This window comes from Aquarana catesbeiana, linkage group LG13 (assembly GCF_042186555.1).
Source record: "Aquarana catesbeiana isolate 2022-GZ linkage group LG13, ASM4218655v1, whole genome shotgun sequence".
NCBI classification, from domain to species: domain Eukaryota; kingdom Metazoa; phylum Chordata; class Amphibia; order Anura; family Ranidae; genus Aquarana; species Aquarana catesbeiana.
In genome coordinates, this window is record NC_133336.1 from 177,563,695 (window position 1) to 177,707,873 (window position 144,179).

Below are 144,179 nucleotides of genomic sequence, written 5' to 3' on the forward strand. Positions count from 1 at the left end.
TTTCCACTACCTAACAGGTCTCAACCAGTGTCAGTCTGCCCCAGTCAGCTCTTCAGAGTGGGCTGCGAGAGGACAGACACTGGGAGACTCTTATGAAAATACATTAACATAAAATTTTCCACAACAGGGGGGTTGGGAGTGAATATTCCTTGATTTTTCCTGCTTCATGAATGGGGCATTTTTCAGCAATCACAGGCTCCCCAGAGGAACGGGAGAGCCCAGAAACCACTGTGCAGTGGCCTGGGGGGGGGGGGGGTACCCCATCCTTCTTCTCTCTACTGTAAAAGTGATCACTTTTACTACACAGCTTTTTGCTGGCTGAAAAAAATAATACCAACCTCACGAAGGCAGCCATAGTTACATAGTTACATAATAGGTGAAGCTGAAAAAAGACACAAGTCCATCAAGTCCCACCTATGTGTGTGATTATATGTCAGTATTACCTTGTATATCCCTGTATGTTTTGGTTGTTCAGGTGCTTATCTAATAGTTGCCCCCCGCTGAGACCACCGCCTGTGAAAGGGAATTCCACATCCTCACTGCTCTTACAGTAAAAAACCCTCTACGTATTTTATGTTTAAACCTCTTTTCTTCTAATTTTAATGAGTGGCCACGGGTCTTTTTAAACTCTTCTGCAAAAAAGTTTTATCCCTATTGTGGGGTCACCAGTATGGTATTTGTAAATTGAAATCATATCTCCTCTCAAGCGTCTCTTCTCCAGAGAGAATACGTTCAGTGCTCACAACCTTTCCTCATAACTAATATCCTCCAGTCCCTTTATTAGCTTTGTTGCCCTTCTTTATACTCGCTCCATTTCCAGTACATCCTTCCTGAGGACTGGTGCCCAGAACTGGACAGCATACTCTAGGTGAGGCCGGACCAGAGTCTTGTAGATTGGGAGAATTATCGCTTTATCGCTGAAGTTAATCCCTTTTTTAGTGCATGCCAATATTCTGTTTGCTTTGTTAGCAGCAGCTTGGCATTGCATGCCATTGCTGAGCCTATCATCTACTAGGACCCCAGGTCTTTTTCCATATTTCTAAATTCCCCCAGAGGTTCTCCCCCCAGTGTATAGATTGCATTCATATTTTTGCCACCCAAATGCATTATTTAAAATTTTTCTACATTAATCGCTTGCTGACTTGCTGCTGTCGATTGACGGCGGCACAATGGCACTCCTGCGTGCCTGCTGCGTGACGTGAGAGCTCGTGCTCACGGCCGGCAGCCCCGATGGCCGCCGGCTACTCGCGATTGCTCCTGAAAAGGAAAGAAGAGAGATTTGTCAATGTAAACAGACAAATCTCCGTCCTGTCAGGGGTTGGGAGAGCGATCTGTTGTTCCTAATGCTTTGGGACAATGATCAGTCTCCTCACCCAGGCAGTCCCATCCCCCCACAGTTAGAATAACTCCCTAGGTAACACATTTAACCCCTTGATCGCCCCCTAGTGTTAACCCCTTCCCTGCCAATGACATTTATACAGTAATCAGTGGCTATTTATAGCACTGATCGCTGTATACATGTCAATGGTCCCAAAAAAGTGTCAAAAGTGTCCGATCTGTCCTCCGTAATGTCGCAGTCCTGATAAAAATGGCAGATTGCAGCCATTACTAGTAAAAAAAAAAAATACTAATAAAAATGCCATAAATCTATCCCCTATTTTGAAGATGCTACAACTTTTGTGCAAACCAATAATATGTTGAAGAATACATATCGGCCTAAACTGAGGAAGAAATTTTTTTCTTTATATATTTTTTGGGGATATTTATTATAGAAAAAGTAAAAAAATATTGCTTTTTTTTCAAAATAGTCAGTCTTTTTTTTGTTTATAGCACAAAACCCACAGAGGTGATCAGATACCACCAAAAGAAAGCTCTATTTGTGGGGAGAAAAAGGACATTAATTTTGTTTGGGTACAGCGTCGTACGACCACGCAATTGTCAGTTAAAGTGACACAGCGCCATATCGCAAAAAATTGCCCGGTCAGGAAGGGGGTAAATCCTTCTGGGGCTGAAGTGGTTAAACCTCATTTGCCATGTAGTTGCCCACCCCGTTAATTTGTTCAGATCTTCTTGCAAAGTTTCCACATCCTGTGGAGAAGTTATTGCCCTGCTTAGCTTAGTATCGTCCGCAAATACAGAGATTGAACAGTTTACCCCATCCTCCAGGTCGTTTATGAACAAAATAAATAGGATTGGTCCCAGCACAGAACCCTGGGGGACCCCACTAACCACCCCTGACCATTCCGAGTACTCCCCATTTATCACCACCCTCTGAACTCGCCCTTGTAGCCAGGTTTCAATCCATGTACTGACCCTATGGTCCATGCCAACGGACCTTATTTTGTACAGTAAACGTTTATGGGGAACTGTGTCAAATGCTTTTGCAAAATCCAGATATGAGTCATGAGCTTGCTTTAACCATATGAAGTCTAGGATGTTATATACAACCTAAGAACATCAAGTGGTTAAAAAAACAATGTTTTTAAATATATGAGGCTCAGGTCACAACAGTTTAGATTTAAGATCTTTGTAATATCCATGTGACTGTAATTTTAAAATCTCATTGGACTTAAATAAGAGCTAAACCAATCAATTTAACAGTTTCAAAAAGCTGTAACATTCCCAGCATGCCAGGATTGCTAACTATCAGATTTGCTTGTGTTCTCAACAAAACTGTCTAACATTACATAGCTGTTTTCATAACTAATCACATGTGCAGCATCATGGCAGCTGCAGATCAAACAGAGGCAGCTTCCATGGCTGAAAAGGATAGGAGGGTTTAGTTCTGCTTAACTTAATCACATTTGCTGACCGTATACTGTATATATACAGCGGCAAGGCGGCTCTCCTGGGCAGGATCATGTACCTGTATGTGATCCTGCACTTCTGGGTCTGGGGCGCACGCATGCCATCAGCGACCCGCTTCCGCTGTAATTGGACACAGCGGGAGCCAGTCAGTGGGCCTGGTGGACATCGCATATCGGCAGACCCGCCGATCATTCGGGACACAGGCAGAATGGAGGTCTGCCTATGTAAACAAGGCAGATCACCATTCTGTGAGGAGGGAAGGTTGTGACCCTGTGTTCCTGCAAAGCAGGAACACTGAACTATGCCTTCCCATAGTACAAGCACCTCCCACACAGTCTACACAAGCACAGGTTAAGCACACAGTTAACCCTTTGATCGCCCCTGATGTTAAGCTCTGCCCAACCAGTGTCATTAGTACAGTGACGGTGCATATTTTTAGCGCTGATCACTGTATCTGTGTCACTGGTCCCCAAAAAGGGTCACTCAGTGTCCGATTTGTCCCGCTATAGGTCGCTGATCACCACCATTACTAGTAAAAAAATAAATAAATACACAAATCTATCCCAAAGTTTGTAGATGCTATAACTTTTTCTCAAACCAATCAATATACGCTTATTGGGTTTTTTGTTACCAAAAATCTGTCTCAGAATACATATTGGCCTACATTTATGAAGAAATCTGTTTTTTTTTTCATTTCTTTTATTGGATGTGTTTTATAGCAGAAAGTAATAAATATAGTTTTTTGTTTATAGCGCAAAACATTAAAAAGACAGAGGTGATCTATTACCACCAAAAGAAAGCTCTATTTGTGGGGGAAAAAATGATATAAATTTTATTTGGGTACAGGGTTGCACGACTGCCCAATTGTTAGTTAAATTAACGCAGTGTCTCATCGCAAAAAATGGCCTGGTCATGAAGGGGGTATATCTTCCGGAGCTGAAGTGGTTAAAATAGCTGTCATTTTTAATAGGGGCCCTCATCCTTGCGTGTTAAGTTTATGAAAAGAGCCTAGTATGCTTTGTGGTGGCAGGTACTGCAAGATAAGCTATATATGTTAAATGTACCTATTTTCTTTCCTAGTAGTAACCTGAGCTTTAATTAAATAGTGGTAAAGGCTAGCTCAGGGAATTATGCCCCGTACACACGGTCGAATTTTCCGACCGAAAATGTGTGATGGGACCTGGTTGTCGGAAATTCCGACCGTGTGTAGGCTCCATCAAACATTTTCCATCGGATTTTCCGACACACAAAGTTTGAGAGCAGGCTATAAAATTTTCCGACAACAAAATCCGTTGTCGGAATTTCCGATCGTGTGTACACAAATCCGACGCACAAAGTGCCACACATGCTCAGAATAAATAAAGAGATGAAAGCTATTGGCTACTGCCCCGTTTATAGTCCCGACGTACATGTTTTACGTCACCGCGTTCAGAATGATCGGATTTTCCGACAACTTTGTGTGAACGTGTGTATGCAAGACAAGTTTGAGCCAACATCCGTCGGAAAAAATCCTAGGATTTTGTTGTCGGAATGTCCGATCAATGTCTGACCGTGTGTACGGGGCATTAATGTGATTGATGTTCATCACAATAAGATTTTTAAGTCAACCTATTTTGCGTAAACCTACCTAGGAAAGCTAGGTTTATGTGTATCCAGACCAAAAAACAAAAATGTTATATATTTTTCCTTAACAGTACTTCTATGTAGTGGCTCCATTCGTTTTCTTTATTTCAGACTTCTTTTCTTTATTTTCACCTAGTGATCCTGCCAACAACACCCTTCCCATCCTATGGTGATGGCACTGTACTGAATCTATGGAGGATCAACGCTATAAGAAGTCCTGTGGCACAGAGAGGTAATCTGGACATGGCTGATAATGCTGTTTGAGATAGGACAATATAGGAATATATCAGCTTACTATGATTCTGGAAGGTTTGACAGATTTTTTTTTTACATATTTAATCACTTCAATATCAGGCACTTTTACCCTGACATGTCTTTCTTTGTTTGCAGGACAGTATAGATATCCTCCAAATGACCCCTTTTTGGAAAGTAGACAGTCCAAGGTATTTAGTAAGAGGCAAAGAAGTTTTAATTTCTTGTCATAATTTTTTGGAAAATTAAGAAATTTTTAAAAAATGGTCGCAATTTAAAAAAAAAAAATATTGTTACCAGTGCAGTACTGTGTCATCCTATAACTGGTGTGTCGGTGATAAGGGACACTGACTAGTGACAGTACCAAAAATATATATATAGTTTTTTTATTACATTTTTTTCTTTTTTTAATATTTCTTTTTAACATGCTGTTACCAGACCAATATAATGTGACCATAGTAACATTGTACTACTCTGGAGAAGTGATCAGGATTTTTTTTTTTGTTTACAAACTATGGTTGCTTAGAGCAGTGAATTTCATTGCTATAAGCAAGCATTTTACTGAACGAAATAGATTAATTCAGTTTGTTTTCTTGTGCTTAGCTGTAATTGGCCACAGCTAATCACATGGTACAGATGGGCTGTGATTGACTGTAATCACTGTGACCAATCACAGCTAACAACACAATTGTAACAATGATTGGCATGAAAGGAAGCCATTAATTGTTTACAACTGTCATGTGATCTGCTGTGATTGGTCACAGCAATCACATGGTAATGGCAGTGGACCTGTACACCGATCTGTAATCGGCTGTGTCAGGTGGACACAGCCAGTGACACACCATGCCCGCAGCATGGCCACATGATTGAGTGCGAGGCTTATTCCAGGAGGAAGTCACATGACACCCACCCAGAACGACGAAAGTTGGCCGTAAAATTACTATGGGCCGGGTGAGAACTGGTTAATATTTTTAATGAACACTTGCAATATATCTTTCATAAAATAGGAGATTCAACATGTAACGGAAGAATTTGGACGTCCTAAAGCCCATTAATGCTTTCTGGATGAAAAATGTAGGTGAGGTGTTTAAGCATGAACCTTAATACTTGCTTAGGATTTCTTTAAGCTCTACTCCAACCATAGGCTGTCATAGTTTGCATGTGACCATGCCAGCCCTAAGGGGTTAGATAGTCAGATATTTAAACAAACTAGTAAGAAAGGAATCAATGGAAGTCTTGACTTTGTTTCTCCATCCAACTTTCCTGCCCTTTGAATACTGGAAATTTATGTTTATGGCCACCCCAAATCTCCAAAAATCTAATTTGTTAGTGCTATAATGTTAATTATGCATTTGAGTCTTACTGTAGCTACAGATTTTGTAACTAATTTTAATTTTCTAATCAGGAAATATGCTGTTCCAGATCTCGGTCTCTGTGCGTTATATTGTTTATACATTTTATATAACATGGAGAATTGGGTAGGTGTGGGGGAGACAGTGACTAGTTAGCATTCTTTTGTTTATCACTGTTTGTCTATCCCATTGGTCGATACCCCAAATTTGGCCTCTTGGTCTCCTTACGCATGAATCCTAAACATGAGGTCCATTACCCTGCCCTTCTATAAATTCATACAACTTATTTTGCCTTCTTTATCCCATTCTAGTTTTCTCTAAATTTCACCAACTTTTCAGCTGTTGCGTGCCTCTAAGGTTTTTAGGTTGCCTTATAATCAATATTTAGTAGTGGAAGCTACCATGAACTGCTAGTGAAAGTCCAATAGAAGACTAATTTAATTGTGCTGTTTAGTTTAGCTGCAAGGAGTAACAAACTTTAGAGGGTTGACAGCAGAATGGTTGTTTCATGGTAGGCTTGAATTTTGCTGTGCTGGGGGCGCATGCACGAAGCCTAGCATGGCGGCTGTGCCTAGCTAGAGCTCCACTCCGTGGGTGAGGAGAGCCGCAGTAAAGAACATTACCACCGGCTCCAACACTGTCTTCTTCTGTCTCACTATCACCTGAGATGACAGAGCAGCTTTTTAAATCATTATGGTGATGGGAGGAAGCCGCTTCAAAGGTAAAAATACCTCACATAAGGAGGGACAGATGTGGGCTTCAGCCAAAATGGCGTCAGTCCCCTCAGCCTCTGTTACCTCAGCGCACTCCCACAAACAGAAGACACTCCAGGCTAATTCTGTGGATGTATCAGATTCAGAAACAATAATCTCACAAGATATCTCTCAAAACTCTTTCACTCCCCCAGGTTTGTTGAAACAATTTTAACAAATGTTACACAAAGCTTTGAAACAAACTTCTGAATATATCACTAACAGCCTGACTGAAGTAGAGAGCTTGGTAACCATACAGCTGCTTTAGAACTCAAGGCAGAGGAGATGGAAAACACAACACAAGATTTTATGACTGAAATTGATAACTTAAAAGAAGAGAATTTGAAGCTGCAAACCAGATTGGAAGATTTCGAAAACAGAGCCAGACGCTCCAATCTACATGCAATTAAATTACAAAACATATGCAGCGCTCATTGTGCCCACAACGTATGAATCAAAATAAAATGTAAAATGGCAAAATTCAAAAAACTTATATAAAGTGCAATGCGACTCCACTGTAACACATGAAAATTGCAAATGATTAAATGAGCCCGTGACGTCCCAAAACGTATAAATCAAAACAAAGACAAGATAAAAGAAAAGAATGTAGGATACCAAAATCCGAAAAACTAATATAAAATGCAATGCAACTCCACTAAAACGCATGAAAAAATGCAAATAATTATAAGAGCCCGTGACTCACATAAAAAATAGCAAGTGATTCACACATAAAAATGATATTAAATAGATATAGAATACAATTGTGCATAAATATGAAATACATAAAAATAGAATAAATTCATAAATAGTGAAGTGTCATTCACTATAATACATAAATGTGCAAAACGTTCAAAACGTACATATACCGAATTCATAAATGGTGAAGTGCAATACAATCAAGTCCATATGGTGTGCAAACAGTACATGTGAATCCGTGAATCAAAAATGAGTGTATAAGATGTCCCAATAATATAATAAATAGGTGAAAAACTGTGATCTTCATGCAGTACAGCTCCTAATAACAGCGGGGACATGTCTTCTGATCATACAAGAAAGTGCAAGTGTAGTGGACATTAATTGTAGCAAACAGTGACCAAAGTGGATGTGCGCTTCCAAAACGGGCTCTGGGGTGTGACACCTGTTTCCCCCAGCCTCTCACCTGTAGCAGCGGCCCCAATGGGGCAAGTAAAGCGTAAGTCTACAAGCGGTATAGATCTCCACAGGCACAGCAGCTTCCGGTGGTAGTCACAGCTTATGGGGTCATAAATTATCCAGCCAGCAGTCACTCTCCCCCCGTTCAGTAGATGTAGGCAGATGGGCAGTAAAGGAAAGAAGAGGGCTTCATAGTGTAGTAATTAGAGTTTATTAAATAAAAGCAAGAAAGGACTTACATGTAAACTCAGTAGTAACAACTTAGATCGAAAGCTACCGGGTTCGGCCGTACCAAGGCAGCAGCGGCACCTGGCTCCTCCCTGACGCGTTGCGTCACAACACACGTGACTTTCTCAATCTACATGCAATGAAACCGCAGTTATTGGAGCTTCAATGCCATAACATCAACTACCAATGGGTCTTCCCATGCTCCATTTGCTTTAGTTACAAAGGTTCTAAACACTATTGCAAAACTTCAGAGGAACTTCAACAAACACTTCATGACCTTCATTTAACAGAATCAGGATCCTCTATCAACGTGTCACGCAGAAGATCAGCATCTACATAATCTTCTTCTTCCAGTAACTCTTCCCTATCTTTGAGGAAAATCGACAATCAACATTCCCACAAGAGAGGTAGATTTGGATCCCCTCCCCTGGACCAGGAAGATTCTATGGATTGACTATGTTCTATTCCTCTGAACGTTCCTACACTATTTGTCTTAGAGATAAACTTCTATGACAGGTTTTAGGAAACCTGATTGGGCATTCCAAGAGTCTCCTTTAGGCCACAAATAAGCTCCATTTGGGCCTAATCCTTATCCCTTTACATCATTTGCCCTCCTTACAAATGCCGACAGTTAAGGTTCCTTCATAGTTTGACTTTTTCCTTATCAATACGCTTGGGAGCGGACAGGGTTTTGATGCAGACGGGCTGGGCATTTCATGCCCGGCTTGCCTTGCCCCTCCCCCTGTCGTGTCACGCGGTGTGACGCCGGTGGGCGTTCCTGCGGTGGTGTTATCTTGGGGTGTCTTCCGGGCGGGTCATGGCACACGAGGCTTTGCTTCACATTGGATCATACACTACCTAGTATTCCTCTCCAACCCTCCGTTCTCCATCACAGGTATCTATCCAGTTTATTTTCTCACACTATCTTGCCCTCACCCTTCACACACTGGTGGTCACCCATTCTGCTCTCTCTTCCGATTTCTTTCACACTCTGATGTTCACTTCCCCAGTACTACTCTCTCACACACTCCTCCTACTCCCTCACATCATCTCTCTATTGTGAATCATGGTTCACCCTCCATTTTACACACACAGGTCACCTTGGTCCCATGCCCGCCCTGTTTGTGGTCCCTGGGGTGCCCCCGCTGAATTGCCCGCCACGGCTCCCGGGGGGACAGCAGTCGGATGGCTCGTGAGGTTCGGCACCATGCCACCATCATGTAAACTCGAGTAAGTTTATCTGCAATCGATACAGGGGCTATACCTTCACCCCCCCGTTCGTATGTGCAATTATTATTATACTCAAATCCATATTATTTTTACCTCCAGATATATCAAGTGCTGGCTCCTGATGAGTGGCCTTCTAGCCACGAAACGCGTTGAGCTGCCATTCATACTGTCACCTATCAATACTTATATTGTTTTATCAGCCATCTGCCAATTTTTATTCATTGATCCGAGAGGCCCGAGGCTTTGCAGGCATTACCATATATTATGCTTTTACTCAATTCATTCTGGTGCATTTTGGAAGATTGCTTGCCATTTTTTATGATATTCATGTTGTACCTAATATGAACTGTACTATCCATGTATTATTCTATCGTGTTCCTACATTTTATATTCTGCTTGTATTCTATGGCAATCATTAAATTCCCAACATGTTCACCAATTACCTTTTGCAACCACGTGATTCATTTAAAGTCCTACCCCCGAGTCCTTCTCCTCTCCTTGATTTTTCCTTATCAAGTTATTTGATGATAATTTCTCTATTAGTATTTTTTATAAGATAATATTCATGCAACATTAACAAAACTGCTTAGTGCTTTTTTCTTGGCATATTAAAGAAACACTTTGAATGCCCAAACAGCAGACAAGGAGCAGAACACTCAGCAATTAAATGGCCAACAAGCCTGAAAAAATGTAGTCCTTGCTGAGGGGGAAAATAACTAAGCTCAAAGTTTGAACTTGACACAATGCCAACATCTGGACACTTGAATGGTGATGAGAATAGCCACTTAAAATGCTTTGCATTTGCAAAAAATTACATTGGAAAGTACTTTCTCGCTCAGTTGTGAGCGATGGGGTCGCATTATCACCCCACCATGGCTGAACACACGTTCAACAGGTGCGCTTGATGCAGGGACTGACATAACTCTTACCGCTACCCTGAACAGCTCCAATGGCATTTGGCAAATGCTGATTGGCTCAGAGGCAGTGGTGGGCGGAGTGTGTGGGTAATATTTCCGGAGGGGGTGGTGCCAAGTCATTGCAAGTCAAATAGCCCAAGTCAAAGTCAAGTCGCAAGTCATTAGTGACAAGTCAAAGTCAAGTCGAGTCATTTATTTAATTTTGTCAAGCAAGTCGCAAATCCTCAAACAGGTGACTCAAGTCTCACTCAAGTCAAGTCATGTGACTCGAGTTCCCCACCTCTGCAAATCAGATTCCTTTAAAAAATGAAGAGGTACACGGCAAGGGTGCCCTCTTTCCCCTCTTTTGTTTGCCCTATCAATAGAACCCCTTGCTCAACTAATTAGATCTAATCCAACAATTACTGGTATAGAAATAGGAGGACACCAACATAAACTCTGTCTCTTTGCAGATAATATTCTGTTATTCCTTTCGTCCCCACAAGTTTCAGGACCCAATCTTTTACATATTCTTAACAAGTAAAAGATTGGGTCCTGAAACTCGGGTCTCATTATTAATCACAAGAAAAGCCTGGTTTTAAAAATTTTTCTTACTAATATGGAAATGGATCCTGCTAAACTAGCACTTCCTTTTACCTGGACTGAGAAATCGATCCCATACTTAGGAATCAATCTTACAGCCTCCATATCTGACCTCTTCCCAGCTAACTATCCTCAAACCTTAAAAAGGGCAACAGACTTGTTAAATCAATGGACTCCTACTTTCATGGTTGGGAAGAATTAGTGCAATAAAAATGACACTTTTGCCCAAATTTTTTTATCTTTTTAGAATTCTTTCGATACCAATCCTTGCCCACTATCTTAGATTAATTCAAAATAAAGCTACTTCAATTTTTTGGAATTTCTCTAAACCTCACGTATCCTTACACACTTTATACCTCCCTAAAAGTAGAGGTGGCTTTGGTTTCCCTAACTTTGCATCCTATTATAAATTTCCTGCAACACACAAAATTCCTCTATGGGTCACGATTGAAGCTACTCAATGTGATCCTATATCGATCTATAATTTACTTTGGCTCCCTTCCAAAGATCGCCTCAAAATACGTAATCCCATTACCAAACATTTCATCTCTCTCTGGGACAAACTCAAATTTCATCACAAATTACAATCTCCACATAACCCTCTGCTCTCTTTCTCCAAATCCCCCACCTTTTATCCTGGCTGGGTCTCTCCCTCTTTATTCAAAACCTGGACCCCCTCAAACATTCTAAGATTTCACAATTTTGTCTCTGCCAAGTCCTTTATCCCATTCCCAACTCTCAACTAATCTTATGGCATACTGCAATCAGAATTATTCCGTTATCTCCAAATCAAAAAATTTTACACTCCGAACATTAACACTAATACCCATCTGACACAACTTTCAGATTTTGAATCGGTATGTAACAGTAACCCTCATACTAAAGGTCTTATCTCTTCCTTATACTTCCAAATGTTACCCAATTCAGATACAGATAAACCATCATACACCCAGAAATGGGAAGCAGATCTTGGTCAAACCATAGACCTAGAGGACTGGTCCAAAATCTGGTGGGCAACAAAATCATCTTCCCCCAATGTTCTTGCATTGGAAGCCAATTACAAAGTTCTAACCTGATGGTATCTGGTACCCTCCAGAATAGCCAAATATGTACCTACATATTCAGCTTTTTGCTTCCCCGGATGCTCAGAATTGGGTGCAGAACTCCACACATGGTGGACCTGTCCTATAGTCGAAGTCTTTTCAAAAGATATCTTTGAATTGGCTTCCAAAATGTTCAAGCTAAATTTGTAACCTGACCCAACTACTGCATTACTTAACCTGAAACCATTGTGTCTCACTCACTTTCAATTTAAACTTTTTGTCCAACTACCGTATATACTCGAATATAAGCCGACCCAAATATAAGTTGAGACACCTAATTTTACAAAAAAAAACGTGGAAAACTTATTGACTCGAGTATAAGCCTAGGGTGAGAAATGCGCAGCTACTGTAAGTGGAAAAGAGGGTCAACAATGCCCATTTGCAGCCTCATTGTGCCCATTTGCAGCCAGTCCCCCGAACTTCAAACTCGGTAGTTAAGGGTTCCTAGATGCCCCCTAGCTGCAGCCAAAATTTGCAGTGGCGTTGCCAGATGGGGGCGGGGGGTGCGGTCCGCACCGGGTGCCACCCACTAGAGGGGTGACACCATCCCAAGGGTAATGAAAGCCCTGGCTCCCTTTGGCAGTTTTTTTTTTCCTTCAGCCGGGACACACCTCCAGCGCCGCGGCCGTGCCTGCCATGTGTTCTCCTCCTCCTCTGTCTCTGACTCCTGCCCAAGCCTGTCTCGATCTGCAGCTGCTCTCCACCCAGGCGGCGCGGCTGCACTCTGTCTCTCTCCTCTCCTCCTCTCCGCCCAGGTGTTCTGTGCACCTGAGCTGCCCAAGCTGGTGCGGTAACGGGCGGGGGGTGTTGGCTTGAGATGGGGGGGATGTCCTCCGCTGCCCCTGAGGTGAGATGTTGTGGGGTGGGGGGGCGGAGCTTGCTGATGAGGTTGGTTTATGCTGCTGGTTACAGCTATATCATATGGAAGGGGGTGGTTTGTTCTGGGGGGGAGTCTGTACTTATGGAGGGGGGTGGTTTGTTCTGGGGGGGCTGTACTAATGGAGTGGGGGTGGTTTGTTCTGGGGGGTCTGTACTAATGGAGGGGGGGTGGTTTGTTCTGGGGGGGATCTGTACTAATGGTGAGGGGGGGTTTGTTCTGGGGGGGTCTGTACTAATGGTGGGGGGGTGGTTTGTTCTGGGGGGGTCTGTACTAATGGAGGGGGGTGGTCTGTACTAATGGAGGGGGTGGTTTGTTTTGAGGGGTTCTGTACTAATCTAGGGGGGTTGTCTGTACTAATGGAGGGAGGTGGTTTGTTCTGGGGGGGTCTGTACTAATGGAGGGGGGGTGGTCTGTACTAATGGAGGGGGTGGTTTGTTTTGAGGGGTTCTGTACTAATGGAGGGGGCTGGTTTGTACTAATGGAGGAGGGGGGTGGTTTGTTCTGGGGGGGAGTCGGTACTAATGGTAGGGGTGGTTTGTTCTGGGGGGGTCTGTACTAATGGAGGGGGAGGTCTATACTGTGGGAGGGGGGTCTGTACTGAGGGGGTGGTCTATACTGATGGAGGGGGTTTATACTTCGTAGAGGGTCTGCACTGACGGGGGGTCTTTACTTAGTGGAGGGGGGTCTGTACTGGGGGGCGACTATAGTTGGAGTGGGGGGGTGACACCATGTTTTATCGCACCGGGTGACACCGACCCTAGTGACGCCACTGAAAATTTGGTGTCTCTAGACCCAAAGGGTCCTGAAATGACATTGCTGCAGATGGACACAGTTGACCGACTTTGGGGCCCCGTATCTCAGGCCACTTGGTGCTAGGAACCTCAAATGGAACTAGCACTACAAAATATCCAAAGCTGGGGTTCCTAGCACCAAGTGGCCCCGAGATACAGGGCCCCAAAATCGGTTCGGAAAATGTCAAGCACTTTTCTACAGCAGAGAATGACATTTTCCGAACCGACTTTGGGGCCCCGTATCTCGGGGCCACTTGGTACTAGGAACCCCTTTGGATATGTTGTAGTGCTAGTTCCACTGGGTTTGCACACCAAATTTGGGGTTCCTAGCACCAAGTGGCCCCAAGATACGGGGCCCCAAAGTTGGTTCGGAAAATGTCATTCTCTGCTGCAGAAAACTTGACTCGAGTATAAGCCGAGGGGGACATTTTCAGCACAAAAAAATGTGCTGAAAAACTCGGCTTATACTCGAGTATATACGGTACTTACTGCCACTAAACAAACAATAGCAAAGGAGCATGGAAATCCCCCTCATTGATTTTAGTTGAGACAAAGAATAGAATGCATAATTCCATGATTCAGGCAAAAATAGCAGCCATAGAAAAAGATCAAATCCCCAAATTTGAAAAACTTTGACATCCATGGATAAAACATCATCTTCCTTCGACTTTCGATGAGAATGTTCTCTTGCCGTGGTAGTTGATCTATATATATTCAGACTATATCCAAAATGTCTTTAGGACCTGCCAATTGGACACCCCTATCTTATCCTCTCCACCTTCTCTTTGCTCTCTTTGGTTTACCCCATCTACCTCCTAAGAACTTGAAGCTCTCGTTACTACAGTATTTTTCCTATACCTCAACTTATCCACATTACCTGTTACTCCATATAACTAATTTAATTTAACTTATTGATTTTATCAACAAAATTGTCCTTCTTTTTCTTTGTTTGTACTTACTTACATGACAATTTATGGTTACACCGTTCTTATTAAGTATGTATATATACCACCATAACTTTGAGCTTCAACTCAATTATAATTTTGTAATCTATTATTTTTCCTGTTATCGCCTTGCATGTATTAAATAAAATCTTTTGAGAAGGAATTATGCTGTGCTAAACTAATTACCTCTTCAGTTCTTCAGTGTGGGAAGCCACAAGCAGTTCTGTGTTGACTACAGGCGGTCCCCAAGTTACAAACATCCGACTTACGATAAACGTATACTTACAAACGGAGGGTGACAACAGGAAGTGAGAGGAAATCTACCGCTAGGAAGCTTAATCACCAATCCTTGCTTCAACAACTCAAAAATTTCTAAATCCAACTGTCATAGGGACAGAAAGTGAGATGAAATCTTCTGAAATCTCCTTACCAGGGTGTTCACCCTTCCCTAGGCTATCCAAAAAGCTGAAAAATTATTTTTTTGGCTGGAGTTACACTTAAAAATATGTACCTGTCTTGACTTACATACAAATTCAATTTAAGAACAAACTTACAGACCCTATCTTGTTTGTAACCCGGGGACTGCCTGTACTCCAGCCATCATACGTATCTTCTGTTCCCTGTCAACTTATATTCTGAAGTTTGGCCCTCCACATATCTACCATTCTCTACTGAACAATCAAAAAAGCATAAAAAATCCTCCCTAGCTCAGTCCATGCACAATAAATGGACATTCTGTTCACCAAGCACACATTCGCATAATGTTATCTAATGTAAGAAAGCATGATTAAGTCATCAAAGAAAGAAATAATAGCGGTTTGTGAGGTTTTTGCAATGTAGTTTGTGGTCAGTCTATGTACAGTATATCCTGTGACTGGCACAGAGACATTAGATGTCCTGTCTGGTGAGAGCTTATTAACACAATGGGTTTTTACAGTATATGTTTAAAACTTCAAATGTGTTTTACCTCCTTTTTATAAATTAAAGTGAAAGTGCAGTGTAAAGAATTTCTATCAGAGAGCAGCAGAGATTCTATATGCCTCTTCTGCAAAAATGCCCTGCTGGCTAGAAAATGTCATTTAATTGTACACTAAGCTGTCTTGCATTCAGTAGCAGAAATTTTTACTGAAGTACCCTTTTACCCTTGATGATGTTTAACCACTTGACCACTGGGCTCTTAAACCCCCTTCCTAACCAGACCAATTTTCAGCTTTCGGTGCTCTCACACTTTGAATGACAATTACTCAGTCATACAACACTTTACCCCTATGAAATTTTTGTCCTTTTTTTCACACAAATAGAGCTTTCTTTTGGTGGTATTTAATCACCGTTGGGTTTTTTATTTTTTGCGCTATAAAAGAAAAAAGACTGAAAATTTGGTAAAAAAATGAATTTTTCTTTGTTTCTGTTATAAAATTTAGCAAATTAGTAATTTTTCTTCGTAAATTTTGTCCAAAATTTATACTGCTACATATCTTTGGTAAAAATAAGTACAACTTGGTGTATATTATTTGGTCTTTGTGAATGTTAGAGAGTCCAAATGCTATGGTGCCAATATCTGAAAATTGATCACACCTGAAGTACTGATGGCCTATCTAATTTCTTGAGACCCTAACATGCCAGAAAAGTACAAATACCTCCCAAATGACCCCTACTTGGAAAGAAGACATTCCAAGGTATTTAGAAAGATGCATGGTGAGTTTTTTTGAAATTGTCATCTTTTCCCACAATTCTTTGCAAAATCAAGATTTTTTTTTTTCTTTTTTTTTTTTCACAAAATTGTCATATTAGAAGGTTATTTCTCACACACCGCATATGCATACCACAAATTACACCCCAAAAAACATTCTGCTATTACTCCCGAGTACGGCAATACCACATGTGTGAGACTTTTACACAGCGTGGCCACATACAGAGGCCCAACATGCACGGAGCACCTCCAGGCGTTCTGGAGCACCCAGGCCAATTCTTATATTTCTCTCCTACATGTAAAAATAATTTATTTGCTAGAAAATTACATAGAACCCCAAAACATTATATATATATTTTTTTAAGCAAAGACCCTAGAGAATACAATGGCGGTTGTTGCAACTTTTTATCTCGCACGGTATTTGCGCAGCAATTTTTAGAACGCGTTTTTTTGGGAAAAAAAAACAGTTTTGTGCTTTAAAAAAAAACAAAACAGTAAAGTTAGCCCAATGTTTTTGCATAATGTGAAAGATGAAGTTACGCCGAGTAAATAGATACCTAACATGTCACCCTTCAAAATTGCACACTCTCGTGGAATGGTGCCAAACGTCACTACTTAAAAGTCTCCATAGGTGACGCTTTAAAATTTTTTACCGGTTACATGTTTTGAGTTACAGAGGAGGTCTAGGGCCAAAATTATTGCTCTCGCTCCAACGTTCGCAGTGATACCTCACATGTGTGGTTTGAACACCGTTTTCATATGTGGGCGGGACTTACGTATGTGTTCGCTTCTGCATGCGAGCACACGGACATGGGCGCTTTAAAAATTATTTTTTTTTTTTTTATTGTTTATTTTACTTTATTTATTTTAGTTTGACACTTTTTCCCCCCAAAAAAAATTTTTGATCACTTTTATTTCTATTACAAGGAATGTAAACATCCCATGTAATAGGAATATGGCATGACAGGTCCTCTTTACAGTGAGATATGGGGTCAATAAGACCTCACATCTCACCTCTAGGCTGTGCCTGAAATACATAAAAAAAAAAAACGATCTTGGCTTCGATCGTAGCGGTGAGTCGGTAGAAGCACCGGAGGGTGGCGGGAAGGGGGGGCGTCCCCTCTCGCCTCCCATAAGAACGATCAAGCAGTGGAACAGCCGCTATGATCATTCTTATGGTGTAGGAAATCACCGGCTAAAAAAGCTGATATCTGAATGATGCCTGTAGCTGCACCCATCATTCAGATATCCCCGTCAAGTCAAGGACGTCATATGACTGTGGGCGGGAACTGGTTAAAAATTGCGGAGTATTGCGAGGTATTGCAGAGTATTGCGGAGTAGTGCAGGGTATATTGCGGGGTATATTGCAGAGTATTGCGGGGTATATTGCAGAGTAGTGCCGGGTATATTGCAGAGTATTGCAGAGTATTGCAGAGTAGTGCAGGGTATATTGCAGGGTATATTGCTGGGTATATTGCAGAGTAGTGCCGGGTATATTGCAGAGTAGTGCCGGGTATATTGCAGAGTATTGCTGTGTATATTGCAGAGTAGTGCAGGGTATATTGCTGGGTATATTGCAGAGTAGTACCGGGTATATTGCAGAGTAGTGCCGGGTATATTGCAGAGTAGTGCCGGGTATATTGCAGAGTAGTGCCGGGTATATTGCAGAGTATTGCGGGGTATTATGCAGAGTATTGCGGGGTATTATGCAGAGTATTGCGGGGTATTATGCAGAGTATTGCGGGGTATTATGCAGAGTATTGCAGGGTATTATGCAAAGTATTGCAGGGTATTATGCAGAGTATTGTAGGGTATTATGCAGGGATGGCTGAGCATGGAGGGATGGATGGATGTGACTGCAATTGTCACTGAGCACCGCTGTGGGCACTACACATGCAGCCCACAGCGGTGCTGCCATCCGATCCCTCCCCCTCTCCCCTCGCACTGTACCGATCGGTACACAGAGGGGAGGGAGGAACCGGCGTCATGACATGACCCTGGTCTGTTGACATGTGATCGCTCCGTCATTTGACGGAGCGATCACATGGTAAACGGCCGCGATCAGCGGCCGTTTACCGTGATCCGTGATGCGCCGGGTCCTCTGGACCCGGTGGTCACGGAAGTTCTCGGGTGCGCGCCCCCCCAGAACTAGCCGACCGCGCTGTTGCCGTCTTTCGGCTATGGCCCGGTCGGCAAGTGGTTAAACCTGCACAAATAATGTATGTTCATCAAAGTCTACCAAGACTTTTTTAAGCTGACATTTAACCACTTCAGCCCCGGAAGATTTGGCTGCTCAATGACCAGGCCATTTATTGCGATATGGCACTGCTTTGTTTTAACTGACAATTGCACGGTCGTGCAACGTTGTACCCAAACAAAATTGACGTCCTTTTTTTCCCACAAATAGAGCTTTCTTTTGGTGGTATTTAATCACCTCTGCGGTTTTTATTTTTTGCGCTATAAACAAAAAATAGCAACAATTTTGAAACAAACACAATATTTTGTACTTTTTGCTATAATAAATACCCCCAATTTTTTTTAAAAAAAGCTAATTTTTTCTCAGTTTAGACCGATATGTAGACAGATTGGACACTTTTGACACATTTTTGGGACCATTGGCATTTATACAGCGATCAGTGCTATAAAAATGCACTGATTACTGTAAAAATGTCACTGGCAGTGAAGGGGTCAGGGATGGACTGGCCATCGGGACTACCGGTAGTTTCCCTGTGGGCCGATGGCTCAGTCGGCCAGTTTCAGTAGCCTCCTATTGCCTCGAAGGTCCGGGGCGATCTACCCGTCAATCGCCGACAGCTGGCGCCTGACGGGTAGATCGAGATTTAGCCCAGTATGCAGAGTAGCTCAGGAAGCTTCTGTCTGTAAGTTCTCTCTCTCGTGTCATGCAGCACTTCTTGCTCCCCGGCGGCCCCTCCTCTCTTCTCGTCTATCCCAGATGATGTCACAAGCCAATGGGGATACACAAGAAGAGAGGAGGGGCCGCCGGGGAGCGAGCAGCGCTGCATGACATGAGAGAGAGAACTTACAGACAGACGCTTCCTGCATTCTGGTCAGGTTAGTAAACAATCCCATAATGTGCCCCATAATGTGCCATGTGCCCTGATGATGTGCCCCCGGATGTGCCCCATAATGTGCCCTGATGTGCCCCATGCCCTGATGTGCCATGTGCCCCGATGTGCCCCGATGTGCTATGTGCCCCGATGTGCCCTGTGCCCTGATGTGCCCAGTGCCCTGATGTGCTATGTGCCCTGATGTGCTATATGCCCTGATGTGCCCCATGCGCTGATGTGCTATGTGCCCTGATGTGCCCCATGCCCTGATGTGCTATGTGCCCTGATGTACCCTATGCCCTGATGTGCTATGTGCCCTGATATGCTATGTGCCCTGTGCCCTGATGTGCTATATGCCCTGATGTGCCCCGTGCTCTGATGTGCTATGTGCCCTGATGTGCCCCGTGCACAGATGTGCCATGTGCCCTGATGTGCTATGTGCCCTGATGTGCCCCGATGTGCCCTGATGTGCCATGTGCCCTGATGTCCTATGTGCCCTGATGTGCCCCGATGTGCCCCGTGCCCTGATGTGCCATGTGCCCTGATGTGCCCCAATGTGCCCTGATGTGCTATGTGCCCTGATGTGCCCCATGCCCTGATGTGCTATGTGCTCTGATGTGCCATGTGCCCCAATGTGCCCTGATGTGCTATGTGCCCTGATGTGCCCCATGCCCTGATGTGCCATGTGCCCTGATGTGCCCTGATGTGCTATGTGCCCTGATGTGCTATGTGCCCTGTGCCCTGATGTGCTTTGTGCCATGATGTGCCCTGTGCGCTGATCTGCTATGTGCCCTAATGTGCCCCGTGCCCTGATGTGCTATGTGCCCTGATGTGCCCCGTTCCCTGATGTGCTATGTGCCCTGATGTGCCCCGTGCCCTGATGTTCTATGTGCCCTGGTGTGCCATGTGCCCTGTGTCCTGATGTGCCCCGTATCCTGATGTGCTATGTGCCCTGATGTGCCCTAATGTACTATGTGCCCTGATGTGCCCCTATGTGCCCTGATGTGCTATGTGCTCCGATGTGCCCTGATGTGCTATGCGCCCTGATGTGCTATGTGCCCTGATGTGCTATGTGCCCTGATGTGCCCCAATGTACTATGTGCCCTGATGTGCCCCGTGCCCTGATGTGCTATGTACCCCGATGTGCTATGTGCCCCGATGTGCTATGCCCTGATGTGTCCCGTGCCCTGATGTGCCTTGTGCCCCAATGTCCTGTGCCCTGATGTGCTGTACCCTGATGTCTTGTGCCCTCATGTCTTGTGCCCCAGTGTGCTGTGCCTCAGTGTTGTGTGCCCTGATGTACTGTGACCTGATGTACTGTGACCTGTGCCCTGATGTCCTGTACCCTGATGTGCTATGTCCTGATGTGCTATACCCTGATGTGCTGTGCCCTGTACCCTGATGTGCTGTGCCCTGTACCCTGATGTGCTGTGCCCTGTACCCTGATGTACTGTGTCCTGTACCCTGATGTGCTGTGCCCTGTACCCTGATGTGCTGTGCCCTGTACCCTGATGTGCTGTGCCCTGTATCCTGATGTGCCGTGCCCTGTAGTGCTGTGTCCTGTACCCTGATGTGCTGTGCCCTGTACCCTGATGTGCTGTGCCCTGTACCTGGTGTACTGTGCCCTGACATGCCCTGATGTGCTGTACCCTGATGTGCTGTGCACTGTACCCTGATGTGCTGTGCACTGTACCCTAATGTGCTGTGTCCTGTACCCTGATGTGCTGTGTCCTGTACCCTGATGTGCTGTGTCCTGTACCCTGATGTGCTGTGCCCTGTACCCTGATGTGCTGTGCCCTGTACCCTGATGTGCTGTCTCCTGTACCCTGATGTACTGTGCCCTGACGTGCCCTGATGTGCTGTACCCTGATGTGCTGTGCACTGTACCCTGATGTGCTGTGCACTGTACCCTAATGTGCTGTGTCCTGTACGCTGATGTGCTGTGTCCTGTACCCCGATGTGCTATGCCCTGATATGCTGTGTCCTGTACCCTGATGTACTGTGCCCTGACGTGCCCTGATGTGCTGTACCCTGATGTGCTGTGCACTGTACCTTGATGTGTCATGCCCTGATGTGTCCTGTACGCTGATGTGCTGTGCTCTGTACCCTGATGTCCTGTACCCTGATGTGCTATACCCTGATGTGCTGTGCCCTGTACCCTGATGTGTTGTGCCCTGATGTGCCTTGTGCCCTGATGTGCTGGGCTCTGTACCCTGATGGGCTGTGCCCTGATGTGCTGGGCTCTGTATCCTGATGTGCTCTACCCTGATTTGCTGTGCCCTGATGTGCCTTGTGCCCTGATGTTCTGGGCTCTGTACCCTGATGTGCTGTGCCCTGATGTGCTGGGCTCTGTACCCTGATGTGCTGTACCCTGATGTGCTGGGCTCTGTACCTTGCCCTGATGTGCACTGTACCCTGATGTGTTGTGCCCTGGGCCGGTCTGGATGAGTACCAGGGCCACATTTTTGTCCCAGTCCAGCCCTGGAAGGGGTTAACACTAGGGGGCAATCAAGGCTTTAATTGTGTTCCCTAGTGTGTGTTCTAACTGAAGGGGGGTGAGACTGACTAGGGGAGATGACAGATCGCTGTTCATACTTTGTATGAACGGACAATCTGTCACTTCTCCCCTCAGAGAACCGGGATCTCTGTGTTTACACACAGAGATCCCGGTTCTCGTCGTGTTACGAGCGATCGCTGGAGCCCGGCGGTTATCGAGACCACCGGGCACTCGCATCGGCTCTGGGGGAGAGCTGCGGGTGCCCCTAGTGGCAACCAGAGGGAGTGACATAACATAATAGCCATTTGCGCAGCCGAGCCATGTTGCCGCAGTACTACTGTGGCGGCTTATCGGCAAACGGTTAATGATCTTACCACTATCCATTTTTAATTTTTTCCCTCCACATATCTACCATTCTGTACTAAACAATCAAAAAGCATAACAAAATGTTAGCTCAGTCCATCAATATTAAACAAAACCTCTCTACAGGCACTATATTAGCGCTATATAAATCCTGTATAATAATAATAATAATGATATTGGATAGAGTTTTTCAATTTTAAGCTTTCACTTTAAAAATTCTTCACAAACTTTTTTTTTATTGCTACAGGTCCCCCAGGGCAGGACCCAGACCCCTATAACCATTGTATGCCAAATTACTTGCATACAAGCCTTCAAAATGGGCACTTTTGATTTTTGATGACTGGGTCACATTGACTTTAATGGGGTTCTTTATTCGGGTCCGAACTTTCACGGTGTTCGGAAGTTCTGGTGCGAACCGAACAGGGGTCTGTTCGGCCCATCCCTAGTTCTGACTCGCACTGACTTTTTATTAATGTGCCTTCTTCTAGATCAGGGTCAGATACTAAAGCTAGATGAAGCCAGGCATCTAGGAGTTTTAAAACACAGGAACCTGAAATGCATGGCAAACCATTATTTCACATTGTTAAAGTGAATATAGTCACACATTTACCAAGCTAGCCTTATCTGCTTTGCCAAAAAAAAAAGCCAAAGAACAATGCCTGCCTTCCCTGGCTCCTATGTTGAGTTTAAATCTGGCAGGGAGCTTGAAAGTTAGAAAGTTCTGTCAATTTTTATTCAAAAATTGTACATACATAGCAAAAAAAAGTTAGAAAACATTACTTTAAGAAAAGGTACAAACTTTAAAAAACAAAATAAAAAATTAAATTGACCTAAAGGCCATTATGGTTTTCCTTTTAAATGAGTTAAAAGACAGTAGGACCATCATCCAGTCTTGGGGGCCTCTTGTTTATTCCAAGTTAGTTGTGGCTGCTAATGATGTCACTGGTACATACAGGATAGATGTATTATGAGGATGCACGTCAGAAGACCCACGGTGATCACAGTAGATCTTACAAAGATGGAACACTGAGCACGCACATTATGGCTTATATCTGGAAAACAACAACAAAGATAGGTAGTAGAGGTGTTACAAGCTGCCTTATTAAAGAGGAGAGAGCTAAGGTGATCTATTAGTTATAGAGACATTTCTAGCTAAAAAAAAAACACTTAAGCATTGTGTCAAAATGGATACCAATTACGGTAATTTCTTTTGTCAAAATGCTAGTACATAGATAAGGTTTTAGTCAATGACTTGGAACAAGTATGCATATCTGTAAACCGTAAGACATCTGCTTGTTCCATTTAAGGGCAGTGACGTATCTAAGGTATGGCAGCCATGGCAAGTGCCATGGGCGCCATGGGGGGAAGGGGCGACAAAAAGCCGCCTTCCGTATAAAAAAAAACCCCACCCGCCTCCCGGACTAATATAGCCCCCCGGCGCCGCGGCCAGCCTGCTGGATCACGGCGCCGGTGTTCTATCAGATAGCCGACTGTTGGGCTCTGCTTAGGCTGAGGGAGGCTCTGTCAGCAGGGAGGGGCGGGGCAGGGAGCTCCACTGACGCCCTGACAATGTTGTTTACCCCCGTACCCCCTGTGCATTGCTGAAAGTTTAAATTTTAAAACTGGCTACTTGATCATCTCCTGTAGTACGTCGCATTCGCAGTCTGGTCATCTCTTGTAGCCGCATTCGCCATCTGGTCATCTCCTGTAGTATGTCACATTCGCAGTCTGGTCATCTCCTGTAGTAAGTCACATTTGCAGTCTGGTCATCTCCTGTAGTATGTCGCATTCACAGTCTGGTCATCACCTGTAGTATGTCGCATTCACAGTCTGGTCATCTCCTGTAGTATGTCGCATTCGCCGTCTGGTCATCTCCTGTAGTATGTCACATTCGCAGTCTGGTCATCTCCTTTAGTATGTCGCATTCGCTGCCTGGTCATCTCCTGTAGTCGCATTCGCAGTCTGGTCATCTCCTGTAGTATGTCACAGTCGCTGTCTGGTCATCTCCTGTAGTATGTCGCATTCGCTGTCTGGTCATTTCCTGTAGTCGCAATCCCAGTCTGGTCATCTCCTGTAGTATGTCACAGTCGCTGTCTGGTCATCTCCTGTAGTATGTCGCATTCGCAGTCTGGTCATCTCCTGTAATATGTCACATTCGCAGTCTGGTCATCTCCTGTAGTACGTCGCATTCGCAGTCTGGTCATCTCCTGTAGTATGTCACATTCGCAGTCTGGTCTTCTCCTGTAGTATGTCGCATTTGCTGTCTGGTCATCTCCTGTAGTATGTTGCATTCGCAGTCTGGTCATCTCCTGTAGTATGTCACATTCGCAGTCTGGTCATCTCCTGTAGTATGTCACATTCGCAGTCTGGTCATCTCCTGTAGTATGTCACATTCGCAGTCTGGTCATCTCCTGTAGTATGTCACATTCGCAGTCTGGTCATCTCCTGTAGTATGTCACATTCCCAGTCTGGTCATCTTCTGTAGTATGTCACATTCTCAGTCTGGTCATCTCCTGTAGTATGTCACATTCGCAGTCTGGTCATCTCCTGTAGTATGTCACATTCGCAGTCTGGTCATCTCCTGTAGTCAGTGGCGGCTGGTGAAGTTTTAGGATGGGGGGGCGCCAGACGCCGCCCTTCCTTCTAGACCCCTCCCACTTGGTGAAAATGGGCGTGGCTCTATGGTGGCGTGGTTAGCGTTTGAGATGAACGAGGGATAGTGGGAGAGAGGGATGAAGGGACAGCAGGCCCAGATCCTACACAACAATAGAAATATGTGTATTCTAGAAAGTTTAACAATAGGCAGATTAATATATTCCAAACACCTGGTGTTAGCACTTCCATCATCCCGGCACCATGGTTGTTATGGTGTCAGGATGATTGAAGCGCATTATTTCTATTATTACATTGTAATATAAAATGAAATCATTCAACTCACCATAATGCAGAATCAGTGGGAGCCCTGAGCGTGTCACTAGCCACGTCGCCTGCCACCAGATGCCATCAGGTGTCCCCAGCAGAGTCTGTCCTTACATGCAGTCTGTGTCCCACAAAATGCAGCCTGTGTCTCACCAAATGCAGCCTGTGTCCACCAATTGCAGCCAGCCTGTGTCCACCAAATGCAGCCTGTGTCCACCAAATGCAGTCTGTGTCCACCAAATGCAGCCTTGCCTGTGTCCACCAAATGCAGTCTTGCCTGTGTCCACCATATGCAGCCTTGCCTGTGTCCACCATATGCAGCCTTGCCTGTGTCCCACCACATGCAGCCAGCCTGTGTCCCACCACATGCAGCCTTGCCTGTGTCTACCAAATGCAGCCTTGCCTGTGTCCACAAAATGCAGCCTTGCCTGTGTCCACAAAATTCAGCCCTGCCTGTGTCCACCAAATGCAGCCAGCCTGTGTCCCACCACATACAGCCTTGCCTGTGTCCACCAAATGCAGCCAGCCTGTGTCCCACCACATGCAGCCTTGCCTGTGTCCACCAAATGCAGCCAGCCTGTGTCCCACCACATGCAGCCTTGCCTGTGTCACATCAAACCCCCCCCCCCCGTTCTCCATGGGAACAGCACAGTGGTACTTACCTTGCTGTGTGGTGTCCTCTCCTACTGTGTGGGCACTGGCAGCAGCAATGGAGGAGTCCGTCCGCTCCTCTCATACTTCCTGTTTCCTCTCTTCCGGGCGCAATGGGAGAAAGAAAATAGGAAGTGACATCAAACTGACATGTCAATCAAACCGCCCGGCCGTAGTAATAGATACTACGAGTGTTGGGTGGAAGCTACTCGGCGATTCGGAAAGCGCCGTAAGGCGGGATAAAGGCCCGCAAATTAAGCGCCGCGTCTGCAATCTTGTGATTGCATAGACGTGGTGCTTCCCATAAGTGCACTGTGTCCACCAAATGCAGCCAGCCTGTGTCCACCAAATGTAGCCTTGCCTGTGTCCACCAAATGCAGCCTTGCCTGTGTCCACCAAATGCAGCCTTGCCTGTGTTCCACCACATGCAGCCTTGCCTGTGTCACATCGAACCCCCCCTCCCCCCTGTTCTCCGTGGGAGCAGCACAGCGGTACTTACCTTGCTGCGTGGTGTCCTCTCCTACTGTGTGGGCACTGGAAGCAGCGATGGAGAATTCGGAAAGCGCCGCAAGGCGGGATAAACGCCCGCAGATGAAGCGCCGCGTCTGCAATCTGGTCACCTCCTGTAGTATGTCACATTCGCTGTCTGGTCATCTCCTGTAGTATGTCGCATTCGCAGTCCGGTCATCTCCTGTAGTATGTCACATTCGCAGTCTGGTCATCTCCTGTAGTCGCATTCACAGTCTGGTCGTCTCCTGTAGTCGCATCTACAGTCTATTTAAAAGTAGTACCTGCTGTTGCAAAAATCACTTTATTACAGTTTTATTTCTGATATTTATGGCCAGTGGCAGCCCGTAGGGGGCGCATGGGTGCCGCCCCCCCCCCTCCAGGCAGTCACAAAAAAAAATGTCAACAAAAAAAAAATAATTTTTAATACTGGCCCTTTCAAAAAATCCCAAAAAAAGGCTCTTAAGTGCACTGTGTTCGGACACCGGACAGTGCGCTTATGGGAAGCGCCACATCTATGCAATCTCAAGATTGCAAACGCGGCGCTTCATTTGCGGGCGTTTATCCCGCCTTGCGGCACTTTCCAAAGCACCGAGTAGCTTCCGCCCGGTGTTCGAGGTATCTGTTACTACGGACGGGCGGCTTGATTGACATCTCAGTTTGATGTCACTTCCTGTTTTCTTTCTCCCATTGCGCCCAGGAGAGAGGAAACAGGAAGTATGAGAGGAGCGGACGGACTTCTCCATCGCTGCTTCCAGTGCCTACATAGTAGGAGAGGACACCACACAGCAAGGTAAGTACCGCTGTGCTGCTCCCACGGAGAACGAGGGGGGGTTCGATGTGACACAGGCAAGGCTGTATGTGGTGGCACACAGGCTGGCTGCATTTGGTAGACACAGGCAAGGCTGCATGTGGTGGGACACAAGCTGGCTACATTTGGTGGACACAGGCAAGGCTGCATGTGGTGGGACACAAGCTGGCTGCATTTGGTGGACACAGGCAAGGCTGCATGTGGTGGGACACAGGCAAGGCTGCATGTGGTGGGACACAGGCAAGGCTGCATTTGGTGGACAGAAGCAAGGCTGCATTTGGTGGACACAGGCAAGGCTGAATTTGGTGGACACAGGCAAGGCTGAATTTGGTGGACACAGGCAACTCTGCATTTGGTGGACACAGGCAACTCTGCATTTGGTGGGACACAGGCTGGCTGCATTTGGTGGGACACAGGCTGGCTGCATTTGGTGGGACACAGGCTGCATTTTGTAGGACACAGGCTGCATTTGGTGGGACACAGGCTGCATTTTGTGGGACACAGACTGCATGTAAGGACAGACTCCGCTGGGGACACCTGATGGCATCTGGTGGCAGGCGACGTGGCTAGTGACACGCTCAGGGCTCCCACTGATTCTGCATTATGGTGAGTTGAATGATTTCATTTTATATTACAATGTAATAATAGAAATAATGCGCTTCAATCATCCTGACACCATAACAACCATGGTGCCGGGATGATTGAAGTGCTAACACCAGGTGTTTGTAATATCTTTATCTGCTGATTGTTAAACTTTCTAGAATACACATATTTCTAGTGTTGTGTAGGATCTGGGCCTGCTGTCCCTCCATCCCTCTCTCCCTCGTTCACCTCAGACGCTAACGACACCACCTTAGAGCCACATCCACTATTTCGCTGAAACCACGCCCATTTTCACCAAGTGGGAGGGGTCAGAAAGGAAGGGCGGGGTCTGGGGCCCCCCTATTCTAAAACTTCACCAGCCGCCACTGTTTATGGCTATGCATATTTATTTAATCCATATTGAGCTCTATATTTGATTGGCTGCTTCTGCTTGGCACACACACACAATCAAATAGTGCTCAATATGGATTAAATACATAGATATCATAAAGTTTGATAAAGTGATTTATGCAACAAGCTCCTTAAACAGTCCACATTCAGGAAAGTTCATGTACTGCAAACTTTGCAGTACATGAACTTTCACTGAATGTAGAATGGACCAGGGGCGAACTGACCCATCGGGCAGTTTGGGTAGTGCTAATCTATCATTTTTAATTGAAAGATTAAAGAGCTTGACTTGTAGTTTTGTTAGCTGTTTTTTTTGTTTTGACAGGGGCGCAGTTTCAGTGCTTGCCATAGGTGCCATTTTCACTAGATACACCTCTGTGTAAGGGACACAAAGTATTAAAGCATGCAGGTAAGAATACAGTATAGCCAGAAAAATTAACATTAACAGGATAAAATTTAGAAATGGAAGCCTTCTGTTTATTTCAGGAAAGGTTTCCTTTAAAAGAAACATTTCCTGCAATAAAAAAATAAGGTTTCATTGTGGATTCTGTCTTCAAATGATACTTACTTGGCTGTCATGTTGAGCCTCTGCCCTCAACACTACAGTAGCCTTACTCAGTAATTAATCCCAGAGGAACCCTTGAAATAATTTTTAGGTTATCCTTTATAGAAGTAAAATAAGAGAGAGCAGAATGATTTATCCCCCGGAAAAAGGACATGAACACAGCATTACTCTACCATACTCCTATTACCATACAGGTAGCTAAAATAACTTCTGTTATACTGATGGTCAGCAAAACCCTTTTGGGCCCACTTTCCTCACAAACAAAGCCCCCATTGCATGGGGTTTATTGCTCACCCTATAAAAAAACATTATTACCTCTGGTGGTGATCAGAAATTCCCCTTCCCATTAAAATGTTTTTTTCTTGGTAGCCAGTAAGAATTACCCCCCACCACCATCACCATCTCCTCAAGGCCTCCTGTACATTAATAGCCAATGGAACAGTTCCCTAAAGCCACTTTTACATTGGTGGGTATTTGAAAGGCTGCCTAAAGCTACTTTTACATTGGAGGCCAGTGGAAAACTCTTGTAGAGCCGCTATACATTAGCCCCATTTACTTGTAAAATTGGGGTGATTAAACTCAAGGGGCAGGTGCATTTACAAAGTTGTGCCAGTCCAAAACTGTATTTTAAGGACATAGCAGCCCACTTTTGATACAGATAGCTCTTCCCACACATGGGGTTCTCCCCATCACTGCAAAGACATAACCTTCAGCCTCCTGGCTCTCTTGTGGCAGCTTTACTGCTCCGCATACCTCTTCAGGGTCTTCCTGACCATCAAACGCCTTTTGGTCTCCCTGACCGTCAAACGCATCCCAGTGGTATGTGCAGACACTGAACTTTGGCTCTGCATCTTTCCTTGCAGCTCCCTAGCTGCGCTTGTCACTCCTGGACTCTCAGTACAGCCTTCTGGCTGCTCCCGTCCCACATGGACTTCCTCTCAGACTTGGGCCTTCCTGTGTCCCAACCTTATCTCGATGCACACCACCATCTCACATGGCTCCCTTAAGACACACTGACCTCCCTCAGTGTGCTTGCTTCTCTCAAAATCTGGTGCCTTGAAAAAAATATTCATACCTCTTGAAATTTTCCACATTTTTTCATGTTACAACCAAAAATGTAAATATATTTTATTGGGATTTTATGTGATAGACCAACACAAAGTAGAACATAAGTGTGAAGTGGAAGTAAAATTCATTTTTTTTTACAAACAAAGATCTGAAAAGTGTGGCATGCATTTGCATTCAGCCCCCTTTACTCTGATACCCCTGACTAAAATCTAGTGGAATCAATTGCCTTCAGATGTCACCTAATTAGTAAATAGAGTCCAGAGTGTGCAATTTAATCTCAATATAAATACAGCTGTTCTGTCAAGCCCTCAGAGTTTTTTTTTTAGAGAACCTTAGTTAACAAACAACATCATGAAGGCCAAGGAACACACCAGACAGGTCAGGGGTAAAGTTGTGGAGAAGTTTAAAGCAGAGTTAGGTTATAAAAAAATATCCCAAGCTTTGAAAATCTCATGGAACACTGTTCAATCCATCATCCAAAAATGGAAAGAGTATGGCACAACTGCAAACCTACCAAGACATGATCATCCACCTAAACTGACAGGCCGGGCAAGGAGAGCATTAATCAGAGAAGCAGCCAAGAGGCCCATGGTAACTGTGGAGGAGCTGCAGAGATCCACAGCTCAGGTGGGAAAATCTGTCCACAGGACAACTATTAGTCGTGCATGCCACAAATCTAGCAAGAGTGGCAAGAAGAAAGCCATTGTTGAAAGAAAGCCATAAGAAGTCCCGTTTGCAGTTTGCGAGAAGCCATGTGCAAGAAGGTTCTCTGGTCATGTGAGACCAAAATTTAACCCTTTGACCTAAAAGCAAAACGCTAAGTGTGGCTGGAAAATGAACACTGCACATCACCCTGAACACACCATCCGACCGTAAGACATGAAGTGGCAGCATCATGTTGTGGGGATGCTTTTCTTCAGCAGGGACAGGGAATCTGGTCAGAGTTGAGGGAAAGATGGATGGAGCCAAATACAGGGCAATCCTAGAAGAAAACCTACTACAGTCTGCAAAAGACTTGAGACTGGGGCGGAGGTTCACCTTCCAGCAGGACAACAACCCTAAACATACACCCAGAGCTACAACGGAATGGTTTAGATCAAAGCATGTTCAAGTGTTATGCCGCGTACACACAGTCGGACTTTACGGCAGACTTTGCCCGGCGGACTTTTCGACGTACTTTACGACTGACTTTCTGAATGAACGGACTTGCCTACACACAATCCACCAAAGTCTGTCGAATTCGTACGTGATGACGTACGACCGGACTAAAATAAGGACGTTCATAGCCAGTAGCCAATAGCTGCCCTAGCGTGGCTTTTTGTCCGTCGAACTAGCATACAGACGAGCGGACTTTTCGACCGGACTCGAGTTCGAACATGTTTCAAATCTAAGTCCGTCCAACTTTTGAGCAAACAAAGTCTGCACACGATTGAATTGACCGACGAAATCCCGTCCGCCGGGCAAAGTCTGCTGTAAAGTCCGCTCGTGTGTACGCGGCATTAGAATGGCCCAGTAAAAGTCCAGACATAAATCCAATTGAGAATCTGTGGCAAGACTTGAAAATTGCTGTGCACAGACACTCTCCATCCAATCTGACAGCGCTTGAGCTATTTTGCAAAAAAGAATGGGCCAAAAATGTCACTCTCTAGATGTGCAAAGCTGGTGGAGACATCCCCAAAAAGACTTGCAGCTGATAACAATGAAAGATGGTTCTACAAAGTATTGACACATATTTATTTGTAAAAAAAAAAAATGAAAACCATTTATCATTTTCCTTCCACTTCACAATTATGTGCCACTTTGTGGTGGTCTATCACATAAAATCCCAATAAAATACAGTTACGTTTTTGGTTGTAACATGACAAAATGTGGAATATTTCAAGGGGTATGAATACTTTTCAAGGCACTGTACAACTCGTAAAACCTTTTTCCCCAAAAGAAAACAACTGTTGTTGTAACTGCTTATAAAATATTACCTGAAATTTGGCTTCAGTTTGTTAGTGCATCTAAATCTACTAGTCCATCTAACGTTCCCCCCCCCCCCAGACTGACACTCATTATGGTTATTAACAGCAAGAATACCTATTTAAAAAGAAAATAAGTTTCAATACAAAAGTCAATGTATAGTTTATCATATAAGGTGGGTAATAGCTGTATGTGTTGTGGTCAGTCATGTTATATCCTGTTATGAAGATTGGCAGAAGTCACCTTGCAGCTTCTATTATAGTTGAAAATGGCTTGTGCAAGTAGTCAGTGGTTACTGTTAAAATACACAACCAAATAGAGAAAAAAACACATTTATAATAACCACTGTGTTTTTTTCCTCCCAATGCATCTGCCTATTCTGAACTGTATCACTTTCCTTCTGAATGGGTACCTTCACCACTTTCTGATCGACATACAGTATATATAAAAAGTCATGTCAGCAATTGGTTTCACCAGGATCATAGCTTCAGCTGCAACCATGATCCTGGTACTGTTTTTCTCAGCCAGTGATCAGCTACTGCATCTTGTAAAAGTGATCCAGATGGCTTTACAGCCACCACTTTACCAGCACTGAGAAGACCGCCCGCCCCCACCACAGTCCGTGGTGATATCCAGGCTCTCCTGTTCCTCCAAGGAATCGTGCCTGCGGTAAACAGTTGGGACAGCTCGCTACACCAGGAGATGGAGGAACATCCATTCCACCATCTCCACTGTAATAAAAGAACCTGGAAGCAATGATGATTTTGTCACTTCCCGTTTCAGAACTATAATTTCCTGGCTTTTACAACCAGGGAAGCAGTTAACCAAGCATGATCTGTGCTTTGTTAGCTGCTTTGGAGGGTAGGGGAGACATCAGGGGTGTCCTGTCATCTGTCAAAAGTTAATCACATGTTTGCCCCTTGCCATAGCAATACAATTGTAGCACCCTGATGTTTAGGCAGGGTTGCGCCTAAATTTACCTGCCAGGTGTAGTTACCTTGGCTCATTGTTAGGGATCAATTGAGTTCAACCTAAGTCTGGAATTGCTGCACTTCTCTCTTTTGCCACTAGGTGGCCAGGTACCTCGCGGTATTAGATAAGACAAGGGCAAAGCAAGGACAGATTAGGGGTATATGGGGTATCTCAGCCAATGGGAAGGGATTTTCTTAAATGCCTTGGTCTATATATTTGGGTGGAGTCAGGTGATCAGTTTTCTGTGCCACCTGGACGGCTGTCTGGGTGGACATGTGTTGTATTGCCCAGCTGCTAGGCCGGAGTTTGGGCCTATCCCGGGCACATCTAGCTGCTAGGTTCTCTGAGGGCCTATCCAGAAACAAGAGAGCAGTGCAGGGTTGGGATTGCAGCTTGCAGTCCAACCAGAAGTGACGGTTCTTCTGGCCGGGAACCTGTCGTGGTCGAAGGTAGAGGGGCAGCTGTCGCCACTAAGGGACCAACCACCTTATTACCAGGGAACACAGTGAGTGCCGGAGGCAAGTGCCTGGAGCGGTGTTCTCACCAACTGGGGACGGTGAAGAATTAGGAAACATCAGCAGGTGTCAAGCCAGGGACCCAGCCAGCGGAGGTGACGCTTGTAGAGCAGCCTTGTGTGCCAAGCCAGGGACCAAGCAGGCCAGTGGGGTGAAGCTTGAGAAGTATCTGGAGTGCCAAGCTAGGGACCCAGCAGGGACGCAGGGGTGAAGCTTGAGGGAGATATTTAAGTGAAGATTGGAAGAGCTCAAAGGATTCAGTGGCAGTGAAGTCTATTAAGAGATACTGAGAGCTAAAAAATTCACTCCCTAACTAAAGATCTCCATCACTTATATAAAGATCATGCCACAACCCATGACCCTGACATCTATAATAGGATCTCCCAAAAACGCAATGAACTAGACTCATTACTCTCATTTAAAGCAGAGAAAGCTTTCCGCTGGTCTAAAGCAAAATTCTTTTTATCAAGTAATACATACTCAACAATGTTCGCCCGCAAACTTAACCAAACAATAAAACCTACTCATGTTTATAAAGTTAAGAATAACACAAATCAACTGATCACACACCCTCAAGAAATAATGTCTATATTTAAAAAATTTTATGCAGACCTTCTCTCAGCTCCAACTTTATCAATCCCACCCTCGTCGGTATCCTGGTTAGACAATATACCCTTTCCCAAATTAAGCCCTTCACAAACAGATATTTTAAATGCACCATGCACAGAGGAGGAAATTCTTCAGATTATTAACTCTCTTAAGAGAAATTCAGCCCCAGGCCCAGACGGATTTTCCTCATTTTATTATAAACAATTCCGACAACATTTAATCCCGTATTTAACAAAACTATATAACGTCATTCTTAAAGGAAATCGATTTCCAGAGGAAATGTTATTTGCTAACATGTCCCTTATCCCAAAACCGAATAAAGACCACACATTTCCCCAAAATTATAGACCAATTTCAGTAATTAACAATGATCTTAAGATATTCAGTAAACTATTAGCAAACAGATTAGCTTTAATAATCCCTTCCCTGATTTCTCCTTATCAATCCAGTTTTATTCCTGGTAGATAAATTACCGATAATATAAGACTTGTAACAAACATAATACAAGATGCAAACATCAATTCCCGGTCAGTCCTATTATTAAGCCTCGATATTAATAAGGCATTCGATAGCGTCTCTTGGAGCTACCTTGATATGGTTTTAAAAAGATATGGTTTTGTTGGGGAGTTTATTCATGCATTTCATGCACTCTATCATAACCCTTCTACAAGGATTAGACTGCCAGGATGTAATTCAGAGTTTTTCAGGGTGGGTAGAGGTACGAGACAAGGATGCCCACTTTCCCCCTTGCTATTCGCCCTTGCGATCGAACCCTTAGCCACTGCAATATTAATGCACCCAGATATCAAAGGTTATAAGACCAACGGTAGCACCTACAAACTAAGTATGTATGCGGATGACATGATCTTATTCCTAACACTACCAAATCTATTACATACACTGAAAACCTTTGCAACACTCTCAGGTCTAACAGTAAATGTCTCTAAATCAACAGGTATGCCTATAAATATTTCCCAACCTCATTTAGATATCATACAATCCTCATTCAATTTCACCTGGGCAATGGAGTCTCTCCCATACTTAGGTATCCACCTCACTCCTAACATTAAGAATATATCTTCCAAAAACTATCTACCACTGATGCAAAAATTGAGATTAATGATTAAGATGTGGAAATCGTTTAAAATATCCTTTCTGGGTAGGGTCACAGCTATTAAAATGACAATTCTGCCAAAGATATTATACCTTTTCAGAGCACTTCCCATTAGACTAAATAAAACAATGATAACCACATTTCAGACAGACATCAATAAATTCATCTGGCAAGATTCTCACCCACGTTTTTCTAGAATGGTATTGTATAGATCACAAAGAGGTGGCGGTCTGGGCCTACCAGATTTCTGGTTATACTATTTAGCTGCCAGGTGGTCTCAAAACGCACAATGGCACATTCACAACTCTAAAGTTCCATGGGTTAAATTTGAACAGGACTCAATTAAACCTTATTCCATCTCAGGGATCTTGTGGGGCAATAGGATATCAAACTACACCCTAGATAATCTTAACCAAATAGTCTCACAATCATACCAACTTTGGAAATTACATAACAAAACATATAAACTTATCTCCAACACACCCCCACTCGCTTCTTTCATAGGTGACCCAAAATTTCCCCCATACCTTCAAAACACAGAAGAATTCAGATGGTGGATTGACAACAATCTGACATTCCTCTCTAAATTTATGGAAAACACCTCCATCACTTCATTCTCATCACTTAAAGACAGATACCAGATTCCCAATAATGAACTCGGTAAATTCCTTCAAATTAGACATTTTTATAACAAACACTTCCTAATGAAAGAGACAACCCCACCAACATTCTATGAGAACATTTGCCTGAAGTCACCCAGAAGATCAGGACTGATTTCAGAAATATATTCTAACCTAATTAACAACAATAGACATGATAAATTACCCTATATGCAGAAATGGGAACAGGAATATAATATCACTCTTTCAATAGAGAACTGGGAAGAAAGTATAAATAACATGCATAAATGCACAAGATCTCTTACAATCAGAGAAACGGCAGTTAAACTACTCACAAGATGGTATTATACCCCAGTAAAAATCCACACTATTTTCCCCACAACATCCCCATCTTGTTTTAGAGGTTGCTTATCCACAGGATCATTCTCTCACATCTTTTGGGATTGTGAGAAAGTCTCAAATATTTGGAAACAACTAGAAAAATTTGCTTCTAAAATCTCCGATAACATAATTCGACTCACTCCCCAAAACTGTCTATTATTCTTCTCAATCCCTGGGCTACCTATACACCAAATGAGACTTATCCATACTATATGTGTAGCAATACACTGGTTGATCGCATATCATTGGAAATCACCAACGATACCTCTAACACATTTAAAAACTAGAATTAATAATATAAATCTCATGGAAAAAATATTTCACACAGTACACAATACGCATCATTTATACGATAAAAAATGGAACCCATGGTTTAACCACTCCAATCATTTCTTCAATTCAGAATAATGATACCTCTCAGAGACTTCAATAAAGATGATATTTTACGATACTAAAGCTATATTACTAATTTACATTTAATAAAAACTTCTTTCAAATATTGAATACATTATAACATATTTGTAATTTTCTTTAACCACTTCAGCCCCGGAAGGTTTTACCCCCTTCCTGACCAGAGCACTTTTTACAATTCGGCACTGCGTCGCTTTAACTGCTAATTGCGCGGTCATGCAATGCTGTACCCAAACGAAATTTGCGTCCTTTTCTTCCCACAAATAGAGCTTTCTTTTGATAGTATTTGATCACCTCTGCCGTTTTTATTTTTTGCGCTATACACGGAAAAAGACCGAAAATTTTGAAAAAAAATGATATTTTCTACTTTTTGTTCTAAAAAAAATCCAATAAACTCAATTTTAGTCATACATTTAGGCCAAAATGTATTCGGCCACATGTCTTTGGTAAAAAAAATGTCAATAAGTGTATATTTATTGGTTTGCGCAAAAGTTATAGCGTCTACAAACTAGGGTACATTTTCTGGAATTTACACAGCCTTTAATTTATGACTGCCTATGTCGTTTCTTGAGGTGCTAAAATGGCAGGGCAGTACAAAACCCCCACAAATGACCCCATTTTGGAAAGTAGACACCCCAAGGAATTTGCTGAGAGGCATGTTGAGCCCATTGAATATTCATTTTTTTTGTCCCAAGTGATTGAACAATGACAAAAAAAAAAAAAAAATTACAAAAAGTTGTCACTAAATGATATATTGCTCACACAGGCCATGGGCATATGTGGAATTGCACCCCAAAATACATTTAGCTGCTTCTCCTGAGTATGGGGATACCACATGTGTGGGACTTTTTGGGAGCCTAGCCGCGTACGGGGCCCCGAAAACCAATCACTGCCTTCAGGATTTCTAAGGGCGTACATTTTTGATTTTACTCCTCACTACCTATCACAGTTTTGAAGGCCATAAAATGCCCAGATGACATAAAACCCCCCCAAATGACCCCATTTTGGAAAGTAGACACCCCAAGCTATTTGCTTTGAGGCATGTTGAGTCCATGGAATGTTTTATATTTTGACACAAGTTGCGGGAAAGTGACAAATTTTTTTTTTTTTTTTTTTTTTTTGCACAAAGTTGTCACTAAATGATATATTGCTCACACAGGCCATGGGCATATGTGGAATTGCACCCCAAAATACATTTAGCTGCTTCTCCTGAGTATGGGGATACCACATGTGTGGGACTTTTTGGGAGCCTAGCCGCGTACGGGGCCCCGAAAACCAAGCACTGCCTTCAGGATTTCTAAGGGCGTACATTTTTGATTTTACTCCTCACTGCCTATCACAGTTTCGGAGGCCATGGAATGCCCAGGTGGCACAAACCCCTCCCAAATGACCCCATTTTGGAAAGTAGACACCCCAAGCTATTTGCTGAGAGGCATGGTGAGTATTTTGCAGCTCTCATTTGTTTTTGAAAATAAAGAAAGACGAGAAAAAAAAAATTTTTTTTTTCTTTTTTCAATTTTCAAAACTTTGTGACAAAAAGTGAGGTCTGCAAAATACTCACTATACCTCTCATCAAATAGCTTGGGGTGTCTACTTTCCAAAATGGGGTCATTTGGGGGGTTTTTTTGCCACCTGGGCATTCCATGGCCTCCGAAACTGTGATAGGCAGTGAAGAGTGAAATCAAAAATTTACGGCCTTAGAAAGCCTGAAGGCGGTGCTTGGTTTTCGGGGTCCCGTACGCGGCTAGGCTCCCAAAAAGTCTCACACATGTGGTATCCCCATACTCAGGAGAAGCAGCAGAATGTATTTTGGGGTGTAATTTCACATATTCCCATGGCATGTTTGAGCAATATATCATTTAGTGACAACTTTGCGCAAAAAAAAATAAAAAAAATAAAAAATTGTCTCTTTCCCGCAACTTGTGTCACAATATAAATTATTCCATGGACTCAACATGACTCTCAGCAAATAGCTTGGGGTGTCTACTTTCCAAAATGGGGTCATTTGGGGGGGTTTTGAACTGTCCTGGCATTTTATGCACAACATCTAGAAGCTTATGTCACACATCACCCACACTTCTAACCACTTGAAGACAAAGCCCTTTCTGACACTTATTGTTTACATAAAAAAATAATTTTTTTTTGCAAGAAAATTACTTTGAACCCCCAAACATTATATATTTTTTTTAAAGCAAATGCCCTACAGATTAAAATGGTGGGTGTTTCATTTTTTTTTTTCACACAGTATTTGCGCAGCGATTTTTCAAACGCATTTTTTGGGGAAAAAACACACTTTTTTACATTTTAATGCACTAAAACACACTATATTGCCCAAATGTTTGATGAAATAAAAAAGATGATCTTAGGCCGAGTACATGCATACCAAACATGACATGCTTTAAAATTGCGCACAAACGTGCAGTGGCGACAAACTAAATACATTTTTAAAAGCCTTTAAAAGCCTTTACAGGTTACCACTTTAGATTTACAGAGGAGGTCTACTGCTAAACTTACTGCCCTCGATCTGACCTTCGCGGCGATACCTCACATGCATGGTGCAATTGCTGTTTACATTTGACGCCAGACCGACGCTTGCGTTCGCCTTAGCGCGAGAGCAGGGGGGACAGGGGTGCTTTTTTTTTTTTTTTTTTTTTTTTTTTTCTTTATTATTATTATTTTTTTATCTTATTTTTAAACTGTTCCTTTCATTTTTTTTTTTTTAATCATTTTTATTGTTATCTCAGGGAATGTAAATATCCCCTATCATAGCAATAGGTAGTGACAGGTACTCTTTTTTGCAAAAATTGGGGTCTATTAGACCCTAGATTTCTCCTCTGCCCTCAAAGCATCTGACCACACCAAGATCGGTGTGATAAAATGCTTTCCCAATTTCCCAATGGCGCTGTTTACATCCGGCGAAATCTAAGTCATAAAATGCTCGTAGCTTCCGGTTTCTTAGGCCATAGAGATGTTTGGAGCCACTCTGGTCTCTGATCAGCTCTATGGTCAGCTGGCTGAATCACCGGCTGCATTTTCAGGTTCCCTGTTGAGACAGGAGAGCCAGAGAAAAACACGGAAGACGTTGGGGGGGAGGGGCATTCCCTGCCACTGCTTGTAAAAGCAGTCTAGAGGCTAATTAGCCGCTAGGATTGCTTTTACATGAAAGCCGACCGCTGGCTGAAAAGAATGATACCAAGATGATACCTAAACCTGCAGGCATCATTCTGGTATAACCACTCAAAGTCGTGAATGGCGTACCTGAAGACAAAAAAATGGTTAACAATAAAGCACAGTAAACGGTAAGGTATAAAAAATTGCATACCTGAAAAGCAAACATGATAAAACATAATAACAATAAAACATTGCAGAATAGAATACAGTAAAAAAGAGCAGAACAATAGAGAGAGAATAGAGAGAGAGAAAACAATAAAACGACAACTATTTTTTTTTATTTTATATTTTTGTATGTGTTTTTTTTTTACACTTTTTTTTGTAACTAACTTTTATAACTGTAACCGGTTCCAGGTTCGGGTCTCTCAAAATGCGATGGCATCTTGGGAGACCCTGTGAAAGTGTGCCTAGTCTGTGCAATGCTGTACCCTACGCTAATACTCAACTAGTGAATGGTAGCGTTCAAAACATTCACCAATGCAAAGACCAGGATTGTCAGGACAGGAGGGACAATAATAGAGGGTGTCACGCCTATATCCGCGCTTGCTGCAGACACAACATCTTTTTTGGGGGGGTTCGTTGGGTAGGGGTACTCGGGAGGACATAAAGAAAATGCCTCTCATGCAGCCGACTGCATTTGTTTGGGGATGTGAATGGGGGAAGTACGGGCGCTGCAGAAGCGGTGGGTTCCCAATTAGGATTGGCGAATGCAGCAGGAAGGGCATTATGGGCACGACGGGCCTGTGTTTGTCTTCTTGGTGGCAGCGGGACACTACTTGTGCTTGCCACCTCACCAGCTTGAACTGCACTTATGGGACTCGCCACGTCACCAAGTGTTACTGCAGTGCTGGTTTGACTACGACCGGGGTGTACTAGGCCGCTGGTGCTTGCCAGTTCACCAAAACGCTACCAAAAAAACTGTTAGCGATCGCAAGGATCAGGCCTGACTCTGCGAACGCTGCAGTTATGCGTTTAGTGTTTTGTAAGTGTCAGTGATCGATCGATACTGCACTTGGGTGGGCTGGGCTGGGCCGGGCGGAGGGGCAAAACGCAGGTGCTAGCAGGTATCTGGGCTGATCCCGCTAACACTGCGTTTGTGGGAACCCTAAACTGCTGGGGACGCTAGTATAGATCTGATCGGATCAGATATTGATCCGATCAGATACTATACCACTAAGGGAGGCGTATGCTGCGTGCGTGGGTGTTAGCGGTACTGGCGCTAACCTGACACTGCTTGGGGCTGGTGCTTGCCAGTTCACCAAAACGCTACCAAAAAAACTGTTAGCGATCGCAGGGATCAGGCCTGACTCTGCGAACGCTGCAGTTATGCGTTTAGTGTTTTGTAAGTGACAGTGATCGATCGATACTGCACTTGGGTGGGCTGGGCGGAGGGGCAAAACGCAGGTGCTAGCGGGTATCTGGGCTGATCCCGCTAACACTGCGTTTTTGGGAACCCTAAACTGCTGGGGACGCTAGTATAGATCTGATCGGATCAGATATTGATCCGTACAGATACTATACCACTAAGGGAGGCGTATGCTGCGTGCGTGGGTGTTAGCGGTACTGGCGCTAATCTGACACTGCCTGGGGCGACGCATATCACCGCCGGGCGATCAGGGGGCTAAACTTTTATTCGGTAATAAACGGCGGGTGCCCTGACACTATAAAAAATAAACGAACTAACCAGCGTCACCCGTAACAGTTATACGGTGATCAGTGGTGAAAGGGTTAACTAGGGGGCCATCAAGGGGTTAAAACATTTATTAGGTAGTATATGGGGGTCCCTGTCGCTATAAAACGCTGACGGCAAACCTAAATATTTACCTCACTAACTAGCATCACCAGCGACACTAATACAGCGATCAGAAAAATGATCGCTTAGTGACACTGGTGACAGGGGGTGATCAAGGGGTTAAAACTTTATTAGGGGGGGTTAGGGGGGTATCCTAGACCTAAAGGGGGCCTAACACTCACTGCCCTAACACTGTAACTGTCACAAACTGACACTATGCAGTAATCAGAAAAAAAAAATACTGCTAATGTCAGTTTGTGACAGGGGGGGGGGTGATTGGGGGGGGATCGGGGGGCGATCGGGGGGGGATCGGGGGTGTAAGGTATGCCTGGCATGTTCTACTGTGTGTGTTTGTGTTGTGTGCACTTACATGTCTTCTCTCCTCGGCGCTGGACGGAAACTGCCAGACCGAGGAGAGATGACATCACATCCTCTGCCTGTGTGAAACTACACACAGGCAGAGGAGGATTCCCATTGGCTGGGAGCGATCGCGAGGGGGGGGCCACGATCGGATGGTCTCCCCCTCGCCTCCCGACGCTCCCAGTCAGATGCCGACCGCCGCTGGCACCGGGGGGGGGGGGTCCGATCGGACCCCCCGCCCGCGGGAGGCAGATCACGTATATATACGTGATTCTGCCTGCCCGTGCCACTCTGCCGACGTATATCTACGTTAGGCGGTCGGCAAGTGGTTAATATACTTTCATGACATATGTAAACAACTTTTTTGTACCAATGTTTTTACACTCAATAAAAGTTTGTAAACAAAAAAAAAAGAGATACTGAGAGCTCAGTGGGTTGAGAACCTACAATAAGTGACTGTATAAGAGTAAAGGAGTTCCTTACAACTTGTGTTAGGAACTGTTCTAAGACTGTTGCCATAGGAGACAGTGCTCCTACACATGCAGATGTGGTGTCTTGCTGGATGCCTTTCCCTGCATGACTGTCTACCTGTATAAGTCTCGGAGTCTGCTAATTAAAATTGCAACTACCTAAGGGTGTCCTGGCCCTAACCCTCTCTCCCAAAGTTCTGTTCAAGAGAAATAAAATCTCTTTGCATTCAAGAAGTGTCTGGTGCCCATGAATCCATCTTGCATTACATCCACTATGCCTTACAACCCACTCTATACGGAAGGATGTCAGCAACTCTTGGCCCTGGAGGTTCTCATTAGACTAACGGAGACCTGGGATCTTGCTACACAATTAATTTAAAAACAATTAAAAAGTGTAAAAAAAAATGAAAGTAATTCTAAAGCTTTGTGTTTTTTAAATAAACATGTTATACACACCTGCTCCCTGCAATGGTTTTGCATACAGCAGACCCAATCCTCCACTTCTGGGGTCCCCTGTCATTGCTCTTGGCTCATCCTCTTCTTCGAGTGCCCCCATAGGAAGCGGATTCCTATGGGTCACTAATGTGGGCCCAAGCTGCCCTGTCTGCGGCTTTCGACACAGACAGCATGGCCCCGCTCTCCGCTCCCTCATCACAGAATTTGATTGACAGCAGCGGGAGCCATTGGCTACCAATCTGCCCTGTAAGCAGGGAGAGAGAGAGGAGAGAGCTGTTGCTCTTGTGCACATCGCTGGATCGAGATCGGACTCAAGTCAGTATAAGGAGAAGGCTGGGGGGGAATCATCTGCAAAGAAGGCTTTTTACCTTAATGAAGAGCATGTTTTAAGGTAAAATACCTTAAAGCAATAGTAAAGGCATGTGCTTTTTCAAAAATAAATAAAAACTCATACTTAGCTGTTCTATGCAGTGGTTTTGTACAGAGCAGCCCCAATCATCATCTTCTCGAGTCACCCTGCTGGGACTTCTGGCCTCTCTCCCTTGCCAAGTGCCTCCATAGCGGCACTTGATATGGGGGCACTCGTGTGAGCTCGTTTCCGACCCACCTCTGTGTGTTCATAAGACACACAGAGTGCAGCTTGCCCCTTGTGCATACAGGCAAATAAAAATGCACTAGGTTCGGCATGCGTATATAAACGGTGATTGCACGACACATGTGAGGTATCATATTGGAGTGCAAGCAATAATTCTAGGGCTACAATTCACGATTAATTCTAAACTGATAACCCGTAAAGGCTTTTAAAGCATCACCTATAGACAATTTTAGGTACTGTAGTTTGCCGCCATTTCACAGGCGTGCACAATTTTACATGTTTTTACATGTTTGGTATCTATTTACTTGACGCAGCATCATCTGTTATATTTTACCAAAAAATTAAGTATTATATTGTGTTTGTGTACATTAAATTAATTTAACCACTTATACTGCGGCAGGGTGGTTCGGCTGCGCAAACGGACGTACCTGTACATCGGTCTGTGCATGAGATGCAGTGGGTGCGCGTCCACGGGTCCGGTGGACTCGATGCCCGCTGGCCACCCGTGGTCGCGGTACGCATAGCTGCCAACAGTCCCGATTTTCCCGGGACAATCCCGATTTTGGGACCCTCGTCCCGATCGGAGGCTGTCCCGAATCGGGATTTGCCCAGGGAAAATCAGGAATGTTTGCATTTTACATTTTTTTGGCAGCTGGCTTTAGCAAAATGGCTGCCAGTGCCGCAGCCGCCATATCGCTCCCCCTTGTGTTCAGTGGAGAGAGGAAGGGGGCTCGATCCGTGCAGCCAATGAATCGGCTTCTCCTCTCGCACGGATCGGCCCCTCCCCTCTCCACTGAACACACGGCGCCGGCGACCGCTCATACTGTAATGGACATGTGCTGCCGGGGCCTGAGGGGCGTTATGGGAAGGAGGGTCTGCACTGAGGGGGGTCTGCACTGAGGGGGTCTGCAATGAGGGGGGTCTGCTGAGGGCGTCTGCACTGAGGGGAGGGTCTGCACTGAGGAGGTCTGCACTGATGGAGGGGGGTCTGCACTGAGGAGGTCTGCACTGATGGAGGGGGGTCTGCACTGAGGGGGTCTGCACTGAGTGGGTCTGCACTGATGGAGGGGGGTCTGCACTTATGGAGGGGGGTCCGCACTGAGGGGGTCTGCACTGAGGGGGTCTGCACTGAGGGGGTCTACACAGAGGGGGTTCTGCACTGATGGAGGGGGGTCTGCACTGAGGGGGTCTATACTGACTCTGCTGGGGGCACCTGATGCAAGGACGGACTCTGCTGGGGGCACCTGATGCGAGGACGGACTCTGCTGGGGGCACCTGATGCAAGGAGGGACTCTGCCGGGGGCACCTGATACGAGGACAGACTCTGCTGGATGCTGCAGTTTTATTTTTTATTGCTATGTCACGCCTACAAACGCATGCCCCGCCCCTAATTATTATATGGCTCCGCCTACAGCCAAAAAAGTGTCCCACATATTTTTTTTGCAATGTTGGCAACTATGGGTACAGAGAGGCAGAACAGGAATCTGCCTATGTAAACAAGGTGGATCCCCGTTCTGACAGGGAAGTACACACAGATCTTCTGTTCCTAGTGATCAGGAACAGCGATCTCTGTGTTGTCCCAGTAAGCCCATCCCCCACACAGAACACACCCAGGGAACAGAGTTAACCCCTCGATCGCCCCCTAGTGTTAACTCCTTCCCTGCCAGTGTCATTTATACATTGATCAGTGCATTTTTTTAGCACTGATCACTGTAATATTGTCACTGGTCCCCAAAAAGTGTCACTTGGGGTCAGATTTGTCCTCCGCAATGTCGTAGTCCCTCTAAAAATCGCAGATCGCCGCCATTACCAGTAAAAACAATAAAAAAGTCCATAAATCTATCCAATAGTTTGAAGACACTATAACTTTTGCGCAAACCAATCTATATACGCTTATTGCGATTTTTTATTTTTTTTAATTTTTTTTTACCAAAAATATGTAGAAGAATACATATTGGCCTAAACTCGTAAATTAGTTTTTTTATATATGTATGTATGTATATATATATATATATATATATATATATATTTTTTTTTTTTTGGATATGTATTATAGCAGAAAGTAAAAAAGACTGTTTTGTTTTTTTCAAAATTGTCAGTCTTTTTTGTTTATAGCGCAAAAAATAAAAAACACAGATATAATCAAATACCACCAAAAGAAAGCTCTATTTGTGGGAAAAAAAATGCCTTCAATTTTGTTTGGGTACAAGGTCGAACGACCGTGCAATTGTCAGTTAAAACGACGCAGTGCCGTATCCCAAAAAATGGCCTGGTCATTAAGGGGGTAAATCCTTCCAGGGCTGAAGTGTATTTTTTTCCTGAACATTTTCATTTGATAAACGGCTGCAAAAAAAAAAATCTCATAACATAGAAAGCTACAATAGCCACCATTTTATTCTCCATTCCCTCTGCTTTTCGAAAATATATATTGTTTGGGGTTTCTATGTAATATTCTAGCAAAAAAAAATGCTGATTTTAATATGTATGTGAAAAATTTCAAAAGTGCCACGGACAACAGGTGGCAAAGTGTATCTAAAACTCCCACATTGTTTTTTTTTATTTTTTTTATTTGTTAGATAAAGTGATAAACCTAATTAAGGCTAAACCTACGCCCACTCTCATTTTTTAACTATGATATCTACCATGTGAAAGAAAAGATGCTTATACTTACCTATTCTGAAGACGGTCCAGTCACATAATCAGATCCCAGCGCCAGCTTCCATGTAGAAGAGGGACAGTTGACAACAGATGCCCAGTGGTAAGCCTGTGGGGGATGTCACCGCATAGGCATTTTCAGCCGGTAGTCTCTCCATTACACTGAAGCCAGTGCTGGAGAGATCATGTGACGGGACTGGAGCGACTTCAGAATAGGTAAGTATAGACATCTTTCCTTAGAATGAGGGTGGGCATAGGGTTTGGCCTTAGTTAGATTTTTTCTTTTGTAAACTTCCATTTTAAGTCAGCAGGTGGTGCTTTAGGCTCATTTTCCCATTTATAAACACAAGTGAATGCGTGAGAACAACACTCCCCCTTCCTGGCCAGAGCACTTTTTGCGATTCAGCACTGCGTCACTTTAACTGACAATTGCGCGGTCGTGCAACATTGTACCCAAACAAAATTGACGTCCTTTTTTCCCCCACAAATAGAGCTTTCTGCAGTTTTTTTTTTTTTTGCAGTCACCTCTGCAGTTTTTATTTTTTGTGCTATAAACAAAAAAAGAGCGACAATTTAAAAAAAAAAAACATTTTTTTTGTTGCTTTAATAAATATCCCCCAAAAATATATAAAAAGACGAATTTCTTCATCAGTTTAGGCCGATATATATTCTTCTACATATTTTTGGTTAAAAAAAAAATCGCAATAAGCGTATATTGATTGGTTTGCGCAAAAGTTATCGCGTCTACAAAATAGGGGATAGTTTTAGGGCATTTTTATTATTCATTTTTTTTATTAGTAATGGCGGCAATCTGCGATTTTTATCGTGACTGCGACATTATGGTGGACACATCGGACACTTTTGACACTATTTCGGGACTATTGTCATTTATACCACGATCAGTGCTATGAAAATGCATTGCTTACTGTGTAAATTACAATGGCAGGGATGGGGTTAAACACTAGGGGGCGATCAAGGGGTTAAGTGTGTCCTAGGGAGTGATTCTAACTGTGGGGGGATGGGCTACTACTTACATGACAGCGATCACTGCTCCCGATGACAGGGAGCAGTGATCTCTGTCATGTCACTAGGCAGAACAGGGAAATCTTTCGCTCCGTGACACAATTGTGGGCACCCAGTGGACATCGAGTCCACGGTACCCGCGGTCACTGAGCACGCGGCTAGCGCGCCTACAATGCCGCTTCTTAAACTGTGTGTGTCCTCTCCAACTGCTGCCCGGGTGTATTGTGTACTTGAACCGCCCGCCCTGGCCCCGAGCTGGGGGTTTCCTCCACCGCTGGAGCCCGAGGTGAGCTCTTGCAATGGGGGGGGGGGGGTGTCATGGTGTCTACCACCCAGTCACACCTGAGCCCTGTCCAGAGCTGCTGTGGTAAGAAGGAGGAGTGCTAAGAGGGGGATGGTTGTTTTTACTGCCTGACACAGCTATATCATATATATAGCTGTGTATATAGCTGTGCCCAGCAGCACTCCCCCCACCGGTTATCAGCTATAATATCTACAGGTATAGCGGCTGAGCTGCCCACCCTGAGATGGTCTGATAACCAGGGGGGAGTGCTGCTGGACACAGCTATATACACAGCTATATTATATATATATATATATATATATATATATATATATATATATATATATATATATATATATATATATATATATATATATTATAGCTGTGTCCAGCAGCAACCCCCCCCCCATCAGACCGTGGGGTGTCTGCAGCCAGGGCTGCTGATGGGGGGGGTACCATCGGGCCGCTTGTAGGGGGCCCGATCCCATCACTTTAACAGGGGGGGGCGGCATCTTCAAACTTCACGATGTATTATACATGGGCATACATACTGTGAACAAATACTGTTCCCCCCGTGGCACACTGGTGGTAAATCATATTCCCTGGGTGTGTGGGGGGGGGGGCATTCAGTTCATCCAGAGGGGCACAGAAGACTGCAGGATAGAGGGACTTTTTTTCCTTTTCAGCACAGGCAGACTTACACAACAACCAATGCTGCACTTGCATAAGGTCCTGGCTCACAGTTCCTGCTGTTTTTGGAGTAAGATACTCGGCTTTCTCGCTGCCTGCCACCTTCAGCAAGTAAGTGCTGAGCACAGGACAGACTCCGGCTGAGGGAATCAGTTGCTGGCTCAGAGCAGCCTGACAGCTATCAATAACATCAGCGCAGCAGACATAGGCAGGTGCTGAGACTGATGCGGGGTGGCAGGAGGACTAATCCCAGTGGCAGCATACATGCCAAGTGTCCCAAGTACCATATCCATTACAATATACTCCCACCGCACTGACCTAGCTATCCTGCACATCCCGATCCACAATCTTAAATCACAATATATATATATATATATATATATATATATATATATATATATATATATTTGTATAGTCCATTGGTCCGTCAGCCTTCCAATCTGACGTCATGTGTGCTCGCCCCCTATAGAGTCCTTCTCTGTTCAGCTACTGTCTTCTGCTTGCTGACTACAGGGCCTTGTAGCAACACTTGTCAGCAGGTCACAGCACCTTGCCATCTTCCCTGCGGCCATCAGATCCCGTCCAGCAGGTCAGTTCCAAAATCAAAATTATTGGGGGGGGGGAGTGATGCAATGTTTTACCGCACCAGGTGACACCAACACTAGCACTGCCACTGCCTGAGGAGAACGGGAGGGGAAGAGTCGACTCTCAAGAGGCCGCTCCTTGTGCCCCCTTAATTTACCTGGGCATTGCCTATTAAGTCTGTATAGAGGCAGTACTGAATTGACCGCCATTCGCCAGGAGTCAAGTGTGGGTGGGTTAGCCAATTTTCATTTTAGAAGTACCTCCCGTCTGGCATAAAACAAGGAGAAAGTAATACACAGTTTAGTATATCTACCCCCCTCAACTTCATCCAGGTAGCTCAGCAAGAGCACCATTGGTTCCAACGGTATCTGGACCTCGCTCAGATCACTCAACATCCTGACCACCTCCTCCCAGCATGACCGGAGCCTGGGACAGGACCAGACCATATGCCAAAATGTCCCCACCTCGCTTCTACATCTAGGACAGTATGGGTCAAGTTGTGGGTATATGTTGGCCATTCTATACAGGGTGTAGTATGCCCCGTATAGAATGGCCGCTATCATAGAGGGAATAAAACTAGATATACAGTCCTCCCATCCATCCTCACCCAGGACTGGCATATCTGCCCTCCACCTGTCCAGGGAACGAGTGGCTTTAGTGTCATGAGCCACCGTCAGGTAGAGATATAGGGTGGAGAGGGGTTTCCCCAATCACGCTGGAGGTCAATAGGCATTCAATGGTGTCAGACTCGAGAACTAGCAATTCTTTAAACTGAGCCCCAATTGCATGTCTCATTTGCCAGTACCCAAATTCAAATGAGCTGGGTAGCGAATATAGGCATCTTAGTTCTTGAAAGGCCATGATCTCCCTGTTCAGTATGATATGTTTCAAGGTAGTGATCCCCTGTTTGGCCCACAGAAAGAAGTCCGGGATGTCACATAGGTGAGGTAACCTTGGGTTCCCCCAGAGCGGTGTGTGTGTGGGGATATATGATTTGGTTTGCTATATATATTATATATTGCCCTAGTGTTCTGCCAAGCCCGGATGGGGGCAGTCAAGGAGTGGTGAGCTTTCACCCCCCTGAACACCAAGTTGCTCAAAGCTGCAAAGGACCCTAGAATAGCTGCCTCCAGTGTTACCGCCAGATTTTGTTTGGGCTGAGAAAACCACCATCGCACCATGACGAGGACGGCCGCCCAGAACTACAAGAGGAAGTTGGGTAGCGCCAGTCCTCCTCCCGACAAGGGAAGGTATAAGATATGCTTTGCCACCCTAGGTGGCCCCCCAGCCCAAATAAATGAGGTCAGTAACCCCTCTAGACACCTGAAGAAGGCCTAAGATATATGTGATGGGGTGTTGTCCACCCATCAGTCATCTAGTGCTGTGTACTGCTGTTCTATAAAACAGCACAGTGGCCAAGTAGTTAGTACATCCACCTAGCAGCAATAGGGCCATTGGTTCAAATCCCAACCATGACACTACCTGCCTGGAGTTTGAATATTTTCCCTGTGCCTGTGTGGGTTTCCTCTGGGTACTACAGTTTCCTCCCACTCTCTAAAGGCATGCTTGAGGGCAGGGACTGATGTGAATGTACAATGTGTATGTAAAGTACGTAAATTGACAGCTTTATATAAGTACCAGTAAAAAATAAAATAATTAAAAAAAAACTGAAGTACGCTGGGAGTGATAGGGGTTATACCTTGCTGGTTAGTGTTTTTTTTTTCTTTTTTGCCGGTATCAAATTCCTTCTAAAGATGGACGGTAGTCTAGCTCAATTGTCCCAAAATTACCATCAATACTGTGTCACTTACGGAACTCAATGAAACTGATTTCATGGTAAATTTACTGTAACAATCATGTTTTAATATTTATATAACTGCCGATTAGGGATGAGCCGAACATCCCACGGTTCGGTTCGCACCAGATTTTGCGAACAGGCAAAAAATGTGTGCGATCACGCGAACACCATTAAAGTCTGTGGGACACGTATATGAAATATCAAAAGTGCTAATTTTAAAGGCTTATATGCAAGTTATTGCCATAAAAAGTGTTTGGGGAACTGGGTCCTGCCCATGTGACATGTGTCAATGCAAATAAAGTTTTAAAAACTGACGTTTTTTCAGGAGCAGTGATTTTATTAATGCTTAAAGTAAAACAATAAAAATGAAATATTCCTTTAAATATCGTGCCTGGGGGGTGTCCTTAGTCTGCCTGTAAAGTAGCGCATCTTTCCCGTGTTTATAACAGTACCACAGCAAAATTACATTTCTAAAGGGGAAAATGTCATTTAATACTGCTTGCGGCTGTAATGAATTGTCGGGTCTCGTCAATATAGATAAAAATAATTGAAAAAACCATATGGGTTCCTCCCCTCAGTCCATTGCTAGGCCCTTTGGGTTGGTATGAATATTAAGGGGAACCCCGCACCAAAATTTTTAAAAAATTGCGTGGGGGTTCCCCCGAAACCCATACCAGGCCCTTTAAGGATATTAAAGGGAACCCTGCGCCATTTTTTTTTTTTTAAATGGCGCGGGGGTCCCCCCCAAAATCCATATCAGGCCCTTCTGAACCCCTACACATTCACCAAAAAAAGTGTCAAAAAAGTAAAAAATGACAGTAGACAGTTTGGGACAATTCCTGTATGAAAAAAAAAAATGTCCTGCGATGTCCATTCATCTCCGACGCCCCGAGAAAAAAAAATGGAAAAACTCCTCCTGGATGGGAGACTCCTGCTGACTGCACTCTTTTTGCTCTAACAGCTTTTATATAGCTGAGGGCGGGGTCACCCGGTGATGTAAGCGAGTGAACCCGCCCCTTCTGACGTCATGTGACGTCACATAACATCAGAGGGGGTGGGGTCACCCGTTTACATCACCGGGCTATATAACAGCTGTCAATGTAAAAAGCCTGCAGTCACGAGGACGCCTCCCATCAAGGGAGAGTTTCCCTGATTTTTTTGTTTTTTTTCTCTGTCCGTCAGCGTTGTGAAGATGGATGAACGTCGCGGGACATTTTTTTTTTTAAAGGACTTGTTCCAAACTGTCTCCTGTTATTTTTACTTTTATTGACACTTTTTTTGGTGAATGAGTAGGGGTACAATGTACCCGATACCCATTCATATGGGGGGGCGGTATCTGGGGACCCCCTTGTTAAAGTGGGCTTCCAGATTCAGATAATCCCCCCGCCCACAGATCCCCAAAACCACCGGGCAAGGGTTTTTGGGGAAGAGGCGCTCTCCGCCCCCTTTTCCTGTGGCCTGCCAGGTTGCGTGCTCAGATAAGGGTCTGGTATGGATTTTGGGAGGGCACCCACGCCATTTTTTTTTTACATTTTGGCACAGGGTTCCCCTTAACCACTTCAATATACACTGTGTTATATAAACTACACTGCCTGCACTGACTTAATAGAGAGTATACACTGAATATCTAGTCTACTAAATGCAGGAATTATTTTATATATATATACATACATATACATATAGTATGTAGCGCACTGCTCCCTTATGTCAATGACCCCCGATCTTCCTTCCCATGCGACTTCAAAACACCAGTCTTTATATTTTATAAAACTTTATTCTTGAACTTGAGTTGGTAAAACAAGTAGATAGAAGATATGAGATGCCTCTATTAATTCTGGTTCCTGTCTTTGGTCTTGTGTACTTTCCTTTTGTGAACTGACCAGCATTACTCTGAATAATGCTGTGGATAAAAGATTCCAAAGTCCCAGGCCTTCACCGCCTATTACTGGAGAGTATATCTTACTAGGTCCTTGGACACATAGCAAGTTTACGGATTAGCACCAATGGGTTGCACTCCCATTGCTCACTCCCAATCAACAGTCCATGTTACTCACAGAAAGTCAATTTCCAGTTTCCTCCGTCCGCTTTGCTCCTACTTCCTCCTCCTCATGGTCTGGCGCATCCCTGGTTGGGACGCCTGGTTTCTCCTCTGGTCTACATGGCAATTTCTGCTCCTGCTATCCGGCTCTGGGGTCTCTGAACCCCTAGGCCTTCAAGCCTCCTCCAGCTGCACTCTCTACATCATTGTTTCTCAACTCCAGTCCTCAAGACGCCCCAATAGGTCCTGTTTTCAGGCCTTCCATTATTTTGCACAGGTGATTTGATCAATTTCACTACCTTAGTAATTACCACAGCTGTTTCATCTAAGGGAAATCCTGAAAACATGACCTGTTGGGGCGCCTTGAGGACTGGAGTTGAGAAACACTGCTCTACATGGTTCCAACTCCTCCAAAACCCTTCCAAACTCCTCCCCGGAAGCATGTGACCCCCAGCCTATATGCGAGTCCTACCCCTGCCAATACAATTTAATGATTAGTCCAGAGCTCTCCACATAAGTTGCCTGCCACTCAGGTCCCAAATCCTGCCTCCCTTCCAGAACATTTCCACTGAAAGGATGAGGGGACCTCCTTGAGCCAGAATGTAGGTGGCCACACCCCCCTCTATTCTAACACTCCCACCCATAAATAGACAACCAGGCCTAAGGAAAAAAATGCAAGGCCTAGGCCAAATTTACCTATCACTAATAACAGAACACACTAAGCATCCACCTGAATAGGGTGGGCGCTACATATCTATCTATCTACCTATAGATATATATCTATATCTATATCTATATATATATATATATATATATATATATATATATATATATAGATATAGATATAGATATATATCTATATAGATATATATCTATATAGATATATCTATATAGATATATATATCAAATACACTGCCACTAACTAACCTGCCTGCCTAATCTAGCTCAAACTATCTCTGTCCACACACTACAGTATACACGGCCGCTATGTAAGCAGCCTTATATAGTGTGGGGCGTGAACTTAGTCCCCCTGAGCCATGATTGGCCAAAGGCACCCTACCTTTGGCCAATTATGGCTCTCTCAGCAGAACGCACTATGATTGGCCAAAACATGCAGGTCAGGTGCATGCTTTGGCCAATCATCATACAGCAATGCACTGCGAATTCGCAGTGCATTATGGGGCGTTTTGCAGCACTCGAATTTCCCGCTAACGCCCCATATGTTCAGTTCGTTTTGTTTTAGAACAAACTAACACCCGATGTTCGAGTCGAACTTATGTTCGACTCAAACTGCGGGCTCATACCTACTGCAGATATATATTTATATATTTTTTAATATCTGCCTGAATTTTACCTTTAATGTGTGCCAACATTATCAGTTGGACCCTGCCATAATGTATGTGGTTCAATATCACAGGTTCCATTCTATTGTGTATAAATATAGCACCATTAAAAAACATCTCTCAGAAATAAAGGTATTCTATAACTATATTACCTCTTTTTGGTACACTCCATTGGGTCTGGATAGGAGAAAAACTGAACCAGACTTCACAAGTTGCATGATCTTCGTAGTTCCAAGTGTCTTGGGGAAGTGAAAGGAGATTCTGAGTAGTCCATATGCCATCAAGTACCTCCACAGAAGTTAGCTTCCCTTTGAGATGCCTTCCTGAGATTTTCCAGGTCACATGGACTGTATGAAGAGCTCCACTTACTATGCAAACAAGCTGAGTAGGAGCCTTGCGATCAGAAGCCATTGTAGGAGCCAAAATATGAATGCTTTGGATAGCAAAGGTATCTAAAACACCAAAATGTGAGAAAGCATTGTTTTAATATTAATAGGGTTTATTTAAAATGTACTGTGTTGTACAAAGAGGGGGATGATTAAAACTTCAGTCATGTTTAAATTGTTCTCTGTGAGATTTACAGTTTCTTTTTGATTCAGTAATAGAGTGTCACAAGGACAGAAAGTTTTGGGTTATATCTCTAATGAAGCCAAAGACAGCAACAAAAGCGCATTTATTTAGAAATATGGAATAGAACATCATCATTCGTTTTTTATCATTCTGCGTTTGTTTTTTCAATGATACCTGCACCCTCTTATTTATGGTCATGGTGTCATCAACAGCAAGAAAAACTTGTCGTAACATTGACTTTGCACAGATGCTCAATGGCAACAATATGAGGTTGACTTACAAAAACTGGACAGTGCAAAATCTGGTGCAGCTGTGTATGGTAACCAATCAGCTTCTAACTTCAGCTTGTTCAGTTAAGCCGAAAGAGGATTGGTTTCTATGCAGAGCTGCATCAGATTAGCATTCTTCAGTTTTAGTAAATCAAACCCTAATTTTTTTATTGATGCTTATTGCAAAATCACAGCATTTCATTGGTGCTCAGGAAAAAGCTTTTCTTTGGTGCTCAGGAAATGTTTGTTAGGTTAATGTCACAGTTGTGCCACATACACACGATCGGATTCTCCGACAACAAATGTTGGATGTGAACTTGTTGGCGGAAAGTCCGACCGTGTGTATGCTCCATCGAACATTTGTTGTCTGACTTTCCGCCAACAAATGTTGGCTAGCAGGTTCTCAAACTTTCCGCCAACAAATTTTTGTTGTCGGACTTTCCGATCGTGTGTACACAAGTCCGTTGAACAAAAGTCCACAGATAGTCGGAATCAATGCTCACCGAACACAACATTAGCAGAAGGAGCCCAAAGGACTATTGAACTTCCTTTTTATCGGCTCGCTGTACGTCTTGTACGTCACTACGTTCGTAACTGCTGGCCAACATTTGTGTGACCGTGTGTGTGCAAGACAAGTTGGAGCCAACAACTTTCGAACAAAATTTCATGGTTTTGTTGTCAGAAAGTCAGATCGTGTGTACAGGGCATTAAAGTATAAATAAAGGCAAAACTTTTGCTTTAGCTTTGGATAGAGTGGAGAGCGATTAGAACACCCATCCATTTTTATTGTTGTCTGTTCACCCTCTCTATTTGCCCTGTTTACCATTAGCATTGAAAGTAAAAGAAAATCCCAAATTTTTTGGTTGTCCTAGGAAAAGTAATAGCGGGAAAATCTTCCAAGAGGGAAACTAGTTCCAGTTACCTAAGCAGAAAAAAAGAGCAGCGCCGCTCTAAGGGTAGTAGTGTGTATAAAAGGCTTTAATAGTGTTTAAAATATGCACTCACATTTAGGCTGATAAAAACAGGCATGTTACTCTTTAACATCATGAGATCACATCCGGTGGACCGCTGGGCTGTGGAGGAGTCATTCCCCGGCCGCTTCAGGTGGCGTCCGAAGCTCCGAGGTATGTGGTTCCGTCAGACAGTACGTCAGCTGGTCCGTGGGTGGAGATGTCAGATGCTGGAGAGCCGGGGGGCGTGGCCATAGCGCTAGTTCCAGTGACCTGAGGGTTCCCAAGGGATTCCCTTTAATGCGCAGGGATTTCCTCTCACTTCCTGCATTGGATATGGGACGGGGAGTGAAGGTAAATCTCCCCAATGGGACACAAATGGCAAAAAAAAAAATAAACCAACAGGGGTTATAACCTCCCTTACTCTAATCTAAAATGAAAAAAAAAAAAGATTTTGGCTATAGTTCTACTTTAAATATTATGATTGGTGGTGAACAGTGACCACGCAAATACAATTGCTATGCCTCTTACCTGCTTCATCTTTGGCATCAATGCCTGGCAGCCAACCATCCTGTAAGGTTATAAATCTCCTCCATGTGACATTAGGAAAAGCAATTGGCCAACATTGAAAGGGTGAAGAACTGGAGATGTCACACACTCCTATATACTTTTCAGGTTGTAGCCCCACCCCAAGCTCTTTCCTTTGTCACTCTCCACAGCTGGCAGCATATGTAATGTGACTTCTATCATATGTCAATTATCATCCTTACCTCACTACATAGTGATGAAGAAGGTATGGGTGGGGGAGGACGGCTTTGTTATCCACTCCACTAACTCTTCTCCATGTTGTGGCTCAATAGCACGGCCATCAAGTACCAAGTACTTGATCACTACCCAATACATGCCAATGTTTTTGTATTGTCCTCTTAATATTCTGGTGTTGTACAGAAAAGGTGGTTATAAATGGGAGAGAGACCTTAGTATTGATTTCATCTGGCTGTTTTACCACTAACAGAGGCATCCTATCTAACTCCCATACAGATTTTATTGTGTCACATAGTGATTCTGATATGTACCCCTTCTCTATAAACCTATCAAAGAGGACAGCTGCCTGAGTATCAAACTCATCTATCACAGTACAATTACGACTGAGGCGCATAAATTGACTCTTAGGTACCGATCTTAACCAAGGTTAAGAGTGGCAGCTGTCCGAGGGAATATAGGAATTCCTGTCAGTGGATTTGAAAAAAGTGGTCGTAACAAACCTCTCCCCCTTCACCGAAATCTTAAGGTCCAAAAAATTGATTTCCTCCATGCTGGACAGAAAATTTAATTTGATGCCCCTTTTGTTATTATTAAGTATCTCCATGAATTCAAAGAGTTTGGAATTGCTACCCTCCCATAGGAGGAGGACATCATTAGACGACCAGCTTTTTAGTACATTTTTTATGGGTCAGTTACTGTGACTGGGGTAACGCTTATCAACTTAAATAATTATGCTTACTGTATGCAGATTTGGGACTGTACTTAAGGGGTCATCACCCCGTTTTTTTAGTTTTAATTAATTTAATTTGTGCACCTTGATCTAAGCCTTGAGTTGCTTTTGTTTCGTAATTTGGTTTAGTTTTATTTTTTGGTATTCATTTTTTAGCATCTAGTGTGAATATCATATTTTTATTACCGTATATACTTGAGTATAAGCCGACCCGAATATAAGCCGAGGCACCTAATTTTACCACAAAAAACTGGGAAAACTTATTGACTCGAGTATAAGCTTAGGGTGAGAAATGCGCAGCTACTGTAAGTTGAAAAGAGGGTCAACAATACAATGCCCATTTGCAGCCTCACTGTGCCCATTTGCAGCCATAGGTCCCCTGAACCTCAAACTTTGTAGTTAAGGGTTCCTAGATGCCCCCTAGTTGCATCCAAAATTTGGGGTCTCTGGACCCAAAGAGTCCTGAAATTACATTGCTGCAGATGGACACAGTTGACCGAATTTGTGGCCCCGTCTCTTGGGGCCACTTGGTGCTAGGAACCCCCAATTTGGTTTGCAAACCCAGTGGAACTAGCACTATAACATATCCAAAGCTGGACCTAGCACCAAGTGGCCCCGAGATACGGTGCCCCAAATTTGGTTTGGAAAATGTCAAGCACTTTTTCTGCAGCAGAGAATGACATTTTCCGAACCGAATTTGGGGCCCCGTATCTCGGGGCCACTTAGTGCTAGGAACCTTGCCATTGGTTATGTTGTAGTGCTACTTCCACTGGGTTTGCACACCAAATTTGGGGTTCCTAGAACCAAGTGGCCCTGAGATACGGGGCCCCAAAGTCAGTTCGGAAAATGTCGTTCTCTGCTGCAGAAAAGTGCTCGAGTATAAGCGAGGGGGGCATTTTCAGCACAAAAAAATATGCTGAAAAACTCGGCTTATACTCGAGTATATAAGGTAATTTGGTATTTTGTCAGTAGTATGTATATTATGTTTTTAGATTTTTGCATTATATTTTTTCCTTTCCTTTATGAATTGGGATTTCTTAATAGTGACATTTTTACTTTCAACCACTAGATGACACTATGTTAGACTTTGGGGTCTGTGACACCATTATACAAACTTTACTACTTCCTGTTAATTCAATCCGGAAGTGGAGTTTGTGCATTAGGTAACACCCATAACTGGTGGCTAAGAGAGAGGATATATATATATATATATATGTATATATATATATATATATATATATATATATATATATATATATATATACACACTAGGCTGACTGTATATGTATAATATATATATATATATATATATATATATATATATATATATATATATATTAATAAAATAACTACCTGCCTGCCTAATCTAGCTCAATCTTTCTCCGTCACGCCAACAACACTATACACTGCCGCTATGTAAGCAGCCTTATATAGTGTGGAGCGTGGACTTAGTCCCCCTGAGCCATGATTGGCCAAAGGCAACCTGCCAATTATGGCTCTCTCTGCAGAGCGCGCTGTGATTGGCCAAAGCATGCAGGTCAGGTGCATGCTTTGGCCAATCATCACACACTAATGCACTGTGATCTCGCAGTGCATTATGGGGTGTTCTGCTTACGTTCGACTCGAACATCAAGCTCATCCCTACTTGGTATCAGACTTTTGGCTGCTTTCATTATGTGAGGTATCACGGATTCCTTGTATTGTTTTTTTAGACTTTTTACCCCATGGAATAAGTATGTCCAAGGCTCTTTTAGTATTTCTATAATGGTAATTTCTTTTATTAATTGCAAAACCTATTTCCAATCACTTTTATTTTTGTACATTTTGAACATGAATTTTTGAAGTTAAGAGAATGCTCATCCAAGAAATACTTTAGAAACAAAACACTCTGGTAGGGCTGTAAAAACCATTGAACTTATGACATGCATTTACAGTATGATTATGCAGACTACTCTAAGTTCACGTGCTTAACTGCTTGCTGACCAGCCGCCGTCATTATACGACGGCAGGTCGGCACGATCCCGCGAACTGTCATAGCTATACGTCGGCTCGCAGGATCGGAATAGCAGGCGCGCCCGCTGCACAGCGGGGGTGTCAATGCTCGTGGCCAACGGTCGCAATGACCACCGACCACGAGCGATCGCGAGCACGAGGGACAGAACATGGAAGTGTGTGTGTAAACACACAAATCCCTGTTCTGTTCTGAGAGCAGGTTTGAAGAAGAAAGGTTTTCCGCTCAGATCTTGTGATGTCAGGAATGGAATTGTATAATGATGGTTCTGATAGAACATTAATGTTAGAACAAAAAAAGGGGGGGGGGAGAGGAGGGTGTCCATAGCCTCTGTGAGCATAGCACTGAAAAGGGAAGAGGGGTTCCTGGTTGAGAGAGGCTTAACAGCGGTGTCCAGTGTGTGGAAGCTCCACGCTAACCACCCTGGAACCCGGAAGCGGAAGTGATGTCAGCGGTGCACAGGAAGTGTCCAGAAACAGATAGGAGATAATACAGGCTACGCGCTCGGGGCTCACAGCTCCTTCTAGAGGCCAGTAGAAGGAGCTGTGAGCCCCGAGCGCGTAGCCTGTATTATCTCCTATCTGTATCTGGATACTTCCTACGCTGACATCACTTCCGCTTCTAGGTTCCAGGGTGGTTAGCTTGGAGCTTCCACACACTGGACACCGCTGTTAAGCCTCTCTCAACCAGGAACCAACATCCCCTGAGGTGAAGGACCGCCAGTGAAGCCTGCACACCAGCACATCCCAGGACAACACAACCCCTGATGGACATCGCCACCCCATCTGAACTGACTTACCAGTAAGTGTATGTATTACACCTTATAACAGTGTCAGCAGAGTTGGCGCCTCCACACCCCCTTTCCCTTTTCAGTGCTGTTCTGAGAGCAGTGACAGATCGTGTGTTCCTATTAGCTAGGAACCACGATCCATCACTTCCTCTAGTCAGTCCCCTCCCTCTTCAGTTAGAATCACCTCCCAGGGAACACAGTTAACCCCTTGATCGCCCCTAGTATTAACCCCTTCACTGCCAGTGACATTTTTACAGTAATCAATGCATTATTATAGCACTGATCGCTCTATAAATGCCAATGGTCTCAAAAATGTGTCAAAATTGCAGATAGCCGCCATTACTAGTAAAAAAAAAAAATAATAAAAATGCTATAAATCTATCCCCTATTTTGTAGACACTATAACTTTTGCGCAAACCAATCAATATATGCTTATTGCGATTTTTTTACCAAAAATATGTAGAAGAATACATATCGGCCTAAACTGAGAAAAAAAACTGCTTTTTTAAAAAAAAAAAAAAATGGGAATATTTATTATAGCAAAAAGTACAAAATATTGTGTTTTTTTTCATAATTGACACTTTTTTTTGTTTATAGCGCAAAAAATTAAAACCGCAGAGGCGTTCAAATACCACCAAAAAAAAGCTCTATTTGTGGGAGAAAAAAAGGACATACATTTTGTTTGGATACAGCGTCGCATGACCGCAAAATTGTCAGTTAAAGCGACGCAGTGCCGAATCGCAAAAAATGGCTCGGTCATTCAGCAGCCAAATCTTCCGGGGCTGAAGTGGTTAAAGGATATCAATGTATTTTCTATGTTTCAATTATGAAAGGGGAAACAAGATAAAACAATGGATGATATTGTTATGAGATGGGTCCATTCAAGCTTCTACAAAGCTTGCGGGGAAAAAGAAAGATTAGTAAGCATTTTAAAGGAAAATGAGTGTTTGGGATTGTATACACTTTAAGCAAACTTCAATCTATGTGCTAATATTAGCTTTTGAGTCAAATCATATGCCGTGATATACAGTGGCAGCCCAAATACATACAGGTTTTCTTATTTTTAAAGCTATTTTAATTTTTTATTTTTTAGATAAATCGTAAAGGGGATTAAATATGCTGTTAGCAAAAAAAAAAAAAAAAAACGAAAAACTATCAGTGATTCATTAAGAACGTTTCTTTCACTTTCTGTTCTGTAGTTAGATATTAATTTTCTAGTAGTTAATGGGGGTCAAAGGGTCAATTATTTTTACCATAGTGATGAAAGCGGGATGAAACATTTTCTTAGAATGAACAAAATTCTGTTAGTGAATGTGGGATTCATTTGGGAAATTCCATTCTTTCTCTAATCGAAGATAAAAGCAAATTTTATTTTCAAGCACTTTTGGACAACATTTATTAACTTTCTGATCAAATGTACTTGCAAGATTTTTCATACAAACGTTAATAAGAAAAGCCAGACCTTTTTATAGAAATACAGTTCTGTTTGGGACATTTAGATACTGTAAGTGAAACTCAAAGTGAATGTGGAAAGTGGATGGATACCAGGACATCTAGGTGAAATGTACACAATTTTGGGGAAAGCATACAAACTTTATGTATTTTAATGTCACAGTCAAACTCTGCCCATTTTAATTAATAAAACTTCATGAACATTTTTAGTAAACTTTTGTTCTATTCCTCAACACTCACGTTTATTTTGTGGTATAATATCTAATTACATCTTACCTTTAACTATAAGAGTTGTCCCATTGCCAAGCACTCTCAGCACAGCTGTATAGCTGAACATGCAGTAATACACTCCAGAATCCTCCAGACTCACATTGTATATTTTCAGTCTTGCCTGGTGGTTTTCTGACTTACATATATATTTATGCTTGTCATTGTCAGCTAAACAGGATTTAACCCTTAGAGGAGCCTTATTGGTTCTTCTCCGTAGATGCCAGGTGATGCCAGTTCCTGCATCTAAGGAGTCGCTGGATGTACAGAGGATAACTGCAGTAGCACCGACCTCCACTGACACTGTGTTTTGCGGCTGATAAAGAACAACCTGGGCAATGGTCACTGCAAAACAATGTTAGAGATAATAAGTCATGGGTGCCGTCAAACAAAGAATTATTTTCAAGTCCTATTTAATCCTAGTCCTCATGTATAACATCCAAAACAAACAATCTTAGGCTTTTTTTTATAATAGAGATTTTCATTGGTCTTCAGGTTTAAACTCATGTGGAACCTTTGCTTTGATAACAAACTGTTTACATTTCTGATCACCACTTCTCATTCACCTACAAGACTTCTCTGTTGAGGCTCCTTGTTTCTGGAACTCTTCTTCCTCATATTTTAGAATGACTCTTTTGTCATTCCATCTCCGAAATGCCCTTCTCCATGCCATCAGACATTCCCCAACTCTCCAAGTCTTTGAATGGCCTTTTATTGCCCTTCTCCATATTATTACACATTCCCCAAACCTCTAAGTCTTCAAACCTGCTCTCTATGCCACCAGATATCCCCCAAAAGTCTTTGAATAGCCTAATAATACCCACATTACAATATCTAGAAAATGCATTCTCACCATTAAAAAACAGAAGTAATGGCAGCATCAGCTTCATACTTGTTCTTAAGAAGCAACATACAGAAAACATCTGTAAATTGGTAGTTAGGTCACAGACCACAAACCTGCATGTAGAATACTGCTTAGGACCCCTCCCATTCTCTACTTAGAGAACTCTATATCCTGTCCTGTTCATGTTCAGGTCTCTTTTATTTAAGATTGAAAAATCTGCACTTAATGATATCTCAGCACACAGCTACAGTGCCTCGAAAATGTATTCATATCCCTTGAAATTTTCCACATTTTGTCATGTTACAACCAAAAACGTAAATGTATACCAACACAAATTGTCACATAATTGTGAAGTGGAAGGAAAATGATAAATGGTTTTCAACATTTTTTACAAATAAAAATGTGAAAAGTGTAGCGTGCATTTGGAATCAGCCCCCCTGAGGTCAGTATGTAGAACAAACTTTTGCTGCAATTACAGCTGCAAGTATTTTTGGGTATGTCTTTACCAGCTCTGCACATCTAGAGAGTGAAATTTTTGCCCATTCTTCTAGCTCAAGCTCTGTCAGATTGGACAGAGAGCATCTATGAACAGCAATTTTTAAGTCTTGCCACATATTCTCAATTGGATTTAGGTCTGGACTTTGACTGGGCCATTCTAACACATGAATATGCTACCATTCCATTGTAGCTCTGGCTGTATGTTTAGGGTCGTTGTCCTGCTGGAAAGTAAACCTCCGCCCCAGTCTCAAGTTTTTTGCAGGGTATCAGAGTAAAGGGGGCTGAATACAAATACACGCCACACTTTTCACATATTTATTTGTAAAAAAAAAAAATTGAAAACCATTTATAATTTTCCTTCCACTTCACAATTATGTGCCACTTTGTGTAAAATTCCAATAAAATACATTTACGTTTTTTGGTTGTAACATGACAAAATGTGGAAAATGTCAAGGGGTATGAATACTTTTTCAAGGCACTGTAAATACATATGGTGTCTGTTATATTCTAATTTTGTGTAGCTAGTCTTGTGATTCAAGCACCCTTGTCAGCAGATACAGATCCTCAACCTTCACTTCAACTACATCACAGTTTGGTCAGTATCACTACCTCAACCTGCCAAATTGGACCATAAAAACAGCACCATACTGACAATGTCATCCAATTATAAAAAGGGGGAATTGGGGAATTTGGGACTTTGAATGAAAGCCATGGCCGAGTATGGTCATGTGCCTCTATCCCTATCATTAAGAGGAAAAGGAGCAAAAATTCAGCAGGAAACAACAAAAAGGGTGGGACTTTGTATGAAGCTCATGGTAACAAAATGAATAGAGTGGTGGATAGTAGAGTATTTAATAATAATAATGCATAGATACATGTTTACATACAAGCCTCGTACACACGATTGGATTTTCCGATGGGAAATATGTGATGACAGGCTGTTGTCGGATTTTCCATGGACAAATGTTGGAAAGCAGGTTTTAAAATTTTCCGTAGACAAATGTTGTCAGATTTTCCAAGCGTGTGTACACCAGACCATCGGACAAAAGTCCAAAGTACAAACACGGAAGCAAGGACGAGCCAGAAGTGGTCGGTCTTGTAAACTAGCGTTCATAATGGAGAATTAACATTCGTGACGTGGCAAATTATGAAATCTCGAAATGCAGCGCATATTCTCTTCTTCCTTAATGGGATAATAATGAAGCTGCTTTGCTGGTGATACTGATGGAGTTATTGCAAACAAATTTTCAAAGGCTTTTTTTTCTAGTGATATCAAGAATAATATTATTATGCTTTTTCTTTTTTTTTTTTTTGGGCAAGTTACCACAACACCATTATCCTGTAGTTTTTAAGATCAAAGATACAACTATGTTGGTGTCCCTTGTCAATTTTACATTGTATTTTTTTAAGTGTAACTGCCTACTCCCAAACTGTCATTTGAAGTAAAACACATAGCCAAGTATTATTCTCCACAATTTTTTTATTGTGCATTAAAAAAAGAAAACAAATAAAATTAGACATGCTATCTGCCAATAGAACTTAACCAAAAAGTGCATTCTATGCATCCAAAAATATAGAAAATATACCAAATCAAATCAATATTATTCAACCAAAAAAATAATGTCAAAGCAATAACTCCAAGGCCAATAATAAATAACACGTACATATCTCCTCCGATTCCGCAACATGTCTGGTTAACGAACAGCCCTTCAGAATAAACTGAAAAGCACGTAATGAAAAGCGCAAAATGAAATACGCGAATCAACACTCACCAAACTTCTAACACGAAATTAGCAGAAGGAGCCCAAAGGGTGGTACTAAAGAGCTGAAAAAACATGCAGTACGTCACTATGTTCGTGATTGTTGGACAACAATTGCGTGCCGTGTGTATAAAAAGACAAGTTACGAGGCTTAAGAGCTGTGAAAATGTGGAATACACTCCCTCGAGGGCTGTTTCTGTCCAGCTCAACAGATTGCTTTAAAAACAGCTTGGATTATTTCCTAAATGTACATAGTATAAATGGATACTAATATTTATAGGTAAAATTTATCCAGGGAATATCCGATTGCATTTTTGGGATCGGGAAGGAATTTTTTTCTCCTGCTGGAGCAAATTGGATCATGCTTTATTGGGGTTTTTGGCCTTCCTCTGGATCAACTGTAGGTATAGGATTGTATTTTTATTTTTTTTCCTTTTATTGGTTGAACTAGATGGACTTGTGTCTTTTTTCAACAGGACTAACTATAATATCAGCATGCCGAGCTGTGATTAGGAAAGGGTTTTGGTGTTATTCAGAAGAACTACTAGGAGCAATAGTGATGAGAAATGTCCAGTGACTTACAATAATTAGAAATAAACTCTTAAAAAAGTCTTAATTTCATTTAAAAAAATATGTATGTAAAAGAGTTTAAAGTGCAATAATAAATATTGAAAATAACAGCACCAATATATACACAATATAAAATATACAGATCACAAGCAAACTTAAGAGAGCCAATCAGAGTGGCTCTGTGTGATCCCTGTATACCGTACATCACAAATGTAAATAAAACGTGGCAACAATCCATCCCCTGCCTTTGCTGACGATCTTTCTAAGTTAGTAATGCTGCTCATACTGACTGGCAATGAAAGTGTCAGTTAAGGGTACTCACTGAGGCCGAGATGCTGAGAGCGGTAACCTCTTGCGACTAAGCGCACTCCACTCCTGGAGATGGTACAGGGGGTGAAGGGCACAAAGAGGCACGGGTCACCAGCAGGCTGGGCAGGTCTTGCGTGAAGGTCACCGGCAGGGAGAGAGCTGTACAGGAATGGAAGATGCTGAAGCTCAGGAAGGAGGATGAACAGCTGATCCAACAACAGGCCGGGGGTCAAACACCGTTGACTAGTAAGAGTCTCTAGATAGGCAAAAACAGTCTAGTGCAAGGACTGTTATCAGGTCTGTCAGCAGGCTGATGACTAGTACTGAAGATTGATAGGAAAAGTCCGTAGGCAGGCCGAGGGTCAAACACAGGTGACTGGAAGCAGAGTCTGTGAGCAAGCCAGGGGCCGAGCACTGAAGACAATAGCAAAGTCCAGGAGCAGGCTGAGGGTCAATCACCGGAGACAGGAAGCAATATCCGTAGACAGGCCGAGGGTCAAACACAGTAAGCAAGTGGAGAAGTCCGTTAGGCAAGCCAAGGGTCAGATGCAGGTAGAGACCAGAGCAGGTCAAGGTCAATCCGGGTCACAACAGGTAATCAAGAATCAGGATACAAGCAGGAAACACACGGGGAGCTGAAAGACAAACCAGCAATCTGATCATGACACAGAGTGGCTTTTATAGGCCAGTGGGAGGCTCATGTTGTGCGCGCTATTGCGTACGCCGTTATGCTGAATCGCGCACGCGCATTAGCCGTTTAGCTGAATTGCACACAAACATTAGCCGTTTCGCTGTATTGTGCCCAGGGATGCGCCGGAGTGCCGCTCTACCACGCATGTGTGAAGGAAGGCAGCGATATTGGGGAGACTGGTACTTGCCTCTTTCCTGACAGAAAGGGGGACACATTGCACAAGGGGATACATAGAGTAACAGTGATATATAGATATAGATCATGAAGGGGAAACGCTGACCACCAATGCCATGGTGGGAAACGCTACTGACCACCAACAGCTGGTACACTCACATTTAAGGGAGCATATACCATTGACCATACCTCCCAGCTTTCTTAGATGGGAAAGAGGGACACCTTTTTAGAGCTAGGTATGGAGGCAAAGAACATACCCCTGCCACACTCCCAACTGCACAAATTGTAAACAAGGAACATGCAGAAAATGAGGTAAAACCACAAGTCCATTTTATCACAAATTCCTTCATACCAGCTGTTCAAAGCAACAAATTTATAAATTTAAAAGGTTTAGCTTTATTAAGTTAAGATAAAAGGATTAGCATAATTTACTAGTTTTGACTGTTAAACAATATATGGTTTAAAGCAGAACTAAACTATATCTGAGCATGACTAGTGTAGTCCAGATGTACCCCATTTTTACCCATACTGTTAGCCACCCATACTCCACCCTCTTACCAACTTAATAATGAGACCACACCTTTCATCTGGAGTATAAATGGCCATAACAGCCTTTTATTAAACAACTGTATAAAAATACCTCCAATATTAACTTCAATATGAATAACATATAAACTCAGATAAAACAACATGTTTTAAACAATCTGTTGGTCAATGACGGAGCTACCCCAGTTTACCACATATCCACAAGAGGGCACTGCAGGAACATGTTTCAAAACTGATAAGGCCTCCAGCTGTACCGCTCTCGAGACAACCCCCTCCCGCAGTGCAACATACCGGTATTCCTTTCAGGAATACACAGGAGGGGCCATACTATTGCTGACCCCCCACCCCTTTTAACCTTTTATTTACCGCTACCATCACCGACCAACAACAACAAACCAGCCACAGCCCGAAAGGATGAAACCTTATCCTTAAGGGCCCCTCCACACCCTCAAGGCCCGTTGTATTCCATCCTGCAAACCCATGGTCCAAAGATCCGTCCCCACATCTGTGAGGTGAACCCCATCCCTCCTCAAATAGAGGCCTACATTTATCTCGAGCTCTCTGTGCCGAATCACCATGCCCCCTTGTTGAACCAAAAACCTCCCCACCACCTTGTTGACACGTATACGAGCCTTGTTAATCCTTACCACAGACCTAGCATTGCGCCACGAAGTTCGTGCCACAATATCAGACCATAGTAGCAAAGTGTTCGGATAAGTAGTGTGCAAGTGCAACAAATCCGCTTTTACATCCTCTATCAGTTCCCTGACCGTCCTCACCCCCAAATCGTTACCTCCAGCGTGTATGACCAACACATCCGGAGATCTATCTAGCCAGGCAAATCGTTCCACCTCTGAAACCACTCTGCCCCACATCATTCCTGGTCTCCCCAGCCACTTGATAAAAACCTCCCTTCTCGATATGCCTAACTGGCGCCCATCTGGTCTCGCATCGCCTCTCCTTGCCCCCCAACAAACGTAGGAGTGTCCCAGTATCCAGAACGAGGCGTGGAGACACTCCATCTGAAACGAAAAGACAACAAGGCAGGGTGATATCACCAACGCAACAAACAAAAAACACCCACTACCTATATGTGAAAACCAAACTTATACAACATACGGGTTTTATTTATTTTTTCATTTATTTTTATTTATTTATTTTTTTGTTTATTTTTTTTATTTTTTTTAATTATTATTCCACTGCTAATTGAGGGCGAATGTATGAACGGAATCTCTTTGATTCCCATCTACCGATCCTCATCCAACCCGCATCTGGCAGCTTCTGTGGCCGCCCCAATGCGGAAGGAGTGTGAGGCGTATGCCTTCTCATCCAAACCTATCATCGATAAGCATTTTCGAAACACCGCCACGAATTGTAAGCACCATTCTCATGACATAAAAATGGACCCTCACCTACCGGTCTAATCTTTCCAAATTCACCAACCGTCCTCACCGGACATACTGGCGATCCCGGTAATGCATGCAGCCACACATCTATGCCTTTTCCCAATTGGTCTGTTTTCGACCTCCTCAGCCGTAAACACACCCTCCCCGTACATGCCCGCACGTCCTGCACCAAAATACCCCCCGCTTCCTTTTTGGATGGGCTGACCAACTCCCCTACCCGAAACGCCCCAAAAAACGCCAGCGAAAAAGCCGCTGTAAACAGTAAACATTCATAACTTGAGCTGCACACCAACCCTAGCTGATCACAAATTGCCAACAGGTTGGCAAAAGTGACCGGTCTACGGTTATCTTTTTTCTTGTGCCCCTTCCGGTACCCTTTTAATGCCTACCGTACCCAAAATTCCTTCGTCCAATCCTCCATCCCCTGTAACTTAAACAGAAACGACAGCGCCGCCAACTTCTTACCAATAGACGATACCCCCACCCCATTTTCCATGTTCCTGGACACAAAATAAAGGACCAATAGTCTCAACTCTCCCCCGTCATCCTCTGCTCCGGATTCCCGTACAAGTCCCAACCATTCTCCCCATACCTTCACATAGGCCGACCATGTGGACTCACTCACAGACTGTTGTATCCATCCTGCGGCGACTCCAAGGCCAGCTCCCAGATCCAACCCGGGCAAGGAATCCCTTCCTTCTCTGCAGCCGGAGCTAATTCCCTGAACTTGTCCCACTGAAAGCGAGACAGTGAATCAGCCAGCGTGTTTTCAATCCCAGGTATATGCACAGCATATATGAAAATATTCAATTGCAAGCACCGTAATACCAACTGTCGTAATAGTCTTATGACAGGTTGAGAAGACGCTGACAAGCGATTGACTACCTGCACCACTCCCATATTATCACAGTTCAGCCGCAACTTTAAATTCTGACAAGCCTTGCCCCATAATTCCATAGCCAGAACTACTGGAAACAATTCCAGTAGTACCAAGTTACGAAGGAAACCTGCTTCAACCCAGGATTTTGGCCATGGTTCCGCGCTCCATTGACCCTTAAAGAACGCCCCATATCCAGTAGATCCCGCCGCGTCAGTAACCAATTCTACATCGAAATTACTTACCGGACCAGACATCCACACTGACCTCCTGTTGTATTCCGACAAAAATTGATACCATATTTTTAGGTCCTCACGATGATCCTTAGTAAGCCTAATGAAATGGGCCGGTGCTTTTACCCCAGCTGTAGCTGCAGACAGCCGTTGGCAAAAGACCTTACCCATGGGTATGATTCTACAAGCAAAGTTCAACTTACCAAGCAAAGATTGGAGATCCCTCGGCTGTATTTTCTTCATCCCATGGATCCGCCTTATTTCCGTCTGCAGATCCACTAACTTTTCTTGCGGTAACCTACATTCCATTGCCATTGAATCAATAACAATGCCCAAAAAGCTAATCTCTGTGGTGGGGCCCTCAGTTTTGTCAGCGGCCAGGGGAACTCCAAACCGTTCTGCAATGTGTTGCAACGTTGACAATAAAATCGCACACACACTGGAAGAAGGTGGGCCTATGCATAAGAAATAAATAGTGTATCATAGATTCAAGGCCGGACACCTCTCTTACCACCCACTCCAAAAAGGAACTGAAAACTTCAAACATGGCGCAGGAAATGGAGCAACCCATAGGTAAGCATTTGTCCACATAAAATTGTTCCTGCCACTGGCAACCCAGCAGCCAAAAGCTGTCCGGGTGTACTGGAAGCAGCCTAAATGCCGCCTCAATATCAGCTTTTGCCATCAGTGCCCCTTTTCCATAGCGCCTGACCCATCGAACCGCTGCATCAAACGAAGTGTATGACACGGTGCAGACGTCCGGGTCAATGAAATCGTTAACCGAACCCCCTTTTGGAAATGATAAGTGGTGAATTAGCCGAAACTTATTCGGCTCTTTCTTTGGCACCACCCCCAGAGGGGACACCACCAAGTCATTCAATGGTTTTGCCTCAAACGGCCCCCTCATCCATCCTAAAGCCACTTCCTTTTCCAATTTCTCCCCCACCACCCCCAGGTGTTGCAACGCAGATTTTAAATTCCGTGCTACTGGAGGAACCACCGCCAATGAACACGGAATTTTGAACCCCTCTCTAAAACCCTCAGTGATCAGTAACGCCGCTTTCCTATCCGGATACTTACTTAGGAAAGGTTGCATCCTTTCCACCTTCACCGGCGTCATCCCTCTTGTGAGCAAACTCCCCGGTACGTTTACCTTTTTTGAAACACCGAGACAGGGTGTGGGCTCCCCCACAGCCTGAACACTCATGCTTGAATTTGCAGGACCCCCCAAACTTACAGGATCCTTCATTATACTGCCAGCATACCCCCCATTTTCTGCCGGCCGGTAGTCCTGAGGAGTTAGTACCCCTGGCCCCCCCTTGAAATAACTGAGGCGGGGTCCTAGCCGACGACATCAGTTTCATCCATAGGCTAATATCCTTATGGTCCCAACGCAGAGCCAGACGCACCGCTCTGCGTTGACGAAACTGCTCATCGTAACGTAACCACGCAGTTCCCCCGTACACTCTATGTGCCTCACCTATAGCATCCATATAACAAAACAACCCCGAACAATGTTCAGGGTTCTTTTCGCCAATGACACTAGCCATGATAGCGAACGCTTGCAACCAATTCACAAACGTCCGCGGTACCAATCTATATCTCCTCTTCTCCTCATCCTCCTTCTTGGAAACGTCGGGTTTAACCCTATCCAGGTTAAACTTTTCCAAAGGCAACAAGGAGAAAATTTCCACGTACTCACCTTTATACATTTTTTCTCTCACTTCAGGTTTCAAGTGTGCCCCTAACGGGCCTTCAAAACAAACATATATTTCACATTTTGCAGCATCTGCCAGCCTAACCACATCAGTCCTGCCTTTTGTTTCTGCAGCCCCCTTCTCACCTGCTGTTTCCTTGTCTGCCACCTTCTCTGGCGTTGTGGTAGCTGGCACCTCTGTGACCGCAGCCCCCCCTGTCCCCCTGTGTCCGTCCCCTAGCGGAGCCGCCCTGTTCCCTCTCCAAAGCGACCAACCAGGACCCTTAAACCCTCCAATAGCTCCTGGAGCTGTCCCCCTGACCCCGAACTGGCGGGTGCAGTACTCGCCAGTAGTTGGTCAGGAGCCTGACCCACCCCGCTCTGCGAAGGTGTCACCATCCCTCCTGCAGTTGTTGCTATCCCCCCCAGCAAACCCTGCAAAGCATTAGTAAAGGAAAAGTTATCACTAGACTTACCGGGCTGACCAGGATTCCTCCCAACAGCCGCTGTGCTGCTCTCCCTTGCTGGTTCCGGCTGCTGTAGCCCATCTTCCTCATCGGACACCTCGTCTTCGGACTGTTCCCCTTGCACTGGGACTGGCGTCAGAGGTAGCCCCCCAGGAGAAGCCCTCCTGGAGGCCGGAAGCCCTCGCTGGTGTGAGGCCTGCACTGTGCGACGAGTCAATGCTGATCCCTGCTGCCCTGAACTGCCAGCTACCGGGCCAGCCTGGGCACAGTTTCCATCGCCATCTTAGGACACGTCCCCCCCGCCCGGTAAGCTCCGCCCACCCGCGGTGTCGCTCGATCCACGTGACCCGGACGTTGCTGCTCTCAGCGCCGTTCTCCCCCTTCTGTCCACCCGCTCACACTCATGCAGAGGTACTGAGGGGCTGTTTGAAATCCTCCGTGCAGTGCCAGCGTGCGGGGAAGCGGCGCCATGCTGGCCCGTGGCCCCGCCCACCGCTCCGTGACCGCGGCGTGTAACCCGCCCGGGCCCCGCCGAATCAACTGTGTGGCTCCTCTTGGCCGGCGGTGTCGATTGCTCCCCCCTCGGGCTCCGTGTCAGGCGACCCGCTCCGTGTGCTGGCCCAGGTGAATAGCGCGCCGGAGGCCGCGATCTCCGCGCACGCGCAGACGGCTCACCTTCTCCCCCTGCATGGCTTGCTTTTCCCCCGAGCATCGCTGCGACCTGGCTGCGAAGCCAGTCGGATCCATTCGCCGCCGCCTGCCGCAACCGCGCCAAAATCGCCTCAACGTCCGCCATTGTGTCTGAGGAGCAGAGAAATTCTGCCTCCTCGTGTCTCCTTCCCAGCACACTGTTCCGTTTTTGCTCCTCCCCTCTTTTATATGGCCACTCCTCCTTACTTTCCTGTTATCTTCTCCCACACTTTTCCTTGAAACATTAACCCTATGTGTGTCACTAGACACACTGTCATGCCCGGCCCTGCACTATTCCTCTTCTTTCCATCATTCCGGGCCTCACTTTACAAACTGAAAATGGTATTGAATTAATTTCTATTATTCAAAGCAAACCCCCAATCCATCCATGTCTCCATGTTTTAATTTGTTGAGAAATCACTTTGAACCCCCCCCCCCACAGCCATATTGAGTGGGGGCATATGATTTATGTAAGGGTCCTTTCACACTGGGGCGGGGGCGTTGTCGGGGGTAAAGCGCCGCTATTGTAAGCGGCGCTTTACCGTCGGTATGCGGCCGCTAGCGGGGCAGTTTTACCCCCCTGCTAGCGGCCGAGAAAGGGTTAAAACCACCGCAAAGTGCCTCTGATTTCAATGGGCAGGAGCGGTAAAGGAGCGGTATACACTCCGCTCCTTCACCGCTCCGAAGATGCTGCTGGCAGGACTTTTTTTACCGTCCTGCCAGCGCATCGCTCCAGTGTGAAAGCCCTCGGGGTTTTCACACTGGAATGAAAGCAGCGGCACTTTCGGGTCGGTTTGCAGGCGTTATTATTAGTGCAATAGTGCCTGCAAACCGCCCCAGTGTGAAAGGGCTCTAACATTACCTTCCTGGAATCCATCTGCCCTTAGCTCAGGCATGCAGACAGGAGAGTGTGCTTGGCTGAGAAAGCCCCTCCTCCAGATAAAAAGAAAAATGCCCATGAAGACTCCTGGGACGTATGACATTTTGGCATAGGCCAGAAACCAGGAAGCAACTGCAGAAATGTAAAAAAAAAAAAAAAAATTAAAACAAGTAAATATGATATACTTTCCTATCTATTTAGTAAAACTAGCAGCATAAGGATTAAAAATAGCCCATTTTGATTGATTAGAGTTTAGCTCTGCTTTAATAAGGTCAATACCTCCAGGCCAAAAAGAGGGACAAAAGAGGATAAAAGGATTTTGTTTGAAACCTTTGTTATGTTGGGAAGAGTTTCCTTCACTTTCTGTTCCAATGATGAAAGAGGAAATGAGAAATCTACCTAAAATTAGAAGAATATCCTTCATACAGTTGTCAGGTGTTTCAGCAACAATCACTACCAGGACAAATAGAAAGGGTAAATCTCCATAGTGGGGGCACAGACAAAGGGTCTTATCTTTCAGCACCCCATCTAGAACTAAACAAAAAAAAAAAAAGCAATGGACATTCAGAATTTCACATTTTGAGATTTGGTGCTTCTAATCGATGTACCCCAGCTCAAATTTGCCATGAATTTGCCACAAACGCCCCATAATGTTCAGTATTCGCCGAAGAGGCGAACATCGGGATCATCCCTGCATGAGAGCTAGGGATGAGCCAAACACCCCCCGCTTCGCTTCGCATCCAGAACGGACCGAAAGTTCGCGCGAACATTCGAACACCGTTAAAGTCTAAGGGACTCGAACGTGAGAAATCAAAAGTGTGAATTTTATAGGCTAATATGCAAGTTATTGCCCTAAAAAGGGTTTAGGGACCCAGGTCCTGCCCCAGGGGACATGAATCAACGCAAAAGAAAGTTTTAAAAACTGACGTTTTTTTCAGGAGCAGTGATTTTAATGATGCTTAAAGTGAAAAAATAAAAGTGAAATATTTGGATTTTAGGTGTTTACATGTTTAAAACAGGTTTTTCTGCTAGAAAATTACTTAGAACCCCCAAACATTATATATAGTTTTTCTTCTAACACCCTAGAGAATAAAATGGCGGTCATTGCAATACTTTTTTTTTGCACCGTATTTGCGCAGCGGTCTTAAAAGCGCACTTTTTTTGGAAAAAATTCACTTTTTTGAATAAAAAAATAAGACAACAGTAAAGTTAGCCCAATTTTTTTTTTATATTGTGAAATATAATGTTACGCCAAGTAAATTGATACCCAACATGTCACGCTTGAAAATTGCGCCCGCTCGTGGAATGGCGTCAAATTTTTGCCCTCAAAAATCTCCATAGGCGACGTTTAAAAAATTCTACAGGTTGCATATTTTGCGGTACAGAGGAGGTCTAGGGCTAGAATTATTGCTCTCGCTCTACCGGTCGCTGCGATGACCACCGTTTTCATATGCGGGCGCTACTCGCGTGTGCGTTCGCTTCTGCGCGCGAGCTCGTCGGGACAGGGGGGTTTTAAAAAAAAAAAAATTTTTTTTATTATTTATTTTACAATATTTTATTTATTTTTATACTGTTTTAAAAAAAAAATGTGTCACTTTTATTCCTATTACAAGGAATGTAAACATCCCTTGTAATAGAAAAAAGCATGGCAGAACCTCTTAAAAATGAGATCTGGGGTCAAAAAGACCTCAGATCTCATATTTACACTAAAATGCAATAAAAAAAAAAAAAAAGTCATTTAGAAAAATGACATTTGAAAAAATATGCCTTTAAGAGGCGTGGACGGAAGTGACGTTTTGACGTCGCTTCCACCCAGCAGTGTCATGGAGACGAGTGAGCGCCATCTTAGCCTTAATCGTCTCCAGACACACCAGAGAGCAGGACGCGATCGCCTCCGCCGCTACCCACGGCTCCAGTAAGCGGCGGAGGGCACCGGATCGCAGCGGGAGGGGGCCCCTCTCCCGCCACCGATAAAAGTGATCTCGCGGCGAATCCTCCGCAGGGACCACTTTTATCTGAAAGCCGGCCGCCGCACGAAAACGGGGATACCGGGGTTATGGCAGCTAGCTAGCTGCTGCCATAACAACAATATCCCCGTTCAAAGTTTGGACGTACATCGTCGTGCGGTGGTCTTAAAGTGGTTAAATATCGTACCTGGGGGTGTCTATAGTATGCCTGTAAAGTGGCGCGTGTTTCCCGTATTTAGAACAGTCCCTGCACAAAATGACATTTCTAAAGGAATAAAAGTCATTCACAACTGCTTGCGGCTGTAATGTCGGGTCCCGGCAATATGGATGAAAATTATTGAGAAAAACGGCATGGGTAACCCCCCAGCCCATTACCAGGCCCTTTGGGTCTTGTATGGATATTAAGGGTAAACCTGCACCCAAGTTAAAAAAAGAAAAGGCATAGGGCCCCCAGGCCCTATATACTCTGAACAGCAGGATACAGGCGGTCCAAACAAGACAGGGACTGTAGGTTTGTTCTTAAGTTGAATCTGGATAACATAGGGAAGAGTTATCATCACCCCTGTAACATTTTCTTTGCTGTCTGTACCCCTGTTCAGAAGATTTCACCTCACTTTCTGTCCCAATGAAAATTGGATTTAGAAAATTTTGGGTTATTAGGGAAACAAGAATTGGTGATAAAGCATCAGTGGAGACACCTTTTTCCCATATTAACTCTTACAGGAGAGAATTTCCCTTCCTAGGGGTAGATATCCTCTCATTTCCAGTTGTCTCCCTCCGTTTGTAAGTAGGAGTCGGTTGTAAGTCGGATATTTGAAAGTAGGGGACCGCCTGTATATACTATACGGCCTGCCCTATATACTCTGCAGAAATTTGAGCCTAATGCCGCGTACACACGAGCGGACTTTACGGCAGACTTAGTCCTGCGGACTTTTCGATGGACTTTCTGAATGATCGGACTTGCCTACACACGATCAATCGACGGATTCATACGACCGGACTAAAACAAGGAAGTTCATAGCCAGTAGCCAATAGCTGCCCTAGCGTCGGTTTTTGTCCGTCGAACTAGCATACAGACGAGCGAACTTTTCGACCGGACTCAAGTCCGTCGAAAAGATTTGAAACAATGTTTAATTTCTAGGTCTGATCGAACTTTTGGGAAAAAAAAAGTCCGCTGGAGCCCACACACGATCGAATTGTCTGACGGACTCCGGTTCGCCGAACCAAGTATGCTGTAAAGTCTGGTCATGTGTACGTTAGGTGTTGGTGGTACCGGAACACTGTAAGCCCTCACAGTTACTCTTGGTGGGCGCTGGAACGGGCCCTGCTGTGAAATATTATATCAAGAATTGTAATTATATGCCCCTGTTGAACAGGGTCAGAAAAATTGGGTCTTTGGTGGTGGTGTGGTGGTGTTGCCACAACACTGTAAGCTCTCACAGTTACTCTTGGTGGGCGCAGGAACAGGCCCTGCTGTGAAATATTAGATCAAAAATTGTAATTACACGCCCCTGTTAAACAGGGGCAGAAAAATTGGGCCTTAGGCGGCGGTGGTGGTGACACAACACTGTAAAGCCTCACAGATACTCTTGTTGAGCACAGGAACGGGCCTGCTGCGAAATATTACAGCAAAAATTGTAATTACACGCCCCTGTTAAACAGGGGCAGAAAAAATGGGCTTTAGGTACTGGTGCCACAACACTACAACCCCTCACAGATACTCTAGTTAAGTGCAGGAATGAGCCCTGCTGCAAAATATTACAGCAAAAATTGTAATTACACGACCCTGTTAAACAGGGGCAGAAAAATTGGGCCTTAGGCACTGGTGCCACAACATTGCAACCCCTCACAGATGCTATAGTTGGAGCACAGGAATGAGCCCTGCTGCAAAGTATTGCATCAAAAATTGCAATTATACGCCCCTGTTAAACAGGGGCTGAAAATTTTGGCCTTGGGCACTGGTGCTGGTGCCACAACACTGCAACCCCTCACAGATACTCTAGTTGGAGCGCAGGAATGAGCCCTGCTGCAAAGTATTGAATCAAAAATTGTAATTACACACCCCTGGCTAACAGGGGCAGAAAAATTGGGCCTTAGGCACTGGTGCTGGTGCCACAACACTACAACCCCTCACAGATACTCTAGTTAAGTGCAGGAACGAGCCCTGCTGCAAAATATTACAGCAAAAATTGTAATTACACGCCCCTGTTAAACAGGGGCAGAAAAATTGGGCTTTAGGCACTGGTGCTGGTGCCCAGAACCAAAAATGTTCTTAGAAGCTATCAACATGAACATTGAGGAGGAATAGGATAGTCACTCAGCATAACAGGATAGTCACTCAGCATCAGCATAGGCAGTCTTCAAGGGATCTCACATTCATAAAAAAAATAATCGGTTACATCAGCATCAGGTACTTGGTAGCTTTTGATCCAAGATTGTTTCATTTTTATGAAGGTGAGCCAATCAACCGAGTCTGTGGACAGGCGCACTCGGTTACAAAGCCTCCAGCAGCACTGAATGTGCGTTCAGATAGAACGCTGGATGCAGGACAGGCTAGTAGCTCAACTGCATACTGTGCAAGCTCTGGCCAGTGATTCATCCTCAAGACCCAGTAATAAAGTGGATTTTCGATTGGAAAGGTCTCCAAGTCTGATCTTGCCCCAATGTATTCCTGCACCATGTAAATCAGACGCTGGCGATGGTTGCTGGAGCCTATCAGACCTTGGGGCTGTGGACTAAAAAATTGTCTGAACGCATCGGTCAGACGGTCACCTTCTCCACCGCTCCTTCTGTGACTGACCGAAGCCTCAGCAACACGTTGTCCAGGAGAACCAGGAAATTGTAACCTCCCATGCTCTAGAAACGCATTGCACAAACCTATCTGCAAGGCCTCCCGAAGATGTTTCATCCTCTGCGAAGGCTGGATAAGTTCCGCAACCTTACCCTTGTAACGTGGATCAAGAAGGGTTGCCAGCCAGTACTGATCCCTCTCCTTGATACCACGAATCCGAGGGTTCTTTCGCAGGCTTTGCAGTATCAGGGAGTTTATGCAGCGTAGGTTTGCTGAGGCATTCGGTCCGGAGTTCTCTGGCTCACTAAGGACGACTGTCATGGTTATGCAATAGAGTTTGTCTGTCAGCTTACCTGTCTCCATGCGTTCATCTCTAGAGACCAGCTGACCCTGACCTGACTGCTTTTATAATCTCTCCTCTAGCGTGGCTCCACCCCAGCTCCTATCAGGGAACCCTATATTAACCTGTGCACTGCAAGCCAGCAGTGCTGATCAACCATTGTGTGTTAGCTTTCATGTGTACTTGCTGTGTTTCCTATGTCTGATTCCAGTTACCGACTTTGGCCTGTTCTTGACTTTCCCTGTCTGCTTGTGACCCTGACCTTTGGCGTTATCCTTACTTTCCTTGTTGTTTCAGCCTGCTGCTTCCTTCCTCTTCTCCTGTAGTCTACTGTGAGCTGTGAGACCCTGGGGGCCGCGACCTGGAGCCAGACTGCAGCTCAGTCCATCCTCACCACTAGGGGCTCTGGTGAACACATGCTGGCTCTTAGACTCCACGCCCTGGGGAATCTATGCTCTAGCTCCCAGTGGGATCTGTGTTAGTGATCCAGTAGACCTGCTTCCTGAACCTCCCAGGGTTCAATCCGCAGCAGTCAGTCCTAGGGTCCACTACCTAGCGGTGCACTTCTGACTCCTACAGAGTGCATCTGTCATCTAGCCTCAAGGTGACCTGACAACGACATGATCCGCAGCTACCTCCTCCCAGCCAAGTACAAGTCCATGGGTTTATGGTGAATAAAAAACGAACCCTTGAAGACTGCTGCTGATACTAAGTGCCAGGCTCCACCTCCATGCTGACACAATCCTCCTCCTCCTCTTCCTGTGTGATAGGCGGGCCTGCAGGAATACTGTCTGGATAAAGGGGGCCTTGAGAGGAAAGGAAGTCCTCTTCTTCCTCCCTCTGTTCTGCCTCAAGTGCCCTGTCCATTATTCCACACAGCGTGTGCTCCAACAGGAAGACAAGAAGGACAGTATCACTGATGCATGCACTGTCACTGCTCACCATCCTTGTGGCCTCCTCAAATGGTAACAGGACAGTGCATGCATCCTTGATCATTAGCCACTGGCGTGGTGAAAAAAAACCCAAGCTCCCCTGACCCTGTCCTGGTGCCATACTCGCACAGGTACTCATTGATGGCCCTCTGCTGCATGTGCAGCCGCTGCAGCATTGCCAATGTTTAGTTCCACCTGGTGGGTATGTCACAGGTGAGGCGATTCTTGGGCAGGTTGCATTCCTTTTGAAGGTCAGCCAGCTGAGCACTGGCATTATATGACCGGCAGAAATGCCCACAGACTTTCCTGGCCTGCCTCAGAAGATCCTGTAAGTACCTGCACAAGAACTGCTGCACCACCAAATTAAGGACGTGAGCCAAACAGGGAACATGGGTCAAGTGTCCCTGTTAGAGGGGGGAGAGGAGGTTGGTGCTATTATGGCAAACCACCATTCCTAGCTGAAGCGTCAACCACCTGAACCTGCCCCTGCAGAGCTGCCAGAATCTCTGCCTCAGTGTGGCTCCTGTCCCCTAAGCAGACCAACTCAAGCACCGCATGGCATCTTTTTACCTGAGTCCTTGCGTAGCCCCTAGAACGTCTATGGAGCACCGCTGGTTCCGAGGACAAATCTGCACAGGAAGAGACCATAGAGGAAGAAGAAGAGGAGGGGGTGGAGGAGAGAGGTGTGGCAGAATCACCACTATCAGCATTTTGGAGGTGTGGTGGCAGAACAAGCTCCAACATTACTGCACCCTGTCCTGCATCCTTCCCAGCTGCCAGCAGGGTTACCCAGTGCGCCGTGAAAGAAAGGTAACATCCCTGTCCATGCCTGCTGGACCATGAGTCAGCGGTAATATGCACCTTACCACTGACCGCCCTGTCCAACGAGGCCAAGACATTGCCTTCCACATGCCGGTAGAGAGCCGGAATGACCTTCCGAGAAAGAAAAAAGGCTTTTGGGAACCTGCCACTGAGGTACCGCACATTCCACAAATTCTCAAAAGGGGGCAGAGTCTACCAGCTGAAAAGGCAGCAGTTGGAGTGCTAGCAATTTAGCCAAACTAGCATTCAGCCGCTGAGCATGTGGATGGCTGGGACCGAATTTCTTTTGATGGTTTAGCAACGGGGGTAGGGAAATTTGCCTGTAACAATCGGATTTAGGTGTACCACTAGCAGATTGCCTGCAAGTGCTTGGGACACCTAATTCTACACCTTCATTCCTCTCAGTGCAGGTCTCTGAGAGGACTGAAGGTATAGTGGGGTTGGAGATCCCAGCTGATGAGGAGCAAGGAGAGGTCTGCCTTGTTCTTTGGTGTGGGTCTTTTAAGTACTGTTGCCAATGGACTGCATGGGAGCTTGACATATTTCTGGTCAAGCATGTGGTGCCCAAGTGGCTGCTGTTTTGGCCACACTTGATACACTTCAGACATATGTTGCAAACAGCAATGGTGCGATCTGCTACACACGTCTCAAAAAAGACCCACACCAAAGAACTTTTGAAAAAATGCACTGAGTCAGCAGCGCCCTGCACATGCAGAGCTCTGCAGTGTGATGCAGTCGGTTGGCTGTCCTTAAGCTGGGCCCTGCAGGGCATCCTGCCTCGTTGGAGATGTGCCTCCTCCTCCTCCTCTATTCCAACAGGCACCCACGTAGAGTCAGTGACCTCATCATCCCCTCCCTCCTCGCCACTGGAGCCAACCTGGCAGTATGCTGCAGCTGGTGGAACATGACTGCCAGTTTCTTGTTCTTCTTGGGCACCCCCTCTCTCTGGGCTCACGTTACTGCCTTCATCCTCAACCTGGGTACCATAATCAGAGCCTTCAAAATGCTGCGCATCCTCCTGCAGCATGTACCCGACACTGTGGTCGAACAGTTCGGGGACTCTTCAGGACATGATGGTGGGGCTAGGGAAGGAGTGACTGATGCCATTGAGCCGATGGAATAGGCCGCTTTGACAGCTGCATTGGCAGCCAAACTTCTCTTAGCCTGGGTGACGGAGGATGAGGACAGCTTTGTGATCCACTCTACCAACTCTTCTGCATGTTGTGGCTCAACACGGCCAGCTGTCGAAAAAAAGCACAAGCGTGCCCCACGGCCACGTGCTGAGGATGCACCGTGTCCACGACCAGCCCTGTTGGCTGTAGACACAGAGCCTGCTTACCCTCTTTTAGTGGCCTGTGAGCGTCTACCTTTCCTTGCTGGCCTTCCAGACATGCTGTAAAATTGGATTAGCAAAACACCGCCTGAAGTTTACTAGAAAAATTACACCAGGAATGGCCTGCAGTCAGGTATAGGCTTGGCTAGACTAGAATGCAGTCGTTATATATGTAGGAGACTGTATATATATATTGTAATGACACCCCGAGTATGAAAGGAGTTAAAGTCGTTTAGGACATTCCATACCCAAACACAAAGTCAGCTACCGAACACTTCCATCAGTCGAACCAGGATCCCTGGAGTCTTTTCAACCACTGGTAAGAAGACAGGTTGACTGGGCTCACTCCGTCATGCTTTTGGGGATCTGGGCCGACCGCGCAGCATCCCTGGGGCATACAAGTGGAGACTGATGTCCCATCCACTTTTGGTAGGTGAAAACCCCAGTGCTTGCAAAGCATGGCTGACATCCTCCTGTCCAAGTGCCGCACCAATTTTTGGGGTTGTGTCAGTGAAGACCAAAGTCCCCTCAACTACCACAGGAACTCCCTCTTCTGTTAGGTGAGGGCAGAGGCTAGCAGCACTCGGCTCTGTTGCCAGCCCTTCTGCTGGGTTGCTTTGAGTGGAGACTGCAGTCCCATCCACCGATATCAGCTCAAGCTGCAGTTGTGAGGTGCAGATTGCATTCTCTCCTTGGGTCCTGATCTGCTGCTCAGGAGTGACCACCACCTCCTCACCCTGGGCCTCCAGAACTGCCACAGGTGTGGGGCAGAGGTCTTGAACCCTCTGTCCGGTGGCCATCGCTTCAGCTGGGGAAGTCTCTGGTAATTCCACAGATGCTGCTGTTGGTGCTGGGCAGAGCCCAGTGAAGTTTGGTCCTAATACCAGATCTTCTGCTGGAGGCTCACCAGGTTGTTCTTCTTCAGTAGAACAGTCTATAAAATCCCCAATCTCTATAACTGGTGTCTGGGGATAGAAGTTCACAATCTCATGTCCGTGGAACCCAGAAGATGCTATCAGTGCTGGGCAGAGGTTAGCAGAACTCTTCCCTGTTGTCAGCACTTCAGCTTTGGGAATGGCAATCTCCAGATTTTCCACTGCTGATTCTTCAGCCAGGATTTCAGAGTTGTCAACTGGTATTTCCTGGTAGTCCCAGGCAAAGGGAGCCCCACCCTGCTGCTGAGCAGAGTCTAGCAGCTGTCTGTATGCGATCTCCAGATCCCATTCCTGAACAGCCAGAAACCCCAAATCTTCCTGTGCCCTTCTGAGACATTCAGTCTTCGCTCTCTGTGCTCCATTATTTCCTCCAAACGCCACTCCCGATCACTCCCAAAGTCAGGGTCCCTGGACAGCCTCCAATACAACAATCCCAGGCCATCATAGTCAAAGCCTTCCGTGGGGCTGTCATCCGCTGACCATGGCCACTCTTGGGTTACATACCACCGGAGGGATCTGTAGCTGTCATCCAACCGCATCTCTGCCCGGATCAGCTTGCTTAACTCAGCTGTCCACTCCTGCTTAAGTTGTTCCCCCAATAACAACATTCGTACTTTTCCCTTTTGTCACTGCTCATGGGCTAGCGCTTCCTTCTAGAGTTTGCATCGGATAGAATCAGACCATCCCAGCAGGACCTGCTCTGATACTGGTCCTCTATGCTGTATCTGCATCTCTCGCAACCTCCTTCTGAATTCCTCTTCCATGGCGGCTGGTATCTGTACCTCTCCTCTCCTTTCAGTTGGTGCTGCTGTGACTTTTGCTACTGCAGCACCTCTTTGCTGTAGCCAATGTGCATCCACAGCAGCTATATCTAGATCTATGATCTCTGCTGTAGGGTTAGGAACATAATGTGCCAGTCTTATTTTAACAGCCCGATCAAACCATGCCTCTTCGGGTGTCCTGTCTGTTATGCTGGGCCTTTCAGTTTTGTTGGGTCTTTCTGCTCTATCCATTTCGACTAGTTCTGCGATAATGTCCCTCTTCTTACGGTTGTTGGCCGGTTGGCCCTGGTTCTCCAGTAAGTCCTTGAGCGAAAAGAGCTTTAGCCATTCATACTGTGCTTCCATTGTCCTGTGTCCTCTTGTAGCTGTCCTTCTGGGCTGTGGGAATGATCCCGCTGCTTGCCACCAGTTGTAATGACCCCCCGAGTACGAAAGGGGCTAAAGTCGTTTAGGAGATTCCATACCCAAACACAAAGTCAGCTACCGAACACTTCCATCAGCCGAACCAGGAACCCATACAAATAAATCTCCCCCAAATACGAGACAAGATGCTCTGTTTTGAGGTTCAAACAGGAATAACTCATTTATTATCACACGTGGACACAGATAAAATAACTCAGAGACTCTTTCCCCCCACCCTTGGAAAAGAGGGTGGGTTAAACCGTCCAATGACAATAGACACACAGGTCAGGTGTGCTCAAACTTCCCTTCAGTAAACAGTCTTATCAGCAGGGGGTTGCTGGAGGAATCCCCCCTCCCTCCATAGAGATACACATCCTGTGATCCAAGGCAGACAGACACAATAGAAAATTGGAATACAGCTCCACCCCAAACTAGCACAGCAAATAGTACACAACAGCATGAGACAACACACAATATATACACACAACATTGTGAAGCAGTCACTATTTCTAATATGGCACATACGGGGTTCCCAGAGTTTTTTGTTTTGGGGGGACATGGACTTGAATCCAAAGTAACATTACTTCCAGGGTCCCCAGGCCTACAGCTCACAACGAGCACCGTTCCCCCAAATCAGTCGGAAAGAGGCTGGCACTCAGTCTGCTCCAAAAGCCTCTGTCCCGACTAGGTCTGTCACATATATCTTTATGCACTGCAGATCACTAAATCACCAACCTGCCTGCCTGAAAGTGTCGTTGAAAACGTACACCAGGAATGGCCTGTAGTCAGGTATAGGCTTGACTAGACTATAATGCAGTGGATATATATGTAGGAGACTGTATATATATATATATATATATATATATATATATATATATATATATATATGTCTTTATGCACTGCAGATCACTGAATCACCTACCTGCCTGAAAGTGTTGTTGAAAACGTACACCAGGAATGGCCTGTAGTCAGGTATAGACTTGGCTAGACTAGAATGCAGTGGATATATATATGTTGGAGACTGTACATATATTTAATGCAATGCAGATCACTGAATCACTTGCCTGCCTGAAAGTGTACTTGAAAACGTACATCAGCAATGGCCTGTAGTCAGATATAGGCTTGGCTAGACTGTAATGCAGTGGATATATATATATGTTGGAGACTGTATATATCTTTAATGCTCTGCACATCACTGAATCACTTGCCTGCCTGAAAGTATATTTGAAAATGTACACCAGCAATGGCCTGCAGTCAGATATAGGCTTGGCTAGACTAGAATGCAGTGGATATATATATGTAGGAGACTGTATATATATTTTATGCACTGCAGATCACTGAATCACCTGCCTGCCTGAAAGTGTATTTGAAAACATACACCAGGAACTACCTGCAGTCAGATATAGGCTTGGCTACACTAGAATGCAGTGGATATATACAGTGGGGCAAAAAAGTATTTAGTCAGCCACCAATTGTGCAAGTTCTCCCACTTAAAAAGATGAGAGAGGCCTGTAATTGTCATCATAGGTATACCTCAACTATGAGAGACAAAATGTGGAAACAATTCCAGACAATAACATTGTCTGATTTTTTGAAAGAATTTATTTGCAAATTATGGTGGAAAATAAGTATTTTTGTCAATATCAAAAGTTCATCTCAATACTTTGTTATATATCCTTTGTTGGCAATGGCAGAGGTCAAATGTTTTCTGTAAGTCTTCACAAGGTTGTATAACACACTGTTGCTGGTATGTTGGCCCATTCCTCCATGCAGATCTCCTCTAGAGCAGTGATGTTTTGGGGCTGTCGCTGGGCAACACGGACTTTCAACTCCCTCCAAAGGTTTTCTATGGGGTTGAGATCTGGAGACTAGCTAGGCCACTCCAGGACCTTGAAATGCTTCTTACAAAGCCACTCCTTCGTTGCCGGGTGGTGTGTTTGGGATCATTGTCAAGCTGAAAGACCCAGCCACATTTCATCTTCAAATGCCCTTGCTGATGGGAGGAGGTTTGCACTCAAAATCTCACAATACATGGCTCCATTCATTCTTTCATGTACACGGATCAGTCGTCCTGTTCCCTTTGCAGAGAAACAGCCCCAGAGCATGATGTTGCCACCCCCATGCTTCACAGTAGGTATGGTGTTCTTTGGTTGCAACTCAGCATTCTCTCTCCTCCAAACACAAGTTGTGTTTCTACCAAACAGTTCTACTTTGGTTTCATCTGACCATGTGACATTCTCCCAATCCTCTTCTGGATCATCCAAATGCTCTCTAGTAGGGACGAGCCGAACACCCCCCGGTTCGGTTCGCACCAGAACCTGCGAACGGACCGAAAGTTCGCACGAACGTTAGAACCCCATTGACGTCTATGGGACTTGAACGTTCGAAATCAAAAGTGCTCATTTTAAAGGCTAATTTGCATGGTATTGTCCTAAAAAGGGTTTGGGGACCCGGGTCCTACCCCAGGGACATGTATCAATGCAAAAAAAACTTTTAAAAACGGCCGTTTTTTCGGGAGCAGTGATTTTAATGATGCTTAAAGTAAAAAAAAAAAAGTGAAATATTCCTTTAAATATCGTACCTGAGGGGTGTCTATAGTATGCCTGTAAAGTGACTCGTGTTTCCCGTGTTTAGAACAGTCCCTGCACCAAATGTCATTTTTAAAGGAAAAAATCTCATTTAAAACTGCTTGCGGGTTTAATGTAATGTCGGGTCCTGGCAATATGGATGAAAATCAGTGAGACAAACGGCATGGGTACCCCCCAGTCCATTACCAGGCCCTTTGGGTCTTGTATGGATATTAAGGGGAACCCCGCACCCAAATTAAAATAAGGAAAGGTGTGGGGCCACCAGGCCCTATATACTCTGAACAGCAGTATACAGGCTGTAGGTTTGTTGTTAAGTAGAATCTCTTTGTAATTTTGAACGGGTACATTTTTAACGTGTTTAGCTCCAGCCAAAAAATCTTTTTTAAGCTTTTTGGAAAACATAGGGAAGGGTTATCACCCCTGTGACATTTGTTTTGCTGTCTTTCCTCCTCTTCAGAAGATTTCACCTCACTTTTTGTCCCAATGGATTGGAAAGCATCAGTGGAAAGGAGAAATGTTTTTCCCATATTAACTCTTACAGGAGAGAATTTCCCTTCCTAGGGGTAGATTTCACTTCCTGTTGTCTCCTTCCGTTTGCAAGTAGGAGTCGTTTGTAAGTTAGTTGTTTGAAAGTAGGGTCCTGCCCTATATACTCAGCAGAAATTTGGGCCTTAGGTGTTGCTGTGGCCACAACACTGTAAGCCCTCACAGGGCTCTGCTGTGAAATATTAGATCAAGAATTGTAATTACATGCCCCTGTTGAACAGGATCTGAAAAATTAGGCCTTAGGCACTGGTGCTGGTGCCACAACACTGCAACCCCTCACAGACACTCTAGTTGGAATGCAGGAACGAGCCCTGCTGCAAAGTATTGCATCAAAAATTGTAATTACACGCCCCTGTTAAACAAGGGCTGAAAAATTGGGCCTTAGGCACTGGTGCTGGTGCCACAACACTGCAACCCCTCACAGACACTCTAGTTGGAATGCAGGAATGAGCCCTGCTGCAAAGTATTACATCAAAAATCGTAATTACACGCCCCTGTTAAACAGGGGCTGAAAAATTGTGCCTTAGGCACTGGTGGTGGCACCCAGAACCAAAAATGTTCTTACAAGCTATCAGCGTGATGATTGAGGAGGAAGAGGATAATTACTCAGGGATAGTCACTCAGCATCAGCATAGGCAGTCTTTGAAGGGATCTGAGATTTTAAAAAAAATTATTCGGTTACATCAGCATCAGGTGCTTGGTAGCTGGTGGTGATCCAAGACTCATTCGTTTTTATGAAGGTCAGTCGATCGACCGAGTCAGTGGACAGACGCACCTTGTGATCGGTTACCACGCCTCTAGCAGCACTGAATGTGCGTTCCGAAAGAATGCTGGATGCAGGACAGGCCAGTAGCTCAATTGCATACTGTGCAAGCTCTGGCCAGTGATCCATCCTCAAGACCCAGTAACCCAGAGGATTTTCGGTGGGAAAGGTGTCCAAGTCTGATCTTGCCCCTAGGTATTCCTGCACCATGTAAAACAGACGCTGGCGATGGTTGCTGGAACCGATCATACCTTGGGGCTGCGGACCAAAAAATTGTCTGAACGCATCGGTCAGACGGCCACCTTCTCCACCGCTCCTTCTTTGACTGACCGAAGCCTCAGCAACACGTTGTCCAGAAACAGGAGTTTGTAACCTCCCAGTCTCTGGGAACGCGTTGCACAGACCTTTCTGCAAGGCCTCCCGAAGATGTTTCATCCTCTGCTCCCTCTGCGATGGCAAGATAAGGTCCGCAACCTTACCCTTGTAACGTGGATCAAGGAGGGTTGCCAGCCAGTATTGGTCCTTCTCCTTGATACCACGAATACGAGGATCCTTACGCAGGCTTTGCAGGATCAGGGAGGCCATGCAGCATATGTTTGCTGAGGCATTCGGTCCGGAGTCCTCTGGGTCACTAAGGACGACATGGTCCGCAGCCACCTCCTCCCAGCCACGTACAAGTCCATGTGTTTCTTGGGACTGATCCCTTAAAGACTGCTGCTGATGCTGAGTGCCAGGCTCCACCTCCATACTGACACAATCTTCCTCCTCCTCCTCCTCCTCTTCCTCCTCGTCCTCTTCCTGTGTGATCGGCGGGCACGCAGGAACACTGTCTGGATAAAGGGGGCCTTGAGAGCTAAGGAAGTCCTCCTCTTCCTGCCTCTGTTCTGCCTCAAGTGCCCTGTCCATTATTCCACGCAGCGTGTGCTCCAACAGGTGGACAAGGGGGACAGTGTCACTGATGCATGCACTGTCACTGCTCACCATCCTCGTGGCCTCCTCAAATGGTGACAGGACAGTGCATGCATCCCTGATCATGGCCCACTGGCGTGGGGAAAAAAAACCAAGCTCCCCTTACCCTGTCCTGGTGCCATTGTCGCACAGGTACTCATTGATGGCCCTCTGCTGCGTGTGCAGCCGCTGCAGCATGGCCAACGTTGAGTTCCACCTGGTGGGCATGTCACAGATTAGGCGGTTCTTGGGCAGGTTAAACTCCTTTTGGAGGTCCGTCAGCCGAGCACTGGCATTATATGACCGGCGGAAATGCACACAGACTTTCCTGGCCTGCCTCAGGACATCCTGTAAGCCCGGGTACCTGCCCAAGAACCACTGCACCACCAAGTTAAGGACGTGAGCCAAACAGGGCACATGGGTCATTTGTCCCTGTCGGAGGGCAGAGAGGAGGTTGGTGCCATTGTCGCAAACCACCATTCCTGCCTTAAGTTGGCGTGGCGTCAACCACCTCTGAACCTGCCCCTGCAGAGCTGACAGAACCTCTGCCCCAGTGTGGCTCCTGTCCCCCAAGCACACCAGCTCAAGCACCGCATGGCATCTTTTGGCCTGCGTACTTGCGTAGCCCCTTGAACGACTACGGAGCACCGCTGGTTCCGAGGAAGAGGCCATGGAGGAAGAAGAAGAGGAGGGGGTGGAGGAGAGAGGTGTGTCACAATCATTAGCATTTTGGAGGCGTGGTGGCGGAACAACCTCCAACACTACTGCACCTTGTCCTGCATCCTTCCCAGCTGCCAGCAGAGTCACCCAATGCGCCGTGAAACTTAGGTAACGTCCCTGTCCATGCCTGCTGGACCATGAGTCAGCGGTAATATGCACCTTACCGCTGACCGCCCTGTCCAGCGAGGCATGGACATTGCCTTCCACATGCTGGTAGAGAGCCGGAATTGCCTTCCGTGAGAAAAAGTGGCGTTTGGGTACCTGCCACTGAGGAACCGCACATTCCACAAACTCACGGAAGGGGGCAGAGTCTACCAACTGAAAAGGCAGCAGTTGAAGTGCTAGCAATTTTGCCAAGCTAGCATTCAACCGTTGGGCATGTGGATGGCTGGGAGCAAACTTCTTTCGGCGGTGCAGCAGCTGGGGCAGGGAAATTTGCCTGGTACAATCTGACGTCGGTGTACCAAAATCAGATTGCCCACAAGTACGTGGCTGTGACACACCTAATTCTACACCTTCATTCCTCTCAGTGCAGGTCTCAGAGAGGATTGAAGGTCTAGTGGGGTTGGAAATCTCAGCTGATGAGGAGCAAGCAGAGGTCCTCTTTGTTCTTTGGTGTGGGTCTTTTAGATACTCTTGCCAACGAACTGCATGGCAGGTCAACATATGTCTGGTCAAGCATGTGGTACCCAAGCGGGAGATGTTTTGGCCACGCGAGATACGCTTGAGACATATGTTGCAAATAGCAGCGGTGCGATCTGATGCACTCGTCTCAAAAAAGGCCCACACCAAAGAACTTTTTGAATAACGCGCAGAGACTGCAGCGCCCTGCACATGTGGAGCTTTGGGGTGTGATGCAGTCAATGTGCTGCCCTTAGGCTGGCCCCTGGAGGGCATCCTGCCTCGTTGGTGATGTGCCGACTCCTCCTCCTCCTCCTCTCTCCTATCAGGCACCCACGTTGAGTCAGTGACCTCATCATCCCCTCCCTCCTCATCACTGGAGCAAACCTGGCAGTATGCTGCAGCAGGGGGAGCATGACTGCCAGATTGCTGTCCTTCTTGGGCACCCCCTCTGTCCGTGCTCGTGTTACTGCCTTCATCGAGCTCAGTATCATCATCAGAGCCTTCCAAACGCTGGGCATCCTCCTGGAGCATGTACCCAACACTGTGGTCAAACAGTTCGAGGGACTCCTCAGGAGGACATGGTGGGGCTAGGGAAGGAGTCACTGATGACATTGAGCCAAGGGAAGAGGCCGCTGCTTTGCCAGACAAAGTACCCTGGGCATGGGTGAGAGAGGATGAGGAGGATGAGGACGGCTTGGTCATCCACTCGACCAAGTCTTCCACATGTTGCGGCTCAACATGGCCAGCTGCCGAAAAAAAGGCCAAGCGTGTCCCATGGCCACGTGCTGATGAGGATGCACCGTCTCCACGACCAGCACTAGACACAGAGCCTGCTTGCCCTCTCTTATTGGCTTGTGACTGTCTGCCTCTCCTTCTTGGCCTTCCAGACATACTAATGGCCTGTAGCTGCACTAAGCTGGGATATATATATATATATATATATATATATATATATATGTACTGATACTGCAGCTAGCAAAATCAACTGCCTGCCTGTAGTATGAGAACACCACCAACCTTCTACAGGTAGCTTTAGCTGAACACTGTGAGGTGGACGCACCCCACTAACTTGTAGGTTTAGCAGAACACTGTGAGCAGGACGCACTGCACTAACTGTAAATAGTCTAGCTGCCTGACTGTGGTACTAATAGGATCAAAAGAACACCAGCAATTTTCTTTAAAATACTGTAACAAGACAAGCCTGCCTGTCAGTAAGAAGATAACAGGAACGGATCTAGCTGAACACTGTGAGCAGGACGCACCCCACTAGCTTGTAGGTTTAGCTGAACACTGTGAGGTGGACGCACCCCACTAACTTGTAGGTTTAGCTGAACACTGTGAGCAGGACGCACCCCACTAACTTGTAGGTTTAGCAGGACACTGTGAGCAGGACGCACTGCACTAACTGTAAATAGTCTAGCTGCCTGACTGTGGTACTAATAGGATCAAAAGAACACCAGCAATTTTCTTCAGGTAGCTGTATTTACTGTAACAAGACAAGCCTGCCTGTCAGTAAGAAGATAACAGGAACGGATCTAGCTGAACACTGTGAGCAGGACGCACCCCACTAGCTTGTAGGTTTAGCTGAACACTGTGAGGTGGACGCACCCCACTAACTTGTAGGTTTAGCTGAACACTGTGAGCAGGACGCACCCCACTAACTTGTAGGTTTAGCAGAACACTGTGAGCAGGACGCACTGCACTAACTGTAAATAGTCTAGCTGCCTGACTGTGGTACTAATAGGATCAAAAGAACACCAGCAATTTTCTTCAGGTAGCTGTATTTACTGTAACAAGACAAGCCTGCCTGTCAGTAAAAAGATAACAGAAACGGATCTAGCTGAACACTGTGAGCAGGACGCACCCCACTAGCTTGTAGGTTTAGCTGAACACTGTGAGGTGGACGCACCCCACTAACTTGTAGGTTTAGCTGAACACTGTGAGCAGGACGCACCCCACTAACTTGTAGGTTTAGCAGAACACTGTGAGCAGGACGCACTGCACTAACTGTAAATAGTCTAGCTGCCTGACTGTGGTACTAATAGGATCAAAAGAACACCAGCAATTTTCTTCAGGTAGCTGTATTTACTGTAACAAGACAAGCCTGCCTGTCAGTAAGAAGATAACAGAAACGGATCTAGCTGAACACTGTGAGCAGGACGCACCCCACTAGCTTGTAGGTTTAGCTGAACACTGTGAGGTGGACGCACCCTACTAACTTGTAGGTTTAGCTGAACACTGTGAGCAGGACGCACCCCACTAACTTGTAGGTTTAGCAGAACACTGTGAGCAGGACGCACTGCACTAACTGTAAATAGTCTAGCTGCCTGACTGTGGTACTAATAGGATCAAAAGAACACCAGCAATTTTCTTCAGGTAGCTGTATTTACTGTAACAAGACAAGCCTGCCTGTCAGTAAGAAGATAACAGAAACGGATCTAGCTGAACACTGTGAGCAGGACGCACCCCACTAGCTTGTAGGTTTAGCTGAACACTGTGAGGTGGACGCACCCCACTAACTTGTAGGTTTAGCTGAACACTGTGAGCAGGACGCACCCCACTAACTTGTAGGTTTAGCAGAACACTGTGAGCAGGACGCACTGCACTAACTGTAAATAGTCTAGCTGCCTGACTGTGGTACTAATAGGATCAAAAGAACACCAGCAATTTTCTTCAGGTAGCTGTATTTACTGTAACAAGACAAGCCTGCCTGTTAGTAAGAAGATAACAGAAACGGATCTAGCTGAACACTGTGAGCAGGACGCACCCCACTAGCTTGTAGGTTTAGCTGAACACTGTGAGGTGGACGCACCCCACTAACTTGTAGGTTTAGCTGAACACTGTGAGCAGGACGCACCCCACTTACTTGTAGGTTTAGCAGAACACTGTGGGCAGGATGCACTGCACTAACTGTAAATAGTCTAGCTGCCTGACTGTGGTACTAATAGGATCAAAAGAACACCAGTAATTTTCTTTAAAATACTGTAACAAGACAAGCCTGCCTGTCAGTAAGAAGATAACAGGAACGGATCTAGCTGAACACTGTGAGCAGGACGCACTGCACTAAATGTAAATAGTCTAGCTGCCTGACTGTGGTACTAATAGGATCAAAAGAACACCAGTAATTTTCTTCAAAATACTGTAACAAGACAAGCCTGCCTGTCAGTAGGAATATAACAGGAACGGATCTAGCTGAACACTGTGAGCAGGACGCACTGCACTAAATGTAAATAGTCTAGAAGATAACAGGAACGGATCTAGCTAAACTGAATACAGTGTATATATATATATATATATATATGCAACACCTGGGATGCATATATATACACAATACACTTTAAGTGCAGCTAACTGACTGACTGTCCTGCCTAATCTAGCTAACTTAAATGAAATGACACTGTCTCTCTCTCTCTCTAAGCACACCGGAGCACACTGCACAGGGCCGCCGTGCAGGCGGCCTTATATAGTGTGGGGCGTGTACTAAATCCCCTGAGCCATAATTGGCCAAAGCCTCCTTGGCTTTGGCCAATTATGGCTCTCTGTTAAGGCGGCGCTGTGATTGGCCAAGCATGCGGGTCATAGTGCATGCTTGGCCAATCATCAGCAAGCAATGCACTGCAATGCCGCAGTGAATTATGGGCCGTGACGCGCCACACGAATTTGGCGCGAACGGCCCATATCGTTCGCAATTCGGCGAACGATCGAACAGCCGATGTTCGAGTCGAACATGGGTTCGACTCGAACACGAAGCTCATCCCTACTCTCTAGCAAACCTCAGACGGGCTCGGACACGTACTGGCAGGGGGACATGTCTGGCACTGCAGCATCTGAGTCCCTGGTGGCGTAGTGTGCTACTGATAGAAGCCTTTGTTACGTTGGTCCAAGCTTTCTGCAGGTCATTCACTAGGTCCCCCCATGAGGTTCTGGGATTTTTGCTCACCGTTCTTGTGATCATTTTGACCCCACGGGGTGAGATCTTGCGTGGAGCCCCAGATCGAGGGAGATTATCACTGGCCTTGTATGTCTTCCATTTTCTAATTATTGCTCCCACAGTTGATTTCTTCACACCAAGCTGTTTGCATATTGCAGATTCAGTCTTCCCAGCCTGGTGCAGGTCTACAATTTTGTTTCTGGTGTCCTTCGACAGCTCTTTGGACTTCACCATAGTGGAGTTTGGAGTGTGACTGTTTGAGGTTGTGGACAGGTGTCTTTTAATACAGGTAATGAGTGGGGACAGAGGAGCCTCTTAAAGAAGAAAATACAGGTCTGTGAGAGACAGAAATCTTGCTTGTTTGTAGGTGACCAAATACTTATTTTCCACCATAATTTGCAAATAAATTCTTTCAAAAATCAGACAGATCAGATGTGATTGTCTGGATTTGTTTCCAAATTTTGTCTCTCGTAGTTGAGGTATACCTATGATGACAATTACAGGCCTCTCTCATCTTTTTAAGTGGGAGAACTTGCACAATTGGTGGCTGACTAAATACTTTTTTGCCCCACTGTACATGTTGGAGACTGTATATATATTTATTGTACTGCAGATCACTGAATCACTTGCCTGCCTGCCTGAAAGTGTATTTGAAAATGTACACCAGCAATGGCCTGCAGTCAGACATAGGCTTGGCTAGACTAGAATGCAGTGGATATATATGTAGGAGACAGTATATATATTTTATGCACTGCAGATCACTGAATAACCTGCCTGGCCTGCCTGCCTGAAAGTGTATTTTACACCAGGAATGGCCTGCAGTCAGATCTAGCTACACAGGATACAGTATATATATATATATATATATATATATATATATATATATATACAAAAAGACGGGATGTAAGGCACTGAGGATGCCCTCCTACCCCTCCGCCCCAAGGTATCGAGGCACTGAGGAAGCCGTCCTACCCCTCCACCCCAAAGTATTGAGGAACTGAGGATGCCCTCCTAACTCTCCACCCCAAAGTAATAAGGCACTGAGGAAGCCCTCCTATCTCTCCACCCCAAAGTATTGAGGCACTGAGGATGCCCTCCTAACTCTCCACCCCAAAGTAATAAGGCACTGAGGAAGCCCTCCTACCCCTCCACCCCAAAGTATTGAGGCACTGAGAATGCCGTCCTACCTCTCCACCCCAAAGTATTGAGGCTCTGATGATGCTCTCCTACCCCTCCACCCCAAAATATCGAGGCACTGAGGATGCCCTCCTAACACTCCACCCAAGGTATTAAGGAACTGAGGATGTCCTCCTACCTCTCCACCGCAAGGTATCTAGGCACTGAGGATGCCCTCCTACCCCTCCACACCAAAGAATTGAGGCACTGAGGATGCCCTCCTAACTCTTCACCCCAAGGTATTAAGGAACCGAGGATGTCCTCCTACCTCTCCACCCCAAAGTAATAAGGCACTGAGGATGTCCTCCTACCCCTCCACCTCAAAGTATTGAGGCACTGAGGATGCCCTCCTACCCCTCCACCCCAAGATATCGAGGCACTGATGATGCCCTCCTAACTCTCCACCCAAGGTATTAGGGACTGAGGATGTCCTCCTACCTCTCCACCGCAAGGTATCGAGGCACTGAGGAAGCCCTCCTACTCCTCCACCTCGAAGTATCAGGGGACCGAGGATGCCCTCCAACCCCTCCACCCCAAAGTATTGAGGCACTGAGGATGCCCTACTAACTCTCCACCCCAAAGTAATAAGGCACTGAGGAAGCCATCCTACCCCTCCACCCCAAAGTATTGAGGCACTGAGGAAGCTGTCCTACCCCTCCACCCCAAAGTATTGAGGCACTGAGGATATCCTCCTAACTCTCCACCCCAAGGTGTTAAGGCACTGACGATGCCCTCCAACCATTCCACCCCAAAGTATTGAGGCACTGAGGATGCCCTCCTAACTCTCCTCCCCAAAGCAATAAAGCACTGAGGAAGCCGTCCTAACACTCCACCCCAAAGTACTGAGGCACTGAGGATATCCTTCTAACTCTCCACCTCAAGATATTAAGGAACTGAGGATGCCCTCCTACCTCTGCACCCAACGGTATCGAGGCACTGAGGAAGCCCTCCTACCCCTCCACCCCAAAGAATTGAGGCACTGAGGATGCCCTCCTAACTCTCCACCCAAAGGTATCAAGGCACTGAAGATGTCCTCCTACCCCTCCATCCCAAATTATTGAGGTACTGAGGATGCCATCTTAACTCTGCACCCCAGGGTATCGAGGCACTGAGGAATCCTATCTACTCCTCCACCCCAAAGTATTGAGGCACTCAGGATACCCTCCTAACTCTCCATCCCAAGGTATTAAGGAACGGAGGATGCCCTCCTACCACTGCACCTCAAGGTATCGAGTTACTGAGGAAGCCCTCCTACCCCTCCACCCAAAAGTATTGAGGCACTAAGGATGCCCTCCTAAAACTCCACCCAAAGGTATTAAGGAACTGTGGATGCCCTCCTACCTCTCCATCCGAAGGTATCAAGGCACTGAGGATGTCCTCCTACCCCTCCACCCCAAAGTATTGAGGCACTGAGGATGCACTCCTAACTCTGCACCTCAAGGTTTTAAGGAATTGAGGATGTCCTCCTAAATCTCCCCACCTAAAGTAATAAGGCACTGCGGATGCCCTACTACCCCTCCACCCCAAAGTATATTGAGGCAATGAGGATTCCCTCCTAAATCGCCACCCCAAGGTATTAAGGAACTGAGGATTTCTTCCTACCTCTCAACCCCAAGGTATCGAGGAACTGAGGATGCCATCCTACCCCTCCACCCTAAAGAATTGAGGCACTGAGGATGCCCTCCTAATGCTCCACCGCAAGGTTTTCAGGAACTGAGGATACCTCAAGGTATCGAGGCACTGGGAAAGACTTCCTAACCTTCCACCCCAAGGTATTGAAGCACTGAGGATGCCCTCCTAACTCTCCACCACAAGGTATCAAGGCACTAATGACATCCTCCTACCCTTCCACCCCAAAGTATTAAGGCACTGAGGATGTCCTCCTAACTTCCCACCCCAAGGTATTAAGGAACTGAAGATGTCCTCCATGGAAAAACCACCCGAGGTTGCACAACCCAAAAGTGTAATACAAAGAAAACAAAGCAAAGGTTCCCCTGGGGGGGTTTTAAGCAGCAATATATTAAATATTATTGTAACAATAAAATAGATCAAGTTCAAGATGTATTCAAATATGCAACAAATTTATTGTAAAATACAGACTCTGGTTCACGTATAACAAACAACAGCATAAAACATCACCTATGGCCAAAAGGTGATGGCTAAAAATGGCTAAATGGCATTATGAAAAAATGAATGTCCACATGAATACCCTGATGCATTTCGACCCATTGGTCTTCTTCAGGGGTATTTATATTCTAGGGAAATATATCACAGTTAGAGTTTGAACTTGAAATTTTTAATCAACATATGAATATATAGAACATTTACACAGTATTTTCCGTTAATAAATAAATAACTATATTTCATAATATCTATGGAGGTTTATTTACCATTAAGTGGATGATATGGTGAAGATGCACCACACGAACCAGATTGTTTAAAAGCATGAAGGCTCAAAGATCCCAGAGACCACACATATCCCTCCGTGCCCCACAGGCGCATCCACAATCCATCGGACTTACAAGGGGCCACACATTTAGGCGGGGGAGAGGACGGGGAGCAAGGCACCTGCCATTGTATGTAAGAGGACTTTATTAGTAACCTTAATAGTAAATGTTCCAAACGTATCTAGTGCCGTAGGGCAATAGCCAATTAGCCCTCACTGAGGTAGTTGTTTGTACATATCTATATATTGATAAGACCTACTGGAGTATATCATTTATTAATAATGTGATAAATATAAAATGTGGATAGATGAAAATGTGTCTGAGTCGGGTATGATAAATAATAGAATTATATCGGAAGGAGTATTAAATCCAATTTAGTCATGGAGAGAGGACGTGAGTGTGCTGGTGGTGCCATGGTGATGATAAAGGATGTGAAATAGTCGTGTAGGAGTGCAATGTGAAGTGTAAAATGGGAAAACAAAAAAGTGTAGAAAACAGCAGAAATAAATAAAAAAATAAACCAAACAGTGATAGAGACTAAAAGTGTATATTAGTTGTCCATGACCAAGGAAAGCCATGTCTCAATTATTTGGTTAAATAAAATGAGTGCACAAGTGGGTGTAAAAAATATATAAATATGGACTAGGACATGTGTGTGAATAGTGATGGCAAAAAGTGAAAAATGGAAAAAGGTTACAGGGAAGAGCTTGTGACTTTTCACAATTTTATTGTCTGATTTATTGTCTGTGAATTGTAGTGGCATGCTGTAGAGTACACTAAATGATGCTTTCAACCTTTTAAAGATTGTGTTCAACCAAAATGAATATATATTTTGAATGGTAGAGGACAGTGTTTTATTTTTATGTCTACCTGGAAGGTGATTGCTGCTGTCCATAAATTAAATGCTGTTGCTCTACAGGTTAAATTATGCCCAGTATCATATATTTTGAGCCCAGGTCTTGGGTAAAAAAGTAAGACTCTGACCAGGTTTTTTTGGGCTGGAGCACTCCACCCCCCTCCTCATTACCTCATATTAGTGGCCACCAGTGCATAGGAGGAATCCCTTCAGTTCTCCCACATAGAGGAGTTTGGCTCCCATGGTTGAGACGCAGGATCTTTCATTCATTTACTAGGGTAGGACCCACTAATCGGGGTACTTTGACGCAGTAAGTGGGCTTAGCACTATATGACCATATAGTGTGACCAAACTCCCGTATTTTTTCGAATATGTTCAGGTGTTTTTAACTAGCCTTGCAGGATAAATGTCATTCCTGAATGTGTGCACTGTAATCTGTTTTGTACTAGGTGAAAAAGTAAAGCTGCTTTTTTAGGTGCTACAATTTATTCTTCCATTAATGATAGATTTAGTCATGTGCTTGGAAGTTTTTTTAAATGGTTTCCGGTAAAATATAGTCATGAAAAAATAAGAAAAATAACACAATCAAACAAGAAAGGAGGAAATGAAAGAAAGAAGGGGCAATAAGTATATTGCTTTTAAGACAAAAGTCTGTACCATCATATGATAAGAAGATGAGCATCCAAATTAGGAGGTAAGTAATATTTAACCCTGGGTTCCTATATTTTCAAAAATGTAGGCATTGTATTTAAAGCGGAAAGGTATAACTATTTTTGCATAGTTGCATTGGTCCATCTTAGATCAATGTAAGTATGTACAGGTATGTGTCATACCTTGTCGATCCCCCATGAAAACTGTAGATCACTGTAGTAGGTACTGTTACTGCATTGATTGTTGGTCGATTCCAGGTCCTGAGTGGATCTTCTGCTGCATAGTGAATACAGGAAGTCGCTCACTTGGTACAGATTCCATTCAGAGAACATTTTGCATTTTCTTGAAGGATAAGTTCACCTCTTGGAACATTTTACACCCGTATTTAGGGTGCAACATGTAACATGTTCCTGCTTCCACTGCTCTCCCACATTCTGTAACATCAGGCGGGGGACCTTCTCCCCACACCAGCTGTCACATTTTGAAACAAAGGTGGCCGTTCAGTTTCCTGTGAACAAATGAATTACAACTACCGTCAGCCATTGCGTCTGACGGCTTGTAGTTCTCATTAAACTGCAGTGGTGATTGTGAGCACCTTCGTAGTTCATTGATTCTACCTGCTCTCAAGTAACTGCCTGCCCGTAGGAGGTACGGTCAGACAGCTATCTTGAGAGTCTGCAAGAGCCCTGCATCGCACCCATGATCTGCTGATTATGGGTCCAATGCTCTGCAGACTCTCCAGGAATTTTTTTTTTTTTTGTATGAAAAGGTGATCTTATCTATAAATGAATATTCTTTCCTTGGATAAGGTGGAGATCACCCACCCTACCTATCCACCTTGTCCAATCAGAGAACAATTTGCATTCATTAAAAAGTGTTCTCTGCTTCCGCGAGGGGGATAGCCAGGTATGACATGTGCATAATTACATTGGTCCTTTGGAGCAACGGATCGTCAGCGGATCTGTTGAGTGTGCGCATTTAAAACATAACCTAACCAACAAGGTGAGAGGGGATTGGACAAAAAACAAATGGGGTGAAGGTTTTTCTTTAAGTTTAAAGGACTTAAAACAATGTCAATTTACAATCACTGGCCACTTTATTAGGTGCACCTTGCTAGTACCTGGTTGAACCCCCTTTTGCCTTCAGAACTGCCTTAATCCTTCGTGGCATAGATTCAACAAGGTGTAGGCAACATTCCTCAGAGATTTTGGTCCATATTGACATGATGGCATTACGCAGCTGCTAAAGATTTGTCAGCTGCACATCCATGATGCAACTCTTCAACCACAACCCAAAGGTGCTCTTATGGATTGAGATCTGGTGACTGTGGAGGCCATTGGAGTACAGTGACCTCATTGTCATGTTCAAGAAACCAGTGGTGAGATGATTTGAGCTTTATGACATGGTGCATTATCCTGCTGGAAATAGCCATCAGAAGATGTATACACTGTAGTCATAAATAGATCGACATGGTCGGCAATAATACTCAGGTAGGCTGAGGTGTTTAAACAATACTCATTTGGTACTAGGGGGCCCAAAGTGTGCCAAGAAAATATCCCCGACACCATTACACCACCACCACCACCAGCCTGAACCATTGATACAAGGCAGGATGGATCCATGCTTTCATGTTGTGTACTTCAAATTTTGACCCTACCATCTGAATGTCACAGCTGAACTTGAGATTCATTCAAAAATGGGGGAAGGTGGGACTTTGAATGAGGCGTGTATGGCGAGACCAAGGAAACACACATGGGTATAAAAGGCAATATTTATTTACTAAACAGCAAAAAACATGACATGTAGCAATATATGTAACTATGTATCGTAGAATATAGCACCATATACATGTAAAATATGATGGCAGCATGGCACAATTGCAGTTAATAGAACATGACTAGGGATGAGCTTTGTGTTCGAGTCGAACTCATGTTCGACTCGAACATCGGCTGTTCGGTCGTTCGTCGAATTCCGAACGTTATGGGCCGTTCGCGCCAAATTCGTGTGGCGCGTCACGACCCATAATTCACTGCAGCATCGCAGTGCATTGCTGGCTGATGATTGGCCAAGCATGCACTATGACCCGCATGTTTGGCCAATCACAGCATCGTCGGTAGAGAGAGCTGTAATTGGCCAAAGCTAGGGTGGCTTTGGCCAATTATGGCTCAGGGGGTTTAGAACACGCCCCACACTATATAAGGCCGCCTGCACGGCGGCCCTGTGTAGTGTGTTCCGGCGTGCTTAGATAGAGAGAGAGAGACAGTGTCATTTCATTTGAGTTAGCTAGATTAGGCAGGACAGTCAGTGAGTTAGCTGCACTTACAGTGTATTGTGTATATATATGCATCCCAGGTGTTGCATATATATATATATACACTGTATTCAGTTTAGCTAGATCCATTCCTGTTATCTTCCCACTGACAGGCAGGCTTGTCTTGTTACAGTATTTACAGCTACCTGAAGAAAATTGCTGGTGTTCTTTTAACTGTAGTACCACAGTCAGGCAGCTAGACTATTTACAGTTAGTGTAGTGCGTCCTGCTCACAGTGTTCAGCTAAAACTACAAGTTAGTGTAGTGAGACCTCTGCACCGTGTTCATCTAAAGCTACAAGTTAGTGTAGTGCGTCCTGCTCACAGTGTTCAGCTAAAACTACAAGTTGTTTTTTTTTTTTTTTTTTTTTTTTATTAATCAAGTTTTTATTGGTTTTCATCAAACAAAAATTAACATGTACAGAAGAACAATAAGAAATTGCTTATAAATGCAGTAGTGCGGACGCAGCCGCTTTGGTAACAAGAATAAACCGTAATGTTACATAAATGTTTATGTTTTGAGTAGCGTAAAAAAGGTGCGACATTTAGTTCAATTAACATGGGGACATCAATGAGTGTTCTAATTGTCGACAGGTGTATAATTGTGTAAGGTTAAAGATATAAGCAGATCTTTATAACTCTGTGGGTATTGTATTGTGGTTAGAGGAGGATGTTGTCAGCACCTTCGATAGCTTATGCAGGCATGGCGTCCGGTGCAGGGGGTAACGGATAGAAATGGGATGTTTTGTATAAGAGGCTAGAGAGGTATGTAGAGGGGGGGAGTCTGATATGGTGGGTTATCGTGATAGTATGGGGTTTAGTATTCAGGTTCATGGTTATGGGTGATTAGTGAGTTTGATTGGGGTGGGGAGGTAAAAAGGGAAAAAAAAGGAAATTTGTAATGAGAGGGGGGGTGGAAGCATGAATGGAGAGGATATGGTATATAGTGGGATGAGGAAACAGGGAGGTACCTTGGTCCTGCCACAGCCCTGTGAGGGTAATCATGTTATGTATTGTTTGTATACATTCGTAGTGGTGAAGTGTATCCAAGATGTCCATGTTTTGGTGAACTTTGGTTGGGTGTCATTGGACTGGTGTATGAGGTCTTCCATTACTTGTGTTTGATGTATACGATGGAGCCACTCCTTTATGGTAGGTGGTTCAGGGGAGCGCCATTTGGGTGGTATGCACATTCTTGCTGCGTTCACCAAATGCATGGCCAGAGAACGATGATATGCTGGTATATGAGAAGAGGAATGGTGTAGTAGGAACATTGCGGGGTCGAAGTCTAGTGCATAAGTGGTGATTTGTGTGATTAGGGTGTGGACTTCTTTCCAGAAAGGTTGGATTTTGGAGCAAGTCCACCAGACATGTAGTAGTGAACCTGTGTCTGCTTTACATCTCCAGCATGTTTGGGGTATGGTTGGATTGAAGCGATGCAATAAGAGTGGCGTTCTATACCATCTGGAGAGTAGTTTGTATGCAGTTTCTTGGACTTGCACATTCATCGAACCTTTGTGGATTAAAGTATAAATGTTAGCCCATTCTTGATCAGTCAGTTGTATTGAGAGATCTCGTTCCCACTGTCTATTGGTCCAGTGTGTTGTCAGGTTGTGTTCTTTGAATAGGAGGGTGTATATTTGCGAGATCAGGTGCGTTTGGATGTTGTTGCTTAGACATAAATTTTCAAAGAGGGTTGTGGTTCTGGACCATTTCGGGTTGGGTTTTGGTTTGTTGAGGAAATTACATATTTGGACGTATGTCCAAAAAGGAAAGGAGTCTATATTTAATTTTGCTGCTAAAGCGGTTTGTGATAAGAGGTGGTCTCCCTCATAGAAGTGTTCGGCTCTGACCGTCTGGTGGGGCCATATGTCTGTTAGAAAGGAAGCATGCATTCCCGGGGGGGAAGTCAGGGTTCTGTTGTAGAGGTGTCATCGGTCCATTGACTGATGAGATTTTGAGTTTACTACAGGTGTTTCTGAATGAGATCAGTGTGGGGTTGATGAGTGGGTGTTGAGAGCATTCAGGGGGCGTAGAGGGGGGAGTAATCCATGGGAGGTTGTGGATGGGTACCGTTGAGAACGATTGTGCTAAGTGAACCCATTCTTTGTGCTCGGAATGTACATTCCAATCAACGATTCTAGCCAGGTGGCATGCTTGTTGGTATTTACGAATGTCTGGGATGCCTATGCCTCCTAAGGGTTTGGGTTCGGTCAGTCTTAAGAAGCTCAGTCTTGGGCGCGTTTTGCCCCATATGAATGTCGTGCAGGCTTTTTGGTAGGCAGTGAAGAATTTGGGTGGTATTTTGATCGGGATAGTTTGTAGGAGGTATAGAATTCTGAGTAATATATTCATTTTGATGATAGCTGCCCTGCCGAACCAGGAGAAGTAACCTGAGGACCATTTCTTCAAATCAACTTGTATTTTTTGGAGGAGTGTGGCATGGTTCAGGGCGTATAGATTTGTTAGAGAGGATGGCACCTGAATGCCTAAGTACGGAAGAGCATGTTTATTCCAGGTAAACGGGAAGTTAAGTTGGCATTGGTGACAAATTTCTGGGGATAGGGAGATGTTCAGGGCGGTGGATTTCGAAAAGTTGATTTGGAGATTAGAGAGGGTATGCCTTTGGATTGGAGTTGAGTCGTCAGAGGAGAGGTTCAAGAGAGAGAATAAAGATTAAGGGGGAGAGTGGGCAGCCTTGGCGCGTTCCGTTCAAAACGGAGAAGGCATCCGACAGGTGACCGTTAACTTTAACTTTTGCAGTGGGACTAGAGTATAGTGCTGATATGAAATTTAGCATCGTTTGAGGGAGGCCTATGGTTTTGAGGGTTTCTTTCATGTAGTCCCAAGCCACCCTGTCGAACGCCTTCTCCGCATCGAGGGAAAGCATAAATCCTTTGTTTTTGGTGGATGTAAGCCAGTGGTGGATGTAGAGCGTTTTGAGGGTATTATCCCGCGCTTCCCTTCCGGGGACAAAACCCACATGTTCAAGGCTGACTAGTTGGAGGATCAGAGGCAGGATTCGATTTGCTAGGGTTTTTGCGTACCATTTGAGGTCAACGTTGAGTAGGGAGATAGGTCTGTAGTTGATGACTAATTAATGGTCTTTGTCGGGTTTGGGAATTACAGCTATGTGGGCTGAAAGGAGGTCTCTTGGGGGGTCGATTGGTTGTGCGAAAGAGTTGAATGCTTTTAAGAAGGCGGGTGTAAGTAGTCCTGCGTATGTTTTGTAGTAACCCGCAGTGAGGCCGTCTGGGCCTGGGCTTTTGCCCCTCTTCATCTGTTTTAGAGCAGTGTCAGCTTCTGTGCGGGAGAGTGGGGCATTCAATTCTTGAGCTATGGATTCTGAGATAGGGGTTGGGCTGTATTTTTTTAAAAAGTCGGATATCATTTGAGCGCGGGTGGTGTCGTCCTTGGGGGGGGATGGGCCGGTTAGGTTGTATAGTTTACTGTAGTATTGTACAAATTGTCGAGCAATGTCTGGGGTTTTGTTTAATTTATTTCCTGAGGGGTCGATGATATGGTGAATTGTCGCGTTGGATTTAGATATTTGTAGGGCTCTGGCTAACATTTTGCTTGCTTTGTTGCCAAATTCATAAAATTTTCTTTTAGATAGGATGTATTTTCGTTGTATTTGTTTGTCTAGCAAGTCTAGACAAACAAGATCCTTCCTAGCCTGTATCAAGTCATTTAAGGTGTTAAATGCTTGAGATTGTTTATGTGCCCCTTCAAGTCTACGAATCCTTTCTATCAGGTCTGAGTGTTGTTTCCTTTTTTCCTTGTTTCTTTTTGCTGCCGCTGCGAGGAAAGCGCCCCTAATCACGCTTTTATGGGTTTCCCAATTGTTTATTAGGGAGGTGTCTTCTGGGTTGTTTTCTAGGAAAAAAATGTTGTAAGTTGGATTCTAATGCCGTTGTGATAGAGGGATCGGTAAGTAAAGAGGGATCTAGCCTCCATATTCGTGAGCCTGGTGTTGTTTCGGGGAGTGGAAGCGATAAAGAGATGGGGTGGTGATCCGAGATAGTCATGGGTTCAATGGAGGTGTGATGGATTTGAGGTAAATCGTTTTGTGTCAGGAAAATGTAGTCTAATCTGGAGTATCTGTTATGTGGCGTTGAATAGAAGGTGTAGTCTTTAACATCTGGGTTCATGGTGCGCCATGTGTCATGAAGTAGTAACTTTTTGAGTAGGGATTTGATCTCTCTGAGGGCCGTATATGGAAGTGTTGAGGCGCCCGATGATGTGTCTTGGATGGGGTTTAGAGGGACATTGAAGTCGCCACCCAATATAAGGGTACCCTCTTTGAAGGTTGTGAGGGCATTTGTAACAGACCTAAAGAAAGGGACTTGGTGTTTGTTTGGTGCGTATATGTTCGCCAGTGTGATTGTTTTGTTGTGTAGTGAGCCTTTTATGAAGAGGTATCTGCCGTCTGTGTCCATAAGCGAGTCTTTGATCTGAAAGGGGCAGTTTTTTGCGATGAGAATCGAGACCCCTTTTGTTTTGTGTAGGGGGTTTGTGGCATGTAACACAGTTGGGTACTGAGCATTACTTAATTTCGGAGTGTTATTGGAACGGAAGTGTGTTTCTTGTAAAAATATAACATTAGCTTTTAGTCTGTGCATGGTAAGGAGGAGTTTGGAACGTTTTTCTGGTGTATTAAGGCCTTGTACGTTAAGGGATACTATTTTAAGCACGGATTTGTCGGTTATATTGGTTTTCGGTACCATGGTAATGTTTGTTTGTAGATGTTTATTTATAGATATTTTTGCAACGGGGTGTGGGCTGTGGCAGGAGGGTTGGAGTGGGGAGGGGTAGGACCTGGGTGGTAGGGCGAGTAAAAGTTTTCAGAGGGGACAGGTAAAGGGGGCCGGCACTATGTGGCGTTCTGGTCACCTAAACGGTGTCCCGAGCCACAGATATATATTCACCGGAAAAATTCAGTGGTTTTAATCTTATATTAATGAGTATATGGGTTAGGTGTAGTATATTTATCCACTGTGTGGGAGTTGGCTTGTCAGTTGAGAGATATGGAAGATGATGAAGATAGAAAAAAATATGTAAAAATGGTTGACCGACGTGGTCCGTCTCACCAGCAGCCTTATGACTTAGGGCTGGGGGTATGTGTGAGGTGATGGGTTTTAGTGACGTGGTTGTGTGAGGAACGATCACAAGGAGGTGTTGGCTCGTGTGTGGCGAGCAGGTACGATGAGTGTGGCGGGTTGGTGTTTTTTTTTTTTTTTTTTTCTTTCTTTCCTCCTCCCCTTTCTTCCTTCCCCTTTTTTTTTTTTTTTTTTTTTTTTTTAGTAGTTAGTTATGATAATGGTAATACAGGGTGGAACCTTGTGTGGGGCAGCCGTGTGTAGGTAAGTTGGTGGATAAGGTATAAATAAGAACATATGCATAGAGGATAGCAAATAACATTCATCATTATTGACCTGAACGGAGACAATGGATGAGTGTTTTGTCTGCTATAATGAAGTATTTTCAACTGAGCGCACGAAAAGGTCGCATGCTCTCAACCTTATATAACAATTTTTAAACAAGCAAAATACATTCAGTTCAAAGCAAAACAAAAGCAATTTAATTGAAAATAGCATATCTATTGTGATGTCTGTATCCTAGCTTTCGTCTGTCTGAGAGGAGTGTCAGAATGAGGGTTATGTGTGTGCACAACATTGCGTCTATGTGCCTGGGCACTATTGTTTGATGGGGGTGCTGCGGTGGGAGCCAGTTATGGAGGGATCGTAAAATCTATGTCTCTAGGTACAATCTACCATGTGTAATGTAGTGGTGTGAGCAATGTATGAATGATGGGTGCCTACATGTTTCTATTGCTAGTGGTCTGTGAGGGGTGTTGTGTGTTTGACAGTAGAAGAAGTGCAATAGATTATTTAGGTTGTTGATGATCCCCTTGGAGGGGGTAGTGTGGGAAGTAGTGTAAGGAACTAGTAAGATTTCCGCGTCTCTGTCTCTAGCCGTTTGTGGAATGCTTAGCTGCGGAAACAGTGTAGAGGTATATGAGAGTTGTTAATTTTTCGGTTTTGGTAAGTATGGGGGTTAATGTGAAGTGAGGGGTAACAGGTCTCCTTGGGTCTTCTGTGTGTTTAGCCCTATCTGTCTGTGGGCGATGTTATGGTGGTAACAGTATGGGTGTATCATTAAATAGAATAGTTATTGATACTAGGTGCACTGAAAGGGTGTGCTGAGAAAAGAGTGCATTAGGCCGGGAGAGGCAATGATCATGTATTCTCAATAAACATCGGAAGGCAAGTCTGGGCACATGACCTCTGTGTGCAATGTGAGGCCTAATCCTTTTCCCTTATGGTAAGTGCAACCTTTTGTAAAGCGTCCTATAACAGGGAGGTATAGCAGGTAATACATACGTCTCTGTTAGTAGGTCATGGTTGTTGGAGGGCTGACTTCTCGTCCAATGGAGGGGATAAAAGGAGTGGAGCAGGTAAGTGGAGCGTTGAGTTGATGGCCGTTGAAGTTAAAAAAAAATAAAAAATAAAACAGAAATAATAATAATAATAATAAAAAAAATAGAGAGGATTGCCCTAGTGCTGTGCTGAAGTCTGTGTTCGGAATTGTCCGTCTGTTCTTCTTTGATGTTATCTGTATAGGAGTCGGGGGTCTGTTGGTAGGCATTCAGAGAAGCAGTGTGGGCAGTCTGCGTAGTTGTTCATGGAGTAGGCGATTGATCCGGTGGTGATCGTTAGTTGTGTGCATGTAGTAGAGACATGAGCCTGGGTTCCCAAAAAGGATAGAGGCAGATGTTTTACGTCTGTCGGTTTGGGGGTTTCTGGTCGATGAGTGCACCGAGGTGAAGCTTCTTTGTCGTTGCGGAAGCAGGCGTGCAGGGCAGAGCAGAGCTGGGCGTTGAAAGCACGAGAGGTATTCAGCACCAGTTACTGAGGTTGGGATGCGGGGTGAAAGAGTTAGGTTCTTCCATGTGTTGTCTTGATCTGCAGGAGTGTCAGGAGGTGGCCGACGAGTAAGCAAGGTGTCTTTGTCTACGGTGCTTAGTAACAGGAAGGGATCCGTCAGGGGTCTGTGGTGGTCCTCAGAGAAAAGGTGCAGACACGGGAGGGTCTGAAGCAAAAGGGTCCGTGACTGTAAGGTGACATTTCACGTTTGGATCCGGGCTGTCAGCGGTCTCGGCGTGCTCTGCGGGGAAGGGGAGCTGCGGAAACTGGTGTTGTGGGCGTCCATCGGTTCCTCCGGTTGAGGACAGCGATTGGGGGGTTGTATGTTGAATTCCGCGTACCAGTTTGGTACTGGGGTGTAGGGTATATCCAGTGTGCGGCAGAAGGTGTCCAGGTCTTCCGGTACTCGTAGGAGCGCTGAGCGGCCCTGGTATGAGGCGGATAGGCCGAAGGGGAACTTCCATCGATACCGGATTCCTCTTGTTCTTAAGACATCCAGTAGGGGGCGCAGGTCTTTGCGGTGGCATAGTGTAATGGCAGAGAGGTCTTGATAAATGTGGACGGGGCCGCCATTGTATTCCAGGATAGATTTTTTGCGGGCTTTTTGGAGTATTTCTTCTTTGATGGAGAAGTCATTTACATAGCAAATAATGTCCCGAGGGGGGTCAGTGTCTCTGCCTTTGGGGCGAAGCGCTCTGTGGATTCATTCCATGAGGATCGGTGTTTGTTCTGGGCGGTCCAGTACGTGGTTAAAAAGTCCTGTCACCACTGATAATATTCCGTCCTGTTCCACCGATTCGGGTATTCCCTTATCCGCAAGTTGTGTCTGCGACCACGGTTGTCGAGATCTTCAACATGACGTTGAAGATCTCTTAATTGCATAGTGTGGCAGTCGACTTTGTGATGGATGTTCTTCACTGTCGACTGTTGGAGCATAGCGTTGTCCTCCACACGCTGTATGCGGCCTGCTATGGCCTGCAGTTACATAGTTACATAGTTACATAGTAGGTGAGGTTGAAAAAAGACACAAGTCCATCAATCAGTTCATGGCGCAGGTTAGTGATGGCAGAGAACAGTGTGTCCTTGATATCCGCCGCTACCGCTTGTAAATCCTGCAGGCTGGGCTGGCGGTGAGAGGGCAGAGTAGTTGCCTGTAGGGCATTGCTGGTGTCAGTGGGGGTGAGGATGATCTCAGTGTGAGACTGAGAGGAGGTTGAGGCAGGCGGGGAAGTCGCCATTGTAGTGCGTTGTGTCCAGAAGATTTCCGGAATCGTGTAACTTATGCAGCCGGCGATTTCTCTCGGGGATCGGGATCTGCTTTGTGATGATCCGCGGGAGGATGTTCCCATTATTAGGGGGGTGGATGGCAGTTGTGGACCCCGATAAATGCAGATTGTAGGCTGTGGTGAGAGGGAGCCGAGTGATCAAGCAGCCATCTTCTCTCAAGGCAAGCCAAAACTACAAGTTAGTGTAGTGAGACCTCTGCACCGTGTTCATCTAAAGCAGGGGTCTCAAACTGGTGGCCCTCCAGCTGTTGCAAAACTACAAGTCCCATCATTCCTCTGCCTGTGGGAGTCAAGCTTGTATCTGTCAGCCTTGCAATGCCTCATGGGACTTGTAGTTTCGCAACAGCTGGAGGGCCGCCAGTTTGAGACCCCTGATCTAAAGCTACAAGTTAGTGTAGTGCGTCCTGCTCACAGTGTTCAGCTAAAACTACAAGTTAGTGTAGTGAGACCTCTGCACAGTGTTCATCTAAAGCTACAAGTTAGTGTAGTGCGTCCTGCTCACAGTGTTCAGCTAAAACTACAAGTTAGTGTAGTGAGACCTCTGCACCGTGTTCATCTAAAGCTACAAGTTAGTGTAGTGCGTCCTGCTCACAGTGTTCAGCTAAAACTACAAGTTAGTGTAGTGAGACCTCTGCACAGTGTTCATCTAAAGCTACAAGTTAGTGTAGTGCGTCCTGCTCACAGTGTTCAGCTAAAACTACAAGTTAGTGTAGTGAGACCTCTGCACCGTGTTCATCTAAAGCTACAAGTTAGTGTAGTGCGTCCTGCTCACAGTGTTCAGCTAAAACTACAAGTTAGTGTAGTGAGACCTCTGCACAGTGTTCATCTAAAGCTACAAGTTAGTGTAGTGCGTCCTGCTCACAGTGTTCAGCTAAAACTACAAGTTAGTGTAGTGAGACCTCTGCACAGTGTTCATCTAAAGCTACAAGTTAGTGTAGTGCGTCCTGCTCACAGTGTTCAGCTAAAACTACAAGTTAGTGTAGTGAGACCTCTGCACAGTGTTCATCTAAAGCTACAAGTTAGTGTAGTGCGTCCTGCTCACAGTGTTCAGCTAAAACTACAAGTTAGTGTAGTGAGACCTCTGCACCGTGTTCATCTAAAGCTGCAAGTTAGTGTAGTGCATACAGCCCACAGTGTTCAGCTAAAACTATAAGTTAGTGCAGTGAGACCTCTGCACCGTGTTCATCTAAAACTACAAGTTAGTGTAGTGCGTCCTGCTCACAGTGTTCAGCTAAAACTACAAGTTAGTGTAGTGAGACCTCTGCACCGTGTTCATCTAAAGCTACAAGTTAGTGTAGTGCGTCCTGCTCACAGTGTTCAGCTAAAACTACAAGTTAGTGTGGTGCGTCCTCCTCACAGAGTTCAGCTAAACCTACAAGTTATTTTTTTGCGAGCTCTGCACAGTGTTCAGCTAAAGCTACCTGTAGAAGGTTGGTGGTGTTTTCCTGATGCTATCACTACCGCAGGCAGCTAAATAAGCTGCAAGTTATTTTTTTGCGAGCTCTGCACAGTGTTCACCTAAAGCTACCTGTAGAAGGTTGGTGGTGTTCTCATACTACAGGCAGGCAGTTGATTTTGCTAGCTGCAGTATCAGTGCATATATATATATATCCCAGCTTAGTGCAGCTACAGGCCATTAGTATGTCTGGAAAGCCAACAAGGAGAGGCAGACAGTCACAAGCCAATAAAAGAGGGCAAGCAGGCTCTGTGTCTAGTGCTGGTCGTGGAGACGGTGCATCCTCATCAGCACGTGGCCATGGGACACGCTTGGCCTTTTTTTCGGGAGCTGGCCGTGCTGAGCCGCAACATGCAGAAGACTTGGTCGAGTGAAAGACCAAGCCGTCCTCATCCTCCTCATCCTCTCTCAACCATGCTCAGGGTACTTTGTCTGGCAAAGCAGCGGCCTCTTCCCTCGGCTCAATGTCATCAGTGACTCCTTCCCTAGCCCCACCATGTCCTCCTGAGGACAGTGTTGGGTACATGCTCCAGGAGGATGCCCAGCGTTTGGAAGGCTCTGATGATGATACTGAGCTAGATGAAGGCAGTAACGTGAGCAAGGACAGAGGGGGTGCCCAAGAAGGACAGCAATCTGGCAGTCATGCTCCCCCTGCTGCAGCATACTGCCAGTTTTGCTCCAGTGATGAGGAGGGAGGGGGTGATGAGGTCACTGACTCAACGTAGGTGCCTGATAGGAGAGAGGAGGAGGAGGCGGCACATCACCAACGAGGCAGGATGCCCTCCAGGGGCCAGCCTAAGGGCAGCACACTGACTGCATCACACCCCAAAGCTCCACATGTGCAGGGCGCTGCAGTCTCTGCGCGTTATTCAAAAAGTTCTTTTTTGAGACAAGTGCATCAGATCGCACCGCTGCTATTTGCAACATATGTCTCAAGCGTATCTCGCGTGGCCAAAACATCTCCCGCTTGGGCACCACATGCTTGACCAGACATATGTTGACCTGCCATGCAGTTCGTTGGCAAGCACATCTAAAAGACCCACACCAAAGAACAAAGAGGACCTCTCCTTGCTCCTCATCAGCTGAGATCTCCAACCCCACTATACCTTCAGTCCTCTCTGAGACCTGCACTGAGAGGAATGAAGGTGTAGAATTAGGTGTGTCACAGCCAAGTACTTGTGGGCAATCTGCTTTCGGTACACTGACGTCAGATTGTACCAAGCAAATTTCCCTGCCCCAGCTGCTGCACCACCGAAAGAAGTTTGCTCCCAGCCATCCACATGCCCAGCGGTTGAATGCTAGCTTGGCAAAATTGCTAGCACTTCAACTGCTGCCTTTTCAGTTGGTAGACTCTGCCCCCTTCCGTGAGTTTGTGGAATGTGCGGTTCCTCAGTGGCAGGTACCCAAACGCCACTTTTTCTCACGGAAGGTGATTCCGGCTCTCTACCGGCATGTGGAAGGCAATGTCCATGCCTCGCTGGACAGGGCGGTCAGCGGTAAGGTGCATATTACCGCTGACTCATGGTCCAGCAGGCATGGACAGAGACGTTACCTAAGTTTCACGGCGCACTGGGTGACTCTGCTGGCAGCTGGGAAGGATGCAGGACAAGGTGCAGTAGTGTTGGAGGTTGTTCCGCCACCACGCCTCCAAAATGCCACTACTAATGATTGTGACACACCTCTCTCCTCTACCCCCTCCTCTTCTTCTTCCTCCATGGCCTCTTCCTGTGCTTTATCCACGGAACCAGCGGTGCTCCGTAGGCGTTCAAGGGGCTACGCAAGTATGCTGGCCAAAAGATGCCATGCGGTGCTTGAGCTGGTGTGCTTGGGGGACAGGAGCCACACTGGGGCAGAGTTTCTGTCAGCTCTGCAGGGGCAGGTTCAGAGGTGGTTGATGCCACACCAACTTAAGGCAGGAATGGTGGTTTGCGACAATGGCACCAACCTCCTCTCTGCAACCTACGCTGCATGGCCTCCCTGATCCTGCAAAGCCTGCGTGAGGATCCTTGTATTTGTGGTATCAAGGAGAAGGACCAATACTGGCTGGCAACCCTCCTTGATCCACGTTACAAGGGTAAGGTTGCGGACCTTATCTTGCCATCGCAGAGGGAGCAGAGGATGAAACATCTTCGGGGGGCCTTGCAGAAAGGTCTGTGCCACGCGTTCCCAGAGACTGGGAGGTTACAAACTCCTGTTTCCGGACAACGTGTTGCTGAGGCTTCGGTCAGTTAAAGAAGGAGCGGTGGAGAAGGTGGCCGTCTGACCGATGCGTTCAGACAATTTTTTGGTCCGCAGCCCCAAGGTATGATCGGTTCCAGCAACCATCGCCAGCGGCGTCTGTTTTACATGGTGCAGGAATACCTAGGGGCAAGATCTCACTTGGACACCTTTCCCACCGAAAATCCTCTGGGTTACTGGGTCTTGAGGATGGATCACTGGCCAGAGCTTGCACAGTATGCAATTGAGCTACTGGCCTGTCCTGCATCCAGCGTTCTTTCAGAACGCACATTCAGTGCTGCTGGAGGCTTTATAACCAATCACAGGGTGCGTCTGTCCACCGACTCGGTCGATCGACTGACCTTCATAAAAATGAATCAGTCTTGGATCACCACCAGCTACCAAGCACCTGATGCTGATGTAACCAAATAATTTTTTTTGAAATCTCAGATCCCTTCAAAGACTGCCTATGCTGATGCTGATTGACTATCCTGAGTAATTATCCTCTTCCTCCTCAATGATCACGCTGATAGCTTGTAAGAACATTTTTGGTTCTGGGCACCACCACCAGTGCCTAAGGCACAATTTTTCAGCCCCTGTTTAACAGGGGCGTGTAATTACAATTTTTGATGCAATACTTTGCAGCAGGGCTCGTTCCTGCGTTCCAGCTAGAGTATCTCTGAGGGGTTGCAGTGTTGTGGCACCAGCACCAGTGCCTAAGGCCTTATTTTTCAGCCCCTGTTTAACAGGGGCATGTAATTACAATTCTTGATCTAATATTTGACAGCAGGGTCCTGTGAGGGCTTACAGTGTTGTGGCCACAACAACACCTAAGGCCCAAATTTCTGCTGAGTATATAGGGCAGGCCCCTACTTTCAAACATCTAACTTACAAACGACTCCTACTTGCAAACGGAAGGAGACAACAAGAAGTGAGATGAAATCTACCCCTAGGAACGGAAATTCTCTCCTGTAAGAGTTAATATGGGAAAAACTTTTCTCCTTTCCACTGATGCTTTATAACCAATCCTTGTTTCACAAAAAAACCCAAATTTTCAAAAAACATTTGTCATTGGGAGTTGAAATCTTCTGAAGAGGAGCACAGAGAGCAAAACAAATGTCACAGGGGTGATAACCCTTCCCTATGTTTTCCAAAAAGCTTAAAATAGATTTTTTTGGCTGGAGCTAAACACGTTAAAAATGTACCAGTTCAAAATTACAAACAGATTCTACTTAACAACAAACCTACAGTCCCTGTCTTGTTTGCACCGCCTGTATACTGCTGTTCAGAGTACAGAGCCTGTATACTGCTGTTTCCTTTTTTAATTTGGGTGCGGGGTTCCCCTTAATATCCATACAAGACCCAAAGGGCCTGGTAATGGACTGGGGGGGTACCCATGCCGTTTGTCTCACTGATTTTCATCCATATTGCCAGGACCCGACATTACATTAAAGCCGCAAGCAGTTTTAAATGACTTTTATTCCTTTAAAAATGACATTTGGTGCAGGGACTGTTCTAAGCATGGGAAACACGTGCCACTTTACAGGTATACTATAGACACCCCCCAGGTACGAAATTTAAAGGAATATTTCACTTTTTTTTTTTTTTACTTTAAGCATCATTAAAATCACTTCTCCCGAAAAAAACGTCCGTTTTTAAAAGTTTTTTTTGCATTGATACCCCTGGGACAGGACTCGGGTTCCCAAACCCTTTTTAGGACAATACCATTCAAATTAGCCTTTAAAATGAGCACTTTTGATTTCGAATGTTCGAGTCCCATAGACGTCAATGGGGTTCTAACGTTTGTGCGAATTTTCGGTCCGTTCGCAGGTTCTGGTGCGAACCGAACCGGGGGGTGTTCGGCTCATCCCTAAACATGACCATCCCCCATGTGGAGAGGTCAATAAGGACACATAATGGAAATATGGTCTGGTAAAGATGAAATAAGTAATTGATGCATCTAGTGAGCTTTACATGTTTCGTGGACCAACCACTTCATCAGAGGTTATCATCTGTGCTTATTGTCTTTCCATTGGGTCCCTCCCTCAGCTCCTGTGACAGACATTCATGGTCAGCCCTGGTTTGCGGCAATACATGGCTCTGATTCCAGGAATTAAAATTTTGATGCATCCGCTCTCAATGAAGTGGTTGGTCCACGAAACGTGTAAAGCTCACTAGATGCATCATAATTACTTATTTCATCTTTACCTGACTATATTTCCATTATGTGTCCTTATTGACCTCTCCACATGGGGGATGGTCATGTTCTACTTACTGTATTTGTGCCATGCTGCCATCATATTTTACATGTATATGGTGCTATATTCTCCAATATCTACATACCGTATTTATCGGCGCATAACACACGGCGGAGTATAACACGCACCCCAATTTAAGAGGGAAGTTTCAGGAAAGAAAATACTTTTTTTTTTAAATTACGCACTTTGAAGCAAAATAATGGTCTGTGAGCATCAATGCAGCCTGATTAGTACTCATCCGCAGCTTCAGTGCAGCCTGATCTGTGCCCATCTGCAGCATTGCTCCTCACTGCAGCTTGATCAGTGTCCATCTGCAACCTTGCCAAAATATAGGCTGCCACCGAGGGGAAGGAGGGAACGAGCGCTGCTGAAATAGAGCCGATCTCCTGTGTACTCGGCTCGGCGTTATGCCCAGTCCCGCCCCTTGGCCCAGATCCTGTGATGGACTTAACGCCGGTCCAATGCCAGGACGTCAATGCTAGGAGATGTCCAGGGGGCGGGACTAAGCATGACTGCAAGCCGAGCCGAGTACACAGGAGATCCGGCTCTATTTCGGCAGCGCTCGTCCCCTCCTTCCCCTCGGTGGCAGCCTATATCGGCCTATAACACACACACACACAATCTTTTTGGAAGAAAACACAAAGCATGTTAGCTTAATAAATATATATATAATATATATATGTGTGTGTGTGTGTGTGTGTGTGTGTGTGTGTGTGTGTGTGTGTGTGTGTGTGTGTATGTATGGTTATACACCCTATTTAAAGAAAACGAAAAAAACAAAGACACTAATGGATTGAGTTCTAACAGCGAAAAGGGGTTTGTGGCACCTCGTCCCTAAAACCACGCATGCTGTCGATATGGCTCTCCCACTTAAAGGCCCTGGTGGATGAGAGACCTCTAGTGGACGGTTTGTGATGTGGGGAGAGATTCTGTGGCTTGTGATATCCCTCTGCACTGTGGAGAGTCTGTTCTGCAGACAATGCACTATTTCCAATGACAAGAGAAGCCCCTTGCATCTGCACAGTGGGCTTCCTCCTTTGTTTTTTTTTTCTGTATAAATATGTATGTATGTGCATTATTTTATTTTGTATATAGTTTTTTTTTTCCGCCCTCTCTTCTGACTTGTAATAAAATAGGCTTTTTACCACTGCTGTTTTTTTATCAAGTCAAAATACATAAAAAAAATATGTATTGTGTACAGTCTGAAATGAAACTAATATGTACTTCTCATATGTATGAGTTTTTTTCAATATTGTGGAGGTTACCTAAAATATAAATATATATTTTTTATTATTATTATTATTATTATTATTATTATTATTATTTTTGTCTTGGACAAAGCAGGGAAGCCTAAGACCCCCTGTAAGGTTTACAATACTGAAATGTAGGAAACAGTTGTGGGTCTCAACAATGGTGATCAAGTCCAGATTGATATTTTGAATTATCAATTAAATAAAAGAACCAACGTGTTTCAAGGGTCACGTGCATTGTGTTTTATCCTATTATGTATTATTATATGAGATTACGACAATTCAATCATGGTTATATACACTTCATTTATTATCATTATTTTCACTGATATGCTTCATGTAAAGTCCCATCTCTTCTTCTATCAATATATCCAGGGATGGAGGCATGCCATTGTTAAATCTAAGGTTTTGACAGGTCCCGTTGACCTTTAGTTGTCAATGAAATAAAATAACTAACGCCTTTCGAGGGTAAAGCCCTAAAGTCAAGACCTGATGCTGCACTACCCACAGATATTAATAGTTGATAGGCGATCTGTATACACTTTCAGATCTTGTTGAGTCCAAACTTTCCTGAAGGTATTACTCAAGCCTTGATGAAGGGAGAGTGTGTGAACACCAACATGTGTTTGCTCTTATCATCACTCTGCTTTGTTACCTCTACTAGCTTTCACATATCTGGATTCTTTTAGGACCCCATTTTATGAATCCTGTGCTCTGGAGCGCCTCACCATGGTAATTTTAGCTTGATGGATAACAATGGACATTCATTCATAATTTCACATTTTGAGGTTTGTTGCTTCTAATCCATATACCCCAGGTTTATATTGCTGTGTCTCCAATGGGGTGATTTACCCCTTTATTTGTCCTAGTTACCATTGTCACCAAGACAGAATGTAAGGGGAGATCCAAAGAGGGGATTTCTCTCTCTTTGTAGAGATCTTCTCATCTTCTTGTTGTGTCTCTGGGACAGGAAGAGAAGGAAAATCTCCCTGACAAGACACAGCAAGCAATAACCCGACCAAGGTTTTACCCTTCCCTACTCTATCCAAAACTGAAAGGAGAGGATTTGGCTGTACAGTATAATGTATACTTTTGAAATTTTTGAAAAAAAAATTTTTTTTGAAAATTCCCTTCACTGACGGGCACTGATGAGGCTTCACTAATGGGCACTGATAAGGAATGACTAATATGTAGAATTGATGAACACTGATATGCAGCACAGAGGGGCCACGATAGGCTACACTGATATTCAGCACTGATGGTCACTAATAGATGGCACTAATAGGCAGCACTGACGGGCATTACTGATGCCCTTCTTTGAAGAGCACTGACAGGCGTTACTGATTGGCGATTTGTGAGGGCACTGACTGGCATGGTGGTGGCATCTCTGATGGGGGCTGCGCTGATAATCAATGTGCTGATTATCTGTACACACCCCTCCCCCTGACAGGAGAGCTGCCAATCGGCTCTCCCTGTCAGCACGAACCAAGGAAAGCCGATTACCGCCACTTTCTGGTTCATGCTGTGATTGGTCACAGCTGATCATGTGCTAAAGTTTACCACGATCGGAGATGCAGTGTGTCAGGGTGACGCACCACACCACTGATCACCGCATTGCATGCCCCCGCGGGCGCACACTGGCTTGTTACCCTGCTGGATCTCATATGACGCCCAGTCGGGATAACTGAACCACTTGCCGGCCGTCATTTTGCTATAGGCTGGGCAGGAAGTGGTTAAAGGTTTTGCAAAGTTTCAAGATTTTTCATCTTAATGCATTATGAAAAACCTTCTGTGCTGCACCTGCACCCCAGAACCCCCCCCTCTTTTCTTACCTAAACCCGTTCGTTCCAGCAACGAGCACGAGCCCAGCAACTCCACCCACTGTCTCTGTCCTGATTGGTAGAAGGAGCCATTGGCTCCCGCTGCTGTCAATCTAATCTAGTGACACGAGAGTTGGGGGTGGGGCCGAGTCCTGCTGTCTGTGTCAGTGGACGCCAGGAGTGCTGCCGGAGCACCCCAGAGAACCCCAGAGAACCCTTGCACAGAGCATGTAAGTATAACATGTCATTTAAAAAAAAACAAAAAAAACAAACCTTTACAATCACTTTAAGAGTAAACATACTGCATGAAAGCATTCAAAGCCAGGAGTCCTATATTGGTCCAAGAAGGGTCTTCTGTGCCCTCTAATCAATTACTGGCCGCCCCATTACAGATTTACTGCTACAGGGTGGCTCTCCTGCAGAATCACATATATAGCAGGCTGCTGCTGTGATCATTCACAATGGAAGCCGATCTGCGGGTGTGCCGGCACCCACCAATCCCCAGGCAGAGACACACAACGGGGCTCTACTAAACAAGGCAGAGCTCTATTATGATGGGGGAAGAGATGGATTTTGTGTCCCTGCAAAGCAAGGAAAAAAAAACAAACATGTCTTCCCCTAGTAATAACACCGAACACGGTACCCAAAAACACTGGCTAGGCACGTAGTTAACCATTTGTTCGCCCTAGATGTTTAACGCCTTCCCAGCCAGTGTCATTAGTACAGTGCATATTTTTAGCACTGACCACTGTATTAGTGTCACTGGTTCCCAGAAAGTGTCAGCTAGTGTCCGACTATCCGCCGCAATATCGCAATCCCACTAAAAGTCGCTGATCACCACCATTACTGGTGTAAAATATTAAAATTCCAGTATACATATACCATAGGTTGTAGACACTATAACTTTTGCGAAACCAATAAATATACGCTTTTTTAGATTGTTTTTACTAAAAAAATTTGTAGCAGAATACATATTGGCCTAAATTTATGAAGAAATTGCATTTTTAATTCATTTTAAAGGGGCCTTCCTCCGCTCCAATAATGCCCAAAAAGAAGCCCATGTACCAAATTTAGGCACTGAGCCAGGCACATTTGACGCTGAGTTTGCCCCGATTTTCATGTGTTTTGTTACGATAACCGTGGCAAAATCACACCACATTTTGGGTGCCATTAAGAACTAATGGCACCACCGCAAACATGACTTGCATTTTGCTGCGATTCTGAAATAGCAGGCAGAATCATGCAATGCCTGAGATTCCAGTACGCTTGGGTGTGAACGGGGCCTTAGGACTACAGAGCACCTCCCTACCTCCTCGTCCCTGTAAACATTTGTAGGAGGTGCTCTGTGAGATAAACCGGACGGGGCTAATAGCACTGCACACTGCAGCGTGCAAAGGCCACAGGACAACACTGGATTATTGGCAGAATCAACTGGTTATTTTTGCGCTTATAGAAGAGATTTAGCAGAATGCTTTAAATGATATTATCCGAGCAAATAAAGGAAGTTTATTGTTGGAGGTAAATTGTTTGACCTTGTCGTGACCAAAGACTTTTGATGCTCAGATGAAGTTTAGCAGCATTGGTATAAAATGGTCAAAGGGATGAGACCCCAAAATGGAAGCAATGTGTAGTTAGCAGAGGCACCCCTTAAATAAAAAGGTTTTAAAAAGAATAGATGCTGATCATTGTAAGCAACCCTGTCAGTGCTGAATGGTTAGTCCCAGCCCTGTAAACTGATGCATCTGGAAGAGAGCTTGTTCTTTAGTAAACAACACACTTGCTGGCTAAATCCCCAGATGAAAGATGATGAAGATGAAGAAAGAAAGCCTAAAAAGAAAACGAATGCAGCCATCACAGCTATGAATTGGTAAGCTGCAATATAATAAATGTTTGCTTTTGTGTGTTAAAACTGTGTGAAGAACCTGATATATGTAAAATCGATCGGTTCCGTACTTGCTGATATTATCAGTCAGTATGAGAGCTCCGGCCTGTCCACATTATCAGTCCTCCTTCCACTCTAATCTGGAAGGAAGAGACCCGGCTGGGGAACAGAGCAAGGCCTGCGGGTTGTTTGGGTCTCGGACGTGTTTATATCCAACACTGAGAGGTACGGGGTGGGGGAGGGGAGGGAGGACCGGGCCCTGTGCAGATAAGGAGAAGGCAAATGTATCCGGTCCTCACCACAGGAAATAAGAATGACAATGAAAGAAAACAATGACTATGAACGAGGATATGGCTGTATGTCACATGGATATGTTTTTATTGAAGGCTCATAGGAAAAAGGTCCCTTGTTACCAATACACACTGTTTTCTAAAACAGATATTAGCACCCCCTCTAATTAAATACCCAAATGCCCATTTTATTGATCTAATGCCACAGTCACATGACCATCCTTCTCTCTCCTTCTGTTTACTTCCTGGGGTCCTTCTTTGGGTGCCCACATCACTGCCTGCATGGTGTCCACACCTCCTGTTGGCGGGGTGACACTTCCATTGGTCGGATCGTCTCTCCATAGACAGGAGAACTCACGGGGGAGGTGAGGAGAGCGGTGCCCAAGAAGATAATGAGCGGGACAAATGTCTGGAGCACAGGGTGGGAAATGCGCTTGGCTCATAGAGGAAGCTGTGACTTTGATCCGTTATTCTGCAGGACGGCTTAGGAAGAGATGTTCAGAATCCAGGCTGAGGAGTAAAGTAACTGAGGCCCAATGTACTATTTACACTTGATTTCTGCCCCGAGTTGGGCTTTAGTTAACCACTTCAATACCGGACACTTTTACCCCCTTCCTGCCCAGGCCAATTTTCAGATTTCAGCGTTGTCACAATTTGAATGACAATTGCGCGGTCATACAACATTGTACCCATATGACATTTTTATTATTTTTTCACACAACTAGAGCTTTCTCTTGGTGGTATTTAATTTTATTTGTTGCTAAATAAACAAAAATCGACTTTTTATAAAAAAAAAAAAAATTTGAAAAAAAGTGTTTTTCTTTGTTTCTGTTTATAAAATTTAGCAAACAAATAATCTTCATAAATTTAGGTCAAAATGTATTCTGCTGCATTTCTTTGGTGAAAATAACCCAAATCAGTGTATATAATTTAGTCTGTAGGAAAGTTATAGAGTCTACAAACTACGGTATATATCAGAAAATTGATCAGTCCTGATGTACTGACGACCTTTCTCATTTGTTGAGGCCGGAAAATGATCCCTTTTTGGAAAGTAGACAGTCCAAGAAATTTAGTAAGAGGCATGGTGAGTTTTTTTGAAGTTGTCATTTTTTTGTCACAATTATTTCGAAAATTAAATAAATTTAAAAAATGCACAATTTGTTTTTTGCATTCTGTCACCAGTGCAGTACAGTGTCATCATATGACTGGTTTGGCAGTGGTCAGGGACACTGACTGGTGACAGTATAAAAAAAAAAATACTAATAATTTTTTTTTTTATTTTATTACATTTTTTTCCACAATTATTTTTTTTTACAAATAATTATTGCATATACCAATGAATTTCATTCTGATAAGCAACCATTTTTACTGAATGACGCTAGTTAGCTGTGATTGGTCAAAGCTAATCACATGGTACAGCTGGGTTGTGATTGACCTGTCTGTACCATGTGTTCACTGTGACCAATCACAGTTAGCAACACAATTGTATACGATGGATGACATGAAAGGAAGCAATCCATTGTTTACAACCATCATGTGATCTGCTGTGATTGGTCACAGCGATCACATGACAATGGCAGCAGGCCGGTGCGGGGATCACTCACTGGACACAGTCGCAGATGCATTCTCAGGAAGACGTCATATGACGTTTTCCCAGAACTACAGTGCTCTCGCCCTGCCATCATTTTGCTATAGGCCGGGCGGGAAGGTGTTAAAGGGATAATTCACCTTTACCAAAAAACTGCCTTTGCAGATGAAGGGCCCCTGTAGATAAAAAACAATTGTGCAGCTTTGGCCAAAGTTGAATATGGCCATTGCTATAGGTGTAAACAATTTACGTACCCCCTGAAGCCTGACTGAACAACTCCAAGAAATGGCATCATCCTGTCCTGTCTTGTTTCTACGACGTTGCTAAGAGAATCCAATCCCTTACTGTTCACCTCCATCATCACAGGAGTGAGCTCCTCATATCATTCAAACCCCTTCATATGCTCTTTGTCTCCCCTGATGCAGTAACATCTGAGCTCAGCATTTGGGAGCTCGCTCCTGTGATGATGGAAGTGAACAATAACAACTGGGGGGATATCTCCTTTTTTCAGAGGTTGAATGTGAAGGACATAGGCCTTGTTTTAGGGTGTAAGTCAGATCCCCATATCATTGTTCTAATAGGTTGATAGAGATACCTTAAAAATACACCACTAATAAACCCTTGAATTTTATTTTATTTATCAATCCCTTGTCACCCCCATGTTTAGCTGCGCTGTAATAAAAACCTTAAATGCTATTTAGCGCATCTTTATTATCTCCATATTTTGTCAAAGAGCATTATGCAATGCCGCAAGCAACGTATATTTAATTAAAAATTCTTTTTACCAACAAGATTACATAAAAAAATATTCAGATAAACAAAATCTTGACTCCATTTTATTTGGCCTTTATGAATTTTCAATTATTGTTATGATTACTACTGAAAATACTTTTGACTCATAGAGGAATTTGGGGTGTTACAATATAATCCGGTTCGGGTGTCACCTACACTAGATATACCTCAGGGTCAGATTTGGGTGACTCCTGGAGACAAGCAGAAAATGTAACATTTCTGTACACAGTGCTCAACATTCATTATAAATCTTACATTGAAGCAAACTGGTTCCACATTACATTCTGGAAAGAATTATTTAGCAAGATGCAGAAAAAACATATTTCTAATACAATAATGGAAATTCCCTCCCAACGTTCTTTAGGCTCCAAAGCAGAACATGGGCTCAGCAGATAACTACCTCCTTGGATCTGATCTCTGGGGCCTATGAGATATTTCTGGGTTGGTACTACCCTATCAGTGGTTACACTGGGGCTGTGATTAATGTGTAGGCAGGTGCAGGTCCTCCTCTGTTCTATAGGTGGCCCTGTGCCATTATTACAGATGGAGTGGAGTCTGTTAGGGGAATTGTCCCCTAAGGGACACTATGAGTTTCTCAGCTGTCTGACTGGACGCTGCAACCTCTTGTGAGCTCTGGTAGCTATTAGGGTGTGGGACCTTATATAATAGGGTACCTGCACCATTTGGGGGTTCCTGGACAAGTGGTAGGTCAGGGACTGAGACCCTACTGGTGACAGAAAGTGCATAGTGTTGGGGAAGTTTCCTGGTGAGTAGGGTCAGCTCAGAGACAACGCCTGTCTTGAGGAAACATCTCGGTATTCGGACCAGTAATGTGAGGTCCTTCCCAGCAGTATTATAGTGTTGTTCCAGTACACTGCAAACCACCATTCCTCCAGTGGAAGCCATCCTCCAATAATACAGGCCCAAGCCTGGTGACATTGATAAATAACAACTGCTACATTGCCTTATATCAATGCCTACAAAGAAAGTCTTTATTCATTACCAGTAACCTGTATACATTATACAAGATAAATTATAACATTAAGAAGTGTGTATGTGGTCTCTCCATGATTGGGTACCCTGGGCCTAGGCCCCGCGTACAAGTGCAGTGCAGTTCTGATATACAGTATCTCACAAAACCCCTCACATTTTTGTAAATATTTTACTATACCTTTTCATGTGATAACACTGAAGAAATGACACTTTGCTACAATGTAAAGTAGTGAGTGTACAGCTTGTATAACAGTGTACATTTGCATCCAATGCATTAAGGTGAAAAAACACCAGGCAGTGACCGGCCCCCCAGCCCCCCCCCCCCCGTTTTACTTACCTGAGCCCTAGGAGTTGACCCACGGGGACTCGCTGTCTCTCTGCCCGGTGTTCTCGGCTCTTGATTGGATAGATTGATAGCAGCGCAGCCATTGGCTCCCGCCGTTGTCAATCAAATCCAATGACGGGGCCGAGTCCTGCATTCGGCCTCTATGGATGCCAAATGGTGGTCTCGGGAGCACGCCTGCAAGGTAACCCTGTCTCCCAGGGGGTTATCTGATGTGGGGAGGAGCCACGAGAGCTGCCGAGGGACCCAGAAGAGCAGGTTCTGGGCCACTTTGTGCAAAACGAGCTGCACAGTGGAGATAAGTATAATATGTTTTTTATTAAAAAAAAAAACCCTTACAATCACTTTAATGTTTAAACCGCTGGTAACAAAAGTGAGTACACCCCTAAGTGAAAATGTCCAAATTGGGCCCAATTAACCATTTTCCCTCCTCTGTGTCATGTGACTCGTTAGTGTTACAAGGTCTCAGGTGTGAATGGGGAGCAGGTGAGTTAAATTTGATGTTATCGCTCTAACTCTCTCATACTGGTCACTGGAAGTTTAACATCGCACCTCATGGCAATGAGCTCTCTGAGGCTCTGAAAAAAGAATTGTCGTTCTACATAAAGATGCCCTAGGCTATAAGAAGATTGCAAAGACCCTGAAACTGAGTTGCAGCACGGTGGTCAAGACCATACAGCAGTTTAACAGGACAAGTTCCACTCAGAACAGGCCTTTCCATAGTCGACCAAAGAAGTTGAGTGCACGTGCTCAGCGTCATATCCAGAGGTTGTGTTTGGGAAATAGACGTATGAGTGCAGCCAGCATTGTTGCTAAGGTTGAAGGAGTGGGGGGTCAGCCTGTCAGTGCTCAGACCATTCACCACACACTGTATCAAATTGGTCTGCATGGCTGTCTTTCCAGAAGGAAGACTCTTCTAAAGATGATGGACAAGAAAGCCCGCAAACAGTTTGCTAAAAACAAGCAGACTAAGGACATGGATTACTAGAACCATGTCCTGTGGTCTGATGAGACCAAGATATACTTATTTGGTTCAGATGGTGTCAAGCGTATGTGGTGAGGGGTACAAAGACAAGTGTGTCTTGCCTACAGTCAAGCATGGTGGTGGGAGTGTCATGGTCTGGGGCTGCATGAGTGCTGCCAGCTCTGGGGAGCTACAGTTCATTGAGGGAACCATGAATGCCAACATGTACTGTGACATACTGAAGCAGAGCATGGTCCCCTCCCTTCGGAGACTGGGCAACAGGGCAGTATTCCAACATGATAAAGACCCCAAACACACCTCTAAGATGACCACTGCCTTGCCTTGCTGAGGGTAAAGGTGATGTACTGGCCAAGCATGTCTTCAGACCTAAACCCTATTAAGCATCAGTGGGGCATCCTCAAACGGAAGGTGGGGGGAGTGCAAGGTCTCTAACATCCACCAGATCTGTGATGTCATCATGGAGAATTGGAAGAGGACTCCAGTGGCAAAATGTAAAGCTCTGGTGAACTCCATATCCAAGAGGGTTAGGGCAGTGCTGGAAAATAATGGTGGCCAAACAAAATATTGACACTTTGAGCCCAATTTGGACATTTTCACTTAGGGGTGTACTCACTTTTGTTGCCAGCGGTTTAGACATTAAAGGTTGTGTGTTGAGTTATTTTGAGGGGACAGCAAATTTACACTGTTATACAAGCTGTACACTCACTACTTTACATTGTAACAAAGTGTAATTTCTTCAGTGTTGTCACATGAAAAGATATAATAAAATATTTACAAAAATGTGAGGGGTGTACTTACTTTTGTGAGATACTGTATTTAATACTTCTAATGTGAGGGTTTAAAGAGAACCTGTACTTGGTGTAAAGGGTAACACCAGATCTGTGGAGTTTAAGGCCTCCATCACACGGCATGTTATGTGCATTCTGAAGATTCCAGCGGCAGATTCCTGTCAGTGGAATGACCGGGTCATGCAAATAGCAGCGGCCGGTCAGTATCTTTAAACGAATGAAGGACTGAAAATGGCTGCCGCTATTCACATTTAGCCGCGGGCATATATACCTGCGGACGTTCAAATCTTGATGCAGTCAGCTACGTCCAGGCTTGGACATCCACAGGTAAACGTGCGGTGTGTGAATATCTGCATGGTAGTTCACAGAGTTGTTCTGTGATTGGAGGAGAGCTGGTCATGTGTGTTTGATAGGTCAGTTAACCAGGCTGTCCCCTAGGTTTTATTTTTTCACAACCCCATTGTAATAAATGGTCAATTTAATTTTTGACCATTTATTGGAATAATATACATTCTCTGTAGAACAGAAATAGAAATATGTCTTTGTTCAAATCCAAACAGGCTGGGATGCGGCGTAATTTCGCAGCATGTGATAGAAGGGTGTCACGTCTAATATTATCACTTGCTTGTCGGATAGGGATAAATCCTGCTTGGTCTTTATGTATAATTTTACCAATAAAGGAATTAAGTCTAGTAGCAAGAATTTTTGGCTAATATTTTATTATCTACATTTAGTAAAGAGATAGGACGATAGTTCTAAAGCCGCGTACACACGAGTGGAATGTCCGACAGAAAAAGTCCGATGGAAGCTTTTCATCGTCTATTCCGATCGTGTGTAGGCCTCATAGGACTTTTTTTTCGAAAATTCTGACAGACCTAGAAATGGAACATGTTCTAAATATTTCCGACGGAACCAATTCCTATTGGGAAAATCGATTGTCTGTATGCTGCTCCGACAGACCAAAAACGACGCATGCTCTGAAGCAAGTATGAGACAGAAGCTTTTGGCTACTGGCTAGTGAACTTCCTTTTTCTAGTCCCGTCGTAAGTGTTGTACGTCCTCGCGTTCTTGATGGTCGGACTTTGGTTGGACTTTGGGTTGACCGTGTGTAGGCAAGACCGCTTGAATGGAATTCCGTCGGAGTTCTGTCGGAGAAACCTTCGGAGTTTATTCCGACGGCAAAACCAGTTGTGTGCACAGGGCATAACAGATGCTATTGTCCGAGTTTGGTTTGGGAAGCATACAAATAATTGCTGTTAATGTTTCCTGTCTAAATGAGTGACCTGATAGTATAGAGTTGAAGGCATCAGTTAAGGTGGGTGATAATGTTTCAATATATGTACGATAATATAGTGCAGAAAATCCATCAGGGCCAGGTCTTTTGTTTATTTTCAGTGTGGACACCTCTTCAACCAATACAGGTTTCTCTAGTAGCTCTAACTGTGTTGTGGATAATGAGGGGGAGGGAAATGTGGGAAAATAATCTGCTTTGGATGTATCCAGCTCAGTGCCAGAAGAATATAAAGTGTTTATTGTGTTTTAAACTTTAGAAGTACCGTATTTATCGGCGTATAACACGCACCGGCGTATAACACGCACCCCAATTTAGGAGGGAATTTTAAGGAAAAAAAACTTTTAGGAGGGAAGTTGAAGGGAAAAAAACTTACATTTAAATGCCCATCATTGCAGCCTTCTCAGTGCAGCCTTGCCCAGTGCAGCCTTATCAGTGCAGCCTTGTCAGTGCAGCCATGTCAGTGCAGCCTTATCAGTGCAGCCATGTCACATGTTAGTGCAGCCTTATCAGTGCAGCCATGTCAGTGCAGCCATGTCAGTGCAGCCTTGTCAGTGCAGCCATGTCAGTGCAGCCTTCCCCAGTGCAGCCTTCCCCAGTGCAGCCTTGCCCAGTGCAGCCTTCCCCAGTGCAGCCTTCGATCCCCTGTCTTCAAAATCGCCGACCGTGATTTGAAAATGGCGCCGCCGGCGCCGAAATACACAGAGCCGGTCCTCGGCTCTTTCCGGCGGCTCTCGTTCACTTTCGGCTCCACTCGTAGTCCCGAACGGAGCTATCCGAACCTAGCCGAGTAGGTTCGGATAGCTCCGCTCAGGACTACGAGTGGAGCCGAAAGTGAACGAGAGCCGCCGGAAAGAGCCGAGGACCGGCTCTGTGTATTTCGGCGCCGGCGGCACCATTTTCAAATCGCGGTCGGCGATTTTTAAGTTTTGACAGCTCGGGATCGCAGGGTATCGGCGTATAACACGCACCTGCGACTTTCCCCTGATTTTAAGGGGAAAAAAGTGCGTGTTATACGCCGATAAATACAGTATTTTCCTTGGGTTATTGGAGTATACATCTTTAGATATTCTGAGGCGAACAGGTTTAGTGGAGGTTGTGAGATTTGAGTGTGTGGGCTAATAGAGTTTCTGGTTTATTAGCTTTCATGTAAAAAAATTGTGGAGTGATTGATTGATAGTTTTATCTGCTGATTCTGTGAGAAACAGGTCAAATTCAAGTTTAGCCTTATCCGATTACAATTGTAACTAGAAAAGGTACAATTTCTGGGGAAATTGTGAAAGTGTTCTTGCCTCTACAACTGGAGTGGGCAGAGTAACTGGGTGGGGTGGAGTGGCTTGAGTAACTGTGAAAAGTGTTAAAAAGCTTAATATTTTAAAAAGTATAAATAGTAGTAAAAAAGTTCCATCATTCGCTGAAAGAGCTGAACATTTTTTTCAAAAGTAATTTTTTTTTTCAAAAATGAATTTTTTTTAATCAAAAATGATTTTTTTTTCTTCAAAAATGATTTTTTTTTTCAAAAGTAATTTTTTTTTTCAAAGGTAATTTTTTTTTTCAAAAATGAATTTTTTTATTTCAAAAATAATTTTTTTTTCGAAATTATTATTTTTTTTAAAGTAATTTTTTTTTCAAAAGTAATTTTTTTTTTCAAAAATATTTTTTTTTTCAAATATATTTTTTTTTCAAAAATAATTTTTTTTTTAAAAGAAATTTTTTTTTCAAAAATATTTTTTTTTTTTCAAAAATAATTTTTTTTTTCAAAAATATTTTTTTTTCAAAAATATATATTTTTTTTTCAAAAATGATTTTTTTTTTTCAAAAATTATTTTTTTACTTTTTTCAAAAATATTTTTTTTTTTCAAAAATATTTTTTTTTTTACATGGGCGGTCATAATGTTTTGGCTGATCATGGGGTGGTCATAATGTTTTGGCTGATCATGGGGTTGTCAGCTTTTGTCACTTCCCACTCTAGTTTTGAACATTTCGCCATTCATTCCTATGGGACCAATTTCGCCGCAAAAACGTCATTTCGTGGACCATTCGGCAAAACATTCCACAAAGTAATAACACACCAATCGGGAACAATCCGCTCGTTTTGGTATATTACTTGTCTCTGTAGTGTGAAAACTGTGGGAGGAGTCTACAAGCATTATCAAGTCTAGCAGATGAAGTCACATGCATTTGGAGTGTCTCAGCATCTTGTGTTTACAACCACTGTTTCCTAGCAACGCTCATGCCCTGTTTATGCTTCCCAAATACTGCTTCATCAAAACTGCCCCATCAGAATTACCCCATCAAAACTGCCCCATCATATTCCTCTATTATAAATCAGTACATGGTGTGTCTGTCCCCTCCCCCGGGCTCTGTAATCAGAGCTGAGATGCTCCAGCCACCTCCCCCCCTGTGTATAACAGAAGCTTTGGTAACCATGGCAACAAAACAAACACTAACAGTACACTCTGATTAATGGCTAAAATTTCCTGAAATGACCTCTAAACAAATGGCCGTATTTTAAAAACTATACATCCTACAGCGAAGATCTTTATATTGTGAGAATCACAAGGCCCAGACCTAGATTTTGATGTATAGTATGTCTCTGAAATATTAAAAATGAAGGCACAGTCGCAGTTTAGAAATTGCCCTTCAAATTTGGAGGGGGCTAGAGTGTAGTTTCAATGAATGTCAATGGACGGCGTGAGTTGCAAACAAATGGTCATATTGTGAAAACTATCAGGACTATGGCTTAGCCGTGGACATGTTTAGTGGCAACAGGGATAGCTGAACGTTTTGATATAAGATTTGTGTAGGTGGGCTTGAAAATGAGGGAGTGGCGGCAGTTTAGAAATCATGTTCTGATTTTCCAGCTTTTGTCATCTCCCACTCTAGTTTCCCCATTCATTCCTATGGGACCAATTTCGCCGCAAAAACGACGATATTTCGTGAACCATTCGGCGAAACGTTCCACAAAGTAATAGCACACCATTCGGGAACAATCCGCACGTTTCGGTATATTACTTGTCTATGTAGTGTAAAAACTGTGGGAGGAGTTAGGGTGGTAAATTTGGCTATAATAATAAGAACTAGAAAAGGTACAATTTCTGGGGAAATTGTGAAAGTGTTCTTGCCTCTACAACTGGAGTGGGCGGAGTAACTGGGTGGGGTGGAGTGGCTTGAGTAACTGTGAAAAGTGTTAAAAAGCTTAATATTTTAAAAAGTATAAATAGTAGTAAAAAAGTTCCATCATTCGCTGAAAGAGCTGAACATTTTTTTCAAAAGTAATTTTTTTTTTCAAAAATGAATTTTTTTTCTTCAAAAATGATTGTTTTTTCTTCAAAAATGATTTTTTTTTTCTTCAAAAATGAATTTTTTTTTTCAAAAGTAATTTTTTTTTTCAAAGGTAATTTTTTTTTCAAAAATGAATTTTTTTATTTCAAAAATAATTTTTTTTTCGAAATTATTTTTTTTTTTAAAGTAATTTTTTTTTCAAAAATAATTTTTTTTTTCAAAAATATTTTTTTTTCAAATATATATTTTTTTTTCATAAATAATTTTTTTTTTTTTAAAGTAATTTTTTTTTCAAAAATATTTTTTTTTTTTCAAAAATAATTTTTTTTTTTCAAAAATAATTTTTTTTTTTCAAAAATATTTTTTTTTTTTCAAAAATAATTTTTTTTTTTCAAAAATAATTTTTTTTTTTTCAAAAATAATTTTTTTTTTTTCAAAAATATTTTTTTTTTTTTCAAAAATATTTTTTTTTTTTACATGGGGCGGTCATAATGTTTTGGCTGATCATGGGGTTGTCAGCTTTTGTCACCTCCCACTCTAGTTTTGAACATTTGTCCATTCATTCCTATGGGACCAATTTCGCCGCAAAAACGTCATTTCGTGGACCATTCGGCGAAACATTCCACAAAGTAATAACACACCAATCGGGAACAATCCGCTCGTTTCGGTATATTATTTGTCTCTGTAGTGTAAAAACTGTGGGAGGAGTCTACAAGCATTATCAAGTCTAGCAGATGAAGTCACATGCATTTGGGGTGTCTCAGCATCTTGTGTTTACAACCACTGTTTCCTAGCAACGCTCATGCCCTGTTTATGCTTCCCAAATACTACTTCATCAAAACTGCCCCATCATATTCCTCTATTATAAATCAGTACATGGTGTGTCTGTCCCCTCCCCCGGGCTCTGTAATCAGAGCTGAGATGCTCCAGCCACCTCCCCCCTGTGTATAACAGAAGCTTTGGTAACCATGGCAACAAAACAAACACAGTACACGCTGATTAATGGCTAAAATTTCCTGAAATGACCTCTAAACAAATGGCCGTATTTTAAAAACTATACATCCTACAGCGAAGATCTTTATATTGTGAGAATCACAAGACCCAGACCTAGATTTTGATACATAGTATGTCTCTGAAATATTAAAATTGAAGGCACGGTCGCAGTTTAGAAATTGCCCTTCAAATTTGAAGGGGCTAGAGTGTAGTTTCAATGAATGTCAATGGACGGCGTGAGTTGCAAACAAATGGTCATATTGTGAAAACTATCAGGACTATGGCTTAGCCGTGGACATGTTTAGTGGCAGCAGGGATAGCTGAACGTTTTGATATAAGATTTGTGTAGGTGGGCTTGAAAATGAGGGAGTGGCGGCAGTTTAGAAATCATGTTCTGATTTTCCAGCTTTTGTCATCTCCCACTCTAGTTTCCCCATTCATTCCTATGGGACCAATTTCGCCGCAAAAATGACGATATTTCGTGAACCATTCGGCGAAACGTTCCACAAAGTAATAGCACACCATTCGGGAACAATCCGCACGTTTCGGTATATTACTTGTCTATGTAGTGTAAAAACTGTGGGAGGAGTTAGGGTGGTAAATTTGGCTATAATAATAATAAGAACTAGAAAAGCTACAATTTCTGGGGAAATTGTGAAAGTGTTCTTGCCTCTACAACTGGAGTGGGCGGAGTAACTGGGTGGGGTGGAGTGGCTTGAGTAACTGTGAAAAGTGTTAAAAAGCTTAATATTTTAAAACGTATAAATAGTAGTAAAAAAGTTCCATCATTCACTGAAAGAGCTGAACATTTTTTTCAAAAGTAATTTTTTTTTTCAAAAATGATTTTTTTTTCTTCAAAAATGATTTTTTTTTTCAAAAGTAATTTTTTTTTTCAAAGGTAATTTTTTTTTTCAAAAATGAATTTTTTTATTTGAAAAATAATTTTTTTTTCGAAATTATTATTTTTTTTAAAGTAATTTTTTTTTCAAAAATAATTTTTTTTTTTCAAAAATATTTTTTTTTTCAAATATATTTTTTTTTCAAAAATATTTTTTTTTTTAAAAGTAATTTTTTTTTCAAAAATATTTTTTTTTTTCAAAAAAATTTTTTTTTTTTAAAAATATTTTTTTTTTTTTCAAAAATGATTTTTTTTTTTCAAAAATTATTTTTTTACTTTTTTCAAAAATTATTTTTTTTTTTCAAAAATATATTTTTTTTTACATGGGGCGGTCATAATGTTTTGGCTGATCATGGGGTGGTCATAATGTTTTGGCTGATCATGGGGTTGTCAGCTTTTGTCACTTCCCACTCTAGTTTTGAACATTTCGCCATTCATTCCTATGGGACCAATTTCGCCGCAAAAACGTCATTTCGTGGACCATTCGGCAAAACATTCCACAAAGTAATAACACACCAATCGGGAACAATCCGCTCGTTTCGGTATATTATTTGTCTCTGTAGTGTGAAAACTGTGGGAGGAGTCTACAAGCATTATCAAGTCTAGCAGATGAAGTCACATGCATTTGGAGTGTCTCAGCATCTTGTGTTTACAACCACTGTTTCCTAGCAACGCTCATGCCCTGTTTATGCTTCCCAAATACTGCTTCATCAAAACTGCCCCATCAGAATTACCCCATCAAAACTGCCCCATCATATTCCTCTATTATAAATCAGTACATGGTGTGTCTGTCCCCTCCCCCGGGCTCTGTAATCAGCTGAGATGCTCCAGCCACCTTCCCCCCTGTGTATAACAGAAGCTTTGGTAACCATGGCAACAAAACAAACACTAACAGTACACGCTGATTAATGGCTAAAATTTCCTGAAATGACCTCTAAACAAATGGCCATATTTTAAAAACTATACATCCTACAGTGAAGATCTTTATATTGTGAGAATCACAAGACCCAGACCTAGATTTTGATGTATAGTATGTCTCTGAAATATTAAAAATGAAGGCACGGTCGCAGTTTAGAAATTGCCCTTCAAATTTGGAGGGGGCTAGAGTGTAGTTTCAATGAATGTCAATGGACGGCGTGAGTTGCAAACAAATGGTCATATTGTGAAAACTATCAGGACTATGGCTTAGCCGTGGACATGATTAGTGGCAGCAGGGATAGCTGAACGTTTTGATATAAGATTTGTGTAGGTGGGCTTGAAAATGAGGGAGTGGCGGCAGTTTAGAAATCATGTTCTGATTTTCCAGCTTTTGTCATCTCCCACTCTAGTTTCCCCATTCATTCCTATGGGACCAATTTCACCGCAAAAACGACGATATTACGTGAACCATTCGGCGAAACGTTCCACAAAGTAATAGCACACCATTCGGGAACAATCCGCACGTTTTGGTATATTACTTGTCTATGTAGTGTAAAAACTGTGGGAGGAGTTAGGGTGGTAAATTTGGCTATAATAATAAGAATAATATATATGTGAGATAACAGTAAGTGGTCTTGCTATGCAAGAACACTTAACTAGAAAAGCTACAATTTCTGGGGAAATTGTGAAAGTGTTCTTGCCTCTACAACTGGAGTGGGCGGAGTAACTGGGTGGGGTGGAGTGGCTTGAGTAACTGTGAAAAGTGTTAAAAAGCTTAATATTTTAAAAAGTATAAATAGTAGTAAAAAAGTTCCATCATTAGCTGAAAGAGCTGAACATTTTTTTCAAAAGTAATTTTTTTTTTCAAAAATAAATTTTTTTTTTTCAAAAATGAATTTTTTTTTATTCAAAAATGATTTTTTTTCTTCAAAAATGATTTTTTTTTTTCAAAAATGATTTTTTTTTAAAAGTAATTTTTTTTCTGAAAAATAATTTTTTTTTTCGAAATTATTTTTTTTTAAGTAATTTTTTTTCCAAAAATAATTTTTTTTTTTTTCGAAATTATTTTTTTTTTAAAGTCATTTTTTTTTCAAAAATATTTTTTTTTTTTCAAAAATAATTTTTTTTTTTTCAAAAATATTTTTTTTTTTTTCAAAAATATATATATATTTTTTTTTTTGAGAAATATTTTTTTTTTTTTCATGGGTCGGTCATAATGTTTCAGCTGATCATGGGATTGTCAGCTTTTGTCACCTCCCGCTCTAGCTTTGAACATTTCACCATTCATTCCTATGGGACCAATTTCATCACAAAAACGATGATATTTCGTGAACCATTCGGCGAAACGTTCCACAAAGTAATAGCACACCAATTAAATGACATTGAGGCCGGATTCACACTGGTATTTTTCAGCTTTTCACAAAGTTCCACAAGGTAATAGGACACCAATTAAATGACATTGAACATTTCGCAATTCATTCCTATGGGACCAATATTGCCGCAAAAAACTACGATATTTCGTGGACCATTCGGCGAAATATTCCACAAAGTAATAACACACCAATCGGGAACAATCCGCTCGTTTCGGTATATTACTTGTCTCTGTAGTGTAAAAACTGTGGGAGGAGTCTACAAGCATTATCAAGTCTAGCAGATGAAGTCACATGCATTTGGGGTGTCTCAGCATCTTGTGTTTACAACCACTGTTTCCTAGCAACGCTCATGCCCTGTTTATGCTTCCCAAATACTACTTCATCAAAACTGCCCCATCAGAATTACCCCATCAAAACTGCCCCATCATATTCCTCTATTATAAATCAGTACATGGTGTGTCTGTCCCCTCCCCCGGGCTCTGTAATCAGCTGAGATGCTCCAGCCACCTTCCCCCCTGTGTATAACAGAAGCTTTGGTAACCATGGCAACAAAACAAACACTAACAGTACACTCTGATTAATGGCTAAAATTTCCTGAAATGACCTCTAAACAAATGGCCGTATTTTAAAAATTATACATCCTACAGCGAAGATCTTTATATTGTGAGAATCACAAGACCCAGACCTAGATTTTGATGTATAGTATGTCTCTGAAATATTAAAAATGAAGGCACAGTCGCAGTTTAGAAATTGCCCTTCAAATTTGGAGGGGGCTAGAGTGTAGTTTCAATGAATGTCAATGGACGGCGTGAGTTGCAAACAAATGGTCATATTGTGAAAACTATCAGGACTATGGCTTAGCCGTGGACATGTTTAGTGGCAGCAGGGATAGCTGAACGTTTTGATATAAGATTTGTGTAGGTAGGCTTGAAAATGAGGGAGTGGCGGCAGTTTAGAAATCATGTTCTGATTTTCCAGCTTTTGTCATCTCCCACTCTAGTTTCCCCATTCATTCCTATGGGACCAATTTCGCCGCAAAAACGACGATATTTCGTGAACCATTCGGCGAAACGTTCCACAAAGTAATAGCACACCATTCGGGAACAATCCGCACGTTTCGGTATATTACTTGTCTATGTAGTGTAAAAACTGTGGGAGGAGTTAGGGTGGTAAATTTGGCTATAATAATAAGAATAATATATATGTGAGATAACAGTAAGTGGTCTTGCTATGCAAGAACACTTAACTAGAAAAGGTACAATTTCTGGGGAAATTGTGAAAGTGTTCTTGCCTCTACAACTGGAGTGGGCGGAGTAACTGGGTGGGGTGGAGTGGCTTGAGTAACTGTGAAAAGTGTTAAAAAGCTTAATATTTTAAAAAGTATAAATAGTAGTAAAAAAGTTCCATCATTCGCTGAAAGAGCTGAACATTTTTTTCAAAAGTAATTTTTTTTTTCAAAAATGAATTTTTTTTAATCAAAAATGATTTTTTTTTCTTCAAAAATGATTTTTTTTTTCAAAAGTAATTTTTTTTTTCAAAGGTAATTTTTTTTTTCAAAAATGAATTTTTTTATTTCAAAAATAATTTTTTTTCGAAATTATTATTTTTTTTAAAGTAATTTTTTTTTCAAAAATAATTTTTTTTTTCAAAAATATTTTTTTTTTCAAATATATTTTTTTTTCAAAAATATATTTTTTTTTAAAAGAAATTTTATTTTCAAAAATATTTTTTTTTTCAAAAATATTTTTTTTTTCAAAAATATATTTTTTTTTTCAAAAATGATTTTTTTTTTTCAAAAATTATTTTTTTACTTTTTTCAAAATTTGTTTTTTTTTTTTCAAAAATATTTTTTTTTTTACATGGGGTGGTCATAATGTTTTGGCTGATCATGGGGTGGTCAGCTTTTGTCACTTCCCACTCTAGTTTTGAACATTTCGCCATTCATTCCTATGGGACCAATTTCGCCGCAAAAACGTCATTTCGTGGACCATTCGGCAAAACATTCCACAAAGTAATAACACACCAATCGGGAACAATCCGCTCGTTTCGGTATATTATTTGTCTCTGTAGTGTGAAAACTGTGGGAGGAGTCTACAAGCATTATCAAGTCTAGCAGATGAAGTCACATGCATTTGGGGTGGCTCAGCATCTTGTGTTTACAACCACTGTTTCCTAGCAACGCTCATGCCCTGTTTATGCTTCCCAAATACTGCTTCATCAAAACTGCCCCATCAGAATTACCCCATCAAAACTGCCCCATCATAATTGCCCCATCAAAACTGCCCCATCAGAATTGCCCTATCAAAACTGCCCCATCATATTCCTCTATTATAAATCAGTACATGGTGTGTCTGTCCCCTCCCCCGGGCTCTGTAATCAGCTGAGATGCTCCAGCCACCTTCCCCCCTGTGTATAACAGAAGCTTTGGTAACCATGGCAACAAAACAAACACTAACAGTACACTCTGATTAATGGCTAAAATTTCCTGAAATGACCTCTAAACAAATGGCCGTATTTTAAAAACTATACATCCTACAGCGAAGATCTTTATATTGTGAGAATCACAAGACCCAGACCTAGATTTTGATGTATAGTATGTCTCTGAAATATTAAAAATGAAGGCACAGTCGCAGTTTAGAAATTGCCCTTCAAATTTGGAGGGGGCTAGAGTGTAGTTTCAATGAATGTCAATGGACGGCGTGAGTTGCAAACAAATGGTCATATTGTGAAAACTATCAGGACTATGGCTTAGCCGTGGACATGTTTAGTGGCAGCAGGGATAGCTGAACGTTTTGATATAAGATTTGTGTAGGTAGGCTTGAAAATGAGGGAGTGGCGGCAGTTTAGAAATCATGTTCTGATTTTCCAGCTTTTGTCATCTCCCACTCTAGTTTCCCCATTCATTCCTATGGGACCAATTTCGCCGCAAAAACGACGATATTTCGTGAACCATTCGGCGAAACGTTCCACAAAGTAATAGCACACCATTCGGGAACAATCCGCACGTTTCGGTATATTACTTGTCTATGTAGTGTAAAAACTGTGGGAGGAGTTAGGGTGGTAAATTTGGCTATAATAATAAGAATAATATATATGTGAGATAACAGTAAGTGGTCTTGCTATGCAAGAACACTTAACTAGAAAAGGTACAATTTCTGGGGAAATTGTGAAAGTGTTCTTGCCTCTACAACTGGAGTGGGCGGAGTAACTGGGTGGGGTGGAGTGGCTTGAGTAACTGTGAAAAGTGTTAAAAAGCTTAATATTTTAAAAAGTATAAATAGTAGTAAAAAAGTTCCATCATTCGCTGAAAGAGCTGAACATTTTTTTCAAAAGTAATTTTTTTTTTCAAAAATGAATTTTTTTTAATCAAAAATGATTTTTTTTTCTTCAAAAATGATTTTTTTTTTCAAAAGTAATTTTTTTTTTCAAAGGTAATTTTTTTTTTCAAAAATGAATTTTTTTATTTCAAAAATAATTTTTTTTCGAAATTATTATTTTTTTTAAAGTAATTTTTTTTTCAAAAATAATTTTTTTTTTCAAAAATATTTTTTTTTTCAAATATATTTTTTTTTCAAAAATATATTTTTTTTTAAAAGAAATTTTATTTTCAAAAATATTTTTTTTTTCAAAAATATTTTTTTTTTCAAAAATATATTTTTTTTTTCAAAAATGATTTTTTTTTTTCAAAAATTATTTTTTTACTTTTTTCAAAATTTGTTTTTTTTTTTTCAAAAATATTTTTTTTTTTACATGGGGTGGTCATAATGTTTTGGCTGATCATGGGGTGGTCAGCTTTTGTCACTTCCCACTCTAGTTTTGAACATTTCGCCATTCATTCCTATGGGACCAATTTCGCCGCAAAAACGTCATTTCGTGGACCATTCGGCAAAACATTCCACAAAGTAATAACACACCAATCGGGAACAATCCGCTCGTTTCGGTATATTATTTGTCTCTGTAGTGTGAAAACTGTGGGAGGAGTCTACAAGCATTATCAAGTCTAGCAGATGAAGTCACATGCATTTGGGGTGGCTCAGCATCTTGTGTTTACAACCACTGTTTCCTAGCAACGCTCATGCCCTGTTTATGCTTCCCAAATACTGCTTCATCAAAACTGCCCCATCAGAATTACCCCATCAAAACTGCCCCATCATAATTGCCCCATCAAAACTGCCCCATCAGAATTGCCCTATCAAAACTGCCCCATCATATTCCTCTATTATAAATCAGTACATGGTGTGTCTGTCCCCTCCCCCGGGCTCTGTAATCAGCTGAGATGCTCCAGCCACCTTCCCCCCTGTGTATAACAGAAGCTTTGGTAACCATGGCAACAAAACAAACACTAACAGTACACTCTGATTAATGGCTAAAATTTCCTGAAATGACCTCTAAACAAATGGCCGTATTTTAAAAACTATACATCCTACAGCGAAGATCTTTATATTGTGAGAATCACAAGACCCAGACCTAGATTTTGATGTATAGTATGTCTCTGAAATATTAAAAATGAAGGCACAGTCGCAGTTTAGAAATTGCCCTTCAAATTTGGAGGGGGCTAGAGTGTAGTTTCAATGAATGTCAATGGACGGCGTGAGTTGCAAACAAATGGTCATATTGTGAAAACTATCAGGACTATGGCTTAGCCGTGGACATGTTTAGTGGCAGCAGGGATAGCTGAACGTTTTGATATAAGATTTGTGTAGGTAGGCTTGAAAATGAGGGAGTGGCGGCAGTTTAGAAATCATGTTCTGATTTTCCAGCTTTTGTCATCTCCCACTCTAGTTTCCCCATTCATTCCTATGGGACCAATTTCGCCGCAAAAACGACGATATTTCGTGAACCATTCGGCGAAACGTTCCACAAAGTAATAGCACACCATTCGGGAACAATCCGCACGTTTCGGTATATTACTTGTCTATGTAGTGTAAAAACTGTGGGAGGAGTTAGGGTGGTAAATTTGGCTATAATAATAAGAATAATATATATGTGAGATAACAGTAAGTGGTCTTGCTATGCAAGAACACTTAACTAGAAAAGGTACAATTTCTGGGGAAATTGTGAAAGTGTTCTTGCCTCTACAACTGGAGTGGGCGGAGTAACTGGGTGGGGTGGAGTGGCTTGAGTAACTGTGAAAAGTGTTAAAAAGCTTAATATTTTAAAAAGTATAAATAGTAGTAAAAAAGTTCCATCATTCGCTGAAAGAGCTGAACATTTTTTTCAAAAGTAATTTTTTTTTTCAAAAATGAATTTTTTTTAATCAAAAATGATTTTTTTTTCTTCAAAAATGATTTTTTTTTTCAAAAGTAATTTTTTTTTTCAAAGGTAATTTTTTTTTTCAAAAATGAATTTTTTTATTTCAAAAATAATTTTTTTTCGAAATTATTATTTTTTTTAAAGTAATTTTTTTTTCAAAAATAATTTTTTTTTTCAAAAATATTTTTTTTTTCAAATATATTTTTTTTTCAAAAATATATTTTTTTTTAAAAGAAATTTTATTTTCAAAAATATTTTTTTTTTCAAAAATATTTTTTTTTTCAAAAATATATTTTTTTTTTCAAAAATGATTTTTTTTTTTCAAAAATTATTTTTTTACTTTTTTCAAAATTTGTTTTTTTTTTTTCAAAAATATTTTTTTTTTTACATGGGGTGGTCATAATGTTTTGGCTGATCATGGGGTGGTCAGCTTTTGTCACTTCCCACTCTAGTTTTGAACATTTCGCCATTCATTCCTATGGGACCAATTTCGCCGCAAAAACGTCATTTCGTGGACCATTCGGCAAAACATTCCACAAAGTAATAACACACCAATCGGGAACAATCCGCTCGTTTCGGTATATTATTTGTCTCTGTAGTGTGAAAACTGTGGGAGGAGTCTACAAGCATTATCAAGTCTAGCAGATGAAGTCACATGCATTTGGGGTGGCTCAGCATCTTGTGTTTACAACCACTGTTTCCTAGCAACGCTCATGCCCTGTTTATGCTTCCCAAATACTGCTTCATCAAAACTGCCCCATCAGAATTACCCCATCAAAACTGCCCCATCATAATTGCCCCATCAAAACTGCCCCATCAGAATTGCCCTATCAAAACTGCCCCATCATATTCCTCTATTATAAATCAGTACATGGTGTGTCTGTCCCCTCCCCCGGGCTCTGTAATCAGCTGAGATGCTCCAGCCACCTTCCCCCCTGTGTATAACAGAAGCTTTGGTAACCATGGCAACAAAACAAACACTAACAGTACACTCTGATTAATGGCTAAAATTTCCTGAAATGACCTCTAAACAAATGGCCGTATTTTAAAAACTATACATCCTACAGCGAAGATCTTTATATTGTGAGAATCACAAGACCCAGACCTAGATTTTGATGTATAGTATGTCTCTGAAATATTAAAAATGAAGGCACAGTCGCAGTTTAGAAATTGCCCTTCAAATTTGGAGGGGGCTAGAGTGTAGTTTCAATGAATGTCAATGGACGGCGTGAGTTGCAAACAAATGGTCATATTGTGAAAACTATCAGGACTATGGCTTAGCCGTGGACATGTTTAGTGGCAGCAGGGATAGCTGAACGTTTTGATATAAGATTTGTGTAGGTAGGCTTGAAAATGAGGGAGTGGCGGCAGTTTAGAAATCATGTTCTGATTTTCCAGCTTTTGTCATCTCCCACTCTAGTTTCCCCATTCATTCCTATGGGACCAATTTCGCCGCAAAAACGACGATATTTCGTGAACCATTCGGCGAAACGTTCCACAAAGTAATAGCACACCATTCGGGAACAATCCGCACGTTTCGGTATATTACTTGTCTATGTAGTGTAAAAACTGTGGGAGGAGTTAGGGTGGTAAATTTGGCTATAATAATAAGAATAATATATATGTGAGATAACAGTAAGTGGTCTTGCTATGCAAGAACACTTAACTAGAAAAGGTACAATTTCTGGGGAAATTGTGAAAGTGTTCTTGCCTCTACAACTGGAGTGGGCGGAGTAACTGGGTGGGGTGGAGTGGCTTGAGTAACTGTGAAAAGTGTTAAAAAGCTTAATATTTTAAAAAGTATAAATAGTAGTAAAAAAGTTCCATCATTCGCTGAAAGAGCTGAACATTTTTTTCAAAAGTAATTTTTTTTTTCAAAAATGAATTTTTTTTAATCAAAAATGATTTTTTTTTCTTCAAAAATGATTTTTTTTTTCAAAAGTAATTTTTTTTTTCAAAGGTAATTTTTTTTTTCAAAAATGAATTTTTTTATTTCAAAAATAATTTTTTTTCGAAATTATTATTTTTTTTAAAGTAATTTTTTTTTCAAAAATAATTTTTTTTTTCAAAAATATTTTTTTTTTCAAATATATTTTTTTTTCAAAAATATATTTTTTTTTAAAAGAAATTTTATTTTCAAAAATATTTTTTTTTTCAAAAATATTTTTTTTTTCAAAAATATATTTTTTTTTTCAAAAATGATTTTTTTTTTTCAAAAATTATTTTTTTACTTTTTTCAAAATTTGTTTTTTTTTTTTCAAAAATATTTTTTTTTTTACATGGGGTGGTCATAATGTTTTGGCTGATCATGGGGTGGTCAGCTTTTGTCACTTCCCACTCTAGTTTTGAACATTTCGCCATTCATTCCTATGGGACCAATTTCGCCGCAAAAACGTCATTTCGTGGACCATTCGGCAAAACATTCCACAAAGTAATAACACACCAATCGGGAACAATCCGCTCGTTTCGGTATATTATTTGTCTCTGTAGTGTGAAAACTGTGGGAGGAGTCTACAAGCATTATCAAGTCTAGCAGATGAAGTCACATGCATTTGGGGTGGCTCAGCATCTTGTGTTTACAACCACTGTTTCCTAGCAACGCTCATGCCCTGTTTATGCTTCCCAAATACTGCTTCATCAAAACTGCCCCATCAGAATTACCCCATCAAAACTGCCCCATCATAATTGCCCCATCAAAACTGCCCCATCAGAATTGCCCTATCAAAACTGCCCCATCATATTCCTCTATTATAAATCAGTACATGGTGTGTCTGTCCCCTCCCCCGGGCTCTGTAATCAGCTGAGATGCTCCAGCCACCTTCCCCCCTGTGTATAACAGAAGCTTTGGTAACCATGGCAACAAAACAAACACTAACAGTACACTCTGATTAATGGCTAAAATTTCCTGAAATGACCTCTAAACAAATGGCCGTATTTTAAAAACTATACATCCTACAGCGAAGATCTTTATATTGTGAGAATCACAAGACCCAGACCTAGATTTTGATGTATAGTATGTCTCTGAAATATTAAAAATGAAGGCACAGTCGCAGTTTAGAAATTGCCCTTCAAATTTGGAGGGGGCTAGAGTGTAGTTTCAATGAATGTCAATGGACGGCGTGAGTTGCAAACAAATGGTCATATTGTGAAAACTATCAGGACTATGGCTTAGCCGTGGACATGTTTAGTGGCAGCAGGGATAGCTGAACATTTTGATATAAGATTTGTGTAGGTGGGCTTGAAAATGAGGGAGTGGCGGCAGTTTAGAAATCATGTTCTGATTTTCCAGCTTTTGTCATCTCCCACTCTAGTTTCCCCATTCATTCCTATGGGACCAATTTCGCCGCAAAAACGACGATATTTCGTGAACCATTCGGCGAAACGTTCCACAAAGTAATAGCACACCATTCGGGAACAATCCGCACGTTTCGGTATATTACTTGTCTATGTAGTGTAAAAACTGTGGGAGGAGTTAGGGTGGTAAATTTGGCTATAATAATAAGAATAATATATATGTGAGATAACAGTAAGTGGTCTTGCTATGCAAGAACACTTAACAAAGGGGAAGGATTGGATTGAAATGCCATGTAGCAAGTGTTAAAGTTTGTTTCTAATTTGTTATATCAAGCTCTATGTCCTCGATTAAATAGAGCCTCTTGTCTCATACATATACCATGTAAAACTGGTTTGAGAGCTTCCCACAGAGTGAGCGGGGATATATCAGGGGTATAGTTGTCTGCAATGTATTCTTTCAGTGCAAGTTCAATATTAGGTTTATTGGGTTGGTTGGGTTTTTAAGTAAGTCATCTCTAAGAAGCCAAGTCGGATCATGTGCTTTTGCCATGGTAGAGGCTATAGTGGTAAGTATTGCACTATGATCCGACCATGGGATTGGTAACATTTTGGATGTTAGGATTTCAGGCACCATACCTGTAGTTAGGAATATGTGGTCTATTTGTGAGAATGAGCGATGGGGATGTGAACCATGGGCAAATATCCTGTTAGAATCAGATATCGCCCTTCTGGGTCTTTAATCTCATTTAACCCCTTCCCACCGAGCGTACGCAGATGTGCATACTCGGCTTTCCGCGGTTATACAGGAATGATGCCCGCAGCTGCAGGCATCATCCCGGTACCGTTTTTTACAGCGGGCGATCGGCTTTCCGGGTATAACAACCGATGTGGCTAAAAGCCGGTCGGCTGTTATACCGGAGCAGCGGGAGGGGACGTCCCCCCCTCCCGCCGCCTCCCAATGGCGCCGATTTTTTAAAAATACACAGTATTCAGAATCGCCGTTTTCAGCGATCTGAATACTGTGAAGTGCAAAGGAGGGATCGGGGGTCTTTTAGACCCCCGATCCCTCCATAAAGAGTACCTGTCACCACTTATTACTGTC

General features: G+C 43.7%; 1 protein-coding gene across 1 annotated transcript; it reads right to left on the bottom strand.

Moving 5' to 3' along the window:
* Positions 1-23,057: 23,057 nt before the first annotated feature.
* Positions 23,058-62,314, bottom strand: LOC141116349 (immunoglobulin kappa light chain-like). The gene is made up of 4 exons (XM_073608576.1): positions 62,247-62,314; positions 61,403-61,738; positions 53,742-54,041; positions 23,058-23,284 (listed from the first exon to the last, which is right to left on the bottom strand). Exons 1-4 carry the CDS (start codon positions 62,281-62,283, stop codon positions 23,172-23,174), a joined length of 786 nt encoding a protein of 261 aa, XP_073464677.1. The 5' UTR covers positions 62,284-62,314; the 3' UTR covers positions 23,058-23,171.
* Positions 62,315-144,179: the final 81,865 nt, after the last annotated feature.

Coding starts and splice junctions, on each gene's coding strand:
- LOC141116349 (XM_073608576.1), bottom strand. CDS start 62,283: ATGAAGCTGATGCTGCCATTACTTCTGTTTTTTAATG. Junction 54,042..61,402: donor GACAACTCTTATAGTTAAAG/GTAAGATGTAAT, acceptor TTGGTGTTTTAG/ATACCTTTGCTATCCAAAGC. Junction 23,285..53,741: donor ATGGAGTGTACCAAAAAGAG/GTAATATAGTTA, acceptor GTTGTTTTCCAG/ATATAAGCCATAATGTGCGT.